The 144179-nt window shown below is 38.6% G+C and overlaps 3 protein-coding genes and 1 long non-coding RNA gene across 5 annotated transcripts in view; 1 reads left to right on the forward strand and 3 right to left on the reverse strand.

Annotated features, from left to right (window-relative positions):
* The window catches only part of slc17a6b (solute carrier family 17 member 6b), an 11983-nt gene extending 3500 nt beyond the window's left edge, over positions 1–8483 (reverse strand). The window contains exons 1-9 of the mRNA XM_042000589.1: positions 7741–8483; positions 6048–6303; positions 5016–5134; positions 3179–3293; positions 1925–2012; positions 1749–1835; positions 1189–1331; positions 837–986; positions 1–108 (exon numbers count right to left, since the gene is read on the reverse strand). The exon at positions 1–108 is cut by the window's left edge and continues 25 nt beyond it. Of these exons, the coding sequence (XP_041856523.1) occupies positions 1–108; positions 837–986; positions 1189–1331; positions 1749–1835; positions 1925–2012; positions 3179–3293; positions 5016–5134; positions 6048–6303; positions 7741–7814 (1140 nt within the window). The 5' untranslated portion in view covers positions 7815–8483. The remainder of the gene's footprint in view (positions 109–836; positions 987–1188; positions 1332–1748; positions 1836–1924; positions 2013–3178; positions 3294–5015; positions 5135–6047; positions 6304–7740) is intronic.
* A 2082-nt stretch (positions 8484–10565) lies between these two features.
* LOC121649483 (anoctamin-5-like) lies at positions 10566–36556 on the reverse strand. 2 transcript variants are annotated; one of them, XM_042000386.1, is made up of 21 exons: positions 36171–36556; positions 31786–31830; positions 23444–23505; positions 21714–21818; positions 20710–20778; positions 20235–20519; positions 19936–20055; positions 19470–19585; positions 19224–19358; positions 18454–18559; positions 17471–17531; positions 16939–17090; positions 16771–16845; positions 16465–16690; positions 16185–16363; positions 15628–15725; positions 14874–15004; positions 14543–14748; positions 14152–14330; positions 12771–12876; positions 10566–12665 (listed from the first exon to the last, which is right to left on the reverse strand). In XM_042000386.1, the coding sequence occupies exons 1-21, from the start codon at positions 36244–36246 to the stop codon at positions 12441–12443; spliced, it is 2757 nt and encodes a 918-aa protein (XP_041856320.1). In that variant the 5' UTR covers positions 36247–36556; the 3' UTR covers positions 10566–12440. The 2 variants fall into 2 exon arrangements, with proteins under 2 accessions (XP_041856320.1, XP_041856401.1); XM_042000467.1 differs by lacking the exon at positions 31786–31830 and having other exon boundaries at positions 36171–36555.
* A 3885-nt stretch (positions 36557–40441) lies between these two features.
* igdcc3 (immunoglobulin superfamily, DCC subclass, member 3) lies at positions 40442–120541 on the forward strand. The gene is made up of 14 exons (XM_041994432.1): positions 40442–40792; positions 46032–46337; positions 75703–75847; positions 75930–76060; positions 76919–77056; positions 79533–79691; positions 86099–86264; positions 94415–94662; positions 96703–96867; positions 97197–97385; positions 111187–111291; positions 111412–111547; positions 111678–111888; positions 114333–120541. Exons 1-14 carry the CDS (start codon positions 40738–40740, stop codon positions 114456–114458), a joined length of 2280 nt encoding a protein of 759 aa, XP_041850366.1. The 5' UTR covers positions 40442–40737; the 3' UTR covers positions 114459–120541.
* LOC121645757 lies at positions 110566–111504 on the reverse strand. Its single transcript, XR_006011504.1, has 3 exons — positions 111371–111504; positions 111177–111278; positions 110566–111044 (listed from the first exon to the last, which is right to left on the reverse strand). It is a non-coding gene; the product is annotated as an uncharacterized LOC121645757 (long non-coding RNA).
* Positions 120542–144179: the final 23638 nt, after the last annotated feature.

Here is a 144179-nt window from a genome sequence, read left to right on the forward strand (position 1 = left end):
AGTGGTGGTTGAAAGGATGTTCTTGCTACGCAGGTGGTCGGCCAGCTGGCCACCAATGGGCACAATGATGGTCATCACCAAGTGTGGGAGGGCAGACAGTATGCCAACCTGCAACCGCAAATATAAAATCAGCCAAATGGAAAGCCATTCAAAACATTGGTTATGCCTTTCAAAGGAAGTCAAAGACTAAATCACTTTTTAAATGCAGTTTGTTTTATCAGTTTCTTTCATTTGTAACTTTCTGACTATCAGCTTCTTAGTGGCCAACATGAACACAAACTAATCTGTCAAATTCAGAGCAGTTTAGGAGAAACCTGCTCTTCTGTTTTTCTCTTACATGCTTTAAATGGGAAAAAGCTGATGTTGCAAATTTCATTCTCTCACTCCTGAACCTCCAACATAACAGACTAATATATCTCTGTAACTTGCTCTATAAGAGCAATTAAATTTATGTTTGACATTCTGAAATGTCAGATTAACCTTTATTAGACTGTCCAGCTGATGGATTTGCATCTTTAAAATCTTTAAATTGTGTAGGTTGTGAGAATATCTCATGAGTGCTATTTTTGTTCGTATGTGAGAATTGTTCAGGTAACTTTGTCCTTTACAAACATCCCTCAGAATTTGGACATTCATTGTGGTGCATTTATTCATGAAACACACATTACATATGACAGATGTTATAAAGTCATACTTATTTGTCAAAATAATCAAATAAAAGTATTAAGTGTTTTTTTAATTATTATTAAATGGTAATGCTTCTTTTGAATGTCATCATTTTCATCTATGGTTGCAGTGACTAGTCATTTGTTACCTGTCTTATGGTGCAAGCTCACCTTGCTTATCTCAAAGCCAAACACTTCTTCAAAATATGCAGGCTGGCTGATCAGCAGCAGGTAAAATGTCCAGCTCCTGCAGAAGTTTGCCACAATGATTGCATAGACAGGCATAGAGGTGAAGAACTTCTTCCAGGGAGTCTTGAATTTCTGTAATAAATTATATTAAAAGATTTGCTCATATGCAGAAAAATAATGTGAATTTAAATTGCAATATTCTCTCTTGCTGGTGTAAAAGGCAAGGAGATGGCATTGCGTTGGTGATTGTAAAACTAGCTTCAAAACAAATGACTGGAAACAAATCACATCGGGTGGAACCATTTGTCTCATTATCAAGATGATGCCCTCTCACCTCTGAAGGACCCATCAGCTTGGCGCTTTCTCCAATGCTTTCCTCGATATAGCAGCGTTCCTCATCAGTGATGGACGGATGTTCAGCAGGGCTCTCATAAGACACAAGGATCCAGAACATATACCAGAAAATGCCAACACATCCTGCATATTACAGACAGAACACATTCAAAATCTTTAGTTAATCATAAAGAAATACTGCAGCAAATTTGACATCAAAAGTAAGAATGCAGAGAACATGTTAGCCAAAATGCCTGAGAGAACAAAACCCAGACTGGAAAGCTTACTGTACCCAGTCTAGTGGGAAAGATGGGGAGGGGGGATGGGGAGGGGGTATTTATTGACACACCAAAACAACGGGGAGGAAATCAATACACAGTCTGTCTGGATAAATCTAGTTGACTCTTGTTGGACTCTTTCACTTTCAAACTCATAAGCTTTAACCAAGTTTCTAAACACAAATACAGTATCTGTTTTTTATTTTATTTTATTTATTTATTTATTTGCTTGCATGACAATATACACATTCATGACCTCAAGGTTCTCATCGGTCAGGCTCACCATAGACATAGAACACTGAGGACCATCCTGAATACTGTACCAGGATCCCAGCCAGAGGCATTGCTATCACTGCACCAGCATAAGAGCCTGCCAGACATTAACATAAGATAGTGAACACAACATTTCGGTTATGGAGCCAGTTTGCAGATAGACAAATTTGACAAATAAGTATCTACCACAGAATGAGATGGTGGCCAGACGACTCCTCTCCAGTGGTGGAGCCCATTTACTCCAAATGCCATGGCAAGCTGGGTAGGTCACACCCTAAACACACCACACAGGAGCAGTCTATTCATCAAAAACAGTGAATTTCCTCTTTTTTTTTTACTTATAGTACATTCAGACCAACTGTTTGTTTTAGAAATACGTGCATTTAATCAGTGGCCTGTGCTTGATATTGAATATTGGCAATATTCTTGCATTAGTTTACAGTAAGTTTGTGCAGAATAAGCAGAACTGTGCAGTAAATAAGGCTTTCAACAACACTATTATGATTACTTCACCTTCCACCTCAATTCAATGGCATTTGAGTTTAGGATGCACTCAAAATCTATCTGGAATACTCTCTCCTGAATAGATCTGAACAAACATGTATCTGTAACAATGAATGACTAAAAACAATTTACATTTTCACCCCAGTAATTACCATTAACAAACTGAGGATCTGATGAGCTGTTCATGGAGCAAAGCAGGCATGGAGATATTAAATGTTCATCAGTCACTAATTTGAACAAACTGTGTTAATATAAGAATACAAATTGCATGTTTTTTTCTTGCAGCAGCAGAACAGTGCAATGCTGTTAGTTTTTAAGGGGTGAGATTTCCAAATGCAATGCATTTTTACAAAAAATATTTATATATACAAAACTACAGGCCACAGGCTAAAGAATATTTACACATGACACCCACCAACGATTAATCTTTAAATATATTTACGTTTACTGTCTGTCACTTATGTCATAGGGCTGCAGAATCAGCTTGTAGTATTATTCACAATAAACAAATTAACAGAATTCCACAAGCAGGGATATTTCTGTGTGTTGGGTTTCACTATGAAACCAGATGATGTGCATTACATCAGCATTTTGCATCTCATCCATTTGTACAGGCGCACTCCACTGTTGTGTAACCAGGAGACAAAGTGTGACAGAAAAAAATTTACTTGATTGTCCTACAAAAACAAATTGTGGAGGCCTGGATCAATACTGCTCATCTCACATTTCCCCTGGCTGTATGCACAGTCTGTGTATCAGTTATTCTTTTGTTTGGAGTTATTCCTCCATAAGCTGAAATGTATGTGACCTTTTTCTTACAATGATGGTGACAATCATTTCTCCTGATCTTTTTTTAAAATATTAAATCAATTGCAAACTTATTTTCAACCACAAATGAGATTTTTTTTTTTAAAACAGTGAAATGCCCATTCTTACCTCCACCAGTCCTTGTAATATCCTGACAAAAATCACACACCCATAGTGGACTCTAGCAGCTGAAGGAATGAACATGTTGAGAGTCGAGGTAAGGACAATGGCCGCTCCAAATACCCTGAAAATATAAAGGTGAGTTTGAAAAAATAGTTAATGCTTGAAATAATGCATTAAATTTGACTGTCTTTCTTTCTTTTTTAAATCAGTCTTTTGAGGGGTTGTATGGAGGGTTGTTTAAAAAAGTGTTTTAAAGCACTTTGCACAGAATTAAAATGAGAAAATGATCTAATCATTTAATTTATATGCCATTTTTAAATAGATTGAAATCTTCCACTTTAGGACTCCTTGGTTGATATTATTCCCACTGCCAAGAGCACATATGGCACAGTTGTGTGTCTGGTTATGATTGGCCCTGTAACACACGCGCTCTTTTGTCGTCATAGAAATAAATATTTCAAGCAGCAACGCCCTATTAACACCCTGGTACCATGTGTTGCTTAGCAACTGTTCTCACTTCTGTGCTGCTCCGAGATTTTTTTTTTTTTTTTTTTTTTTTTTTCATCATGGACGTAATGAAGTTTTAAAAATGACATTGACCGAAATAAAAAGCCAAATTCAATAATGATTTGGTGCAGCATTTCTGTATTGTAACACTCCTAACCGAACTTACTAATCAATGGAAACGAAAACTCCTGCAGCTAAATCTGTCAGTCCCTTGTTTAAAATTAGGCGATAGCACATCACATTCACAGCTAAAGCTATCAGTTTGTAGAGGAAGCTGCAGAAACTGAAGGATGCAACACATTTTTAATTAGTAATAAGAAAAAAAGATGCCTCTTCACATACTCATCTTGATATCTTTGCAAGTGAGCCAAGGCCATAAACACCAAGCTGTTTCTCATTTCTGGCACGTTCTCCCGCCCCTCTCATCTGCACGTGGGGGGCGAGCCCTAATCCGGTGGAGACTACTGTTGGGCACGAGACCAAATGATTCGATTACACCCTCGTGTCAATCAACAGGATGAGGCATAGGCATATTGGCTGGAGGAAAATATCATTAAGGCGAGATAAAGGCCTACAATAAAATTGGGGTAAAGCAGGTATAAATTTTTGTTCTGTGAGAGCTGTTTCTTTCTTTTCTTTCTTTTTTTCATGTATAATTTCCTTTTTTATTTTGTTAGCTTAACGATCATTGTCAAATTTATGGTAGATTATTCAATGTTTAGGCCTCTGAGGTTGCACTGTAAGCGGATTTGTTTTTCTTTAAACATATAGGAAATAGCCAGCTAGGAACCATATATCAAAATTCAAGCCCTAAAATGTGCACCGTCATATAAATATCACTGTTTAGCGCGTGTAGACTTTAACGTAAAGACTGGCACAATGGCAGCGCTCACGAGAATTAAAGCCTTTGGCGACCAGATCGGGTCTGGCGTCTATGCCCTGAGAGAGCGACAGATTAAACCCAGTTTCCCCCAGGGAGCTCATTAACAGGTGGCAGAAAGCCCTGACACTGGGAGCGTCAGGCCTGCCAGCCCTTTCCTTCACTGTTGTGTGCTGCTTTATGCACTGATTCTCTGTTCATAGATGAGAGCTGCTCATTCATTTCATATTTCAGTTTGGTCCCACTTTGTCTTTTTTTTTTTTTTTTTTTTTTTTTGTCGCAGTTCAATTGGATTTCATTCCATTTTAAACAAATTTTAAAATAAAATTTGCAATGAGGAAAAGATGAAGGGAGGGGCACGCCAACTGGAATCTCCTCCTTTGTTAACGATAATAAGAATATTAATGATTTATCTGCCAAGTGAATATTTGGTAAGTGACTGAGAGTGCTGCCTACCTATTTGCAGCCAGTCTTGAGGAAATGTATCCTCCGGGGATTTGCGTCACGATGTAGCCCCAGAAAAAAGATCCATGGATCATTCCCACTGTCTCTGGATCCCAGTTGAACTTGGCTTTCTGGTGGATAATATGGAAAATGAAAGCAGGGAGGGGGTGCGTGTAAATGCGATGGTTCAGAATTTCCATTTTTTTTTTTTTTTTTTTTTTTTTCTTGTATCACCACCATAAATTTATTCCTCAGTTTTGGGATTCCGCTGGAAGAGGTGGGGTTGTTTATTAAAAGCTTGGAACAGTTTATTTCCATTACTGTGCATTGATCTGATCTTCCAAATCTTTAAAAATCACAATAAAATTATTTGCATATCTAAATGGCTGAAGGAAAGGAAAATACGTAGTTGATTTTGCGGAAGTTGTCCACAGTGCAAAAATAAATAAGACTCCCTTCATTTCACATTTCAGTTTTGTCTCACTTCGTCCTTCTCTTTTTTTTGTGTGTGTGGTGCATGTAACATCCTCCGTGAGCATCGTTGCAATAAGTCCGCAGTTTACACGTATTCAGTTTTTTTTTGCAGGAAATGTCTCCTTGGCAATAACATGTAGTACCAAGAGTTATGCATATATAACTTTAAACCAAGTCTTCAAAATTCACCCACGTGCTTGTGTATCAAAATGATAATAATTGTAATAATAAACGAATAATAAATAGATTTAGGCCTTTTTAAAAAGCTATTGCTTGCAATGGCCTAAAAAGCAAGGGGGTTTTGTCCATTTTTAAAGCAGCTTGTTCCTATCCTTTTTAGGCACATATTCAAACCTTAATGATTCCATTTTAATCGTTTTAGATAGGTTAATTTTGCAGCAACTGTCCTTAGTGTGGTGAAAAATAATAGTTTTTTCATTTAACTTGCTAAAATAGGAATCTTGTGGCGGCAAGTACAGGGTATGCATTTTCTAAAAGAGAGAGAGAGAGAGAGAGAGAAAAAAAAACTAAAAGTAAATGTGCGTCAATATGCGTCTGCCATTGCCACACCTCTTTAATGATGATCTTGCCATTTTGGTGGATGGTGCTGTTGTTGACCATGCCCACTATGGCCACGCCCAAGTTACATCGGATGCCGAAGGAGATGCAGAAGCCCAAACCGCTCATGATGGCGATAATGTAGCGGCGAGGCAAGCCGAAGCAGTTGCAATCACACAGCGGGGGTTTCTTCTCCGCGGCCTCCCGAGGCCTCCCATCCTCCGTCAGCTCGATCACCTCCCCGGTTTTCTGCCTCCTCTCTATCACCCTACAACAGTCAGGTGAGGGAGACTCTGTCTAATGTGTTCCCTCCAAAATGAACATAATATAAGATGATGATGTGGAGAAAAAAACGATGCAATCTTCCCTAATAGAAATATTCCCAAAGAAATGTTTATGAGTTCCTTTCAATACTACAATTTCATTACAGGTTTAAACACGCTGGAGCCTCGTTGGACCATCATAGCCTGGCCATGAATGCCCCACGCAGTTCTTCACCATTATCAAATAACTGTGCAAGGCCTTTGGAGCGCCAGTATTTTGCGAGGAATAATATTTTTCTCAGTTTTTTAAAGAAGTCTCAGATATTTAAGGATCCAGTCAAATGGCTGACAAAAAAAGCAACGAATAAAAACCAAATATAATAAGAGGACAGAAAAGCTGAAGTTCGCGTGGAAAAGCTGAAAACAAACCAACATATCCTTCACTGTACCGCATTGCAGCAGCCCGCTCACTTTCACGCTCATTAGCATTCAGGGACACAGCAGCAGCTCCACACGCAGACACCCGTCTGTGGGCTTTCCTCAAACCCTCTTTTTTTTCCTTCCAGGAAAATGACGTTTTTTCGAATGACAATGAACACAGTTCCTCCAAATTACAGATGTAAAATGATTAAAAAGCACAAATCTGATTTATTTAAGAACAATTCCAAATAAAACATCCAGGTAAAAAAAAGGCATAAAGGTATTAAAAAACAATATTATTGTAAGCTTATATGACCTTCAGTGGAAAAACGTCCTAAATGAAAATACAGCTACATTGTCTGATTGTCTAAAAAACATCTGATTTATATTTGCAGTTTCTGAGGAATCATGTGCAATATATTTCATCCAAATTAATATTTGAGACATAGATCGTGAATCCACAAGAGAGTAGGTCTGTTCCAAAATTTAAACTCTGTAAAAAATCATTTATTCACTTGCATACAAAGAAATGAATCTCTTCACTGAAGAACATCCATGGTAATTATGTTCGTCGAAATGACCAAAGATGTGTTTTAAACTTGACACGGATCTCAGGCTGTATGTCAGTCATTGTGTACGCCACGAGCGTCAGACATGATACCAAAAGCTGTACAAATTGTGAACTAGGGGGGAGCGGCGGTCGCGCGTGGCCTGCACTCTTGTGAAACTCGTCTGCCAATAACGTTCATGTATAGGCCCCCTGCATTAGGATCCTGTGGCATCCAAACCCCTGCAAACACAACACTCGCGCGCACACACTCTTACACGCATGCACATTTTCATTGCATAATATCATTCTCACTTCTAGAGGCGTGACTAGAGATCCCTTTATTAAATTTAGGTGGCTCGTGGGTCTACACCATTGTCTTGTTTAAAAAGAAAAACATCAAAATTAATAAATTTTAGCTGAGGTAACACACGAATCTTAAATAATAAATTAAAGTAAATAAAAACGTCCTCACCTGTACATATGACCCAGGGTCTTCCCCGCAAATTCCTTGACCCCTGCCGAGGCTTTGGTCTTCATGGACTCCATATCCAGATTTTTTTTTTGTATTGGCTTGCTTTATGAAAATTATTCTACTGCCTCAGCATCATGTTACAGCTCAGGATGGTCAAGCAGCGAGTACGACTAAAGCAACAAACGAAGTTACAGTAAATCTGAGCCCAGAGGGGCGACGAATCGACAGACGATCCTAAATTTTAGCGCCAAAATGGAAAACACCGTTAAGGCTAAAACACCTCACAAAGAAAATAAATCAAAGGAGTTGTGCGCTTTCATCCACCTCCGGCTAATCTCCTGCCTGGCGTACAGTAGCCGCGCTAAGTGCCATCACGACAAAAACGACTGAAATTGAGAGCCAGCGTCGTAGAGCAATCTGAATTTGCAGCAAAATAAATAAAAGAGGACAAAGGAGTTAATGCATTGGGAAAAAATAAATAATTAAATCAAATAAAATGGCAAAGACCAGGAAGCAAAAGAGCGTGTTTGGAGTAGCTTCAATAAATCAAAGAGGGAGTGAGGCTGTATCGTGTCTCTTGTGGTGAGCGCAGGTTCATCTGACGTCGTGTTCAGCACCGAGGTCAGCGACAGCAGCTCCGCGTCCAACATCTGGCCAGCTGTTCAGCATAAATGAAGGCCAGAGTCAAAATACAACATGCGGGTTACATATATATGAGTCTTTTTCAATATGTAATTTCATAAAACAATGGGGGGGTGAAGGAGGAAATGTCGTATAAGTCGGTCGCTTTATCGCTCAGCATGAATCGTGTGAGGTTTAATGAAACCGTTTTTATTAGTTGTTTATTGCCTTTTAGATATCTAATTAAAGCAATCTTTCAGACAACAAGAGAGAGAAAAAAAAGAAAAGAACAACAAAACAAAACATGAAGGACAGTAACCTAGAATAAAAGCTGCAGCTCTCTCGGGGCGGTGCTATGGAAACCAAATGAACAGGAGTAGAACACCCCCACCCACCACCACCACCCATTCCATCCAACAAGCTTCTCCCCAACGCTGGAATTCATCAATAATTTAAGCATCTCAGCAATTCTCATCCCCCCGACGACCACTTCTTCCCTGAAGCATGAGGAAAATTTGGGAGCCATCATTATTGTTTCGATTTTCTAATTTTATATGGTTTCAAATACGTCATGTAGCCTAATAACTTTCAGACATGCTAATACACTGCACTTGTAACAATAATAGTACTACTACTTATAATAATAATAATAATAATAATAATAATAATAATAATAATTAATACTTTTTTAAGGCAGAATTCTTGTTGGAGACAAAGCCTTAAGGGGGAAAAGGACTTTGGCTTCTCTTGCCATTTGTGGGTATTGGACACCACCTGGTGGTTGTAAGTGAAATTCTTACACATTTGTTTTTGTACATTTTAATCATCTTTTGATTGATTGATTTGATTTTATAAATTACATCTTGAGCTTCAGCTCTTGCTGTAGAATGACATTCATCTTTATGTTTGAGCACAGCTGTGCAGAATGGTCCGTTTTTATAGGAAGCCTGATTTAGGGATAAAAGTTGCTCTGGTTGATTTAAAGTTTGGGTTGACACTTAACTGAAAGTTGGGATAGATGAAATTGTAAATGTTTAAAATGGCCATGTGCAGCCCAGTTAAAAAAATAAATAAATAAATCTTGAGATCTGATAATCCTACCTTGTGGTGCCTGTAAAAGTGGATAAAATCTCAGTTTCTGATATGTTTTTATTGACTTGTCCAGCTACGGTTGAGCCCTTTGTTATACAGCAACAGATAACCATTCTGTCACATTTACTCGATGTAAAAGCGGTCCATTTGAATATTGTCCGACACAGTGGAAACTACTAGTGCTTGACAGTGAGTGAGCATCATTAGTTCAAACTGTGCGTGCTAACTTTCACTCTTAACAACCAAACCAGTGAAGGGAACTTGAAAGCCGCAGATGACGTCTTTCTTAGAAAAATGTTTCAAAGAAAGGTCCTTTTATGTAAGACCCTTTTTGTAGGTCTAGATTTAATTAAATATTGAACTAATTATTACAACCACAGTGATCATTTAATGAAAAAAAAAGCTCAGAAAAACTTGTAAAACAAACAGTCAATGATTTTTACATTTTTTATCCACAGCTTTTTACTTTGGGTGATGCTGCTGTAGGACTTTTATCACTGCTACACAAACACATAAACTTCAATAATAAAAAGAAAAATGTGTTTTTAGCCAGAGCTTCTTCATCAGTATTAACTGTTTAATTTCAGTCATCACATCTGGCGGTTTTATGACAAATTTCAATCACCGTGGAGTTCAGGAGTCAGAGAACACACAAACCCGCTTATTATAAAATCATGCATGTTGTCATTCCTGCGCCTCCTCCACCATTGCGCTCATCTTCACCCGTCTACTGATCACAGGTTCTGACTACAATACCCATGCTTCATCTGCCTCTGCCATCTTGGATGCCACCTGTGATCAATCATCATCATCAGTCTCATGAACAACACCGTCCACATTGCTACTTGCACCATCTTATTCTCATGTTCCCGTTCTCATTCCACTGATCTTACTGGATTAAAACTCCTCAAACTTCTGCCTGCGTTTGTGTCTGCCACTAAACCGGCCTAATATTACTTGTATTCACTCTGAAATATTATACTTTTTTTGAAAACTTCAATAAACAAATTGTTAAAAAATAATAATAATAATAAAAGCCTACAGATTTGGGCAACTGAAAGCCAATCAACACAAAACACACAAACCCAAAACCAAAAATGAAACACAAACAATAGTTTCTTCTCTGTTTATTGTGAATCTTATACGTTTTCAGTTTAGTTACAGCGAGTTTTGAATGTAACAAAACATGAACAATTCATGCACAAAACACCTGCAGGTGCATTGCAAATGACAAACAGCAGCAACAAATAATATGAAACAGGTTTTCATTTTAGATAATAAATTTGCCTTTACAAAAACATACAAAAACAAGTAAACACAGATGTTTAAGGCATTTAGATTGTTGGAAAGTCATCATGCACCTTACAGGATTTAAGTGGCTGAACACGTCTAACGTGTGCAACAAGTGATGCTCAACAAACATTAGATGTTTCCTCCTGAGAAAGTTGGGTTTAGGTTTTGATTGCCATAGATATCCTGCTGATAACTTGAATAATGACTGAATTATTTACTCAGTAAAACATGTAGAGGTTTGAATGTATTAACAGAAGAGAATAAAAATGTACTATATCTTATGAGTAACCAACACACTTGTCCGCTGCTCAATGTGTAGAAGGTTTTCACTCTTTTAATCCCTTACCAAAGTATTTTTGTTACTGAAATGTAAATGAAAAGCTGTTTACTTACATTGCTTAAAGAGAATCTAACATAGCAATGGAGAATATAACATAAGAAATCACGTATTGCAAGTTAATTAGTAAGAAAGATCTTAAGAATGAGGATTATGGAGAAGCTTTAAACAGAAATGCTTCAGTATACAGAGCAAAGGAGGATCAAAAAAGGATTTGCTTTACAAAGTTAAAAATAATATTCTTTATATTTACAGCAACCCTTTGACATCAGCTTGATGATATGAATTACAATCTTTACACTGAATTGCTGCATGCTGCATGTATCCCAACAAAAGCTTAAGTTCTCCTTTCTGTTTATCTCTAAAGCAAAGGTTTCAGTAATTTTCTCTACAGGTTGGAGGGGGCAGTAATCTGAAAACAAAGACATGCCACACTGTGCACATAACAGAGCAAAACCAACACACGGTCAACCTAAACCCATCCACAAAAAGTGATTGCATAAAACACAAGATCTGCCAACATTTTCCTCATGTATTCTTCTGTTTTGGCAGTTTTATAATACGTTTATATAATAACATTTATAATTGTTTTATCATTGGTCCTGCAGCAGGTTGGCTGCACATGTGGAAGATGTTATGTGAGCCTGCAGCTGCCCAACACAGGCTGGAATGAACAGAGTAAGACCACACTGCTGATACTTACAGTTTCACTGCAGTGTGAAGGAGGTACTTTAGTTTTCAAATGCACAGTTTTTTTTAAAGGTTTGTACACTCAAATACCATAAGAAGACATAAAACCTTATAGCCCAGCTATAAAACAGATACATTGAGTATCGTTGAGCTAAAAATCTGAAAGCAAACATGTTTTCTACATTTGAAGTTAAATCAGGTGAATTTTCAATTCTATTTTCATAGCTGATATATCTTCAATAAATAGACCAGTCCTGTATTATGTATTCTTATTGTTTAAAACATGAACTTAGTTACAAAATAATCAACTCCTTGAAGGGTACTTAAGGACACATGACAACATTACAATGCAACTCTATCAGCACACTCAAAGGTTATCATTGTATGGGAGAAGAGTAGAAGCTGCAGCTGCAGTTTGCTTTCTACCCCAACATCTCTAAGCATTTCCATGTCAAAGATATCAAGAAAGCAAAATGTAGGTATTTAAGCTAAATGAAAAATTTATGCTGCATTTATTTATTTTTTTCTGACACCTCTATGTAGATAGATCCTAATATAGGAGAAGATCTTGGCAAGCAATAGCATCTGTTCAAATGAGAAGAAATAGTGTTTTATCTCTAAGCCAAAAGCCCTTACAATGTCCTCTGATGGCTTGGTTAGTGAGATGCTACAGGCACTCAGACAGCACTTCATACTTATCCGGTGTCACTGACACTTCTGACAGTGGCTCTGTGATGAAACTGGCACTCAGCTGGAGTTTGAGCTTCTCCACGTCGTAGTTATGCAGGTACTCTTGTATCAGGTAGCGCTCCCGTTTGATGCGGGCTTTTACATCTGTTGGTACATCTGGGATCATCCACGCCACGAAGAACTTCACCACAAAGACAACATGCTGCACAGGGAGAATGATCAAATGATGAAAAGATAAATGATTCCCACATTAATTATGACCATAAATTCTTTGAGTAAGAAGTGGGGAAAAGGCTGATTGTCTTACTTCCATGATGATGATGAAGGCCATTTTGGCTGCCAGGATGTGCCAGAACTGCATGGTGTGTGTGTATTCCCTCTGGTGACCGGGAGGGTAACGGTAGTCCCGGTATCTGCAAAACAACCAACAGTGACGTTTAATATTTGACTCAGACATGGACTGGCAGCCTGCTCAGGGATGGATGATTAATGACTAAACAAAATAGGTCACTGGTAATTTAACAAAATGTATTAATTCAAGCTCAAAGTGATACAGTCTGGATACTACAGCTGAAGTAACCCTCTCATCCTACTACACATGAAGAAAAGACCATTTTTTATTTTGCATGACTATAAAAGTGAGAGCTGAAAAACTGACTCACCACATATACCACAGAAAAATATGGTTGGTTATGCAAATGAGATGCAGATACTGGCTTTAACACTCATTCTAAAAACTGATTACAACTCACATCTCAATGAGAAATGTCATGCTGAACATTTTCTGTTACTGAACGATGTTAGTTGAACTACAGCTTTTCCATTGCATGCAAAGAATAGGTTTATTTAGAAAAAAAAAAAGAGCAGTGTACCTTGTCATATAATTTCACCTGATACAAATATGATAAAACAGCCTCTGGCCAACAGTGTAAAAAAGGATTTTATGAACTGTAATAACAAACTGTAGTGGTAGTAAATAAATATTACATATGTAATACATGCATACTTAAAAGTTCTCATGTTTGTCAAATATTTAGTTAATTTTTTTGCTTTCTTTGGTTTTCATGAACTCCTAAAGGAAAACCAAATGACCAAACATTTGTCTATGGGAGCATTTCATGGTGAACAGCTGCCTGCTACAGTTGGATTCAGCATGATTAAACCTCTGTGTCTGAATCACAGCTGTAATGTTGCAGATCACAAAACCAACAAGCCGAGAGATGTGACAACTTTCCACAAAGTCAGGCAGAAACAGAGTTTGATGATAGTTCTCTGCTGGATTTGTCATTATGAACAACTTTCTCCTCATTACACACCGGATCCAGTAAAATAGTGATGTTTTTATTTAGGAAAAATACTATATTAAAATATTACATAAGAATGCAGGAGGTGAAGCTCTCGTTTCATTACTTAGTTACAAATGACAGTTTAATATAAATGTAGTTGGATTCTTGACTAGAGTGCTTAACTTAACATAAGTCATTAAGAATTTCTTCTAGCATTTCCTTCCCATACATTTCCCAAGACAAAGGAAAACCATTTATCTGGCATTTTTTAATATTTTGACTCGAGCTATTTCCATTTAAACACCAGTTAATAGAAAAAATGGATTAGTTCTACTTTAAAGTTGCTAAAAGAATAAACAAGCTTGAGCTAAATGCACAAAAAGCCTCTTTAAGCTTTAATACCTGCAAGTGGTGGAGTTATCAGACCAGATGTCCTCTGGCATGTTTTCCTGAGGTATCTGTGAAATGTTGTATATTGACAGGCTGTTGTTCACATAACCCCTCATGCTGGTCTTATTACTGTAGGCATACAGATACACCATACGGGGGATCATGTCTGAAGTGAAGGCCATGATGAAAGCCTGGGAAAAACATAAACACAAGCAGTTATCAATACAATGTTTGACTGTCAAGTGCCAAAAGTAGTTGTTTTGGCACATAAGTTAGTCTGAATTTGAATTCCTACATGATTAATGTACAAGTCTGGATTCATCACACAGAAATGCATCACTTTTTACAATCATAGTCATTCAGTGGTTTAATTATTTTACATTTATAAACAAGAAATACTCACATTAGTAACAACAGATAAAATGGCCACTGCGTTGAGGATCTCCTGCCAGGCTCCAATGTTTCGGGCCTTGGATGCCACTGGTCGCCTGAACTGGGTGGTGAACTTCCAAGCATCCACTCTGATTTCAAGGATGTTATTGAACAGAGCCAAGAGAGGGGCCAATGGGAAGGAGGCCACAAACAGAGTGATGAAGCCAAACTGGATCACTGAGTTGACATAAACAGCATCCGGTCAGAGAAAGGGATTAAAAGAAAGGACAATAATTGAAACACAAGGAAGCTGAGGGTCATTAGATGATATTTCCTAATCAGGCTGAAGAGAAGTTTCTCACCCATCTCCAGGTATTCATAGAACAAGCCCAGCTGAGTGAAGTTCAGCAGAACGTTGTCCTGCTCCCAGCGGCTGTAATGGTTCTCAGGATTGTGCCGACCTCCTCTGCTACTCCACCAGTTACGTATCAACCTATCAAGAAGCACCACAACGACTAATTATATGCTGAACTGACAGTAATTATTCACTTACTGAACACTAATTGACTGGAAAAATAGGACTCATGAAGTTTAAAATCACAGCTAAGTCAGGAATAGCTACACAGCCCACAGTGCACACAAACCAAACCAGAATACAATCGTCCTTAAATTCTGACAGATGGACGTGAGCCAGAAGTTTGGCTTTGCAACTGCTGATTTCCAGAGTGACTAGGGTGAAAGAATGAGTATTTCTGAGGGGAGCACTGAGAAAGAGAACTGATATAGTTTCAGTCTGTAACTTTATTTCTTCACTGATGAAAACTAATACTGACTTCTGTGCATGCACCAAGCATGCAGGATTCTCAGAATATTATTATTTATCCATACTTTGAAGTGTATGACTTTCATCTCAACCTGCAAATCTTCCACATACTGATTATTGATAAGCAGTGACCTCGTAATTCTGTCAACTACCGTCATTTTTATTTCTTTATTTTGCTATTTTTTAATATAATAATTCAAATTAAGCGTCAAGATAAAAAAAAAATTAAAAAGTAAAAACTAGTGAATAAATGGATGTGAGGAATTATAAGGAGTTGAAATTCATGGACTCACGGCAGGAGAGCCTCCTGAATGTTCCCCCATAACTGCTTCCCAGCCATGACGATCACCAGCTGTGTGGTCAGCTCTATCAGACAGCCTCCAGGATCACACTAGGACAGGAAGACACTTAATTGTGTATGACACATTTCCCTTTAATGTAATCCCTGCATCGGATTTTACATCGGGTAAAAATTTATCAATTTTTGCTTTTTGTATGAGTTTTTGCAGTCAGATTTAGATGTTAGTCTGACACGGAGTGGAATGAAAATGCGAGTTGTGCCCACTCTCGTCCACACTGACTTCAACATCCTACATGAAAATTAACATGTGCACCCAGATGTTGTTTTCCTATCAATGCCGAGTGGAGCTGCAGCTGAAAAATACCCAAAAGTACTCCACATTTAACAGTAACTGTGGATATTTACTGGTTGCTTATTAAATGCTATAATACTGCAGTTAAAAGCCAAGAACCAGCAGGTTGTTTAACCAGTGTAAAAAGGGCTTTACTCAAATATTTCATTTTCAGATACGATATGAAAAAAACATAGATCAAATCATCTAAAACCCACCTCCTCATTTCTCAGTTTGCTCCATTTGCCAAACATGTATGAATATTCACCAGGATAACCCACAAATTTCCCTTTGAAGAAGGCCACATAGAAGCAGGAGGAGTAATAGTTGACAAACTGGAACATAAACATCTTCATCGTCAACCTGTTTTCGTACTCTAGGTGGGTTTTCGGGATTTCTGCCAGAGAGAAATGTTGCGGATTGCATCATGTTACAAATAACAGAAGAGTAGAAAAAAAGCAAAATCTTGTAATTTTGTGTTTGTTAAAATCCCTTTACCCATATCAGTGATCCAGATGGCCACCCTTTCATAGAAGAAGTTAAGGATCATGATGATGGCAAAGTTAATGCAGGAAGCAGTGACAGACGTTGCTAACTGCGGAGTAATGAATCTTCCCACCAGCTGGATCTTTCTCAATGGGTCTTTAATGATGCTTGCAAAGGCGGCATATACAGCCAACCTGTAAGCTATCACCCCAATAATACAGGCCACGATGAGAGAAATCTGTGGAGAGCACAAATGTCAGGTTATCGACAGGTTATGACTAAGCAAGTACATGCATACAAGACTGAGCTTTCTGTTACCCAGAATAAAACAGTGGCTGAAGAGAGGCAGAAGCGAGCACACTTGCTGGTGACAGGAAGATATGGCTCCATTTCCTGAAAGATTGATTTTTGAATCAATTACCATCTTGGTTTACAAAATACAGTGTTTATAGCAAAGTTCATGTTTAAACGCTGGCTGTAATGCACCTTTGTGATCTTGTTCAGTCTCCTGTTTGTGCATCTGATCTCAAACTCAGGGCGGATTTGAAGCTGTTGCTGCTCCTCCTCAAAGTCCACTAAATCCCACTCGTACTCCAGCCGAGCTTGTCGCCGCTTCCAGAACTCCAAAAACAGGGTTACTGTCAAACAGTCACAGACAAACATCACCAAAACAATAACGTTATTTTATAACGTGTGTCTATGCAGGTGTGTTTGCGTGGACTTCCATCTTCATGACCTGTTGCTTGTGTTGGGTTTCTGAAGAGTAACATGTTTCAGCTGAGCCAGGACTCCCTCTTAACCTAAAGTGTGTTGGCAATCTGTCCTACTGCTGGTGCATGACATCATAATTGTGTTGGCAAGTTTTTGGGGGGCTGGAGCAGTTTGGATGAAGGTGAATATTTAAGTGTGAAAAGGTTTCACTGTGAAAATCTGTCCCACAGGATGGGGTGATGGTGGGTTTAATGAATTTCCTATGAAAAAATGAAGCACAGAAAGAGCAGCACAGACTGACACTCACCCCAAATCCCCATAAATATGGCGAAGAATACTGTTCCCTCATTATCAAACAGATGGGATTGCTGGAAGAGAGAATATGGAAAATGTTAAGCTCCACAGAGAATCAGAGGAAGCGGCATGCTGGCTATAACCAGGGAGACATATCTGTTACTTAGCTCGATGCGATTTATCTATGTTTTATCATTAAATATTCATTAAATTATAAATAGTTTTTTGTTGTAAGATCTTTAATTTGACTTTGTTTGTAGACAATTAGATAATATAATGAAGATAATTGAAACTGTTTCCAAAAAAAATCTGATTTAAAATATGAATATAAACAGAATGCAATGATAAAAAAAAAAAAAAAAAAAAAAAAAAAAATAGAAATAGTCCAAAAATAACATTTCAGATACTGAAACTGAGAAATGCTGATGTTTTTTAGTGAACATTTTTATTACACCTTCCATCTTTACTACTGAGTTTAACCTAAATAATGGTACGAGTTCTACTATGTGTTTTCTTTGCTCTGTTTTTTTTTCCTGTTTTCAAATTATTACTGCCAACAATTTAAAATTTGCCTTTTTTCTTATATATTTCTCAGTTAAATTTACACTCAGATGCCACTTTATTAGGTCCACCATGCCGGTACAGGGTTGGAACCTGCTTTTGTCTTTAGAACTGACTTAATTCAACAAGGTGTTGGAAACCTTCTGGTCAATATTGAGATGACAGCATCTCACAGTTGCTGGAGATTTATTGGCAACATATCCATGAACTAAATCTCCTGTTCCACCACATCCCAAAGGTGCTCTATTGGACTGAGATTTGGTGACTGTGGAAACCATTGCATTGCATTCTGCTGTATGTCATTTCATGTAGGGTTTATAATGTTTTTGGAACCAAGGTTGGAACTGATGTTAATCCTACTTGTGCACTGCATGCATAACTCTTTTTGGACATTGGCTTCAAAAATGTGTTTTAACCATACAGTTAAATAGTTACCCATGATGAGAGGCATGTGGAGTTGAGTTTCCAGAAAGGGCACTTCTTATCACAAAGCGGACACATCACAATATTGCCCCCAATCTCAGCATCGCATATTTCTTTGCTAAAGAGAGGAACATAGCTTAATTTATTCAGTGTAGCCTTTTTATTCTGTATTAGCATTGGTGTTATGACACAGAAGTATGCTACCAAACTTGTGGCCACTGTTTAGTCACATTTCATGGTCCAGTATGACATTGAACCCATACATAATGGTTTATTGCACATAGAAACAATATATACAGGTTGGTTCACTGTGACATTAAACCCAATAAAAAACGGCATTGAGATGAAGCAGAACATCACTGTAAGCCAGGTCTTAACAACTAACAGTCATCCCTGCTGTGCCTGACTTCACCAGTGTGCCTGAATGGAAGCTTATAGGTTTATTTGCTACACCAGCTTTACTAATCCAGTTTAATAGAGCAGCTGAATCGTCCTCCCATCAGGAAGTTCTGGATGTTCGAATGTAACTAAAACTGTTGATGAGAGCTGATTTAGTTTTATTATCATTTCAAGTCTTCAACTGATGATCTGATGAAGTAAAGTTTACAAAAAGCTGTCTCTTTTATTTGAAAACAATGTATATACTGGGCCAAAATTGCACCCTGTAAAGTGACCAGTAAGTTTAAACAGCAGCTTCTGAACAATCTTCATGAAATCTGAAGTATAATCTTTAGGTGTTAAATAGTTCCATGTGCTCCAGGGTGATACCTGCTTATACTTACCTTGATATGTTGTCATCGTAACTAAGCACTCCATATGTGAAGCATATAAGGCCCATGATGGCTGCAAAGAACAGCATCTCTGTGTAGAAACCCAACCAGGCAAAGTAGATCCCAATCTTCTCCCCATAATACTTCCTGCAGCAACAAACAGATTTAATGAAATAACATCAGAATTGTCAGAAAAAAAAACAACAAAAAAACAAAAAACAAAACAGAGACAATTTCATTTAGATTTATTTTGTTTACCTGATGAGGTTCAGAGGCTGTTCTTTGTAGAAGCAGAGGAATCTGGCCCAGTGGTGGTACAGATTGTAGCGCTCGCTTTCACATTCAGCATTCCTCGCTCTTTTCCAGTATCGACACTGCAAGCAAAAGGCTCATTTTAATATGGGATGTGGTGCAAAAGGGCTTCCATTAACCACATTTTCTTCCATTTTCATATGTTATGATGGCAGCAAATATTTGTGCTTGTAAAAAGTTATCCAGTCTTTATTTAGTTGTGTTAAATACAAGTTAAATGGGGTATGTGGCCTAGAAAGCATTAGTTCTAAGTACTTAATATGAAATTAGGTTACTGAAACTTTTTTTTTTTTGCTTCAAATCATAAATTATGCAGAATGACTCCTAAACTGCAAGGAGATGCTGTTAAAAGTAGCAGCTGGACAGTGACAGAAGAAAAATGTGTGTGAGAATTAAGATGCTGTTTGCTTACATCATGGAGTGGAAAAGCTGCTGTGTAGGTCCCATTGCTGAGTAGTCGCTTGATTCCAGTCTTCTCTTTATCTTTCCGACCCTCGTTGTAGTATGGACAGCGAGCCAGGATATAAAAAACCTAACAGAGAGGAAGGGATTTACCACATGACTATTCATTCTCCAACACTGCAGAGGAAATCGTTAAACATATAAAACTCTATTTAAATTTTCTTGTCAGCTATGTTATTTTGTAGAAGCCTCCTCATTCATAAAAAGAATTAACAAGGCAGCAAAAGACTGTGTTTCTTAGATGCTTACAATTCTGTTTCTCGTGGATGGTGGGAAGAACGTATCCTTGTCATTGATAAGGAAGAAGTCAATCTTGGTCTTGTCGAAGTGGTAGGTGAAATAGTCAGGCTCAGGGTGCATGATGTGGTCCGGCAGGCGAAAAGGGGATGACAGCCACTCCAATGGGACATCCTGACCATAAGGGATATCACTTTCCTTGAAGGGAACTTTAATCTTTAAGATATCAGCATAGGCGGCCAGTACTTCCCATGGAGCGTGGATCTTTAAGAAGTAGGTCTTGAGGTCTTTAGAGTCCTGACAGAGCAATAATGGAAGAAAGAAAACTGTTCTGTAAAGATCTGTACTAAACTTTTTTTTAATATTTAATGGTAGTCTAAGTGTCAGACCCTGAGTCATCCCTTTAAGACATTTTGCTGCAGAATTTGATGTGTCTCAGCAAACTATCCACTAGATGGCGCAGCTACTCTGTGGTTAGATGACTTACAGCTTTATCTTCTGTTTCCAGCTCCAGACCTACTTTCTCAAGGTTGGCCTCAAACTCCCTCCTCCTTTCCTGTAGATAAACACACAGGCCACAAGCGTTGGTGCCACACAAACCCTCACAGTCAGATTGTGCTTTCTGCTTGATCCAGTCACATGAGAGAAACTGAACAAGCCTTGTGTCTGAAGGATTTTGCAGTTTGGAGAATCTGTTGGGTCACATCTTTACTGGAGTCTGGGAAATGGGTCAAACAGGGTCACCAGGTGAGTGAGAGAGAGGAAGGAAATTAAAACTTGCAGTACATTTAGGGAAGATTTGAAAGGAAGTTGTCCATTAATATCTGATCCAGCCAAACAAAACAAGGCTACACCCCACATTTGTATTATTTTTTTATGTCCATTTGTTTGAATTTGGCTATGAAGGAAGGGTTGGGACAAGCTGTAACCAAACATTTGCATATTTAGATTTTTACTGTTGACTTATCTTTAGGTGCTAATGCCTATATCTGGTTCTTCGTTCTCCTACATGGAGACTCACTGCCTGTATATTATATAAAGCATTACAGCTACAAACCATCATTTTGTCTGAGGGCCCAATTCTTTAGTTCCCTTTTAAAAAATACACAAGGACACAAAAAGTTGTTTGAGAAATTATCCACAGCTTTAAGCTAATCGTATGTGCCCACTGCCCAGAGTCTCATACTGATGCTGAATAATGACTAAACAATTGAAGGCCTTTTAATAATAATAATAATAATAATAATAATAATACGCCTGATGCACAGGGAGCAGTGGGGGGGGGTTAAGTCAAGAGGAAATTTATGTGATGATATTGTGACTTTATCCTACGAAACTTCCTTCCTTTAGTTTTCCATACATGACTAATAATCACATGATTTATAGCGTGTCATTAGAAGAATCTCACTTCCTCTTTGCAGTGCCAGCACCGAAGAATGCTGAGCAATTAAGAAAAAATAAGAATAAAAATGATAGTAGTCCGGTACTTACCTGTTTCCTTTCATCTTTATCATCTACATACGACAACACAAAGTCTATTCTGCGCACTCCATCCCTGAAGAACACCGTGTCTCTGTTTGGTTGCAGCTTTTCTGTCTGAACGAGAAGCAAATGACAGCTTTTTTACAAAGCATGAAGCAAAAACTTATATGCAACACTGAAAATTACTTCCATAATTTATGCAAAACACTGAGCAGAAGTATTCAGACTCAGACAGGAAGATTTGAAATTTCAGGTACAATATATAAAGGCTCTAAGATTATAAGAACTGTGCACCAATCAGTCATTTTATTACAGAGTACTGATACCAGAGATATTCATGTGACATCTACATTTGGATGGAACTAAAAAGCATTTCAAGAAAAATATTTGCATAAAGCTTTATATGGAAAACATGATGACTGCCTGAAAGCCACCTAAAACAGTAGAGTTTGTACTCTGCACAATAGCGGCCTGTCATTGCACAAAAATAGCTGATGGTGGAGGAGAAACTTGCTCGACAGCTGCTATTAAAAGACAGTAAAAACTCTGGACAGGTTGCCAGTCCAGTCCAATGTTGAGGGGGAAGAAGCCAAAGAACCCGTGCAAAGAGGAGGGTTGGGTATGTAAACACCACACAGAAAGGCTCCAGCCAAAGTTCAAACCAGGAACCTTCTTGATGTAAGGCAATGTTGCTAACCATAAATGTATTTTAATCATAGAAATGTAGTATAATTCCAAAGATGATTACCAAATAAAACTGTGAATTAAAAAATATATATATATATATTTTAATTCAGGGCTACTCAATTCAGTCCTATGAGGGCCACAATCCAGAAGGTTTTCTATGTACCCTGCAGCCCTCGTAGGACCACACTGAGTAGCCCTGGTTTAATTATTCATATGATTATTTATTCTTAATAGAATAATTATTCATACATAGTTCACCTTGAAAACACACAGCTTGACTTTCAGTTGAGACATGACATGATAGTAGCAGCTTTTTCCACGTTTCTAAGTGGTAATGGTTTCTAACATTATTTACAAGGTGCTTCAATGAAAGTATGTTTGCTTTGCTCTGCTTTTGAATGAACGTTTAACGATGGCTTAAAGCTCTACTTACGATCAGCAGTTTACTGAACACCACCCAGCTTGTTTATCACATCCTGACATTCACTAACAGACCCCGTTTTAGCCGCAGCGTTAACTCTCCTCTTGTTATAAATACATTTAAAATTCACACTGAAAAAATACTGGAATCAAAACGAAACTGAAACACAACAGAATCAGTGTTATTGATTAAGGCAGATCATCCACTCTGCTGGACAGACGCGTCTATCACTGGAAACCAAACAGACAGACAGCAGTTCATTTCTGTCTCACGCTTTAAGTAATGAGAGACGTTCTTTGAGGTCCAAAGTCGTGTGACTCAGCAATCAGAGCAGTGATTCAACAAAAGGTCAGTCTGTACAAACCACACAGACTTAGTTACACAAGCAGACAGTAAACACCTACTAACACAAGCTAAAAATGTGTAACAAAACTAATTACACAACAAAGAAACAAACACACATAGTCAAAAAAACACCCACAATAAGACTTATTTTGTTTGTATAAAACAAATGAAACATGTCATGTTAAAAACTGGCTAACTAGCCCATTTGCTGCTGCTTAATCTAATCCAACCTCTGTAAATGAAGTTTTCTTCCTTAGGATTAGGTTTGTGATATTTTATAACTTACTTCTGTATTTCCAGGCAGTGGACTGCTTTCAGAAACTGAACTGACGCCATTTCCGCTGCTTTCTGTAAAATATAAAAAACATAAAAGAACAAATCAGAAGCAGGTAAAACACAGTAAACAGACCTACAAAAAGCTAAAGGGTTGATTAAAGTTAATAAAGCTTCATTTAACTTGGGGCAGTGCAGTAATAAAGTCATGTCACAAATTCAGAATTTTGAAATCTTATTTTCTGTATCATCTTAGGGGATTTATGGTAATATCTTTCAACTTAAATTTAATCAGTAAATTGAAGTTTCTAATACTTCATTTAAACAGTTTCTTACTTGTATAGTTTTATTGTTATAACTATTACTTTATTTATATGTAGTATTATTTTAACTTAGCAATGATGCAAGATGCTCACTGATTAAGAAAGTATGCAGTATGCTATTTTGTGTGTTTTCATAATTAAAAAGGGCCCATACAACTGACCCATATTGCACCATTTATGGACCCCCTTCAGTAGGTCTTTAGGAAAAAGCTACGGTATGGTTAAGACGGTGCTACTGGCATCTAATGATGAAATCCCATTGACTGGCGGACAGAAAAACATCACGGTCCACGACAAAAGCGCGAAACAAACACAGCGTTGCCGTTGTGTTCATGGTTCAGTTAGATGTTGGAAAGATAAAAGGAAAAGGATGCCTGCAAACAACAGTAAGGTCTGGTTGTACAATGCGGCATGTATCGTTCGAACAAAGAGCCAAAAGCCAAGCAGAACACAAATGAGCTGCTGATTTGCCTCCATTGTTGTTTGTACTGTCACATTTGTTGTCACCGCACTAGTATGACGCTAAACTAGGCATTTGATCTAAACCCCACATGCCCAGTGGCGGTCCGACATGCAGTGGGAACGCTCAGCTGAATTGGCTGGACCATTCTAAAACTTCCAAACTGTACCGGTCCGAACCGAATCGCTCAGTGGAAACGGGGCTCAAGTGACCTGGTATCCTCTGCCCGTTATCATGTATATTTCTTGTCAATAAATAGCTCACACGTTTTCATCTAATTTTAGACTTGCCTGGTGTCAACAAATGGATGCCTTTTGCATGTCTTGTTGGTTCCTGCAGTGTTATCAGCTCAGATGTAAGCTGTCAGTGAGTAGCAGGACAATCAGCAGCAGAATAAATAGTCAAACCAAAACTAGGTGTGACAATGTCCTGTGTGTACTTTTACATTGATGTAAATTTTGTGCAGGAAACACTATTTTAAAAAGAAAGAATGCATTTTCAAACATCACTCATACTTTCCTGTTTACGTGTATCCCCACCCTATGAAGAGAAAACAATAGTGCCAAAAATAAAGTTGTAATGGAGTCTTCTCTACTCATGACAAAGCTAAGCTTAAGGGTAAGCTCCGTTTATTGTTTATGCAGTGTGTGCAGGATAACAGCAATGTTCAACCAACACCATTGTATCCCATTAAGAGTATTTGGCCAGCCAACAACTGCAGACATTACAGACAGCGTAAACGTATCTAAAGTCCAACAAAGATCCCTCAGTCATTTGGCAGCATCAGCAGATGCGTGCTTTTACCAAATTGGTAGGCACCGTGCTGAGAAAGAAAGGCTGCAGTGCACACACACATTTTATGCACACGGCATTCCAGCTGAGCCTCCCTATCCCTGCATGACAGACTCTGGCACAGGGAATTTGCTCATGTAGCACTGCTCTGCTGGCAGCCTGCGCCCCTATTATTCCTGAATGGTGGGAAAGCAGCTCTTCCTGTGGGAGAGGCAGCATGAAGACATTGGAGAGTGGGAGGAGCTGGAAGCTGGGGTCACTGTTGTACCAGAAGTCCGACTTCACTCCATGTGCAAAGAACACAAAGGGTCTTTAGCCTGCTGCAGCTTCGGTCCAGCCACACAGGCGGCTAACTCTCATTAGAAATGATCTTCTAAAAGGTAGCAATCTGAGCCAATAGGAGAGGAGCTGTGGCGTCTCCATGCACAAGTGTGAGCATTCTGTAGGCTAAAGACACACTAGAATAGAAATGGAAATATGCCGTATCAGTAGAGCACACGAATACCTGAACTATTCAGAAGCCAAATGACAGGGTGATTTTTCCATTAATCTCACAGGAAAAGTGGCTGACTGCAGCTCAGTTATTCTTTCTTCTTAGCAGTTTTTTCCTCTGTCCTTTTGAGTTTCATTTATTTGGTCTTATTCCAAATGCACACAGCCACATATCAGAGTCTGATCTGAGCAGAAGTAAAGGGCCAGAACAGAGCGACCAGAGAAAATCACATAATAGCTTTCCTTCTGTGGAACTCTGCAGCAACAGTTTAAAAGTAAAGCTTATAAACTCTATTTTCTAACCCACTTTCTACTTAACCAGCGTAATGACACCTCTGCTGCTCTGTAAATTAGAGTAGCTGATATATTCTACCGTGAGCATGCTTACTAGCAGAATGCAAAAAAAAGTAAAAAAATAACCTCATGTGGGTACTAAATCTGAGTGATGATTTTAATAAACACCAATATCATCCTTAAACTATGAGTAGCCTAACTGAGTGTTTTTTCATCTAATGTCTCACTGTGGGATACAGTGATGCTTTACAGTATCACTTATATACAAGTGAAAATTAACACCTGTGAATGTGATATGTTGCTGGTGTGTGTATATGAGAGTTAACTTTATGTGTATGTCCAAGTGATTGTAGTAGTATATGCATGATTTCAGATGTGTGTGTGAGTTTTAAAAAATGTATTTTGTCCAATATGGCTCCTCAAAGGTTTCACTTTGCATGCCTCCATGCCTGTTTGCCAGGACTGTAGTCCTTTTCAGTCCAGCCCAGACTGAGTCATCGAAAGAAATATTATGAAAGACAACATTTCTCAATCTGGATGATTTCCCACTGTTTAATGTGTGTCTGTCAAGAGGATGTGAAAGAATATGTGAACCATGTACCTACCACAAACACACACACACACAGAGACAGAGAGACAAACAACATATTATACATTTTTCAGTGCAAGAAATTATCATATTGCTTGTCATCTGTTTTACTCTTGAAAGATTAAGTTTCATGTGTTTGTGCAGAGCCAGCCCATGGCATATGTGTATGGCGTATGTGTTGTAATCCACAGGGGGTGCCACAAATGGGGATCCAAAAATAAATAAAATTAAACCAATGCTATTGCTACTAATATTTGGAAATATTACACAAACCCCCAGCAACATAACTTAATAACAACAGTCATTTTGGAGAGGCATTTTTTCTGGGTTCCTGGCTGCCTCACTGCTTTCTACCTGTTCACTGTGAGGGAGGGGCATGAGTCTGAATCGGACTGGACGTAGTCCCAGCATCTGGAGATTGATGGATAACCAGCGGGAAAAATGTCTAAAAGGGGAAAAATAGTCCTGTAGCATTGATATAATCAATAAATTGCTTGAGTCAAGTTCAGTTAATATTACTCTCACTTTCAATTCATCAAGGGTATTGGAGAATTTAACATTGGGCTTGTGAAGATGTTATTTAAACCTGTTGGCTCTAGGGCTGCAACGATTAGTCGACATTGTCGACAATAAAATTAGCTGACAGTGAATTTAGCCGTCGACTATTGTCAGCAAAAAAAAAACTACAGAGTGAGACATCTTCTTCTAATCCTATCTCTGCTAAGAGTTGCACACTGCATCTGTGCAAAGAGAGGAAAAAAATACAGAGTGAGACATCGTCTCCTTTTTTTTTTATCTCTGCTGAGAGTTGCACATGGGCAATAAAGTCCACCAGGGGAAAAATATGGTGGCGGACTAGGGAGCAAAACGGCGGTGGAGAACGTTAAAAGTCTGGGATAACTTCACGTTAAACTTGCAAAATAAATTAAATAGATGTGAGATTTGTAAAGCGGACCTTGTGATCCACGGAAGTACGTCTGCAATGCTCGAACATTTAAAGAGGAGGCACGTCGGACTTACTTAACAACCTCATGCAAGATTTCAAAGCTGAAAGTAAAATAAGGGCCTTTTATAATAATCATGAGATACATAAACCGATTGGTCGACTAGTCGTTTTAATAGTCGGTGACTAATTGACCATCAGAATAGTCATTAGTTGCAGCCCTAGTTGGCTCTGTTTTCCCTGCTGGTATGTCAGTTAAAATGTTTAGTTTTCCATCTCTTTTATAAGTAAGGGGTTTGCTGTCAGCCTTTGATTTGTTGTGTCACAATATATATGTTTAAACATTCAAATCTGTGTTAAAGCACAGTTTGAGTGAATTATAGTTAATCCCTCATACCGTAGCTTTCTCATATTATTCACACTAGAGACAGACAGACAGACAGACAGACAGATAGATTTTTTTTTCTCCCTCTCTATTAAAATATAGCATCCAGTAGTCACATACTACATCTCGTCTCTCTTCAGATAAACTTTAGAAATATCCCGTGCCGGCACTGCATTTGTGTAAGTGCGAGACACAGCGTATGAATCCAGGGTAACACTGCACACAAGCACAGTTTGGCATTGGTTGTATTTTAATATTTGTCTTTATCACACTTTAGTAGATAAAATATTAGCAGCATATAAATCATGACGCAGACTAAGGAAGCAGTCTTGTTTCCTGCATTTGTTTTTCAGACACACCTGTGTCCTGTTAGCCAATTACTCTGCACAGTGTTCCACACAATGTTGGCACAACAAAGTTAATCATCTCCTTCTGGGGCCTGCTCCAGAAAGCGGGTGATGTAGAAATTCTGAGTAAGTTAAATGTGGAGGGAAACTTTGTTGAGGGCTCAGTATAAAGTCATAATGTTTTAGCTGCTGTAAAGGAACAATTTTAGACTTTGTATTTGTAAAAAGAAAATGCTTAAGAAATTCAAGTTGGGTAGAAAAGACTGGTATCTGCAGATACTCATGGGAGTTCATGTTCTTGGATAAAACAGACCATGTAGTGTTGCGATAGCAGTTATAAATCCAAAAGGTGTCATCTAAGTGACAGCACTCACTGTCACTGAGTTGTCTTATGAAGTTCTGGTTTATGTTAGCACAATGAATCAAAGGGATTGTGTGGAGGATTAACTGTGTGTTTTTTCTTTCGCATGCTGAGTTAGACCAAAGCTATCAAGAATACAACACAATTCTTTGGTCTCTCTGTTCTCTGGGTTTTCAGCATGAATGTTGAAATCACCAACAATAACTACATAAAGTCAACACAGATTATTGACAGCAGTTCGGCAAAGTCATCAAAAAAGGTTGCACCGTACTTTGGTGGCCTGTATACAGTATCTCACAAAAGTGAGTACACCCCTCACATTTTAGCAAATATTTAGTTTTATCTTTTCATAGGACAACAATGAAGACATTACACTTTTATATAATGTACAGGAGTCAGTGCACAGCTTGTTCAACAGTGTAATTTTATTTTCCCCTCAAAACAACTCAGCACACAGCCATTCATGTATAAACCACTGGCAACAAAAATGAGTACACCCCAAGTGAAAATGTCCAAATTGGCCCCAATTAGACATTTTGAATCCCTGTTGTCATGTGACTCATTAGTGTTACACGGTCTCAGGTGTGAATGAGGAGCAGGTGTATTAAATTTGGTGTTAACGCTCTCAAACTCTCTCATACTGGACACTGGAGAGTCAACATGGCACCTCATGGCAAAGAACTCTCAGATGATCTGAAAAAAAGAATTGTTGCTCTTCATAAAGATGGCCTAGGCTACAAGAAGATTGCCAACATCCTTGAACTGAGCTGCAGCACGGTGGCCAAGACCATACAGCGGTTTAAAAGCAGAGGTTCCATTCAGAACAGGCCTCGTCACAGTCGCCCGAAGAAGTTGAGCACACGTGCTCAGCGTCACATCCAGAGATTATCTTTGGGAAATAGACGCATGAGTGCTGCCAGCATTGCTGCAGAGGTTGAAGAGGTCGGGGGTGTGCAAGTCAGTGCTCAGACCATACGCCGCACACTGCATCAAATTGGTCTGCATGGCTGTCGTCCCAGAAGGAAGCCTCTTCTAAAGATGGTGCACAAGAAAGCCCGCATACAATTTGCTAAAGACAACCAGAATAAGGACATGGATTACTGGAACCATGTCCTGTGGTCTGATGAGACCAAGATAAACTTATTTGGGTCGGATGGTGTCAAGCGTGTGTGGCGGCAACCAGGTGAGGAATACCAAGACAAGTGCGTCCTCGCTACAGTCAAGCATGGTGGTGGGAGTGTCATGGTCTGGGGCTGCATGAGTGCTGCCGGCACTGGGGAGTTACAGTTCATTGAGGGAAACATGAATGCCAAGATGTACTGTGACATATTAAAGCAGAGCATGATCCCATCCCTGAGGAAACTGGGCCGCAGGGCAGAATTCCAACATGACAACGACCCCAAACACACCTCCAAGATGACCACTGCCCTGCTAAAGAAGCTGAGGGTCAAGGTAATGGAGTGGCCAAGCATGTCTCCAGACCTTAACCCTATTGAGCATCTGTGGGGCTACCTCAAGCGGAAGGTGGAAGTGCGTAAGGTCTCTAACATCCACCAGCTCCGTGATGTTGTCATGGAGGAGTGGAAGAGGATTCCAGTGGCAACCTGTGAAGCTCTGGTGAACTCAATGCCCAACAGGATTAAGGCTGTGCTGAAAAATAATGGTGGACACACAAAATATTGACTGAATTTGGACATTTTCACTTGGGGTGTACTCATTTTTGTTGCCAGTGGTTTATACATGAATGGCTGTGTGCTGAGTTGTTTTGAGGGGAAAATAAAATTACACTGTTGAACAAGCTGTGCACTGACTCCTGTACATTATATAAAAGTGTAATGTCTTCATTGTTGTCCTATGAAAAGATAAAACTAAATATTTGCTAAAAATGTGAGGGGTGTACTCACTTTTGTGAGATACTGTATTTCAAGGAACAACACACGAGAGTGTTTAGTCGACGTTCCTGTTCTGCTTGATATTTTTGCTTTGGTCTTTTCACAACTACTCATCTACTCTGAATGCCTACTTGTCTGACCAAGCAAACGTCTGGTAATTGGTCTTTTATTCTTGTTTTTATGTACTTGTGTTTTTATGTACTATTTACATAAAAGCCTAAGACTCACTTTTCATGGTTGTGTATTTTGTGTTGTCTTTCTGTCTGTTTTTTGGTTTTAATGTGTTTTGTTTTATTTTTTGGCTTCTCCAACATTACTGCAAAACAAATCTACCTTTGGGTATCAATAAAGCGACCTTGGTCTTAAGCTTTGCTTTTTGTATTTTCACCTATTTATGTCATGTTTCTCATCCTTTCACTGTGCATTACATCAATAATTTAAATCACACACCAGTCTGATTTAAAAAAAAAAAACAGACATTTTGGTCCAAGTGATTTCTTCTGAATGTGTGTAATAAAAGTCATGTTTCTTTAAGTACTTTTTTTTTTTTACTCAGCCAAATAAAAGTTGTTTTTTTCTGATTACAAAATGCTTCAGGTATTAAGGTGCTTCATTTGAAAAATTATGCAAATATGCACGTCACTCTACTATAAAAAAAATTCAGTTTAAACCATAACACAAATTATTTATTTACAAATCTATATCAACTCAAGATAAAAATGGCTGAATTACATTGTCCTCTATGTAATGGCATGTGTGCATGCATCACTGCAGCACTACCACATCAGCAAGGTAGACCTTTTTCATTGCAGACATCACTTGAAATAGTTGCACAAGCACAGGTGTATTAATTAGGGTTGCATTCAATTTAGAGAAAGTTCTGCTTTTGTGGATGTTCTGCAGCAAACCAGCATGCACAGGTGCAGGAGTGAAATGTAGCCTTCGCCAATGCACCTGTACTTGGACTATATTTGTTTCAGGTCAAAGGGTATGGTTAAAGAGTCAAAAATGACCTCCAATTGCTTTTTCCTGAGATTGTTGGAGAATGTCATGAGGTTAGCAAAAGAGAAAGTAAAGGAAGCAGCAAAGTTCCTTTCCTTAGTACTTAGAGGATTCTAGTAGCTCTCATTATGGCTACCACGTAGACACTTCTGGGTTATTTCATACAGTTTAGAGCCTTCCCAAGCAAAACAAGACTATTTGACCAAACCTAAAATATCTGCTATGAAAAAGGACTATACATAAAACACAACACATTTACCTTCTATGAGCCAGACATATGAGCAGATGCAACTGGAAGCTGATATAGAGCAAGCAACATCTGGACATTTAGATATGATAAACAGACTAACATAAAAAAAACAACAGAGAAGAGACGAGATTGTCATGATATTGAGGATACGTGTGTGACAAATGAAACAGGATGACAAGTTATTGGACAGACAGGCATGATGTAAAGCCTTGGATCTGTCCGTACCTGAGTGCAGGTTTATCCTGAACGCAGTCAGCACAGCAGGACCGTCTTTAGGAACAAACATTGGTTAGGGGGTAGAATTAATCTACACATTAGATCTAAACATGCAAGATTATGTCGTACTAAAATACTGCTTACAGCAACATCCATCAAAAGTCTCACTTGTAGAACACAGTCCACTCAGCCAAACTATTATGTGGAGAATAAACTTATTAAAAGCTCAGCAGAGCATCAGATAGAGGCTTTCATGTGGTGCCGAGCACCTTTACAAGTACTTCTGGTAACCTCTAATGAAAGCGCTGTTTTGTGTTCATTTGATTCAGTATCAGCCAAATAGTTTTTACCATGACTCAAGCAGGTCGTGTGGGTGTCTGCTGTTCGAAAAAAGCATCAAAAACAGCTCTTGTGTTGCTCCCCCACGTGGCTGCCATACAGCTAGACTGCCCTGCTTCCTCCACTCAAACCAACACATCTATTTATTTATTTTTTTTACTTACTTTTCCAAGGGTTGTTTGACCTTTCACCTCATATTTGCAATGCAACCAAACACAAGCAGCAGGTTATGATAAGATAAACCTTTTTCTCAAGGGAAGCTAGAAAAACGTGTCACATAGTGCTTTACAACTTTGCTCTAGGGAGGCGTTTGATTACTGCCAGATGGCCGAGAAACAGAAGGCCCGGTTGAAAAGAATATAGACGTAAAGTGCAGTCTATGAAATATTAATGAGCTTGTACAGTTGGCAAATACTGATGGCAAACTTCTAAATAGTATCACACAAGTGAAAAGACTACATTAATAGGGTATTTAGGTAATTGCACCAAACTCTCCCATATGAAACGGTGAAACAGTGAAGCTGAATTTCCTATTGAAGAACTCATGATAGGACGTATGTCCTGATAGATTAAAAGGCAGGCTGTGCATCATGTTGCAGTGAAGCCACAACATCCTGAGCTTGAGCTTAGCTTCAAAACTTCTATGACACCCTCTATCTCTTACCCCACATTTCCTGCTAAGTTGGCTTACTATGCTCTCAGTGACAACCTGATAAACTACTCAAGTCAAATTTTGTTAAAACAGGGAAAAAACATGAGGCTTGAAGCCTTTTTTTTCTATAAAAATTACCCTAAAGTTATAAATTAACATACAATCAGTTACAGAAGGTTTGGTTCATGACTATAAATAAGTGCATTGATAAAGTAATAAAGTAACAAACATACAAAGTAAGCAGCACCATGTAAACACCAGGCTTCCAAGCTCACCAGGAAAACTAATTCCCTCTCTTATCATCCGGATATGTTGACTGCTAACGTGACTTCCAGAAAATCCCCGGCAAGTTTTAACAAATAAAAGAGGATGACAGAGTTAATATATTATCTTCATTAAATGTAACAAAACTGGCATCTAATAACATGCTGGTTTTTTTTTTTAAAAAAGTCTATTAAGAATGAAGAGTCTGGGGAAAAAAGTTTCCAAGAGATTTGGCTCAGTACAGCTCAGGACACAAATAACCTTCTTGCTCATGTGATCTGCAACATCAAGAATTTTAAATCATGCTAGGTTGTTTTGGGCTCATCTGATCAGACAATGTTTACAAAGCCAAAGTGTAGTTCCTGCAGGCTCAGGAACTCACATATATAATACAAACATATCGGTCAATTAGTGTTATTTTTCCCCCTTCATGTTTAATAGCAATGTACCTTAAGCAAATAGGTCAAGGCAGAGGGAAGCTGTCTGGCAGCTCTCCTCTAAGCCTAGACCAGAAAATACGTTTTAATCCAAAACATGAATTCTGAAACTTGTCCTTATACGCCTGGATGCTGCACTGTTTCTGTCTTATAGCTTGTTAAAGCTGGGCTGTTCTCTATTTCTTATGTAGTATCATGCCTCCATCAAATGGGTTAATGCAATTACAAAGACTGTTTCCATAGCAACTCTTTTGCTCTGCTTCACCTCTGACTAGAAGATGACTTCATCAGCTAGGCTACAGATAGTAGAGTGAGATCACCTTAAAAGGCCAAAAATCCTCGAAATAAGTATTTAGAACATGAAAAGGAAGACTCATTAGAGATTTATGTCCTGGCTGCATCTCATAAATGAAAGTAACCTAGCAACACACTATACTCCTGTAGAACACGTGAGGATGATTGTAAACAACAACCTACATTTGGGTATTCTGGGGGGATAAAAGAGAGAGACAACCACCTAATTATACAGAATGTCCAAGGTCACCTGGTGTTTACCTGCTAGTAGGAGGCTTGTCATGTCTACATGTAAGTCAGTGTTTGGGCAGCTGTGTACAACGTAATTCACTCCTAACACAGCCTGACCCTTTTCACGGTTGTTTTCTTTTTTACATGTTCCTGAAGGTCTGGCACGATAAGAGCCGGATGGATTAAAGCCTCTGCAGAGTGAGGATAGTCTATTACTTTGCAGCTCACCCAAGATAAAGAGAGAGACAGCTTTATTAGCAACATGCTAATTAACACAACAAAGAGCTTAGAATTTCACAAAGGAAAGGGTGGCTCAAGAGTTAATTATGGCCACGCATTAAAAGACACTGTGGTTCACCCTGAGTGCTGCAGAATACTTTTTTTTTTTCCAAAGTGACCTGTCATGTGTCCTACAAAGTAGACATACAATTCCACAGGTTTCAAGTGAAACTATTTTACATATATGGCAGTGTGGGCTTTCAATAGCATATCTGAGAGTAAAGGTTACAGTAGTACCACTGAGTGAGAAGTTATTTGCTATGACCTAAAGATTTTATTTTAAACTAATCATACTTATTTAAATATGTTACATTTTTGCATGATTGTTATATATTTGTTTTGTGTCTTAAAAAGGGAAAGAAATATTCAACTACAAACTCCCCTCTTGATGTTATAGCTGTTTTTCTTCTTATTTAATACTAAATTGAGATAAAAAATGTCCAGATGGTTAAATAGTTTTAGTGACAGCCATTAGGACCACTCAGATCTGGTAGCAGACACTGAATTCATCATACATCTGAACTATATTATAATACATAAGTTATTAATAAATTGCTAACATGAACATAAAATGCTACATCACAATTATGTTTATGGTGAATTATGTATTGGATCATTCTTTAGGACCACAGTTTATATATAGAAAAAAGTCATTCAGGACTAAATACAAACTTTAGTTTCTCCCTGTAGATTTATGACTTCTTGTCTGAGGTCAAAAAGATTTGATCCCATACACTTTCTACATCTTGGAGTGGGCTGGGTCATCATGTTCCTGCTGGAGTTCTCCTGATAATATGACAGTCACTTGACTTTTACAGACATTTGTGCTTCAGCTTATGTGCAGAGTATTTAAATGTTTACATCTGCACACTCCAGTACTGGGTTGAAACGCCAGTGAAAGGGTGGAAAGGGTGCACAGAAAGAACTGAAGATCTCGAGATAACTGATACTAGGATTTTTCAAACGAAGGCACCTGTGATCATCCTGTCGGCATGCATGAGTGCTGCTCTGTTTCTGTTTGACAGCTTTGTTGTCTCAGCATTCAACAATCCCAAAGTATTAATGTACTTCAATGGAAGACCATACAACTACATCAAACTTAACATCTAAAAGCTAATCTATGGCTATGAATTCTCCAGACGCTCGAGTGGATCCTCATTAGTCTTCTGCTTGAAACACCATACTGAAGTGAGCTTACTGTTTTGTGGAGTGATTGAAGCCTATCTCAGAAGCAATCCCATTAGACACATACTAGGTGCCAAGGGGAGGAAAACATGTATTTATTTATTCACATGCTTCGTCTATGATGTCTTCTTCCCGATTTAATAAAAACCTAAGACAGTCATTGGGTTGGGGGTCTTCACAGAATTAAGATCTGATAATGATAATGTTTGATAGCAGGACTTGAAATCAAACCTGATCAGACAATACCTTCTAGTGCGACCTCAGTGATATCACTGACCTGAATTTCCCCTCAAAGATGCTTTGACAGAGTTGCCTCATCACTTGCCATGAGATCACATGTTGTAACACTCTTGACTAACTAGACTGAAAAGAAGTGCCAGCAAACAAAATGATATGTAGGCCGACAGATGCAGAAATATCTAGATCGACTGTAAGAACATCAACGAATTTTAATCTTATCTTAACCTAACTGTGTTTCTTTCATTTTGATATGGGGATATATTCATCTAAGTAGCCTAATTTTTAATAGTATTACCGGCTTAGTGGGATGAGGATTACTACTTCAACATACAGCGTGCTACTTTACCAGAGCGGCTAACCCAAGCTGTGGAAATAAAACAGCCTCATTCAGAAATATTCCAGTTTTTCCTAAAACATTAACCCGTAACCCTAAAACGGACTAAAGGATGATGAGTGTATCTGTGTGTGGTTACCTGCAGACTGTGGCTCTGTGGTGCTCTGCAGCTCGATCAAAGTTTCTTCTTTTGCTTTTCCCGTTATTCGTCTCATATCGGCTAACGGTGTTATTAGAGGTTTCACTTTCTCAGAAAACAGGGAAAAGCAGAGAGGATGCCGCTGTAACCTGTCGTGTCTGTGGAGAACCCACCGCGCGAGCACCGGCTGATCACATCAGCGAGTTTGATTCGGACTGAAAGATGATATGTGGGTCATATTCTCATTATTACCGATTCTTTGTCAAACTGTACCCTGCTGGGCTCCAGGGCGAGATCCGAGGAGACTGGACACGCATAAAGGGGAGTGGCAACGCTTTTTTTCTCTCTCTCTTTTTACGTCGGCCAAACTGAGAATACGCGTGCGACTTGACAAAAGCGAAGAAAGAACATAAAATTCACAAAGGTTTCTGAGTCGCCATGTTTATTCAATACACATTTGTAGTGAGGAGGTGAGCCCACCTGAGTGATCCATGAACAACACAGAGGATCAAACAGATGAAGGCTTCACGCTTCAACACTAAGGCGCCACCTAGCGGCCATTTCAAACCTCTTACACGTGGCTCAACTGAACATGTCCTTTTGTATGTTAATGCGACAAGTCAATTCATTTATGATGTAAACATTAATTTTACTGATGGCTGAAAAATGACTAATTAATGCCAAAGCTATTAACCTTACACCGTGTAGTGAAAAATATCTAGCTAGGATTTTTTTTCTTTCCATTTTTTGTCTTTTTTCTAATCTAATATAATGTAAAACTACTTGGTGATATATCATATACCGTTAGAACGCTTGATTAGTCACCTGCAACAAGGTAGAACTTGTAAGGATCGTGTTTCTGTAGAATGTGTGTGTGTGTAACTCCATCTTCCAGGATGACAATGCTCTACCCCACAGGGATTATCATCACCAGAATTTGAGAGTAGAGTAAGTCAAGATTTCAACCCAAATGAACACTTGTGGGGTCAGCTTGGGCATGCCGTACATGTTAGAATGACTAACACAACCACCATGGTTGATTTTCATCAACTCTGGTTGAAGGTTGAAGAATGGGATGCCATCCCACTGCAAAATGTGACCAGAGTGGTGACCAGCATGAAGAGGAGGTGCCAAGCTGTAGTGGATGTTTAAAAATCTTCCACATATATATATATATATATATATATATATATATATATATATATATAGAGAGAGAGAGAGAGAGAGAGAGAGAGAGAGCTGCTGACAGTGAAAAATTATTAAGGTGTAAGAATGGCTTTTATGTGTTGTTTTTCTTTTACTTATTACTGTGGCAGTGCAATCATCCAATCCGCCATCAATGTCAAGATAATCTCAAAACAGTTAAAGGGGAGAAATAATCTAGCAAACACAGAAGTCCTTACTTTTTGTGTTATAATTACTATTCAGCATGACAAAAGCTGCAACAACAACAAAAACACTATAATATAACAGGACACGCTGAAGCAGACTATCTGTCAGATATAAACTTTTCCTCAAAATCACACATGAAAACAAATATAACTGTAAAAGTGTAACACAATGCTAAATAATCAGAAAAAATAACGATAATAATAATAAGTAATAGGGCAAAACTATTTTTAGAAAATGGAAGAGGTGTACATTGATGCTGTATGACTTAACGATTCACGTAAACCTTTTATAAACAGCGGCTTAAGGATAAATGATATGAAGAATTTGATATTTTTTGCCTTGTATAACTTCTTGTTGTTTCCCCAGATCAAACACAGTAGATAACGTGGGTAAAGTCTAAGCCAAAGCATGGATTTTCTGCTGGAACTGACTGTATTGGTAACCTACTAATTACATATTAACATGTTATACACAACACAATAAAATTTCATACATGATCCATTATGAGCATCAGCATAATCTCTCAGAGCAGCTTAGGGATCGCACATAACAACTCACAAACCACACTTTGCCAATTTCAGTGGGCTGGGTACAGGTTAATAGGCTGGGTGGCCCTGATGATTTTAAATGCCCCACTCAGCAGTTTAAACAAATTCCAGTGATGCCAATAATTGATGTAAACCATCTTATTAATGCTGGTGTTTTCAGTTGATACCAGAAATCTTTTTATGACTTAATGGAAAAAAGAAATCCCAAATTCCCTGAACAATAAGCAGGTAACAAAGACTGTTGCAAAAAGCATGTGAAATTCCCAAATTACCCTGTTTTCCCACTGTCAGTGGTGAAAGGAGCCTTGAAATTCTTAAGTAAAAATGCAAAGGCAGTCCTATAAAAAGGTAACGTTTAATCCTTAATTCAGACATATTCATAGTTATTGATGAACTGCAAATGTGAAATTATTCATTATGCAATAAATAATGGCATCTGCAAGTGGTATAGCCACCCCAAGGCATTACTGGTAAAACTAATTATCAGTGTGTAAGCAGCATTGTCTTGTACTCTTATCTTAATTACTTTTTACGGTTCCACTGAGCTTCCCCCAGTGGGTCACAAAATAAACCTTAATAGTTTAATTAGACAGGAGAGAAAGTAATAATACTAAATTTATATTAATCATCATAACTTTGCTCCACTTTATGTTTAATTAATGTAATTTCTATTAAAGACTGTACAAATCTATCTGCAGTTTCAATCTTTCACCTATATGACAAAACCATCCTGCAATGATACAAAGAGAAAAAGGGCTGTTTATTATTCAGCTTCATTATTGTATTTAGAGCAAATTATATTGATTATTTGATTTGTTGTTTAAAGGATATTTAAACAGCAATCATTTCTTACTTTCAGTATTGTTGATATTTTATAAGCGTTCACATCTGCACTCTTCAAAACACAACAAGAAAACCAACAACACGAGAAAAGTTTAGCAAAAGTTGAAGCTTATAAACAGGTTCTAGTTGGGTGTTTGCTCAGCTGTGGTTGTGAAGAGTTGCTGTCTGATTCTTTCTCTGCCTTGCTGTCATGTTTTTCAGTAATTTTGTAGTGTTCTTATTTATTGGTTTTATATATTGCCCAGAGTTGTCTTGTTTGTGCTCCTCAGATCTAGAAAACACTTACAATTCCAGCCTCTCATATGTGTTTCTCTCTCTCTCTCTCACTATATATATATATATATATATTGATTCTCTATTTATATTCATTCTCTGTACCACTTAGTCCATTACGGGTCGCAGGTAAGCTGGACCCTATCCCAGCATTTTTAGCAGTTGAGAGGCAGGGTTCACTCTGCACAGGTCACCAGTCCAATGCAGGGCCAACACAGATAGGGACAAACAACCATTCACACACTCACTCCTAGGGAGTGAAATATATATATATTAAGGAAATAAAATCTTTGACCTCACTGGTCAGATAAAACATCAGATCTGAAATTGTCATCCTGGTCTCTGGAAAATGGTATGGGAAATTATTTTCAGTATTTTCTGATATTTTATAGCTTAAAACGACTGTCTTAGTTAGATAAATGGTTAGATAGATAAATAATCTTGTCACAGAAAGGAAGACACATAATGGACATAAGCTCATAAAGTATGGGCTACTGTATTTTCTGCTTACAGGAACCTTCTAGTTTAGAGGAAATTTGCTAGTTTTGTCCACTAGGTGGCAGTCATGTACAACTAAACATCCTCTGCTTTGTTGCAACCGTGTGCCAAGGGCCCTCCTAGCTTATTTATCATTTCAGGTTCACATGTGCCGAACCATCAGCTTTAAATAAAACACACACCCCTTGACACAATTACACATTTTCTTTATCGTTTTTATGGCGCCAAACTTCAATGAAATTCCAGCAATAATGACATATTTATGTAGAAAATGCTTAATGGATATTCTTATTTTAAAATGTGAATTTATTTAGCTCTTGTTTTTCACGAGTATTTGCAACCACTGACAGAACAAAGATGTTTTTAAGAGAAAGAGCGCACTCTGCATTAAGGATCTGTGCATGTATCTGTACCACTGTTTAAAACATTAGCAGCTCTATTACATCATAGTTGTGATCGTTGATGTCACTTATTTATTTATTTCTGGCCGTGTCCAGGTGCCATTATTTGCACTGTGCTGTAAATACCAGCTTGTAGAAGTAACCCGGTGGGGCCACAGCAGTGGCTGTTCGACTGAGATGCAGAGCTCAGGCTGTTTTTGCAGGTTTCTCATGCGTTGAGAGCGAAACAGTCAGCAGTCGGCTCTTTTGTTCCAAGTGCAGATTCTGTGTGCGCGCGCGCCTGTGTGTGTGCCAGATAGAAAGAGAGAAAGAAACGCGCGCGCACACACAATCTCTTACACACAGTCTGAACAGAGGCAGTCTTTAGGATACAGCAGAGTGCGTGAGGAGGATAGAGAGACCGGGATGCTGACATACTCCTGATAGATGGTTAAAATGGCGAGAGCTGGTTCGACCCCAAGGAGCCACTAAACTGTAGCATTGTAGGTCGGAATATGTCGTAGCAGAACCTGGATAATTGTAATCCCCACCTTTTTTTTTCTAAAGAAAAAGAGCGCTGTTTGTACCCACCACGTTGTTCTCTGCGAGTGTTGGAATATTTTCTCTGTTTAAATGGCATCCACAAGGATGGGGATTCTTTTGGGAATTCTCCTAAATGCTTTAATCGGTAAGTGGCACCTTATTACCAGGGTAGAGAATAACGGGGCAGGATGTGATAGCGTTACAGGGGGACAGACGCTGTCAGCTCACTGCTCTCCGGAGCGTATGGTTCATGCTGCAAGCTGCAATAAGCAGTGTAACCCTGAACTTGGCCCCTCTCCGGTGTGCGTTTGTATTTGGGCTGCAAATACCAGTGTTGGAGCTGTGTACAATGCGGGGCTCTTAGGGTAGGATACCTGCAGCTATATGCTATACTAATTGTTGGTTTGCATTTTTGTTTTTTAATGCATTCTGCAGAACTTGAAATGTCACAGCCACTTCTCATGCACACGTACAATAAGTTCAAATCTAGATCAGTCCTTTGATGTCCAGGTAGCATTATAATAGATGGTAGCCACGTGTAATGTATGCTGTTTTTTGTTCTTTTTACATTTGTTTTGGTTTTAATCCAAACTGGTAAATGTGTTTCTGTCTTAGTTGTGATTCGAGAAAGTCATGCTTTTCTAAGAGCATCTATTTTTGTACAATATAGAAAATCCAATGGGAGCCAAATTTTCTACTTTAAAACTTGAAATTTGTCCTTTACTTTTATGAGTGGAGTTTAATTTCATATCAGTGGACTTCAAAAGTAGATAGATTTATTGACTGGTCAGTCATTAGAGCATACCACCCTGTGGCTGAGTGGAATGACAGTGGTTATTGCTCTAAGAATAGATTAAAAGACTGTGGTTATTGCCTGCTGGGGAGAATATTTGTACAGATTAAATGTCAAGGCTGTCTCTCTCCTCCTTTTCAAATTTTCTCCTGCATCCCTTTGTTTGCGATGACAGTCACTTTCTCTCTCGATGTGGGGCCCCCTTAATTCAAAGGCTGGAGAGAGTATTGAGTATTTGCAAAGCATACCACACAGGGACCCACAAAGGCCCCGCTGGAATCATAGAGGCTTGTGGTTCATAACATGTTTCGCTCAGAGGACTGGGAACAAAAACGTCAGAAACACACACTTGGCTCTGTGATGGATGCAGTTCCAATCTACCCATCGCATTGAAGAGATGAAGCTCTTTCAAGTGCTTGTCTGCCTCCGAGAGTAGATTAGGTTCAGATAAAGGCACTTTTTAATGGCATTTTAAGCAGTGATGACTAAAAGTGGTTAAAAGAGAGTGGAAAGATAACTATCTACATTAGATCTTTTAGGGACTAAAAAAACAGTTCAAACCAAAATGTAAAAGGTTTTAATGACAGGACTGTTTGAGATTTCACTACAGCAACAACACATCACCAGTACTGTACAGCTACTCTGTCCCACAACAGTGAAAACAAGAAGTAAACACCAACATGAAAACACTGCTGAGGACTCTCACTTTACTTCCTTCCAGTTAGGTTCCTGCCTGCGTATCTGCATACTCCTTTATTTTAATCTAAAGTACATATAGAGTATCAGTATAAAAATAAGGCTGTTATTGTGAAGGAAGAGTGTGCTGTACAAATGAGTGAGAACAAAATAACTACAACAGCTGCCCTACTTCCTCTTCAACTCATGGACTGTTGTTTCTCAGCATCTTTGTGTTGCATTACAAGACTGTTATTGTTATCACTGCCATTTTCAGCTTGATCATAGAAGACAATAGAAGCGAAATGCATACAGTTGTTTGCTCTTTAATGAGCATGAGATGCAAGAAAACAAGAGTATTGACTAATAATTTATCAAAGAGTAGCCTATAGAAGGGAATGTATGCATCAATACAGCACACTAAGTTCTCCCTGTGGAAAGTTTTTCTCTGTGGTAGAGAATAAATGTTGCTTTTTAGCCAGATATTATTGACTTTGTATAAAAGAAGTTTTATTCTGTGACTGCTAATTTCTATTAGCTTGTTTAAACTGAAGGTTTTCTGTTGTTTGATTCATGCACTTAATGTATAGGAGGACTTTTCCAATGCAGTCTGGAAATACCTTTAAAGAAATACTGATAAAAAAAAAATCTGTTTCTATTCAATACACCTATAACAACACTTATATGAAACGTCGTGTACAGGCATTCTTGAATTTGAATGTAGGTGCTGCTTTAGCTTCTCACCTACAGGCAGGTGCAAATAAAAATAAAAGGCTAAATCTACTTTTTAACATATTATCTCTATTATCAAGTTGAACCAGCCAGAGCTGCAGCATAGAGAGAAAAGTTTAAAAAGGCAACTAAACAATGAATTAGGCTTTTAAGATGATGCTTGGTGTAATTCAGGGTCATTGTGTGATATGATGCAAAGCAGTTGTGTCAGTATCCTATAATATCCTCACCCTGCAGCCTCAAAGGAGCCTGTGGAGCATCCTAGGCTCTGACAGTGGTGCTCATGCCTGCTAACCACATCTATCAGTAGCTGGTGTGTCATCCTCACTTTACTGTTGCAGCTGTAAACCTTTGTGCCAGCGCTCCACACTTATTTGTCATTGTGAGTTGCACCCTTGTCTCTAGCTTTACCCTGGTTTCCCTACATTTTAGTATCATTTAGTAACATTAGGACGTGTCATTGTGTGTTTGTGTACTTATCTCATTGTGAAAATCCACACCTATATAGGTTCATGTGTGTGACCATGTGTTGCTGACATGATCCCTTGCCACTGTTTTCTACACCTGTGCTCCAGAGCTCTGTCTACACAGTCCTGGATCAACATTCACAGATGACCGTGACCTTTTTTATTGTCTTCCTATTTCCTGTGTCTCATTGGATCAGTCTTATAATTAGCTGTTGTGTTTGAAATGATTTTCTCTGACATTTCTCACACTGTTGTTTGTGACCTTCTACCCACCCAGAGCTCAGAATTGCATTAACTGGTCACTCAGGCAACATGCTTTATTCATCAGGAATCAGGAACCCAACATCACATTTTCTCAAGCTAATGGAAGAAACTGATTACTTGAGCACAAAATCATTAAAGTTGTTTAATCCACTTCCAATCAATGACATCCTAACACATAAAACACTGAGCTGTCATTATCCTGTTTGCTGCAAAGTGTGATAACTTTGACTAATGTCATTTGTCAGCTTTGAAAGCCTCTAAACTACTGCAGCCTACACAAATGAAGATTGAGCATATAGCTTACCATGTTTAAAATATTCATTTTTCTCAAAGAACATTTTACCCTGATTATGATTCTCTTTGAGAATTATCCATCCTCTGATCAAAAAATGATCTGACCGACTGCATGTGGGGCTTCTGTTTGTTATCTGCTGGCTGCTCTGTGTGAAAATCTGATCTTCTATTGAATGAAAGGAGATTAAGTTCTGTGTCCCGCATAATTTTGAAAAGCAGGAACTCAGGCCAAAGGATCACCGTCGGCCAGCTAAGGGTTAAATATTTCTCCAACACCACCCCCTTGTTTTTCAGAAGTGGTAGCACTGATGTGTCTCTGGTCTCATGGCCATTTTACTTGCCGTGCTCTCTGAGGGGAAAAGGAGAGGTAAAGGATACAGGAGTGAAGAAAAGGAGAAATAGGAAAAGTGTGTCAGTGAAAACCTTGGCTGCTCCTAAAGGGAACTATTTCTCTCCTGGAATTTGTGGGATGAAGCCAGAGGTCCTCTCTTTTGACCCTTGTGCTTTGCTCCCTTCTGCTGCCCTCCCTTAGTCCGTCCCACCAGATTCCAGGGCCTGAGGCACAGACTGGTAGTGCTTAGTCCATCAGCAGCTGAAACATGATACCAAGAGACCTCACTGAGCTCCTCTTTTATATAACCCAGCCAGGTCAGGCTGTTTACATCCTCTATTTATTGTTCTCCCACTCCCCCTTTTTAGCCTCAGAAACCACAAATATCTGAAAATCAGATCTCACATCATTATAGACTGGAAGCATCCCCACAAATAAACGTAGCCAACTGGGAGCTTTTAGTGGTAGCAACATTTGGTGTTGAGGGGTAGAAAAAGGAAAAGTAAAACACATTGATCCGGATTTTGTTCTTGCAGGTTGCAGCCACTGGTTGCAGTCTAAACATGGAGCTTGCTACAGGAAAAGAGAACATATGTTCTAGATGCATGCAGTCTAAAAACCATCAATTCCCTTGTGGCTGTAGCCTGGAGGTACCTTGGTGAAGGTTTTTTATTCATGAGGTACAAGGCCTGGTGAGCACCTATCAGGATATAAAGAGCAGTTTTTTTGTTTGTTTGATGGTTGATTCGAAAATAATAATCCTTCCATAATACATAGGACCCTAAAGTGTCTGAATCACAGATGAAAATAAATGAGTTGACACAACTTCAGTAAATTGGCAGGAAAAATAAAGATAAATGATGAAGATTAATATTTTAGGAGCAAAATAGGATAAAAAGCATTTATCAGTCTGGCTGTCTGCTCACCCCTTTAGAGCATCGGAACAAAAGCCTGGACCAAAGGTCTATTTAATTTTCTTTTTTTTGTAGTGTTCCTGATTTTAGAGTTGATTTTAATATTTTAAGTTATCATTAAAGAATGCATTTGTTTTGCACATATCTTTAATCAACCCTCCAAAGACCCAGTCTCTAAAAGTTAAACTAAAGGTGACTGGATAATGTATATCATTTACTAGGGCTCCAAAACACTGCTGTTTTTCTGCCGAAATGTACTGCAATCAGCTGTGTATGCAAGAAACACTCTGAGTAGAATTAAAGACATTATAGCAACAACAAGGAAACATTTGGATGAAATGTACATGATAGATGATTGTCTTTTTATCATTTGTTTTCTAAAAGAAATACATTTCGTGAGACGTTCCAGGAGAGATGGGAAACCCATAATATAAAATGTATATGCAATTAGAGATTTTTTTGAACATTTACAAAGTTGTTCAGCGTCTCTGCCACTGAAGACAGATGGCAGGCAAGGCCAAAGAGAGGCAGCTCTCAGTTTGGGTACAAAATGTTTAAACCATCTCTGCTTTGATAAAAGCTCATATAATGATAATGATTTCATGTTCTTTTTGTTTTGTGAATTTGACTTTTACTGCTATTTAGATTATATTTCTACTACTACTACTACTTCTGCCACTTTTCTAATTGTTTTTTGTCGATCTTTGTTGATTTTCTTGTGTTTGAAAGGTAACTGAAGACTCACTGTGTAGTAAATCATTTTCTACCTAACTCTTTTCTCCAGTACAGTTTGATAATGACAGCTGATCAAAACCTTGTTTAAATATAGAGCTTTGTTTAACCATTGCTAACAGAGAGGCTATTCATGTTCAGCTAGAGGGCTAACATCTGTGACCGTGTGTGTCTCTGTTCAGGTGTGATGTGTGAAGCAGAGCTCTCTTTCACATTGGAGCCCAGTGACGTCATTGCTGTACAGGAACAGCCACTCATGCTCCACTGCCAGGTGGATGGCATCCCACCAATCACCACACAGTGGAGGCATAATGGTGTGCTCTTAACTCAGGACCAGCATCACACCACCTTCATCAACGGTTCACTCCTGATCGCTTACTTCCAGAAGACCAAGTCTGATGGTTCATCCGACGAAGGCGACTATGAATGCATGGTCCAGAATTCTTTTGGGCGGGTAGTGAGTCGCAAAGCCCGCATTCAGGCTGCCAGTAAGTTTCTATCTTGATCTTTTATGTGTTTTTGAAGACTTTCTAGGTCTGTGCAATATATTGAATTTTGATTTTGACTCCAATTGAGCATAAAAACAATTCTATTGACAAAAATACAATAAATTTTCCAAAAATTCTTGCACTGTTACGCTCTGCTATTTAGTCACATTTTCTAAATGACACACACATTTATCTTACTTCCAGAAGTGAATCCGGGCAAAACCGGAAGTTGACCCTTTGCCAATGCTGCACACACTGTTGCCAACTTAGCGACTTTGTAGCTACAGTTTATTTGGCAAGTACTGAGACCCCTCTTGCAACTCTTTTTCATAAAAAAGACTAGTGACAACTATAGCAGCTTGTTTGGATGTTATTGTATCCTTCCTACTCTTATCAATGAGCAGCAGTGCTGCCATAAGACTTAAACATGTTTGCGCTGATCCACTTCCCTAACACTGCTGCACCTTTTAAGCGCTGTCTGGTCATTGATCATTATTTTTGCATCCCAACTTTTTAACCTTATATCATCTTGTCTCAAAATACCAGAATTACAGTTCATGTGCATCTGATTGTGTACTCACAATCAGACCCAAACAGCCACTTACTTAAGTTTAATTAAGTTGTCATCTGTTACGTCCACAAATTTGAACATTGTAATTAAAAAATCCTCATAAGTAATCTCATTTTTGTCCAATCCCAGTCGACAGAGCACTGCTGTGCATTTAAATGCACTTAATACATTTCTGACTGTGTAGTCATTTGAATATTTTGATGCAATTCTTTGAGCTCAATGAACTTTCTGATGCTTGTCTCCAGCACTACTCAGAAATCTAAGCCTTTGAATGTAGCATTAACAAGCGCTCATGCTGAGAGTCTCCCAGTTGCTTTGTAAAAGTGCAGTAAGCTGGAGGCAACTTAGCAACCCACTCACTGGTAGCAGCATCAAGATGCATTTTCTCAAGCTTGACTACCAGATCCTTTATTAGAAGAAATTCTAGCTTACCATTAAGTTCCCAGAATTGTTGCTATGGTTCATCTTTACCACATTTCTATCCCATCACAGTAAGACAATCTGACGCTCCGTCCTCCTCGCTCATCTTTTGTCTCACGGCATGCATTTCTAGTCTTGCTTGAAATGAAAAGCATCAGGGATGTGCACTCCCCCAGAGGCTTTAGTGATAGTGTTCTGTTCCACACTGTGCCGAGTTAAAACTATATTCTGTAAGACAAAGATGGACAAAGGCTCACAGAAGCCTGTTGATTCCTGGGCTATGTGTAGACAGGATACTGCTGTGCTGTTGTGGCCAATACAGCTTTTCAACTCAGTGGGGTACGGAGGTTAGCATGGACGTCTCTCTGACCAAAGGGAAAAGTCACTTCAGCTCAGCAGCTGGCCCTGTCAAGCACACGCAACCTTTCAAGGCCTTCCTAAAGAGTCTTTCTTTTCAAAGGTTAGCTTGAATCTTCCTTTGTTACACGCTTTTTTTTCAACACCGCATCAGGGAAGTCAGCTGTATCGTGCCCCTAGTCCTTAATTTTGCTATTAATTTGATATATATAAGATTATATATAAGTTATAAGAAAGTCTGGAAAATGAAAATCTATACATTTAGCAACAGAAGTGCCATCACCTGAGTATGTTGCAGAGAAAACAACACAATAATTCTAATTATATATGTATATAATTTTTGGCCACATTTTCTGGTATCACTCTAGATAGATAGATATTGCCCTTCACTTTGAAATATGTGATGAAAATGTACGCATCAGAAAGCCTGTTAAATGCCGCACACAGTAACCAGTGCATTTAAGTGTTACTGCAGTCTTGGTTTAAAGTAAGAAAGATATTCATTCTGTAAGGACATAGTTTCAGTGAGAATAGTGCTGATATTAAAGTGTTGAAAACACTGAATAGCGGCCGACAAGTGCAGACTTTCTGATGCTGTCATTCAGTGTGACACCAACATGCTCAGTCAAGGATTAAGTTTCCTCTCAGTGGTTGTGGATTTCATGGTGTTTTAGATTTAATGTCAAATCATGCCACGCAATTTATACTTTAAGCTTTCTGTTCTTTGTCTCACTGAAAAATTCATTAAATAAGTACAGATTTAATTATTGAACTTGCAGTTCACCTGGTTGCTCAAGTTCAGTTCCATTCATTGGTTGAATTCTACTTTTATAGCTGTTTCTTTCTCCATCAGAGCATTTCAAGCTTTTCACTTCAACTCGTATTGATTAGGATCACTAGAGGATTACTCTAGATCACATTCTGACCCCTGACCTTTGACTTTTGGCTGTGTTGAATAGGTTATTGACAATGCATAGAATGAGCAACGGCTGTCTTATAAAGATACACCCTGCAAGAGTCCAGATTTGAAGATGTAATTGAAAATGATCTTCCATAATTTAAATAGAAATCATTAGCTATAAATTATTGTGTGCAATATTTTGCCATACACCAGTGCTGTATGTACTTGATAGCGTTTTTTTTTTTGTTTTTTTTTGTTTTGATTTTAAATATCTGAGTGTTTATCTCAGTTATTTTAGAGGTGATGCTTTACAAGCTCTTTTAGTTGTTGAACATGACTTTGTAGTCTCACTAAATTCTCACTAAAACCACAGTTTTAAGCAAATGTAACAGCTTCATTTCTGATTATCTGGATTGAAAAGTTTTTAATAGATGATTCTTTGCTTTGTAAATTCAGTAATATATCATCATTCATCAGCATCCATTTTCTGGCAGTCCTTAGTTTTAGACTTGTGGAGGGGCCCTTTCAGTCCACAAGTGTTACCCTGTTGATAATCATTCATTTTGTTGGGCTGTTAAGATTTAGGTTCATATAAACTGTTATGTGAGTTTTTATCTTGGAAATGAACTGTAACTGGGTTTGAATGACTGTTGGCTTGGACATAAATTATTAAGGATAAAGCTTGTTTGTTTCTTTAATTAAAAGACAAAGACCAAGATAAGTAAATGCCCTCCCTATAAATACCTTTGACATGTGTTTGTTTTTTCCTCCTCCAAGTGTTTGTTAATGTTGTTGTGCTCATTGTGTTTTTTGGGATCATTTGCTGTGGTATAGTCCCTCTTACAACAGCGCTCTGACTTGTACCACTGTGATGCAATGGGTGGTGTGATTACTGAAGCCTCTTTATAGCCCTCCCAATGGATAAAGCCTCCATCTTACCCTTCACACTACCACCCTCCATAAATTTTACTTTTTATTTGCTTGACAACCATTTGTGTGAGCTCGCTGTCGGGGGCTGGTGTTGGACGGACTCCCCGCTGCCCCTCTAAATCGGCGGTCGGTCTTGGAAACACTTTTTTTTTCCTCCCAAATGTTATCTCTTTGATGGTCAGTTTCTCTCTCTGTACATCTCCCCTTTCCACACTTTCTCTAGGACCTCCTCATTAGCTTAGGTTCAGGAAGCTTTTCATCATTTGGATGAATGACAAGCCTGGTACAGTGGACCCAACCAGGGCCCCTCCCCCACAGCACAGCCGTGTCACCAGGCAACACACCACAAAGCCCCCTTGTTACAAAATAGCTTTTAGGATCAATTGAAATGAATTGCTTTTGTCCGTTTGTGAGAAATTAATTAGAAGGAGTTGAAGCTTTGTCATGAAATATTTTTTCACGTGTTTCATTCAGACCGCAGCTGACCTCATGGACCATTTTAAGAGACTGACAAAAGGCAAATGTCTCCAAATGTGAAAGTGAATGTATAGACAGCAAAACAGCAAAAATGTGTTATAATTCTGCTGCACATCTTAGATTTTTTTATTGCTTCCTTCATAATATCATCTTTTTTTTTTAAAGAAAGAAAACCTTGTTTTTTTTGTTATGGTGGGCCTCTGAGTAACACTTTAATTAAAAAGGAAAACCCAGGGGGCTGGCAAGGTTGCAAAATGTAAAAAAAATGGTGTTTGCCTCTCGTTTGTGTGAACTGAATCTGCAAGGATATAAAAAAGTAAGGTAAAAAAAAGTGTGATGTCATGCCTGATGTGACTTTTAAAAGCTTTGTGGATGGCTTGACACGAGCAGCTACTCAGTCTCAGACAGCAGTTAGTACCAGTGATTTATGTGGAGCTTATGTTAGTTTACATGAAAGTGCTTGTTTGCGATGTGCGCCTGTGTTTAGATGGCGGCTCTCCATCACACTTCGACCCTCCTGTCCCCTCCCCTTTCATGGCCTCCTGCCTGGGTGAACGCTGAAGCTCCATCCCTGCATCTCCTTGTAGATTTCTTTGTCTGCCAGCCAAACCCCACCCTCGAACTGCACCCCCCTCCCTCCTCTGCTGCCCTCTCTCCTCTCTGCTTGCATGTCATGAAGCAAATCATCTCCCTTGTCATATTGGTTAACCAAATATTATTTTGACATTTAAACATGAATGCTATTTACTTTTCAAATCATTCTCTCACTGTGGTGATTCTGTTGTATTATGACTAGATTAATGATGTTTTTTGAGGAGGAGTCATATTGTTTTGCCATTTTACACCACAAAATCACACCTGTAATGTTTCTCTTGTTTACATTGTTACTCTCATTGTTATTCATGTTTTGAAAACATCACAGAGAATTAGTGCATGGCTTATGAGTGCCCTCTTCCTTCTGTTAGGCAGGTATGTGGGCTGATGTTAACCCAGAGTGCTCCCTCCTGCTGTGTGGTCAGCGCCCCTCCATCTGTCTGCCAGTGTGTCAGAAGAATTGAGAAAAAAAAGCTTTTTCTCTTTTTTTTTCTCCCCCCTCGTACCATTGAGGTGGGCTGAAGCAATGAGAGCTCTGACCTCTGCTGTGTAATTACATCTGAAACCGGTTATTACTGTACACCTCCAGACAAAACTCTCAGATCTCATTACCTGATTGTGCATGCCACGTTTGAGTTGAAAAGACTTTGGAGTTGTTTTTCAGAGTTAGTTCAAAGTGGGTCAGTTTCCAATCAAAGAAAAATGTTTGACAATATTATTGTCTCAGTTTTTTTCACTGCCTGTAGAAATGATCTTTGTCTTCTAGAGTTCTTACTGGGAAGTGGAATAAACGGCTACAATGAAAACCCATTATAACAGTTTCAGACATTTTCATTGACAAATGTTTAAAATTTTCCAAGTCTCATGTGCAGAAGGAGCACAGTAGATCTCTGCTTTAGTTAAAGATGACACTACGCTGACCTTGAAGCTGTGCAAAATCACAGAGGGATGCTACACTTCTGTCTGAATGTCTTATTTAGCTGGGAAATGGGATGCGATTTAAAACAGAGCTTCAGAGAGATTTTCAAGCTAATAATCTTTTTAGTCACTTCATTTTGCTAATTGCTAATCAAATATTAATTATGTTTTGGAAGTGTAGTGATAATGCTACATAGTGGGAACAAAAAGGGCATCCACCTTAACTAGTTTTGCATTAATTGCGTTACTTGTGTTTCCTATTTAATGAGCAGCAAATGCAACTAAATGAACAGCAAATTGGTTGCTTGGGTGCTTAAATTTTAAGCCTTTCTGTAAGACACAGATGTGCAAGACACATATGTGCAAGTGCCCTAACCATCCTGTGTTACCAGCTTCTTAGTGTGAGGATTGATCTACTTTGCAGGGCAGAGCAGTCACCCTTAAACTCTAAAAATATCTGTCTGTGTAAGAAACATCACCTGGAAAAGAAGCTCCTTTTGGGAGGAAGAAAAACTGATAAGCTATAGAATAGCTGGGTGATAAATTTATTTAACTTTTAAAACAAGCATTAATCTGTTTCCTCCAGGCACACGTTAGTATTGACGTTATTTTCATCCTGTCACTTTGTTGCACTATTTAATGACAAAGTAGGTCACGTCATAATTATGTTTGTTTAGCACCTTCAAAAGCAGCACGATAGCCCACATGTATATGTATGCTATATATACTAAATGCACACATTCATAAACTTTGACCTTGCTCTCCAAACATTTTAGCAGCTGCTCGCCACAGCTGTGTACACTTCAGCCATTCATCCCTATTATACACATTGAGCTAATCTCTTTTAATTCATTTATCATGCAAATCAGTGTTAACTTCTTGAATGGACAGGAATCATATAAGAAATTGAACGTCTTGCAGAAACAGCCTTTTACTCATTGGAGTATGATGCTGCTTTGTCATACAAGTCATTATACTGAAACTGAGCGGACTGTTGATGAAACAAAGATCAGCCTAGGTCATAGTCGACATTCAGGTTCAGTGTTGGGTTTGCACTTTTTTTTGTTTGTGTCACTAATTCTGGGTGCATGTCTGACTCTGTGTCAGTCTCTAGACCACCCTAGCTATCCTCAAACAAACAAATGAATAGGGGGCCTAAAATTCCTTCTGCCTACTTTTAAGGCTCATGGGAGGAATTCCTGTGTAATAGAGGTGAAAGGTGAAAGAAGAGAGAGAGAGCAGAGTCCAGGCCAAAGGTTGGATGTGGCAGACTGGAGTCCGAATGTGGTATTTTGCTTCATTCCGTTATTAAGTGTGTATTCTGAGGTTTTGAAGAATAATATCACTTTATTTTAGGTTTAAGTTAAGGTTAGGCAACAGACAATCAATATTATCAATGCATTGTTTTAAAGATGGAGACGCAAGTATCTCTGAGTTTATTTTGGGTGTGTGTTGGTGTTCCTATGTTTCCAGGTTTGACTATGGGCTTGGCAAGCTCTTGCTTTTGCCCCGTCGCTGCGCTTCACTACCCTTAACAGAGGCTTTATGGCCATATTGTGCAGTTAAAATTCTTTACAGGGTCTGCACCATCCACCAATAAAAGCACCAAAAGTCCCTCATCCTGTCCTCTCCTTGGCTCAAATTTTGTTCTGCGTGTGTGAAAACATGGGATAGGGACAATGAGGTGAAGTCAGTGGATGATGATATTATAGCTTCCTCAGTTTTTCACACAGTCAGAGACAGGGCCCCTGAAAACCAGTTTTCCACTTTGTTTAAGCAGGGATCAGGAAATCTTTCTGCCAATAAGAAGAAGAGGCTGAGACAAAGACCAGTCAGTCAGTCCGCCACCTCTCCCTCTCTAGCCTGCATGACTGTGTCTTTGTGTGTTTTGGGGTACCTCTCGGCACGAAGGAGCACCTATTGTTAAATGCAGGGTGGTGGAGTGGCTGGGAACGGGCAGGGGCTGTGGAGATGTTCAGCCTCTGGTGGCTCTGTTTTGTGGCAGTGGCGTGAGCGTTTGTTGTCCTGGCTGACTCAGTTAGCTGGTGCTGAGGCCCCTTTTGTCACTGCTGACTCTGGGTGGGTGTGTTTCCCCTTACAACCCCCTCCCAGCTTCTTTCTTCTCCCCCCTGTTGCAGCACTGACTTAGAAATAGAGGGGTCAAAGGTCGCAAGGGGCTGGACTACTGGGCGGGTGAGGTGTTGGGGGGGGGGGGGGGTCTATCTGGGAAACTATGACCTTTTTGTGTGCACTAGTGCAGAGTACCCCTCCCTTTTTTTATTCTCCTCCCATTATGTTTCCCCTCCTCCAATGCTGCACCTCCTGCTCATTCCCCAGTGGGGACCCATCCCCCTGTCTGATGGCCCCGGGGCAGTGGCAGTGACCTTGGCTTTGGCAGGGACATGAAGTGGCCCAAACCTGCCTCTGCATCACAGCTCCAACCCTGCCCTTTAACAAACAAGCAACGCAGCATCCTGGAAGAACAAGAGCAACATAAGCACATTCTCACTCTAAAAGGACATGTATTTGCTTCTGTCATGCGTTTTCTGTTTTCCCTTAATAGTTAAACTCAGTATCCTTCCTTAGTGCAGCGTTTAATTTCAGTTTAATATCTCATGTAGAAAATGTGTTACAAGTTTTTTTCTTTGTTTTCTCAGAATCTGACAGGTTATCTCTTGCATTAAAACAATTATTTGACCCACGTGATGAAGATTGTTGAGTGCACACACAATTTTTGAAGCCCTGACCTTATAGTGAAGTTGCCAACTTAATATCTGTGACATTTTTTATTTTTTAAAAATTTTAAGGTTTTATAAAAAATTAGCTGCTTTAAGTTGTTCATTTTTCTCTGTTATGGATGTAATTTGGGTTTGAATTATTGCCTTCCACATGTGTGCATATATTGTCACTGTCTTTGTAGTCTCATTGTGAAATAAGGGATTGCTTTACTAACATGAACTCATTGAGATCTACAGTCTTTACTCTTTTTTCTTCTTAGTTGTCACAGGACCCCTGAAGTGTTTGGGGTCAAAAACCTGTCAGACTTCACTGTGTATGGAGTTAGCCACCAGGGATGAAGTGAATTCCACAGGAACCAATTAGAAGAGGTTACTGCCGCATGGCACAGGATGAAAGATTTCTGGGATGGCCAATTTCCTCCTGACAACCTGTTTGTGGCATAATTTTGCAAGCATGGATTCCTTTTGGGAATCTGATGACTGAAAAAATAAGTAGATCATGGGGCATATATTTGACTTTTTTAAAAAAAATTCTAATATTTCAGAATCAGGCAAGAACAGGTATGTTTTTACTTCTTTGGAAAAATGACAAAAATGCCCCACTTTCCCAAGTAACCAAGAGTAGAGGAGGTCAGTTTAGATTTTCTCGGTTTTGACAGGACTTATCCAAATTTATCAAAATATTTTAAGATAGTAGACCACAACAAAATAATAAACATAAATATTTGATGAGGAGGAAACACGAAAACATATAAAGGAGTTAGTGAGTGAAATATCAGGAGCATGTGTCTGGGATCTCAAGTGATCTTTCAGCCCAACTGGCTCTGGAGGCTGGACCTTGAACGATGGAAGAACATTCCGTTTTGTTGCTGTGCCATGACCTCCTCACCCCAACATCTTTGTTTCCAGGGCAGCATTCGGCAGGAAGAGGGATGCAAAGCATCAGAGGACTTGCTTAGCTCTAAGAAGCACGTCTCTGCTGTTAGAACATGCCGGAAAACTGGTCCCCAGACCCCAGGCTCGTAATTCATTTCTGTAACATGTGCATTACCAAAGCTTAAGATCACATAAATGCACTGAAATGGGCATGTGCTCAGTCTCGTGGTCAGTGACTGTACATACAAAATGGTGACCTGCTGCTAGTATGAAACAACAGTGTGCACGCCATCAACACTTGGACACTTTACTGGCACGATTATTTCTCTGTGAAAGCATCGTTAAAACGTTCAAATTAATTCCATCCATGAGCGACTTAGAATCCATTTGGAGATGCTTCAAATAGCCCTTTTTCAGTCTGTGTTTCAAGATGAGACGTTTGTTTTACAATCACATACAGGAAATTTGTAATATCTGTCCAGCAGTAGTCTTTAATCAATTTTATGAATGGATCTCTCTTTTTTTTTCTTAAGAGAAGTTGTTTCATGCCATGTGTTAGTAAGTTGTAATGCAGACCATTTCATTGCTTCAGCGTGAAAAGATGAAACATGATGCTTGTAGCGTAATAGCCCTCTCCATTTTCCAGTATGGGCATTATTTGTGAGTGGGAAGACAGCTTTAGAGGGTTAGCCGGCTGATGGCGGTTTGGACGAGCCGGTGATATGTGCTTATGTCTGACAGCTTATGGGAGTGCCCCTCCCTTCCACTGCAAGGAACAGATGAGACGAGCATGACGGGAAGAGAGTTGCTGCCACAGATTACTTATGTATTTGTCTGTGAACATTATTTCTTTACACCCCATTTAATTCCTATAATAGCAAAGCACCGAAACACAGATGTGCAAGTGAAGCCCTGATCAGGTGTTTTGTAATATATCACAATATTTTGTGTTGAGGATTTAATTCTAGTGGGTAGAAAATGAAGCGGTTACATATAATCCATGGATCTGTGTTAGGTATAATCACCTGAAAATAATACTAGTAGTGAGACTCATGCTTTGAACCGCTAAGTATTAGTAATTTAGTTATTACTTAGCTTTTCATATTTAAAATTTCGGGCCTTTTTTTTTTGCCTTCATAGATATTTTCCTTCAGACTATTGAGTGAAAATATCCAAAATACACATTTTGCTGTTTACAGGATTTTGTGCATTGATCCTTTATGTAAATCAGGGCATTTTAATGTAACAATAGTTTTCAAATAAATGCACAAAAGTACAGAATAATATACAAATAGTGATCTTAATGATGGTAATAAACTCATTTAATTGAATTTCAGAAAAATAAATTTCCCTATCAACTGTCCACCTACATACAAAACACTCTCCAGTGTTATCTCTGGACTTATATGTCAATCAGAGCCTGATTTATTTAACAGTTTATTCCATTTTTTAAATCCTCATGGACTCATGGAGTTCTAAAAAACAAAAAAAAACAAAAACAAAAACAAACAAAATGAAACAATAAATATTGCTTCACTTGGAAATGTGTTCAAATCACTGCTAATGATGGATAATGTTGAATTAGCATATTAAACATAACATTTTAGAAAATCGTGAAAAAAAATCATTACCTAAAATTCTTTTCTTAATTATTAGATTAAAATGGTACCATATTTATCTTAACTGACAACCTGGACTGATTGACAGGGACTAAACCGAGAGTGAAGAATAACAATAAAGACAAAGATTAATTCTACTGTTCACAGACATGAGGTTTGGGTGTTTTCTTTACAGACACAGAAAAAAACACCTTTCAAATAATCCAAATCCAGAGCTGCTCTTTGTTCACTGAGACTCTGAATATGGTATTTCACTATCTGATGGAACAAATACACAAGTGAATATAATACCTGCACAGTCTTTGTTTGCACATGTTATAGGTAGCAGCAAAGACAAAGGGCTTTCATTTCTCACCAACTGTCTTGTAACACTGAGTGATAATGACAGGGCCTGCACTTGCCTTTACTCTCTCATGTGCTGTGGTTATTTTTTCACATGATTTTGTGTTAGCATTACTCTGTGTAGTGGGCGTGGCTGTGGAGTCATACATGTGTGTACAAAAGGAGATGGAGGGGGTTACTGATGGCATATTACCATGAATTTATCAGGATTAGCCAGTTTGGAGGCGAGTTGGGGGCTGGGCTTTTCGAGTTAGCAAAGGGGCAGCAATATTCCTGGTGACTGGTCTCAGCTGGCGGCCTCAATGGAGGAAGGAAGGGAGGGAGGGTTAAAGTGACAGAATAAAGAAAGGAATAAGTGGCAGAATGTGAATTTCTAGCTGTCTTAATAAGACAATGTGAGAGTAACAATATCCTTACGTCACATTACGAGCTGATGGCAATTTTCTATGCATTAATAGCTGCTGCTGTCATGGTTATGTTAAACCCCCAATGCTTGTAAATAGCTGATAAATGATTGTGTACCTATCTAACTATGCCTATGTGTATCTATCTATCTATCTATCTATCTATCTATCTATCTATCTATCTATCTATCTATCTATCTATCTATCTATCTATCTATCTGTCTATCTGTCTATCTGTCTGTCTGTCTGTCTGTCTGTCTGTCTGTCTGTCTGTTCATCTGTCCTATCTAGCTAGTTATCTCCCTGGTTAAAGTTATGTAATAGGTCTCAGTTGTCAGTGCACATTTTTCTCTCTTCATATGTGCATAAATGTGTTTACAAGTTTATAAATGCTTGCATTTGTTTGGCAGAAGCATCTTCCACCTGTCATGTCCACAACTGATGCTGCAGCATCTCTTCTCCCAGTAATTGAGCTCATATGTACAGAATACAGAGCGTCTGAACTTTTCCACTTACTGTCTTTTTATCCTCTATTTTGCCCAGATTAAGCTGACAACCCAACCCTGCCCTCTACAAGAAGCCTGCGGTTCACCAGATCTAACCTGCAGAATTTCTCTCATTCCTTCCTCATCAGTCCATTCGCAATACCTTCAACATAATCACTTGTTCGCTCTTTTTTGTGTTGTATCCACGCCCCCAACCACCACCACCAACACATCTCTGTTTGCCACACACATGATGGCACTGTGTTGCCCGGCATTGTGATTAATGGCCGCAGTTCAGCCTGAAAAATTCCCCTGAGTGGGTGCCAGTTGGCTTACGCAGAGAAGAAACTCATTACTGCTGTCAGTTGAGCTGACGGAGCGGAGACGGGTGAGAGCAATTGTGTGTGTGTGTGTGTGTGGTTGCGTGTACAAGTGAGAGACAGAAAGAAAGAGACTAATTTCTGTGCATGTCAGTAAGTGCATGCATGTGTGTTCACCCTTTCTATACATAAGCTATCAAGCGTGAATAAGTGTGTCCACAAGTTTTTAAGCAGGCTGTAAAGTGTGTATGTGTCACAGGGCTGGTATCCAAGTAACATTGGTAATTTCTCAGAAATGAATGAGCCCCCTCTCTGTCAGCAGCCTGCATGCACAAATATTCAGCGTAAGGTCTTTAATGGATAACCTCTACACAGCATGCTACTTTATCTCCACAGTCAATTTCCTTTTCCACATAATATTTAGAGCATTGGGTTCATGGTACTGTTTCTACACAACCTCATCCGGGGGCGATACTGGCTTGTATTGCACCCTGGGTGAATGCCCTCCATGTGTACAAGTTTTTCATTCATCTTAGGAATCAAAACATCATCACTGTCAACAAACTGTCGAGACGTTGTCACATTAATTAATATACCTGAATGTGCAGAATTATGTTTTTTTTTTCTTACTATTTGATATAACTTATAAAACTAGCATACAAATGTGACTCAACAGGTAAATAATCAAGATTTTATGAGTGAAAAACAGTTGATTAGGAAGCGGTTTGTGGTATAATTAACTGTAATTACTTTACACTTTGTGCTCATGCGCCCATAGGAAAAACCTTCTCTGACCTCAGCTTCCATTCACAGTTGACCTTCTTCATTCATTTACTCACTCTACCTGCGGCAGCTTGCATACAGCACATGGGTGGATTATCTATTCATTCTATGTTTGTATACATTTTTATCATAAAATAGTAGGCAGGTTTTAATTCTAAAAAGAGTGACAATGTTTTTTTTTTATATTGTGGCAGAAAGAAAGAAATGAATATCACAAAAATGACAAGAAAGTCATCAAAAAACCCATCTGCATGAAACACATTTACACAACATGGATAAGCAATGGCGTGTCATCTACTGAGAGATAGTGACCTACATTTTCTGACACCACAAACTGTGAGGACATACATACATTATATGAAATTTTGTTTTTTTTGCTGCACAGTTTGAAGACCCTCCACTGAGAGAAATATCAAATTATTCTGTTCCTTTTTTGTTCTTTCTACATTAGAGTTTGATAAGGGCTTGGCACCATGAACCAAATTTCATATATCGATATTTTTTACCTAAATCACGATACACGATTTATAACTTGATATAGTTTTTTTTTTTTTTTTGTCAAGTAACAACAGAAGCAGTTCTAATTTACAACCTTGAGAGCTAAATACCCTTTTATTAAGGATCAGCAGCACATGTGCATTAAAACAGTTGACTGCTGTATGGTAAATTAAATGTTCATACAACAAAACGAATGAAAGCCTTTTCAATGCCCTTAACAAAAATACAGTTGTGCAAAATGCAAAAAGAAAACATACTTTTAACTCAAAACAAGCTATCTCGATATAAATAATATTCCCTCATTCTATATCGAGTGTGAAAAAGTCTCAATATATTTGAAAATCTTGATATATCGCTCAGCCTAATTTGGATTAATACTCAATGATTTGAAGAACGCTAACGTAACAGTTATATCTATACGTATAGTGAGTGTATGCCAACAAAGGAAAAAATTTTCAAATGATGACTGTTCACTGACAGTAATGAAGTTCAATCCTAATGTTATCATGTTTGTTGGTAACACCAAATTTTGAGAGAACCGTAATTTCAGTTTTCTGTTTGTCCTGTACATGCAGCAGAATTGACAATACAATTGACCATGACTTGGACTTTGACTAACTCAGGGACTATGGTAAATTAAGTTAAGCGTGAGCCTCATGTTTTACAGCAGTATAGTTAGCTTAGTCCAAAATTAAATGAAATACATGCTTGATATGTTTAATATTGTTAAACAAACTGTATCTGAGCATTTTGGAAAAACTTTATGATCAAGTAGGGGCGGATTGGGACAAAAAGTCAATAAAAAAATTAATTGTGAATATCAATCGTGCAACTTCTTAAAACCAAAAACATGCAGTCAGCAAGAACCAGTGAGAATAGACACATTAAATACTAATGAAAGTGTCATTTGTTAATGAAACAAATGTCTATACTCCATCAAAGTGATGAATATTAGAGCAGCATTCATCCTACTTTGTGTTTGGGGAGAAAGAAAACTGAAAGTACAGACATGAAAAATTAATGAATCAGGACGGCTATGGATAAAATGTAAATTAACCTATTTTAAAAGTGTTTTGTTTCTGTATATTGTCCATAAACACCTACACAGAATCTGCCTCTAACACATTTTGACCTAAAAGTATCCAACTATCCTCCCAAAACAATAACAAACAGGCTAATAAAGAAAATCAGAACTCTGCTGACTCACTGTTTATGTTGATGAGTGATGGTTAAAAAAATCAAGTTCTCACTTTCAATAAGATGATTTAGTTCAGGAAGACATAAAAGAACCAAATTTTATATTTGTTTAACCAGTAAACACAGCCAGCTAACCAGTGTACACAACTGGTTAACCAGCTGTTCTACTGGAAACACTGGCGCCATCAACTAAAGTCATAGATATAAGAGACAAACTAACATTGTAATAAATCAGCAGTGTCACTGATGCATTATCATCACTTTATCATAACTTTGTAAACAGCTATAACTGGCCCATATGGATCAGACTTAATGGGTTTTATGGGTCTCTACTCAGAACAGAACATCTGATGTGAAAGCAGTGCAGTTTACCACAGCTTCCACCATCATCATCATCAATATCCACAGCAGCTGATGAAGGTCTTGCTGTGCCAAACACGTCAATAATCTTTGAACTTTTGGCAACGTCTTATTTCTTTCATTTTTGTAATCGTACAGTTTCTCTGTGCCTCCTCTAATTTCTCTCCTTGGTTCTGTCAGGTAGCTGTATCCACCAGCAAAGAGCCAAAAAAAGCTCAAGTATCTGACTGGTTCAGCCTGGAGTCAGTAAGAAAAGAACCAGTGGGGCCGAAGGTTAACATGTTTCACTGGCTGGTGGTCAGAAAAGAAAGTTCTGTTCTATTTGGATGAAATTTGGATACTGCAAATCTCCCTTTGATAAATGTCACACTAACAATCTCATACACTGTTTCAGTGTGCCAAATATCATGTTGGTATGCGGTTTAGGATGTAGCCACCATTGCATTTTATTAAGCATGTGTTTATCTCCCCCCTTTTCATTACTTTGCAGAATTTGACTGCCTGAAAAAAATGCTGGATAAAGTATGTCACAAAAACATTTGAACATTTTGTTTAGTTTAACTCTGTAAAACCTAAAGGCCGTTTTGAGACCTTGCCTGAAATGTCTGTACTTAAACCTTTTTAATTTAGTTCTGCTTCAGTTAATCAGAATTGCAGAGATAATGTTCACATGTTGTGCTATGATTTTAAGATTTAGTTACAGCTGCATCAACCTAAAAAGGTATTCATATTTATCTTATTATTTTTTTTTTTTATCATTTTTTACTTACTAGTCACTCACATACTCCTTATTAGAAATAACTCCCCTTATTATCACTTCAAAAGTTTTCAAATACATCTTGCGGTTGCAGGGATACTCATTTCATTACAAGTATGCAATGTTCAAGACCTAAAGACACAAAGGGCTCAAAGGTTTCTAACCTTGAGGATGAAACAAGCATCATCAAGGAAAAATCTGAAAAGGCACCGGTTCATATATAGACCTTATTTTGAACCTTTGGCTATTTTTTGTCTGTTAGATTCACGAACAGCTCCACAGCTGGAAGGCCAAGTTGAACAACCTCGGGCTCTATGGGTAAGAGTCACATGGGAGAATTTTGAAAAAAAGCAAATGTGCTCATTCTGAACACCAGACAAGAAAAAATTATGTATGACAAATCAAAATAGTGGATTAGAGATTAAATAGCATCTTGATAATAACGAGCCAGTGAAACTGATGTGGAGCACATTAAGGCTCAGTACAGGTGGCTTCAGGTACGAAGAGGGTAACCACATTTAATCCAGCTTTAAACTCCATAACAATAATTTTCTCCAAAATATTCCAATAATTCCTTGTGATAATCAGACATAATGACCATATTTTATTATTTATTAAAGCTCTTTTAAGTTTATTAAGATTTTATGTAATCTAAATTTTACAAGGAAGATTTAGCTTTATTATAATTAAGAATGTCATGTTGGGAAATCAGTGCATGAAAACTCAACACAAAGTGTACAAAAAGTAAAAAAAAGTTGTCTGTGTTTACAGCCATTTTTGGATGGGCCTATGGGCCACCCTGAAAATGCAGATTTATGATAGACAGCCCGAGATTTAGGATTCTCACATGTCAGCCAGGTGATGGATTTGTTTATGCCAGTTTTGGACAGGATTGCATTCTTGGAAGCTGTGAAGTGAGGATTTGTAAACCAGCATGGACAGTGTGACAGATAAATGCACAGTGGGAACCACACCTCTGAGGCCCAGTGGAACTCCTTCTTATAAGAGCTTCTGTTGTGCGTCTGTTGGGCGGAGTGATGAAGGCGTGAGATTTACACAGCCGTTTTAGTCATTTGGGGGAAGCCCAGTTTTCAGGGTGCTGTGAGATGCAGTGGAGCGCATGGGCCTGTCCCGCCCTGCGTCTTTCAGATTTCCCGTGGGAGAGCCAGATGTGGGGTCATCCATCTACCCTGGGATCAGGCCAACCCCCCTCAAAGTCACTGTCATATGGAGAGTTAACGCAGCATGCTACACTCTCACAATCCAAACACACACACACACACACACACCCATGCACACATCAAGGTATATTAATTTCACTAGGCTCATCCTCTCTCCACGAGCGACGTGTAATTGAAAAAAAAACAGCTGAAAGAAAAGGCTTCTCAGGAGAGATTCATCATGGCCTTCTCAGAGTCGCCTCCCAGCCCAACAGTTGTCCTCTAATGAGGGGGAAATAATGAGAGTTAGTGAGAGGAGAATTGTGATGCCAAATGTCCATCCAGGTTGTTATTCAGTGCCACTTCTGTCTGTGGGCCTCACTCATTTCTGGCATCACAAAGGAAGGGGTGTCGACCATCCAAAGAAGAATTTGATTGCATTTCCATTTGAATATAAATGTTATTTAACCTAAACGTTTTAAAATATCGTAAACTCCTCAACACATACAAATGACAAGACAAGACAGGGATTAAGTACTGTGGGACTTCAATTTTGTGCAGTGGTCATACAGTGAATTGGCTAAATGAATGACAGCACATAATTCATGTGGATATGAGCTCTTGCTGGATGATAGAAGAGACATCTCATCTGAATTCTAAAGTAGGGAGTTGCATGCAGAAGTATTGGTGATATTAATTAGAAATGTGGCCTGTGGGCAAATGGAGAATTGTCATTGAGAATACATCTTCCCAGCAACAATCAGGGGCGAAAAAAGAGAGCATGCATTTTGTTAAGGTACATTATTCTCATCAATAAGTGCTTTGAAAATGATTGTTTAGAAAGGGGGAAAAAATAAAAAATAAAAAATTTCAGAACTGAGAAAAATTACACTTTGCCATCCCCTGTATTGTTCAGTATAAGCTTGAGTGCATGTGTTAGGTAAGTGTGCGAATTTATTTCTCCAGTGCTGAGGAATTAAATCACTCTTAACACCAACTTACTGCTCCCAGAAATGCTCAGGAGAAAAGAATTTCATTAACTTAAAAGATTTACTCTCACCTGTCAGGAATGTTAAAGAAAATAGGGAAGACATCAGCAGCCTTTTGAGAGCCCAAATCTTGACACACTTAAGGTGAGGATATGCTCTCCAGGCTTTTCATTTTCAACTTTTTTTTTTTTTCTGCCAAAAAATGTACAAATATTGTACAAGTTCTTTGCAAATTCTAAACTCAGGGATGTCGACAGTATGCTTAATAAAAGATAAAAGATAAAAGTTAAGAATGCCATTTTGGATGTGGTAAGAAACACTGGTTTTCTTTAATGTGCTAAAATTCTTTAGAGCTAAGACAAGACACTTGGTAGGGAAAAAAATAAGATAATCTTGCATGTGTCTTTATTAATGCATCCTTTACAAAGCACATCTGCCCGATTCCAGCCTTGCTGAGGCACCCCATGATCATCACTAATCCTTCATATTTAACAGTTTGTGTGGGACACTGTGGGTTGTAGGCCTTTCTGGTTCCATGTCTAACCATATGATGACTAGGTGTTGTGCAAAGCTGAAAATGACTTAGTAACTGCATCATCTGACAAAATCACTATTCAGGTAACTTAAACATCTGTGCAGGGAATTCCACTAAGTGTTCATTGATCTCCCATATAGAAAGTTAGAATGGAAAAATGTCTTGAATAACTTTTCATACAATTTGCAGGACTACAGCATCAAGCATGCTGCAATGAATAGCTCATTTATCCTCCATGCATGTAGACAAGGATGGTGGTTTAGTTAGGCTAGCTTGAACTTCAAACTGTAGCTTGATTCAGTAGTTCATGCACCTGTAAATCAGTTCTGGTGATATCCTGCAGTGATTTTTACTATCTGCCATGTTTAAAATTACACATAAAGTTCATCAGTGTGTTACAAAGCTTTTGGCAAAGTATCAGGATGTGACAGATTGAAAGTGAGTTCAGTTTTTGTTCAGAAAGGTTGAGACTATATGAACTTAACTCATGGTGTTCAGAATTGTAAAATACCATCATCGGGGCCTCCATAAGAAAATGTTCTGGCTGAGGTTAGTGGAAACTGGACTTCATCCCTCTGGGGCTATCCCACATTCAGTGTCCTTAATCAGATGATAGTTTGGCAGCGGGTTGAACTGAAGAGGGGGCCAAGTAGAGAGGAGACTGAATTCTTTCAGTTAGAGTATTTGAGGGTCCATTAATGAGAAAGAATGCTCATTCATTGAGATGTCCTCAAATCTTCTTTATCTCTTTAAAAAAATGATCACAAACCATCTAAAGGTGCAACATACCACATATAGTGTAATGATAAAATAAACAATAGATCCTGGAGGTTTTCTTTTCATGACACCTGTGTGGCTTGAAAATATTTACAAAACCCAGCTTTTTAACTTGTAATAAGATAACATAAATTTAATCATGTCTGCATTATTTTTGAGGGGCTGCTACCCAGTGAACATAATGTCATCAGATTCCTACTTGGATCCATCTCTTAGAGCTGCAAAAAAATCAAGATGAGCAAATGACAAGTCTTTAAAACAGTATTCCACAAACAAGTTGGTTATGCCACAGTAGCTGCATTTTTTTAACCACAAAGCCTAGAAAAACTACACAATATCTCTATTTAGCTGTGATGTAAAAAGCAAAGTGCTCCTTCACCCTGTAGCCTGGTGACATTATTACTGTGCATGAGCAGTTGCTCAGCCTGTATTGGCAGGCAGAAGTCATCCTGGCAGTTATGACACAGTCAAGTCATGGCAAAAATAAAAACTAAAGCAACATAAGCACTCACAAAGAAAAGACACAATGGTCAGTTTTGTGTTAACTTTTAAGATGATCAGTGAAGCTTACACTGAACTGTGTGAATACATATTTCACACAGCATGAACCCATGAGACAGTAGATTATACTGACGCTGAACATGTGAGCATATAATAGGCATGGGCCCATGCAACTGCATGTTAAAGAGAGTGACAGCTGCACTCTAAAGTAAACAAGATTATGGGATAGGCATTGTGGGAAACACACTATCTTTGGAAAGCAGAGACGATTTATTGTATGAGCTCACTGAAGCCGCCTCTCTGACCGTAATGAGGGAGAATTTGAAGTTGTTGGGTTTACTGCCGAGTTCGGCCTTAAAAGATACAAAGGGCTCACTTTTTTGTTGTCGCGTGTCAAATCTTGTCATGATTGCTTGCTAGTCTACAAATATCTAATTTCTCGCTAAACACTTAAAGAAACAGCATCAACACTGACGGCAACAAGGAGAAATATTTGCAGTTCATTTCAAACTCATTTTAGTTTTCATTATACCGGTTGTCTTTTTTTTTTTTTTTTAACCCTCCTTAATCTGTTAAACCCCACCCCATCCCTCCCTCCCCCCTTTACACTCTCTTTTCTCTAGTGCATGTCTCTAATCTTAGCAAGCCGTGACTGGGAATCATTTGAATAATCCCTTAATTTTCAGCATCTGTTGAGCTTTAATGGCTCTCTCTTTAATTAGGGTCTGCATGCTGAAGTGAGTGGAGGAGGCTAAGTGTGGAGATTTGGGGCTACTATGTACGGTGGGAGTGCAGGGGGTGGGGATGCTGCAGTGGTACAGGAGTGAGGGCTGTGGTGGGGATGCAGGCAGAGTGCAGGGCAGCAGAAGAGGCCCTGGCTTTGTCTCTGAGGTTAATAGAGGGGGGGAAATTGTGGGAAAAAAAAACTAACTAGTCAGTAAGAAATGCACCTTCTCCATCTTACTGTCTTTTTGTATTGTGTCAATATATTTGCTTTCCTCAGTATCTTACAAATAGATAATGGTGCACAAGCACTATGTGTTTACACGGGATAATTACACAGTTTAAGTGTTTGTTCAGCATTTGGCAACCAGCGTAGTAATGTTTATAACAGTAATGAAGAACATTCGGAAACCCTATGATTTCTTAAGGCATCAAGGAATTTACAATCATAATATTATCTACTCTTGTAATAATAAGTAATGTTGACTGTCAAAACAAAAACATAAAAATACAAAATTTATTGTCATTTGCAATTGTTTTGCGTCAATTGCTTGCTGTGTCATGGGTTGGTTTTAAACAATTATTTTTACCAGTACTAAGAGTATTGAAGGCAACTAAAGGCAGGCTAGGGTGGCTCAGCTTCCTTCAGTGCACTTTTGCTCACCAGTGTTTGTGATTGTACAAAGACGGTCTGGCATAAAATGGATAAGAAACACCAACTGTGTGCAAAAGGAAAGCTTTGTACCATTTAGTTAGTTTATATATATATTCAATGCATCAACTAGAAAATAAAGTTTTCAGGTAGTACCATAGTACCATCAACCAGTAAAGTGTTCAGCCTGCATGTTATAAGATGCGGTGCAGAAGAAGCTTCCAGTAAGACTTCAGGTTTAATACAAAACTTGATTCAGTGGACATTTACTGGAGAATAAATTTTCAATACGTCATTTTGTTAACATATTTGTAGCATCACATTTCCAGCAATCACAAATAATCACATTTTTCTGCAGATATAAATAAATATGAGTAAAGTCTGAATATTTTACTTTTATTATACTGATTTTTGTTTTTTTGTTTTGTTTTTTTTTGGACTTTCAGTGTCTTGGGGTTAGTTAAGGGAAACATGAAGTTGCTCATTATATAAACATAGCAGGTCTTTATAATAAAAAATGTGATCTGAGTAGAGCTCCAGTAGAGCCCTGTGTCTAGCAATGCCCCTGTAATGAACCATAGTTTAGTAAACTATCCATGAAAAATGAGGTTGATAACTGTAATTGACAGAATGGGCAGTGTGTAAGACATTTAACTGATCTATGTCCTCTGATACGCCATTTGTGGAGAAAAAAAAAAGAAAAGCATCTTTTCTTAATGTTTGATTGCATTGTGATACAATAACTCATGCTGTTAGAGGCTCTTCAGCATCATTTGTTTACATTTTGAACACTGTCCTGCTACAGGTTATTGGTATGGCCTAAGAAATGATCAAGGGAAGATGGTTGAAAGATCCATTACTTTGTTTTAGAATAAAATATTACACAACTACTTCATGGATTAAAATGAAATCCAGTTACTTTGGTTTTCCCTTGACATTTTCCCTATCATAAAGCAATAAAAAGCATAAAAAAGGCAAAGCTGCACTGCCAGAAACAATCATAAGATTCTCCTTATAAATCTTATTACAAGTGTACTGGCTAGGGTGCCTTTCACATAAGAATCAGTTGGTTTGGTTCCTGGGCGTCATGTACATCTGAACATCTGCCACTTGGGCTAACATGGCAGATGTTCTGGTAAATTGATGCTTTTGCTCACATGAGCTCTGACACAGGAAGGTGTCATGGTGACAAAGCATTAAAGGAGGGGAATCAGTGTGTGTCACTGGAAGACAGCCCACAAATGTGTAGCTCATCTTCTCGCTGGTGATAAGCATCACACACCACAAACCAGCAGAATGATAACAGCAGTGCCAAACCCAAATGCAGGGGTTGGGGAAAATAGTGGGGGGGTGATGGTGGTGGTGGGGGCTCTTTGGGCCAGGGAGTCAATAAAATATCACATGTGCATTAAAATGACATCTTGAGGGTCCTAGCACATGGGCCTGCTATTTCAGAGATGTCTATTTAAAGGTTGTTGAATCTTCTATCCACACTGGAATTGCACTGTAGACCATCTCTTTTATTTATGGGCCTCATCTCAATTTTACTGGTTTAAGTGGGGGTGGGGTGGGTGCAGCCCTCGTCACTGATGCTTGAACAACACGTGCTTAATGATGTCACAGGCTTGAGAGGACTCGCGGGAGTGGGGTGATGGGTGCGATGAAGAGCTGCGCAAATGTACGCTGCAGGGTTGGTGGTAGCTGGAAGCAAAGGAAAGAAAGGGCAATGGCATTATAATGTAAGAGCTCACAGGGGCTTTACACCACAGCTGTAGGTTTGAATGGTGGCGTCTCTCTATAAGCATCATTAGCTCTGTCATATCAATGAATCTTCCCCACCACAAGGAAGAAAAACATCAACAAGTCTGTAAAAATGATGAAAATATATAACCTGATGACTATTTGCTCAAAACATTGTCACAAAAAATACACAGGTTAGGCTTTTAATCGCTGTTAATTATTGTAGTTTGTGTGTGTGTGTGTGTGTGTGTGTGTGTTTGTGTGTGTGTGTGTGTGTGTGTGTGTGTGTGTTTAAGTCTGAGAGCAAAAGACATGGGTCATTACTTTGGGCCATTAAGCAAAAAAAGCAATTCACAGCGGGGTAATTGAAATAATCACCATTTAATTTACATTTGCTCATTATAGAGATGTGAGCTCCTCATATTGGAATAAATCTCTAAATCCACCCATTTTGAGTTCTGTTGAACACGACCTTTAATAAAGAATTGAAGGATTCGCAAATTCATCAATACTGATTGTCCCTTTAGCTTGTCACAGGCCTGTAAATTCAATAACCAGTAATTACATATATGAACTTGCATTTATATTTCAGCCTATGAGTGTCTTTGTGAGGTTCAGTGATAAGAAGGTGGAATTTAAAGCTTTCAGACTGATTTTCATGCTTCTTTCTGTCTGATTCTGACTCCTTTGGGAGGTACTTGATGGTTTATTGTGAAACACAGCGGGACAGTGCCTCTCACTGATCTGATTTACAGCGATGCTACTTGTTGAAATCACCATGCTTCACATTTCCTGTCTGCGACCCTCCCTCATATTATTCCCTCAATCATTCTTCTTTTGTCGTTGTCACCAAGAAACTGTCTAACATGTGTTGAAGGAGCGATCTCCTCCCCATGCACTTGTGTATGGAATTCTTTTTATTATGCAGCCCATCTATTCTCTTCCCTATTGCAGCAATTAGACCTGCTTCATTTAAACCAGCGGCATCATGCTGGTAGTGGACAGTCTTTGGTCATGTGTGAGTGTCTGTCAACATTCAGCAGAGCAAGAGTGGAAAACAATGGCTGAACAGGTCTGCTGGGGCCGGGTGTTGGGATAAGAGAGACAGAGAGCGCCTCATTGCCTCTTGGTTGTCTGTCTTTTAGGGCATGGTGGGGAAGAATCGATACGCCTGGGTGTTTTTGTTGAAGCAGCTCTTTGCATGTGTTTAGATGCATGTGCTGTGGCTGACCGAAGCCATGTTAGCTTGACTCTGCAACCTTCAACAATAAAAGGACATAAACGCAACCCAGAGTAAGAAAGGCTGTTTTCCTTTACAGCTTGTTCAGACAGTAAACAAGTCTTGTCTCCTGTGTGCATTTATCTGTGTATGTTGCCCTATTGTGACAATTGTGTCTGATTTTGAAAGGGGTTTGCCAGAGGTGTGGCCCTCCTAAAGAAGCCATGTTTTATGCATGAGGGCCAAGGGTGAAGGCCGTTTGGAGTTTTGTCTTTGGACACACACAACAGCCAGATCAGCAGACACCATGACTACTTGGCATAGAAACACAAGACAGATTTTTTAGACACCAGTCTTCTTTTGTTCTGCAGTATTCATGTGCCCCAATGTTCCTACAAGGACAGTACTGTATATACAGTGGGTGTGTGAGCATGCACACGCTTCAGTTTTTAGACTATACTCCAAAACAGTACACTTGCTAGATCTTACCTATTTGTTTTCTACATATCATGGTCTGAAGGATGTCAGACCATTCTTCGTCAGCACCTTTAAGGCTTTAATTCAGTGCACAGACACAGTGTTACAGCAAGCCAAACAGAAACTATACCTGATTGTCTCTGTCTCTTCCTTGAAAAATACCCATTTGAAATTTGTATCATAAATTCTGACAAGTTTGCAATGACTTCCAAGTTTTGCAGTTGTAGTTCACTTCAAGTAAAAGAAAGAAAAGTGTTGAATGTGTTCAATAGGTGATAAAATATTAATGATGCTCTCCGTCTTCTGTGCTTCATGGTTAAGTTAGTCTCAAACATTTTTGTTGGTAGATTTTTATGAGTTGGAGTATTGTAGTGTTATTGCCCTTGAGATAGACAGTCTGAAGTGCCTCAGTAAAATGTACAGCTTATAAAGAGGGACTTTAGGGAAGCAAAATGAAAATAAATATGGGACAGGGAAATTTGTGAGGGGGAACTTTGTCTGATCTTATCATGAGATGTGGCTCTGCTTGTCATGTTCTGTGGGTTTTGATTTATAGTTTTGTAGTCCTGTTATGTTTAGTTCTAGTGTCCTGTTTTATTATGCAGGTTCATTTCCCCTGTGTATAGTATCACCTGTATTAGCTCACCTGGTTTGATTTTCTCATTCAGTCCACCTGTTCCTCATTGGTCCCTCAGTGTATTTATACTCCTTGGTTTTCAGTTTCCTTTGTCAGATTACCAGTCTTGTTTCCCCATCGTGTTTCTATAGTGGTCTTTCATGGTAATGTCTGTCCTGTCCTGTAGTTGTAATACAATGATTTTTTTTTTGTTTTTGTTCTTATCATAGATGTTTTAGCATGCTTGTACCTCGTAGTGCATATGTACTTTCCCTCATCTGAAACAACCCTTGGATACTTTGTGGTACTTTTTGATAAATTTGATAAATAGTACATGAATTGTATTATTTTGAATTTGACTAGTTTTTTGAATTTGAATGCTTTCAGATTGACAGAGTTGGTTTGTTGGCTGTCTGTACAGAGTATTGCATACAATTCTTGTTGCTCTTTTGCTGCATAATGTATATTAGTTCTGTATTTGTTTTGTATACTTTTATATTTTGTTTTTATGTCTTGTATGTGCTCCCCCAATCTTTCAATAAGTCAGGTATGTGAGTATGAAAGAACAGTACAAAGTATGTAATGAAGCTGAATTGATGTGATAATATTGCGATTTATTCGGTTATCGAAATATTCTCCTCATTACAAAATAAGTTTTTGTCGTCTGCAAAAAATATGGGTTTTATGTTTTACATGATTAATTTAAATTATTTAAATACAAAATAAACAGAAGAGGGACCAGCACTGACCCCTGAGGTAACCTTCTGTATTTCAGACTTCTTGTAGTGTACATTCTGGCCTGTAAATAACTACTAATCCAGTTCTGCGCTCTCCCTCTAATTCCATATTTTTGTAATTTCTTTAGTAATAATTTATGGTCTATTGCATTTTTTTTCTATAGCTGAACTAATCTTCTTTGTACTCTACAAGTGGATGTGTAGTTGTCCTGTTGGTTCTATGTTATGTTTGGTGATAAGAATTCTCCAATCTAGCGAGGAATATGTTTTCTAGTATTTTCTACAGTTGTGGTTGCAATGAAATGGGCCTATAATTTGAGAATACCTATTTGGCACCTGTTTTGGGTGGGTATAGATTTCATTTTCTGGGGAAATTCACCTGTTACCAGGGACTGATTACAGATGTGTGTGAAAGATTTGCCAATGTATTCAATAATATCTTTGACCAAGGACATATTAAATCCATCACAGACAATGGATTTGTTTTACTTTTAAGTTTCTTGACAGTGTCAATAATCTCCTTTAAAAACTTTATTCCTGCATTCTGTCTGCCTCCTGCCTCTGAGTCCTGCATTTGGGTCCACTTTCTCACCTCTTCAAACTGTGACACTGCTTCTCAGAAACATCATGAGCTCAGAATACTGAAGAAGAATGATGGGGTCTTAGTTTAAAAAAGTAGAACAGGAAGCAAAGCTTTTAGCATTCAGACTTCTTACCTGTGGAACAATCTGCTAGTTCAAGAAGCAGATTGGCATGAAAGGTTTCATGTTTTATAAGATTTTAGATTATAGATCATAGCCTTTACTATTCTGCTATAGGTCTAATCTGCTGAGGGACCTTCTACTGAGCACCCTCTTTCTTTCTGTTCTGCTCTGTGCATTTGCACCATGTGCACACCTCCGTTACAGTTTTCTGAGTGCTCTTTCCTCTTCTGCCTTGCCGCCTCTCCTTAAGTAAGCTAATAAATGAATAAATAAATATTTTTACAACAAAAAAACACAGATCTAGACACTAGCTTATGAATACATTACTAAATAATATCTTGCTTCCTTTGCATATTAGCATGATTGAAAGCTGAATTTGGATGCACAACAGCTGCTAACAAAGAATCAGCAGCGAGTATTGCAGTAATCTCTCTCTCTCTCTCTCTCTCTCTCTATATATATATATATATATATATATATTCCTGACAGTGTCAATAATATCAGAATATGGAGTGATAAAATCCAACTTAAAGTGGATGGTTCTGACAAGCACAAACTGTTTAAAAAGTGGACACCTGCTCATTCCAGATTGGTTTATTGATTATTGTTCTTAAGCTTTGGTTTGACTGTTTTTTTTTTTTTTTTCTTCCTTTTTTTTTTTTTTTTTGAGTAAGTGATGATAAAAGGGCCTAATGGATGATGGTCTTTGGTTTTTGGCTTGTTTCTTTTCTTCTTGGACTTTTTGTTTGTAGGTTTTCTCTTTCCGATGTTCTGTGTGTTATTTACTTCCTGTTTTATTTGTACCTCTGGTCAGTTTTACGTCATGCAGTTTTCATTCCTACAGCTTTCCTCCACAGTTCATCTAGTTCTCTGCCAGGTTATTTCCTCTCTTGCAGTTTATTTTTTTGTTGTTCTATTTTTATAGTGTTAAATTAACAGAAATCAACAGAAACATTACTTACCCAACATGGCATGTCTGTGTGCAAAAGCATACCTATTATTTGGAACACTAGATAAACATTAGAGGATGTTGTACTACTAAATGACACACACACAAAAAAAAAAAAAAATTGAATAAGGACACTGACTTTTGTACAGGTAGATTGTTTTTACAACCAGATGAGTTGGCTATTGTATATCATTGGAAAGGCCGCAACTTAAAGGCATTTCTTTTGCTTTTCTTTTAAAACCTACAGAACATGATTAAAATGCAATGCTAGGATTTGCAAACTAAAATGGGTCAATAAGTATTTCCAAAAGTCTGCATTTTGGGAATCCTAAAGTAATGTTATAAACAGTAAACTTAGCAACTTGGATGAATATAAAAATGTAACCTTATTGAAAATGCCCTTAGGTTTTGTTATCTTCTATTTTTCCAGTGTTTACTTTTTCTGTCTCCACTCAACCCTGACCCCAACCGATCAAAGTAGACAGCCACCCACCCAGAGTCTGGTTCTTCCAGAGTTTCCTTCCTGTTTAAAGGAAGTTTTCCTCCTCACTGTTGCCAAGCATCGAAAAAGGGGAATTGTTGGTTTCTGGCTATAATATTGTAAGGTCCCGACCCTGCTATGTAAAGTACCCAGAGATGACTTATCTTATAATTTGCTGGTGTATAAATAAAATTGAATTGAATTAATTTTCATTAGAGCTCCATCCATCCATCCAAAGATCTAAGGTCAAGTCGTGTTGGAGAATGCCAGTCCTCTCATTAAGCTCTGAAATATAATAATCAGCGTGTTAGACTTCACTGCAGGGCTGCAGCCTAAGTGCTGCCACTCTATGTGAAGTATGTGTCTCACTCTGCCTCTTTTATCTCCTACTGTCTGTCAACTTCATGCTTAATGTTTACATTAACAAAAAATACTTTTTAAACCACACTGTATTTTTTCGTGCAGCATAAAGCTAATGCGATAACACATCAGTGCAAAAGAGTCAAAACATAAAGTCAACAGTCATGCAAAATGCAAAATAGAGACAATAGGTTGGTTACATTGAGAGTCATGTTAATGGATTAACTAAAATTGTAGTTCAGCATGTCTCAGGCTTAGATAAACATTCCAACAAGTATTGCTTACTGCTTTAATTTTTTTAAACTAATGAATTAATACAGACTTCATGTTGGAGTAACAGGTTGTGAAATTAGAGGCTTGGACCCTTTTGTTATACTGCAGTAACAGTGTTCAGATAAGGCTTTCTTTAATTATGGCTGACATTTAAAAGAGGGCCCTCCTGTTAAAGAAAGTGGGAGAACTGAGGAAGAAGAGGGCCTCTCTCTAATTGAGTTTCCTGCTGGCTCCAGGTCTGATTGCGCCTTTGTTCTCCAGGAAGGAGATATGTGGAGTGCAACTGAATGAGGCTCTCTGTAGCGACATTGATACAGATTTAGTTATATGGCAAATGTGTATGTGTATGTGTATCTGTGCTGCCTTTTGGTATATTAGTATGCGATCTAAAAAAAAAAAAACCTGACCTACATACTAAATATGGCAGAAAATCCATATGTCTGCCACAGTGCTTTATGTAGAAAATACCATCTGTAGCTAATGCCTGTGGTGAATATAAAACTGTTGTTTTTCTATTTTGTTTGTTTGTCAGAGGCTTGTTTTAATAAAAAAAAACAACAAATATTTAGTGTCTTTAATGCTCACAATATGTGATGTTCAGGGGTTCTTTTTTTCTCAGAAAGACAAAGGTTTAAACAATTTTGTTAAAGGTATTCATGAAAATTAGTTTATTAGGAGCACTGCAGTAATTCAACTTACAGAGAACTTGCCGTCGTTCTAGTGTGGATTAAAACTGTCTCAGGAGCTTCTGTCTCGTAATGGCAGCCCCAGACTGACTGTAATATTGAGATTACGACTGTGATGGGGACCATACTACATGTTTCAGGACTCGGTTCTTTCCTATAAGCAACCAGGCTTCTTGACTTTTTTTGTTTGTTTGTTTTTAAGTCTATGGTCTGATGTTCCACTCTCCTTCCCTGTACAGCCATGGCAGACTTCCACGTCCAACCAGAGTCAGTACATGTTGAAGAATCTGGCGTGGCAAGATTCCAGTGTCAGATCCATGGTCTGCCAGAGCCAGTCATCAGCTGGGAAAAAGACAGCCGTCCGGTGGACACTAAGGACAAGAGGTTAGTCTACAGCTTGGCCTGATACCATGTTTGAAGGGAGCATCTTTTTTAAGTGTCTCTTTTTCTTTTTTCTCTTGTATAGGTACACTCTTTTGCCAACAGGTGTTCTGCAGATCACAGGAGTGCATGAGGAAGATGGTGGAAAGTTCTGCTGTGTGGCCCATAACAGTGCAGGAGTGAAACACAGTACTGAAGCACTCCTTACTGTTTCAGGTGATTTGTCTTTGATGGATTTCACATCCACATAGAACAGTCTTATTATTGTTGGTGTGAAGGCAAGCAAGCAATTTTTTTATGTAATTTTATGAACTTCTTTGTTCTATTAGGGATTCTTTTTTTCTTTTATTTTTTAACTCAGTAATCCCTTCTGACTAGGGAGTTGTATAGTAGACATTTTTACTATAATAAAAGCAAATAAAACAATATAGTTCGTCTTTCAAAGCATAGTAAGTGTCACACAACTTAATGCACCATTTAAATACCAGTGTGCATAGTTTGGATGTTATGAGACATTTGTGCTATAATTGTTTGCACTGTGACATTTGTCATGTGAAATTCAACACATACTTTTTGTCGTATGCCTGTAGTTTAAAGTAAAAATATACAGTTAATACTGATATAATAAGTGATGGCAATTTTGAATTTAAAATATATATTACAAATAAAAAGTTTACAAAAGAACATTACTAAATTTTAAACAGATTTCATTTCCTTTTGAGGCAATACATTGTAGTGTATATTTGCTTAGTCAATGACCCTTTATTATACAAAGATTTTAAGATTCATACAAAATCTTAATTTACAGTCTGACAGCACAACAAGCTGGCAAGTTTACAATATAGTCCACTATATAGTAAGTAGTGTAAGTAGTGATTGATTTTAGACATAGCAACTATACTCCTCTTTATTTTTATCAACCCTGAATATTCTCAAGACTTCCTTAAGCTATTGTCCCTTCATCTGATCTTAGAGATACAGAAAAGGACTACTGATATCTAGACAAACCCAATTAAGGATGCTATCCCTCGTGGTCATTCCCACCTGAAATACCCCTCTTCCTTTCTCTTGCAGGTTCTCAGTCATCTGTTTACAAAGAGCCTGTAATCCTGGTTGGCCCAGAAAACCTGACCCTCACTGTTCACCAGACTGCCATATTGGAGTGTGTTGCTACGGGATACCCTCGGCCCATTGTGTCTTGGAGCAGACTAGGTGAGAAGCATTCCTAATCAGAGGAAAGAAAGGTCCCAGAAGCTCATGTACAGTACACTCTGTGTGTGTTTAAGAACTTATGTGCCATTGTGGCAAAGTACAATCAGTGAGAATTTCTGCTTTTGAAATCTGAGGGCCGTGTCCTCGTGTTTGTGCGTTTCTCATAACACAGGCTTGATCTTTTTTACACTGTGTAATGCAACATGTATACAATGAATAGATTTCATAGAGTAAACCTCTTGTATATACATGAGTCAGTGGGATTCAACATTAAGCCTGAGGGCTAAACATTATGCTCGACTTTGCTCTGATGAATGCATGCTTCATCTCCTCATGAAGTTTAACGTTTTTCGAAGCACTGGAGAGCCTCCTAGTAATTGCCACGAGGTACTGAGACAGATAAAATTAGTTTCTCCTCCCTCCATGGGCATTTTTTCTTAACTATCACTCCAAGTCTGTCATGAACAATTTTTCAATCTACTATCAGTTTTCTTTACCTATATCACCCAGTCTGATTTAATGTTCCAAATGTAAATTGCTGCCCCTCCCAAGCAGTCAGGCATAATCAGATTGAGGGTATTGCCTTACACAACACTGCCAGAATGAAATGCTAACACGATGGGATTTGTATGTATTAGATTACGGCAGGGAGGCTGGGATAAGCTGCATAATGAATCTGATAGTTTCACATCAGTCACTCTTTAATGCCAGAGTTCGTTTGTTGCTATTCACTGAACAGAACCAAAGCCTGCTAGCTTGTGCTCTTTCTTTTCTGACACTAAATTAATTAGTGGCTGGCAGAGAGAAACTGATGGAAGGGGGTGGGGGGTTTAGAAGGAAACAAAAGAATATGCATGGTGTTAAAAATAAGAAGAAAAGTGCTTCTGTTAAGAAAAAGGCCCAATGTATACTTACCTCTCAATCCTATTTGTTTATATTTAAAGAACTGCCACTAAAGCAAATCACAGGAACGTTGAGATGATGTACTTGATCTTAACTGCATGTTATGATTGATTACACACATTGTCTCTGAAATGCATTGCCACAAAACTGTATATTGTCTAAATGAAGCAACATTTTTCACAAGAACTGTGGGGTTCATGTCACCTTTGTGATTGTCAGTAAAAATTTAAACAAAATTTTTTTTCATATTATTTTTAAGTTAATAGTTAATTTGAAACACTTTTTACCTTTGCATTGATTTAATAATTCAGTTGCAAAGACCATTCAAGACATGTTAGTAAGAGGATAGCTTAGTGGTTAAATACAAATTGTTGTTTATAATCTACTAAATAGTTTACTGCTATATCAGGAATGCATCTAAAAATCACTTCCAAACACATCTATACAGTCCATCTGAAAATTAACTCATGTCCAATAAAAACAAAAATCCCGAAAAGGGGAAAAAAAAGCATAAAAAACTTGTTTTACATTAATCCACTTTATGTCATTTCGATTTGAACTTGCTTCTGATTAAATCACATGAGGCTTATATGTTGCTGACCATATGTTTCTCTCCGACTGGTGATCCTGCCTCTGCATGAGTCCAACGCGGTTCCCATCTCCCTGCCTCCCCGCCTAGCCTTTTAACACATCAAATTCGGACCATACAGGTTTCCAGGCTGCAGGTGGAAATCATAGATGTGATTAGAATGCCCCCTTGGCCCCACAGCTAATATCAGAGGCAGATTGGAGTCATTGTTAGGTTTGACACAACAGATAGGCCAGACAGGAAAGTGTGAGCTTATCATGTAATTACAGCCAGAGTAGAGATCAGATAGCTATGGGCTGTGTACATAGAAAGAAGATTAGAAGTTGTAGTTAAGAGTTTCTGGTCCCAGAGTGGCAGTTAAAATATCTTAAATCTTAAGAACCAAGTGTTTTTTTAAAGAAAATCTATCGCTAAAGCATTTCTGGTCAAGTCTTATGTGAACATTCCCTAAATTGATGTATAAAAAGCACAGTTTGTTTATTAAACCAATATTTCTAATTATGAATTATACCTGTTGGCATTTCAGTAACATGAATGAAAATCTCCCAATCAACTAATGAAAAAGAAAATGGAGCATGCAGTCCTCTATAACAGCAAACACAAACTCAGTGACCTTCCTGTTTGTGTCTGTTACATTGGCAGCTTTATCCCATTACAATTCTGTGCATCATGCACATTGAAAGCCACATCCTTGAGGGAAAGAAATTGCACTGCTTTTGTCAGCTATTGGCTGTAAACTTGTATCATATTTAGTCTTTCTTGCTTTCTTGCTTGTGATTTAAACCCACTCTAACCTTCTCTGTAACCCCTCCTCTATCCACACACCCACACACACACACACACACACACACACACACACACACACACCTGTTAATCCCAAATGTGAATATATGCCACACATAAGCATACCCGTTCCTTTTTTCACTGCCCTATATAAATTCTTTCCCATCCCTGTCAAATGTTCTTTTCTCTCTTTCTGATTAGACGGTCGGCCCATTGGAGTGGAGGGAATTCAGGTACTTGGCACAGGGAACTTGATGATCTCAGATGTTGGTGTGCAGCACTCAGGGGTATATGTGTGTGCTGCTAACAAACCAGGGACTCGTGTCCGAAGGACAGCTCAAGGACGTCTGGTAGTCCAAGGTGAGTTCTGGATATAAGGAATGTACCTTTTTTTTCCTGTTTAGTCTTTGAAAAATGTGGCATAGGGACCATAAAAAAGAGCCCGCTTTGGTAAGCTGATAAGATAAAGCTTAACAGTCCGTGGGTGGAGCGAACAGGCAGCATTACCGCAACATTAAGAGAGACATTTCTGCTATAAGCTGAAGCAGTGTCTCTGTCATGATAAGCAACAGCTTTGCCCCTTTGCATGTGCCACAAGTATTGTTATCCAATGGAAAAACAAAGTACCTCATTCTTTTTTAGATAAATTTTCTATCTGACTGGTACACCTAAAATCTGATTGTTTCTGGCACACTATGAGCAGCTGTGTTTGGATACATGCCTGCTTGTTGTTTTAGCTGTAAAATTCACTCCTATAGCAGACTTCAATTCAGAAACACTGCAGCAGCAGAAGACAGAGCAGACACAGGGTAGGAAAATCAATTGTAGTTATAGTACAAATCCTTAATAATGGTGCTCAGGCAGAGCAGAAAACATATATTACCACATTAATTTATAAGCATTGCCCCTCAAGGCATTAACGTTGGCTAACAACAACCTTAGAACCAATTGATTCTGCAGCATGACATGAAGAACTAGTCACTTCTCTAAGTCTGCTGTAAAACCGTTTGTGGTCACTAAAATGCTCCTAAGAGTGAGGCGGTTTTTACCAATATTGGCTTTTTCACAGAGGCAAGATACTGTGCACAGTTTATTACATTTATGGAATCATGTGTGATTACATCTTTTATGGCAAACACATTTTTTGTGATTGCAAGGGCACAGATTTTTCCTTTGCAGGCACTGAGCAGTGTCCACAGGGAGACTTGTTGATTAGAGATGGGACTCGGGAAAAGTCAGACGAAGGTCTTGAGACCAGGTTGGCATGAACTGCATGCTGTAATCATGGACATGGATGTAGGCATGCATGGATTGATATAAATCAAAAACAAGAGAATGTGCATTTCTGGAGCTGTATTTATTAATATTCATGGTGCTAAGAGCAGTGTTGGGCAAGTTCATTTTCTACATGAACATGAAAGTTCAGTTCACACATTTTAAAATGAACTAGTTCAGTTCATAGTTCATAATTCAAATTTTTGAACTAAGTTCACAGTTTAAAAAATAAACTAGTTCATTTTTACCAATATGTTGCTGTGAGCTATTACCCTCAGAATACTGGCATTTTCCTATTGTTGCCACCCATTCAGTCCATGCTCGTAGCCAGCTGCAGCTTTCACTCCTACAGTATAAAAACATGAGGAAAAAAAAATGCTTGAATTGTCTTTTTTTAATGAGGAATTATTAAACTATCTGAGGTAGGAAACAGACTGAGCTAGGAAATAAATGATGAACCTCAAAGTGCAATATTTAAAGTGGAAAAACATGTAAACTTTATTTATCTTTTCATTAAGTCACTTTCAATTTTTTGTGATGTGTTTTTTTTTCTGACTTTGTCCAAAGAAAAGTTTTAGAACTTGGGTCATAAAAGTGCAATATTCAGCCCAAATAAATAAGTAAAAACAAAACCAAACAAAACAAAACAAAACAAAAAATTACATGAAAGACCAGATGTCTTACATTTGTCAAGTTTATGAAAGCGGGGCTTCATCTTTCCTCAAAGGCTGCAGGTCTCCGACAATATACTGCAAAAGGTTTTCCAGCTGTGGTTAGAGATGAAGACAACGGCGCTGCTGCTACAGTACACCGTTATTTAGTTCTGGCTGGTAGAGGATCTGCTTTAGCACGCAGTTGCCAAGTCTTTAAATTGTTTTTAGTGACACTTAGTCCACATACCGTTGAAGGTTAGACGGGTGTTTTATTTCAATCTTCCGTTTCAGGTTTGCTGTTGTTGATGTCTGAAGTTGTTTCTTTTTAACACACAGCAGGCCAAAGTTTACAGGAAAAGGCCAAATTTCTCCCTCCTGGATCATCACTGACCTTTTCAAAAAATAATTTTAAGTGATAATACGAAGATGTTGTAGTGATCATTGATTGATTTTTAATCATCTATGATTAAAAATGGATAAATGGCATTGTGCACCTTGGCAGATGTTTTGTATGAAGCAGTGTCAGAGTTACATATCTAGATCTGCTAACAAAGGATATCAATTGTGTAATTTTCTACAACGTACCATGACTCAAGCATGTACAGGCTGCAAACAAAGTAGAGATTTTTTCCCCTATAAAATGTTTTAAAATGTGTACAGACACTACAGGGCTAGGTTTCAACTAATAACTATGTACTTTTAACTTCTATCCTTAATCATTCACAAGTTAGAGCAAAGTAGAAAAGTCAGGAATTGCATGTACAGAGGAAGAAAAGTGAGAAGACCATGGAAAACTCAGTCCCTCAAACTAGCCATGTCTCACTCGAATGTGTACAGATTAACACCTTCTGCCATTACCTTACTTCTCCTTCTAAGGCATTTATGACCAAGTTGACAGTTTTGAGATTTGAAAGCATCATAATTTTTTACTTACACTGTAAACTGTAACTTTTTGTGTTTTGGACCATGTTTCAGTTTCATGATCATGAGATCAGGTTGGTTAAAAACATCAGTGTAACATAGTGCAAGTATCAAGCTCATAGTTGTACTCTTTGCTTGTAAAATGTATTAATATTAATAGACTGATATGTTCTGGTGGACAACCCTGACAATCGCTAGCTGGATAAGACATCAACATACTATACATGTATATAATCAATAGCTTTTGTGGAAGGGTAATTATAGGGAAGAGAATACTGTAACAATTTCTCTGATTTACAAATATTTAGTGGCAGTTGATGCCTTTGTTGAAGAGGTCAATTTCCCGATATATGTGATATCCCGGATATCGACCTCATATTGTACATATTATATTATACGTATGATACACATTATGTAGGCTAACTAACTCTAAATAATAATGTAATCTAAATATTTATATTTAAATAATTAGAGCCTATCTTTATTTTGATGTTAAGGTCGTCTACTGTTGTTACATTTTTTCTGCTTTATCTATTTTTTGTTCTTTTTATCCTCTCTGTTTTTATTCTTTATGATATGGTATTGTAAGGTATGGTATGGACAGTTTTTTTTTTTTTTTTTTTTGCATTTTTTACAGTGACAGACATTATTTATTCAGCTGCTACCCCACATGAAGGTCAATTTTATATAATTTTAGACACTCTACAGAAGAAAACTGCTTTGGAAAACAGTTCAGATATGTACTATATGCTTTTAATAACTTTGGCTAAATATTTCATACAGAAATATAGGATATTTCACTACTGGAGCATTTGAAGCTCCCCTTATTGTTCTATTCTATGATATATTGTCTTGTCCCTTCTTTAGAGTATTGTAAGCGTTACCTTGAAACTGTTTGACAGTAGCTTGGAAAGATGGATGGGTTTGTCCAAAAGGATGAGGCCAGGTGTGGGTCGCCTCGTGCATTAATTGTCACCAAGCAGGAAACAGCCTGCATCTGCCTAGCTCACATATTGATCAAATAGACCACACTTTGGTTGAGCCCATAGTGCTATTGATCCTAATCAATATTTCATTTCATCAGCCTGTCAACTTCAAGACAACCCTTACCCTAGCAGGGACAAAGACAGAACGCCATGGATGTTAATTATTTGCCAGTGTCTTTGGTTTTTGTTATTGATTTGTGGAAACAAAGGTGTACCGTTAACTCCAGATAAATATGTGTCTTAGGTTTGTATTAGTATGATAAAATGATGTTTTACTGCGTGTCCTTGAGGAATTGGTCCATTAGTTTTTGGAAATAAGCCACTTGACACCTCTGTGAATACGAGAGAGTTTCAATTGATCAACCAGTCCAGCCGTCACAAACCTCAGCTCTAGAATAATGTAGACAAGAGCACTTACAATATCCACACTTATCAACAAATAGACTTCTACAAAAATAAGCGAGGTTCATTTTCTAGTCTTTTGGGGAATAAAAGAATAACCAAAAACTAAAGATTGAAGGAGGAGTCAAACTGTAAGAGACAAAAGGGAAATGCAAGAAAAAGATAGATGACTGGTGCTGATGGTCAGACCCACAACCTTACAGGTGCAAATCAATATTACCCTGAGCTCCCTCTCATCTCCTCGTGTCAGCCTAAAATAAAACAGGAAAAAGAAGACAAAACAGCTAGAGAGGAAGAAATGGACAAGGAGGCTTGGAAAGAGGGAGATAAATAAAAGAACCATCTCATGCTGTCAGCTTTTTCCTTTATTGAAGTGCCTAAGGGCCCCTCTGCTTTTGAGATTGAGGAATGAAAATGAGTCCAACAACCATTCATGTATTAGGGTGGGAACAAGAAGAACAACAGGAGGAAAAACAAACTTGAATTAACCTTGACACAGAGCAAGATATCAGAAAAACTGGTGTTTTTGTTCTTAATAATGGGTGTTTTGTTGATCAGTCAAGATAATAAATTATTTCTGTGTAGCCAGTTCCTGGTGCAAATGCGTATAGTAAACAGAGTTGCATCAAACCAAGAAGGTTCCTGGTTCAGATCTCAGTTGATGGATTGCATGTTTACCCCATGCATGCAAGCATTATCTCTGGGTATTTCAACTGCCTCCTGCAGTCTGAAAACATGCATGTTAAGCAGTGATTTAAAACTGAATTGGAATTAGCATGTATAGGAAAATGAATGGATTCTCTCCCTCCTTACAGAAAACACAGACATTATAGTTTATTTTCAGACAAAAACCATTCACTTCTGCTAAATTCTTTTTTTTTTTAATATTACTGCTCATGCCTGTAAGATTTAAGTGGGCAGTAAGAATGAACTGAGTGTCAAACTTTAATGCAGCAAAGTCAAATAGAAATGTATAAATGAGCCACCTTGGATAAAGAAAGTAGACAATAGTGAGATATATGAATAAAACCTGTATTCATCGGTTAAAAAAACAGCAGATTTAGTGCTGTAGTGATTAGTTTTACTGATAACTAAACTCAATGTATAAACATTTATAAAAGGCTTTGATAATGGATAAACCACTAAGTTTTAAGTTAGTGGTTTTATTTGATTAAAAAAAAAACTAACTTTAAACTATTATAACTAACACTGAAAAACTATAAGACCTATAAACAACTGGGAGAAAATGGTTTAAAATGGTAATATATTATATGTTCAACTTATTTCCTAAAAATATTTAATTTAATTTAGTTATTAGTGGAGGAAAATTACTGTATATTTTTAACATATTAACAGTGAAAATAGTCTGCAAAAAATTGTTAAGGTTAAAAAGTTGAACTGTTTAGTGAAAGTTTGACAAAAACTAAAAAAACAAACCAAAAAATGTAAAGAAATAAAAAAAATAAATAAATAAAATAAAATTGTTTGCCAATAGCTTGGATTAGCAGCTGAAACTATCATCAAAAAGAAGGGACAGTAACACGGTTTGTTTCGGGAATGGATCTAAAGCTGGAATTAGTCACTAAGCATAATTATTTCCTGTCAAATGGAGCTGAAACAGATGAATTATTGAAATAATCAGCTAACAGCTATAAAGTGTTAAAACTAACCAGTCTAAGGCTATTAGGTTAAATATTCAAGAAGGACTAAACATTGTCTTCACCTGGACATGTCCTCTTTTTAAGAGCTTAAAAACTGACTGAACAGAAAGACAAATGGTTAAAATTCATCCTATCCATCACAGTGGAAGTGGACTAAATGCCAGAGTATTTCTTTTCACACATACAACCCTACACTATATTAAATATTCAGGGTTTTTTTTTTTTATTATTACTATGTTTTTCAATCAAAGTACTCTGGTGATTCATGGACATGTAATTATCACACTTTTGGACTTCATTTGTGCATATATAATTCAGGCTGTCTTGTAACTGATATGATTACTGCTGGGATAATAATGAATGCAGAAAAGATGCTACAAAGGCAAATGCACCAACCAAGGACCTAAACTCTAGCAGATGTAAATTTAATTATATGAATAATTGACCAAAGATAGAAGCTTGTTTCATTGAATAACAGCTGACTTTGAAAGAAAACTGCAGGTTTTTATGTGCAGTTTTAAAACACATTAGATAGAAGAAACTGTTGCTGAGCAGAGCTTGTTTTTTCCTGCTTTCCTCTTTCTTTCTTACCTCTTTCACTCTCTTTTTATTTACCTGTCTGTGCATTGATCTTGTTTCTCTCATAATTACGTAATTGACTCTGGCCTGAATTATAGATTTACTCCAGTATTTACAACTTACACCTATCCCCTAGGCTCTCATGTTTTTTCTCCCTCATTCTCACTTTTGCTATTTTTACTTTGACATGTCATGATCATGCTAACCATCTTAGCCCCCCAATCCAGCTTTGTGTTTGTCTGATGGAGTGAAGTCCCCTAATCGGATTCTCTGTTTCCGTTCACGTTCAGCTCCAGCAGAGTTTGTTCAGCCTCCGCAGTCCATAGCCCGACCAGTCGGCACCACCGCCATCTTCACTTGCCAAGCACGGGGTGAGCCTGAGCCACAGCTCACCTGGCTAAAGAATGGACAGGTTCTGGAGCCCGGAGGACACGTCAAGCTCAGGAATAACAACAGGTACGCACTGATGCACTGTTAAAACAAAGTGTGCATGCACCACATGTCAGAAGTAGCAGGAATTGATTAAACTAGTATTATTTGCATGCTGACTATAAAATCTATAGTCAGCATCTATACATTATACACTTTACACTATATCTTTACATTTCAAACACATTTAGGGAGGCCTCCTGGTGGCATGGGGCTCCAAGTGGCCATTTAGTTCTCTTAAACATTGGGCCAGCTCTGTCAGACACTGTTAAAAGGAAAGGAGAGGAAGACTGTGAAATTTTGGGCCACACTGGAAGATTTTTCCAATTTGTTTTGTTATTTCTTGTAATGTTGCCAAGTAAGCAAAGTTCTGCATCAAAGGAAAAAGTAACACCAGTGATCTTGGCTAAGGTGTTAAAGACGCCATACCAGAAGACCTTATGAAACTCAGTACCGCAGCAATGGTGCAGGTTTAGGTTTATGTCAATTCTGTGGACTGAAATGTAGTCCACAGAAAAATTATCAGCACATTACAAACCGTTAAAAATGAGCCAGCTTTCAGCTGCAAACAGAATAACACTCAGCAGGACTTATCTAATAGAGGTAATATGGGGGTCAGTATAAATCAGTACTGTCTTAATCTTATCTTTGCAATGATTAATTGCTCTTGGATGTTCTCTGTCATGACAGAACCAGCTCTGTTTGATATGTTCTCAACACCACACTGTTACTTTAGTAAATGTTTTAGTTTCGTCTAATACTTTTTGTAATAATACTGAAATATTTTAGAGATGATGTAAATAACTCTTAAATATTGAATAATTGTAAATCCGGCTGATGTAATTTCATAGCTATTTGTCTTTTTTTCTGCTGTTTTTTTTTTCTGCAAATGGTTTTAGAGTATAACATGTGGATGAACATAAGTTTACAGCCTTGTGCTAATCCTTCCGGGTGTTGATTATAAAATGCACTACTCCATGTGTAAAATGGGTTTCTGAGTAAATTCTGTCATGGGTAACTGCACATGCAAAGTTCAATTTTCCAAGTTGACCCTGGCCTCCAGTCATATTATTCATAAAAAAATAAATATGAAGTGAATGTATCAAACCAAATATGCAGCAAAAAAATAAAATCAATATTAACACTCCACTGCAGTTAGTGAAAGGAGCAGACACATCCATTGCTCACATTTACTTCTCCACTCCCACTCGCCTCTACCAGTCTGCATTAGCCAGACAAATGGAATGAGGAGATAGCAAAGAACGAATGGAGGGAATAGAGAAATAAATAAAAAGCAAGACTAAGATGTGCAACAAAAAAACGGTACAAATGAATGAGTGTTCATTAGAGAAATTATAAGTCTGTTGGAAGGATAAAGGAGGAGAGAAACAGAAAGATAGACTGGGTATTTGGAGCATTACAGCATTTCTGCTTGCCACAATTACATATGACCTGCTATAATATGAATGCATCACAAACTTTGCTCTGTGATTGGTTATGGAGACAGACCTCAGCATGAGATCTACCATTAGCTAATGAGCTCATAAACTCAGCTGGTTGACCAGGAAATGCAATCAGCCTTTTAGAGAATAGAGCAGCTTGAAGTGCCTAATAAGAATGTGCATGGTATAGCTGAACTCTTCAGTGGGTAGAAGGAGTATATTACAATGTCATTCAAAATCACAGTCTGGTGTAAGATTATAGACATGAATGTGTTAATAGTCCTGTTCAGTTAATCCATTTTGTACAACAAAATGTTTACATTTAAAGAATATAGACAGAATTTTTGCAGATATGCTCTGAAAGAAACATAAATAGGACAAGTTAAATAAATGCACCCAGTCATTTCAGTTTAATGAAAATCAATAAATACTTATTTGCAAAGGTAGTCGGGTCAGTTTGGACTTTTTGCTTTGAGTGTCACAATTGTTGAACATGAATTGGGTTGACTGATTAAATAATTTATTTGCACATTTCTTTTCAGTGCAGCTGTGAGATAAAATGCCACCTTATGGGCAGCAGTAATGTTTTCCACATGTAACATCAGCCTAGATCATGAGGATCAACAGGACCAGTATACGTGTTCTGCTTTAAGTGTAATATTTCCTATATATTTGCAAGATGATTGGTAAAGGTCTGGGGAAATGTAGGATGTAATGTTTGTAAAATAAATTTTGCACCTACAAAACCACAATTATCCTAACATCTTATATGTTTTTTTTCTTTTATTTTTTTTCCTGGAAATTTTATGAAAACTCAAAAAAATGGCTTGATCTGCAAACTGGAGCCAAAACTAATTTTGCATCCAATAAAACACTTTCTCTGATTTTATATCACACTCATAACCGAAAGAAAATATTTCTTCAGAATTGATGCAGAATTGTCTCCAGGGCCTCCTCAGGCCTTTACAGTTATGTTATGTTATGTTATGTTTTTACTTGCCTGCACATAGCAATAATAACATTTAGTTGCTGATTTGTTTAATGCAAACACTTAGGAAGTTAATTGATTCTATTAATAAATGACAAGTTCTGGCAGAAATGCATTTTAAAACAAATTTCTGTTCCTACTGTTGTGAACGTCCTGAAAGGACAGAAAATTGTATTAAATCAAGCACAGTTTACCTCCAGCCTCAAATCAAAACAAAAGTAATGAAATGCTAATAAATGCGACGGCTCCGGGCAGCACAATTATCCCGTTCTTTGTGTATATGCAAATAAACATATATGTGTTCATTGTCTGCCTGATAGGGGAGGCTTGGATATACAGTACAATGTACCTAGCAGAGAAATTTTAATTAATGCGTATGGTTGGTATGATTATGCTTTTGTGTAAAGATACAGACATGGAAAGGTTTTGCCCCTCAGCCATCTCTCATGATGCTGACCTTCAAGAGCAAATCGGACGGAGGAAGGAAAGGGGAATCGATTGCACATTCCATTCACACACACGTACGCACACACATTAATCAAAAAGCAAGTGAGCCCGTATGTGCACAAATAGCCCCATGGTGCATGCCATCATTCATTTTGCACACATGCATAATCAAATATAAAAATTCACAAGCGTGTTGCCCTTTACTCCTCATTCACATGCATACTTCAACCACCAAACATATAGAGAGGACAAAGCTATGCGAAACACTAAAAGATGCGGGGATGTCGGAGAAGAGCTGATTGTCTTCTTCTGTAAACGCGTGAGTGCCTTATGTGCCACATCTCGAAAGAGCTTGATGCACACACCTACATGCACTTCCAGAGACAAGCACACCCACGCTGCATTGTAAGCCCTCTCATTATCGGCCCTTGCTTACCAGGGTCTGGGGAAACATGCTGTTTGAAGTCTCTGTAAGTGCTGCTGCTTAAATATGTATATAAGGGCTAGCTTTATTCTTAAGTGTCTAAAGCAGGCATGTATGATCATCCAACATACAACAGACTGTGACCGCACATCAGAAAGTCTTAACAATCATGAGGTTGAAAGCCAGCCTGTATTGTTTTTAAAGTGGTAGTGTAGCTGATGATGGCAAAAGATCTAAGAAAATAATCCAGTTGTGCATGTGAGCGTCATGGTGTGTTCTATAATTAATGGCCAATGTCTGAGGGACCAGGCTACTGTGCAAACCTGGGAATTTGTAGAACAATTGCTCTTTTTTTTTCTCCCTACTGTCTTGTACCAAGAACCTGCCTATCTTGTTTGCGGCCCCTCTCTGTGCCCCATGCATCCCATCCTGCCTCTATTACAGAAGCTGGGGCCTGGGCATTGGCCTTGAACCCTGACCTGCCTGTAATCAGTCATATCCCTGGGCCCTTCCCTCTTCTCAGGCCACAGACAGCTCATTGCTCCCCTCCCCAACCCACCCTCCCATTCCCCACCTCTTCCTCCTGTTCTCTCTTTGTCCCTATATTTTTCTCCCTTTCACTCTCACTGAATCCAGAATGGCCCTGCTGGCTATTGGTGGGGTACTGCTCCGAAACAACAGAGTAAACATAGCCATAGCAGCTGAACAACAGACCCAAACCCCCCCTTTGCCAGCCATTCTCCTGGCCCAAAGCTTTATCCGTCAATCTGTGAAATGACCTCGAACTGATGAGTAAATGATGGTGTCAACCTGTCAGGACAAGACAGCTTGGTTTAGGAGTTTAAGACAAGCAGACACACCAAATTCTGGCGTTGCACCTCCCATATCTTTTCTTCTGTCACTCAGACATTCTTTACACACATCCATGGTCTCATGTTTTTTGTCACATGTGGTGTACACATCCATGGTCTACTGCTACATATTAATGCAGCTTATTAGACCTATTCTAAAACTATATAACTAAACATCCTTTGAAAAAAAAAGAAAGATTAATAAAGTGACTCCTAGCAGAACCTAGCAGAAAAGTTTTTATTATTATTATTATTATTTTATTTTTTTACATCAAAATAAACCAGAATTACATGACAGTCCAAAGGACTTTCTTGGATAAATATGTTTTGTAGCTCTCAAAATTTGGTCTTTACACTTGATTTAGACCCAGAATGAATTATTCTCTACACTGTGTCCTTCAGGTCTTAATTACAATCATCATGTTCATCTGCAGCAACAAAGAGAGAGACAGTACATTATCTTCAGATACTGCACTTTCATTTGTACATGTAGATGTAGAGATTATTATTTTCAATGTAAATACCAGAAAGTAATTTAAAAAACTTTCAACACAGAAAGCAAATATGAATTTGAACTCAAGCTCTGTTATAAAAGTTCATCTTTTTAAAAAATACACTCCTAAAATGATTTAATGTCTCCTGCTCTCCTGCGTTTCGATATGAAAAACTACCAGAGTGTTTATCCCCCAGGTTGTGAGAGAAGCTTTGATAGCACTTGTGGAATTTCATGAGCTACACATCAGCAGGATCAGTCTAAATGCATGTGACATGTTTGTGTGTGTGCCCATGCGCGTGTATCTGAATGCACTCTCATTCTTTTGAACATTACTGTACCTTCTCAAACAAGCAAATTGTTGTGAAATTTCCCTGCCGTCCCTTCACACACTCTGGGGGCCCACCCAGCCCCCCCGGTGGCACTGGGCAGTGCTTCCTGTAGTGCCCCTTTCCTGTGTCTGTGGCGTCTGGTCAGGCTGCTTACAAACACTCCATCCATCGCTGATATGAAAGGCTGTCAGAAATGTGGCGGCTGAGTGGCGAGCAGAGGGCTGGTGACTGCAACCACCTCGCAGGTCAAAGGTGAAATTGGTTCAGAGAAGGTGAAATACAGTGGGGCCTCTTTGACCTGATAACTATCCAGATTGAATCCACCAGGCAGACCACAGATAATAAGGAGTCTTCCACCTTGCAGCCTATTCTGACTCAGATTAGAGATGTATATAACTGTATCCTGGCACATCAATTTTTGCAAAGGAAATAGAATGATTCAATTTTCTATCCTACCTGCTGACCCAGAAGAAGACCTTCCTGTCTACACAAATCCATCCTTACAAACCATACTGAGACCTGTATCAGGTCAGTACTGTTAAGTCCTAAGATGCCACTTTCCTCATGCACAATTTTCCAGGTCCAAGTGGTGTCCAGTATAACCTCTGCACAGGCTGCCAGGCTGTTATTTTAATAAAGTGCTTGCTCTTTTTCAATGGATCATGACAGTATGCTAATAAATTTGGATTTAACAGACTGAAGATGAGTTCTGTCCGTGAAAGTGATAATAGGTTAGGAACATAACGTGTGAGATGTTGGGTGTGGAAATCACCCTTCCTACTGAGTCTTGAAGCACACCATTAGACCCATAAGCCAGTTTCTTATTTGAAAAAAAAAAAAAAAATTCTCATCTCTTAAAATGCTGCGATCAAGCAGTCTTGACATCTTCTTGAATTTTTCTAAGCCATATCTCAGTCCTTTTTATGTCCCAAAGGTATTGTCAGTTGTCCCCAGTGTACATTATGTAATAAAAACACCAAAATGGCCTTAGCATGAAGGTACTTCATCTCCAAGTATGTTACATGTTTTATTTTTTTCTTTTGCCTTAGGACAAGCCAAATTTGTGCATTGCTGTATTAAACACCTACTCAACATCTACAGAGGCTACAAGGCATACACACACACATACACGCACACATACATATACGATGCTACCTTAAATTTCTTTTAAAAAGGAGACTGGCCAGGTGGGAGGAAAACCAAAGAAGCAGAGATAGAAAGGTGTCAACAAAGCCAAGTGTGGCAGGGGGGCGATAGGAAGCAGTGTGTGCACCCATAGGTATGAGTTTATATGTGTGCATGGACAGATGAAAGGTTTTACTGATGCAGGCAAATTACATTTTTGAAACCCTGAAATAGATTTATTGACTCCCGGGGGAGTTCCAGCGGGAGATGAATCTGTTTGAACGTATGTGCTGCGCATGAGTGAGGATCTTCTATATGTTCTGCCGCTGTCTGCGTTAGAATGTGTGCCACAAATCTCTTTCCTCTCACACAGTGGAGCACAACGCCTTGTGTGCTCGACATACATAATGTCACGATTATCTTTTGTTCTCTATTCTGGCCTTTTCTGAGGTATGAAGCAAACACATTAAGTGCATTTTTTTGGAACGCAGATACCTTACCACTGGAGACTTACTTTTAGTTCAAACATTCTCAATATCTGAAGTGCTGTTGCCACATGTTACTTTGCATTTAACTCTGTAGTTAAATTTTATGCTAATCTTGCAAAAGGCAGTATACTGTGATGAATGGGGTTATTCTCAGTTTAAGGTATTTAAAACAATACCTTGTGTATATATTTGTTCAAAAGATACATATTGAATCATTTTTTTATAAATATGGTAAAAGACAGCCAAGCTCACACTAGCACACACTGTACTGTTAGAAGAACACCTAAATTTCCTTTGTTAGACTAGCTAAAACACACTTTTGGTAGTGAGCCTTCTTACAGGTATATATTTTGTCATGTGTCATGTCTTGAACTGGCCCAGGTTGCTAAAATTACACCAATTTAAATGTTAACAGAAATGAACATATGGCCAGTGTCAGAATAATACACCATTAAAAACTCATCTCCTCTGTCATACACAAGCATCTTCACTTCACTCGTTAAAACAATGCTTTGTTTTGTTTTTTTGTAATATGACACTTTTGTGCTGGGCTACACATGGTGCATTGGACATTTCCAATTTTTGACTGAAAAAAAATTACGCAAATTAGGTCTACATTTTCTACCTGGTATATAAAACATAAAGTAATTGTACAGCATTGTTAGTCACTTCTTTCTATGACTTAGAATGAATAATGAGTTAAGTAAACGATATAACAGCTGATGAGATGTTTTATTAATCACATGATGGAAAGCAAAAGAGTTTCATCCTCCCATTTAGGAAGTACTGTGAATGAACATGTTTGAAGTTGAAGTGGAGATGAAGATGAGAATGTTGGATTTTATATATATATATATATATATATATATATATATATATATATATATATATATATACTGAGTGTTACGTAGAAATTCATTTCAGACACACAAATATGACCTCACAAACAGAAAAACTTCTTTTTTATTTAAATTGTATGTCCACTTAAATGCCATTTATACCAAAATACATTTATAACACACTACAATAACAAAGCTGCTTTTCTTTTTTCTCCAAAATTGGCCACCATATTCTCCTGAGCATGACCTATTTGACATAAACTGCCACATCTCTTGAACACAAGCACACCAGCTGAATGATTCCACAAGGTTAGATGACATTTCTGCCAGCCGTGGCAGTACATCAACATGATGGATTTAAATGGTTCACACCTCAGTGGTTTTGATTTTGACTCACTCGAAAATTTGTACACATGTTACCAATGCGATTTATATTACCTTCAAAAATCATCATTACTATCAGCAAACAGGTGCAATTTTTGATGCATTTACTTACATACTTGTTCTGTTTTTGTGGTACCTTGGTGCATTGGTGATGCATTGTTGTAAATGTTTTGTAGTGATTTCCTGAAACAATTCTTACAAGTCAAGTTTCACCTGCTTATGCACAATGTGCAGGTATATTGTTAGTAGTAACACATGTGGTTGAGGTGCAATATTAATGTAGCGTTGTGACGCGATACATTTTTAAACTTCTAAAATTAAACTCCAGTTCTTGTTTATTTCCCTATTTTCTTACTTTTCACAGCACTCTGACGATATATGGCATCAGTCAGGAAGATGAGGCTATCTACCAGTGCATTGCTGAAAACAGCGCCGGCTCCACACAGGCCAGTGCCCGGCTCACTGTGCTCTGGGCTGATGGCCTACCTGGTATGCCCACCGATGTGCAGGCCGAAGCCCTCTCACCCACCACCATACAAGTGTCCTGGAGGGAGCCCAGTCAGAACACTCAGGACATCATTGGTTATGTGCTTCACATCCGCAAGACTTCAGGTGGGGCTGAACTGATGATCCATTTAGTGATCTACAATAGATTACCTGAGAATAATTTACACTATATCATATTAGACTAGTGTGATAAAAATTCCACTTACATTGTCAACAAGGGTCTTGTTTCACAAAAGCAATTTTCCCCCATAGTCCAGTATCTGGACAAGATGCATTTCTCGATGCAAAGTCCTGCATGTGCGCTCCTTAAACCTCTTATTTTAATGTAATGTGGGATAAACACTGCGGTTTAAAAGTCTTAATTTGCATGTCTTGAATCATGAGATTAGAAATGCAGAGCAGTTTGTGTTTTACTCACTTCTTGCATATGTCTGTTACTTTAACAATTGAAAAGTTTGTTAAAATGTCACCATACTGTGACTTAAGCAGATCTGAAACTTGATAATAAATCTAAAATTGTATTGGCCATGTTTATGTGAAAGTTTTAATTAGCCTTTAATTCAGAATAAAAGTTAAATCCGGACAAAAAAAAAATCCAAAACGCCCATTCCAAATTAAACTTTAATTAAAATGAAAGAGTAGTTGGCTGGTTTATTATGATTTTAAAACTGAATTGAATAATCCCTTGATTCTGTTTACGTTCATTACGCTTTAAAGTAATTCCGGTCGTTCTGCGCATGCTTGTTCCTTTGTCCTGTAGCGATGACAGCATGGTAATCTAGTGTTGAGCTGCTGCTTCAAAACTCTAATCAAAATCGGAGCAAAGATGGTTTTTATTATGAAGTTTTTCACGTAGACAAAACGAAAAGAAGCAGTAACTGGAGTTTGTTTACTTCCAGTAGACGTAAATACGTCACGTCCGCCCCCTGTCTGACAAGGACCCTTCCCAGCCCTCAGATCTCAATTGGACTTGAATAAAGGCAATTCAACTGTTTTGTATGTAAACCTCAGTTTGGAATTACTATTTCCATGTAAACATGAAGGAGAAAACTTTAATTCTGAATTATTTCATTCTGAATAAATAATTCCAAATAAAAAAAAAAACACAATGTAACCATGGCCATTGTTCATTTTTGTGAATACAGTTAAAGATTTTGCAGAAACTTGTAGATTCACTACTTAAATCCAGATGGTTGCCCACAATTGGCTGCATGTGGTGAAGTCTATGTGTTTATTTGCATATATAGTGGGGGAGTGAGATCTGATTACAGTTGGTGACTGGAGGCGTGTGTGGACATGCATTTTAATGCAAGATGTAAACTGAAACACTTTAAGCTGTTCACTTATCACACCACACAAGATACATGTCAGCACCAGGTATGAACAGGGCCTGTATTCACTGATTACTGTAAAAGTCCCAGCTTTCCATTTTAGACATGCATAAATGTAATAAGTATCGAAATTAAGATTATATATATTTATATATATATATATATATATATATATATATATATATATATATATATATATATATATATGTATATATATATATAGATAGATAGATATAGAGGTATATATTTCTTGCCATGTGTTACATTGTCTCATATGTGTAAACTACTAGTATGATGCTTATTTATGCATATACAGTGAGTTTGAGCCAGCTGATGTCCTCCTCAGTGCTGTACTGGGATGGATAATTAAGGGCCTAGGGGGGGCAACCAGTAGAACCTGCTGTAATTACCTCAAGATGGCATTGTCCAATGGATTGAGGGCTGGAGATAGATAGCCGTTATGGCTGGGTGTCTCTAAATTAAAAGTAATAAAAGGCTTTAACACATCATGTGTAACTCCCAGTTTACCCCTTCTGTCTCCTCCTTCCACCCCTCCATTTTACCCCAACATTGTTATTAAGGCTCCCAGGGCCAAACTATATTAGCTATTAACTAACCAGTGAAATGGATAATAACCACAGATAATGACAAAAACAGATTGTATTTGTTTACCTCTTCTCATATGAGTTTCCATCATTTTAATGTCTGCCCCTACTCTCATCCATCATTTCTTGCCTTATTTTTGTCCTTCCTGTCTCCATCCCTGACTCATCAAACCTTGCCACTTTTTCTTTCTACATCATTCCTCCTTCAGATCCAGTGGAGATGGAGTACGAGGAGGCCGTCAGTAAGGTGACACTGCAGCAAGTCATTCGCGATCTGGAGCCCTCCACAAGTTACATCTTCTATGTCAAAGCCTATACATCCCACGGAGCCAGCAAGGCATCAGAGAGCGTCACCGAGAGCACTCATGGAGAGGGTGAGCTGGGACACACAGTCACAGACAAAGCTTATCTTTGAACCAAAATAAACATTTATTGCTTGGAGTTAAAGCACAGAATTAGACCAGTTACCCTGGTATTACTGCTTTAATACTTTAATACATTTAACTTGTTTTATTATCTTATTTGATCAGATCGCGTTTATTTTTAGTGTCTGTCTTGTTAACCTCAATTAAGCCTAAGTTTGAAGCTAATTACAAAGATTATGAAATAAAGAATATATACGTAGATCCAAACATACAAAATATTTAGGTGTTGCTGCCATTACGTTTTATTAATTTGATTGACATTTTGTATTTTGTTGCAGTGCCAGCTCCTCCTTCCCTCTTCACAAAAGTGTTGAACAGTAGCGTTGTTCAAGTGATGTGGGAGTCTTCCTCCAAAATGGGTCAACAACAAGGCTTCAGACTATATTACAGAAGAGCACATGCACCACTTTTTACTGGTCCCATCACTTTCCCTCGCAATGCCACCCAATACAACATCACTCAACTGGGTAAGACATGTAGATGCATAGTAATGTAACTATGTCTGTCACGTTTTAATAAATCTTGGGTCTATCAGAGCTTTGGTGATAATATTCTGTGACTACCGGAAGCTTTTTTTTTTTTTTTTTTAGTATGCATATTGGAAGTAAGTTACTTATTGGTAAGTGAGGTGGTGGCAGGTAAGTGACGCTAATGCTGTAGGTGACGTAGTTCCGGGGGAGACGGCAGATTCAAACTAGGCGCGCCCAAACATTTCTACTTTCATTCGATTGTATTTTGTGCCAACTTAATCAAAATATTCTTTAAAGTAGGACTATAGTGTCTTTAACACTAGAAGTCCCAGAGAGGGGTCAATTGACCTTTCTACCTTTACAACCCAGAGATGGGTCGATTGACCAGTAGGATTTTAGCTAAAATCCTGTCTTAAGCTGCGAACAGCTTCTTTTGTTTGTAGACGAGTCAATTACTGGCACACCCCAGGAGGGCGCATACTTAGGGGAGACACTGTAGACTCTTGAAACTGGACTGTCAACTTTTGCCCAAAGCTTGGCTTGAGACACTGCTTGGTCCCCTGAGTATGAGATTGGAGTAGACCTCAAACAGATTCAGAAAGGTTTTCCTGCATTCTAGTATATTTCAAATAATTAAAAATATATTTGATATGATATATGATATATACCTCCTCGACACATTTGTGTGCTTTTAGAAGAAAAAAAAAAAAGATAATCATTGTGGGCCTTCAATAAAAAAGCAAACAATTTAGAATGATATGACAAAATGATGAATTCATATTTTTTTAAAAAATCACTTTAAAAGGTCCAGCTCTCCTCTTTTCATACAAATGAAAAAATACAAATTTTTCAGAATTTTTTACCAATTTTTCAAACTTTCTAACCCAATGTTCATGTACCTTATGTCCAAAAAGCCCAAGCAATGAACAATTTTGAATATTTAAAATGAACATTTTTTGATTGTGGTGGTACAGGCAGGGTCTGTGAGTAAAATGTCCAGAAGCATTAGTGTCTAAGTCAAGAGGGCATAAATGTCAACATGACAAAGATATAAAAGAACAACTGTGAATTTTTTCCAATGCTTTTTATTTTTGTCATAAAAAAAACAACAAAACAGTTAAAATAATGCAAGTAATGAAACAATTTCACAAATATTTACACAAGGCTACAGTGGCATGCCCTTGTGTGAATGGCTTTTCTGCTCTTTCAGCAGTCCGTCTGTGCTAAGTCCAAACATGCTTGGCACTTCCATGGTATCTCCATCCTGCATTTGCCACATGTGTATTTGTAGCAGTCAACACATCTTACAGTTGCGCAATTGTTCTTGCATCGATGGTTGACCTGACATTTTGCCCTTTTCCCAGGGCTAGGTGTGGGAGGTTGCTGCTGAAGCAGTTGCTCCTTATGTGCCTTCTTCTGACTCACATGAGAGTTGGCCAACTCTTTCGCGAGCTCAACCAGGAAGTCCACTCTTCTCTCCTGCACTCCGGTGCATTCCTTATGAAGAACATGAGCGTTCCGTGCCGCCATGTCGATCATGTTGTAGAACACGGCGACTGGCCATCTCCGTGTTCCTGCACGCACGCTGTACTCCCGCACCATCTGGTCCATCACATCCACACCACACTTTGTGGTGTTGTATTGTGTGACAGTGTTTGGCTTCCTTTTGGTGGTATTCTCAGTCTCAACCACATTGTGCATGCTGCTGAGAAGATAGACAGTCTTTTTCCGTTTCGGCGCATATACTGTGAGTGTTGCACCAGTGGTGGAAAACACTCGAGTGGTGAATTTAGTGTGGTCCTTCAGTCTAGTTGACTGAGGAATTTCCCGGCGAATCTTGTTGACTGTGCCAAGGATGGTGGTTTTCCGGCTAAGCAGTCGTTGCGCAAGGGACAGCGATGTAAAAAAATTGTCTGTTGTTACAGTTCTGCCCTTATCCATGAACGGCTCCATCAGCCTCATCACTACACTCTCAGAGAGTCTCTCTCCACTGGGACGACTGGGGTCCTTGCCAAGATATGGCAGGATATTGCAAATGTACTTTGATTTCAAGTCACAAGCCAGCCAAAACTTAATGCCAAATTTGTCCGGTTTTGTTGCAATGTACTGCAGAAAACTGCAGCGAGTCTTTGTCGGGAAAAGCTGTTCATCAATAGTGATGTGTCGACCAGGGTTATAAGATCTGATGCAGTTATTGACAAAAGATTCCCACAGATTAGAAATTGCAGCAAACTTATTTGTCTCCACTCGCTCACTGCGTGTGAACATGTTATCAAAGCGTAGGTGTTGCATGATGTTTTGGAAGCGCTTTCGGGCCATAGTAGCAATGATTCGTGGGTTTCCCAGCTCTGCTGACCAATTGTCACGTAGTGATGGAACTTTCTTCACCCCCCGCAAGATAATAATTGCAATAAATGCCATTAGTTCTGGGAGGTTCATGAACCAATCTGCCTGCTCCTTTTGCCGTGCATGCTGAATGGTCCATTCTTGAATGCTACGAAGCATTTCAAGTGTTATAAAACAGAAGAAGCTTTGAAGACGAGTCCGGATACTTCTTCTGGCCTTAGCAGTTGGCTCTCCATCTGTGCCGTATGGTTCTATTGGGGTGAAATTGAGACATGTCCCCAGCTGTTCTTCATGCCACACTGTGCCATCTTTAGCCATCTCTGTCCTCTCACTTCCCAACCGAGCCCTCTTTTCTGGCAGTGGAGCAGTCTCATCATCTGCAAGGTAAACAATTTCACAATTTCAGAGGACGAAAATAGGATGTTTTGGAAATAAGATTAAAAAAATCCTTTATTTGTACCAAAATGGAGAAATTCCAGTGTTGCAACTCACAGTACAGGACAAAGCAGAAAGAAAGAAATTTGTCATACCAAAAAGTTCAATAATAGTTTCAAATCTTACCTGAAGACTGCTCAGAGTCAGAGTCCGAATCCAGCTGAATTTGTATCTCTTCTCCATCTGAGTCACAAGGGTTTGTATCGCTGAGGATCAGGTCCAATGCCTGCTGAGTTGTAAGCCGCCTCTGCATTTTGCTTCCTTCTATTTGTTCGAGGTGAAGCTAGCTACTATTTATCCCCCTCAGCCCACCATCCCCCACTGCCACAGAATTTACCAGACGTTTCAAGGTAACAAGGAGGGGCTGGATGCAATGGGTGCATTCCTCAGGTAATGGCTGCATTTACAAATGAAGAGATGCTAATTTTTGCCAGCAGAGTCGTCAGTTTGGACTAAAGGTCTTTCGACCCTTCTCTGGGACTTTAGGGAGACATCAAAATTCCTGGGACTTCTAGTGTTAAAAGGTACACTCTGGAGCACAGCGGGGAGGATTTGGCCAGCCTGACAGATTTTATAGATCGTTGTTACGACAGAATCGTCATGGGGAAACCAAACAACACGTCAGGCACGGCGCCAGGATTTTTTTTCTCCTGGTGCTAATGAGGGACTTGACCAATACGTGGGGGTGCTAAGAAAATAACAGATTTCCATGACTTAGGTAACTTTATACATAGGTTATCGATTTTTTCAATAAAAGTGGCTAAGATACACAGCAATTTAACTGAATTAGCCAAAGAACATTCAGCAAAATAACCAGGCCTACAACGAGCCACAAAGCAACGGCAAAAAGGTTTTCACGTGGAAAGGTGCAAGATTCAGCACCAGACAGCGACCATGTGATAAACAAGCAACACATACAGAATGCAACAAACGCATTTATTCTACATGCATAATTAATGAAATCAACTATGCATTGCTTTTATTGCCTCGGATCACAACATAACTTAAGAAATTAAACTGATTGCGAGATAAATTTAACATACTACACAGTGCAGGCGCAACGAGAAGTGCAAACAATTTGTATCTAATGATTCGGACCACAACATGGTAAAAAATGGAGATAATAATACCAAAGCCACAGCGAGAAGTGCAACACTCCGTACCTGTTAATTAGGCACACACGAAGAAGAGCGTAAAATGAACTGGCTCATCACAGTATGGATGATTATAGAACAATACTGCAAACAAAAATACATGCCACGTTCTGCGCATTCGTTACAATGTAACAATGTCACGTCATCACATCAAATCTGTCACAATCAGTCTATGATCGCAACGTCAGGAAAAAAACTCACCAGAGTTGTTTTACAGGAGGACGATGCGTCTATTGTTATGGTTAAGTGCAAACGAGTCTATAATCTTCTGGACATCAAGGGCCTTGGTTCATAATTATATTTTTTATAATCTAATTTCTTGGGGGGGCTTAATGGGGCTACACAGATTTATCACGGGGCTGTAGCACCCCCTAGCCCCGGTGTGGCGCCGTGGATGCAACACGTCAACCCCCTCCACCGCATCTAAGTCCAAGAGACAGCGAAATGAGGATTCACCTGGAGCTATTTCACCAACGGGGAACGACTCAACAGATGTTCTGATCTCCATAGATAAGAAACTCAGTAGTTTTGATGCGCGTTTGAGTCTGGTAGAAATTCTCCACAAGGAGTTCCAGGCGCTACGTGAATCATTAGAATTCAGCCAGAAGCAGGTGGAAAGTCTGGCTGCAGAAAATGCCGGTCTCAGAGAGACGGTAAAATCCCTCACCGAGGGCTTGACCCGTCTCTCAGATGAAAATAAGAAGATTAAGGAAACGGTGATCGATCTGCAGGCGCGGAGCATGAGAGAGAACCTGGTGTTTGCAGGGATTCCAGAGCAGACGGAGGAGGACCCCGAGACCACGGTGAAAAACTTCATCAAAACCCACCTGAAGCTCCCGGAGGAAACGGTGAAAAACATCTCCTTTCACAGAGTCCATCGGCTCGGCGGGAGGAAACCCGGGTCCAGCAGACCAAGACCCATAGTAGCGAAGTTCGTCAGCTTCAAACAGAAGGAGCAGGTGAAGAACCAGGGCCGCGAACTGAAGGGGACCAACTTCGGAGTAAACGACCAATATCCGAGAGAGATTCTGGACCGACGGAGAATCCTGTTTCCCATCAGAAGGAAATCTATGGCTAATGGCGCTCGCGCTGTCATCGCGGTGGATAAACTGTTTATTAATGGACAACTGTACCGCGACCCGGACATCACTCCGTGGCTCTTCTGATCCCAGGTGCTGTAAGTCAATCTCTCCAAATGATCACTCTTAACTCGCCATTATAGATCACTGACAGTAGAACACACTGCTCGTCTCACCACAGCCTCTACACCTAGATCGATGTATTTTTTTCTGTTTCACCACTCTTCTCACTTTTCACTTTTCACTATCTTTCTATTTCACGTCTTCACTGTTAATTGTAATCCAGCTCGTAATATCAGCAGCGCACGCAACACCGTCAGGACGCACAGCCGCACCATACATGATACATATAAACACTCGCGTTTTATGTATGAGAGAACACGCATTAAGGTAGACTACATATACGGACATTTAACATACGGACAAACGCGCGCAATCAGGCTGCATGCAAACATGCGCGAACACGCAAGAGGGGCGCACAAAGACACACGCGTCAGTAACACGCATAAAGCATTAAACCGTTCACAATAACCATGTTAAAAATCGTCTGTTGGAATGTACATGGACCCGGTTCCAGGGAGAAGAGGTTGAAGATCTTTAATAAATTACAGGAGCTGCAGGCTGACATTGTCTTACTACAAGAGACTCATTTAACAAACTCAACCATAGATCTTCTTAAAACAGCTCAGTTTCCTCATGTTTACTCAGCCTGTTATAATTCTAGGCAGAGAGGAGTAGCTACTCTTATTAATAAGAGACTAAATTTTGACATAGATAGCACAGTAGTGGATCCGGAAGGCAGATTTCTGATAACTTTATTATCTATTTGTAATATCAAATTATGTATTACCAATGTGTACGGCCCCAATGCAGATGATCCCTCCTTTTTCCACTCCCTGTTTGCTACACTCCAGAATTATTCAGATAACAGAATAGTGCTAGCTGGTGATTTTAATGTAGTCTTGACTGAACAAGATCGCTGCAGCACATCAGGTAGTCATCGAGTCTGGCAGTCGTCAGAAACTATCAAACAGTACATGAAGGATTTTGGTCTTTGCGATGCTTGGCGCTCTCACCATCCTAAACTAAGAGAATACACCTTCTTCTCTTCAGTTCACCACTCCTTCTCTAGACTAGATTATATTTTAAATAGTAATTCACTAATGGGCGACATTTCAGAGACTCAGATACATCCAATCAGCATCAGCGATCACGCACCAGTTTCATTCAGTCTGAGAATCAAAAATAATAAACCGATTGGTAAAAGCTGGAGATTTAACACCTCTTTATTGAAAGATCCTGAGTTTATTGATTATTTTAAAAAAAAATGGTCAATTTATATAGAAAAAAATGACATGCCTGAAACTTCAGCGTGTCTCCTTTGGGAAGCAGGAAAAGCAGTAATGCGAGGGAAAATAATTTCCTTCTCCTCACATAAGAAGAAGAAGGAAACAGCAAGAGTTTTAGAATTAGAACTCAGGATTAAATCATTGGAGGAGGCTTACCGCATTTCCCCCGAAGAGCACACAATGAATAATATAAGGAAAACTAAATTGCAGCTTAAAGAAATTATAGATAAAAAAACACAGTTTTTAGTGCAAAGACTTCGCTTGGAGAACTTTGAACATAGTAACAAATCTGGAAAGTTTTTAGCAAATCAACTAAAAACAAACAAGGAGAAAACAACAATCTCCTCTGTTAAAGATCAAGACGGAAACATCAGCCATGACCCAGACAAGATAAATGACACGTTTAGAAGCTTCTATAAAACATTATATGAATCACAGATTAATCCAACAGATGAACATATTGAACAATTTTTAAACAACATTAATCTACCAAAACTAAAAAATGAAAATAAAATAACTTTAGATGCACCTATTACTGTAGATGAACTCCACGAAGCTCTCCAACATATGCCCAACAATAAAGCCCCGGGTCCAGATGGTTACTCAGCAGAATTTTACAAGGAATTCTGGACAACGTTAGCTCCTACATTTTATAATATGTTGTTAGAAATACAGGAAAAACAAAAAACACCGCAAAATATGAACTTAGCTAATATAACACTATTGCTAAAACCAGGCAAAGACCCCACACTTCCATCCAGTTACCGTCCCATATCTTTAATAAATGTAGACCTGAAAATAATTAGTAAAGCTCTTGCCAGAAGGATAGAAAAAATAACCCCTCTTATAATACATCCGGACCAGACAGGTTTTATAAAAGGTCGACATTCATCTACTAACACGCGTAGACTAATTAACCTCATAGATTACTCTACTTTACATAATCTAGAATCCACAATCATTTCTCTAGATGCAGAAAAAGCCTTCGACAGGGTAAACTGGAAGTTTCTATTTGCAACACTAGACAAATTTGGGTTTGGACCTGCTTTCATAGAGTGGATTAAAATATTATATAATAACCCAAATGCATGTGTGAAAACCAACGATCAAACTTCTCCAAGCTTTCGCTTACAGAGAGGCACCAGACAGGGCTGCCCACTCTCCCCCTCACTTTTTGCCATTTTCATAGAGCCGTTAGCAGCTGCTATTAGACAAAATATAGAAATTAAAGGAATCCAGGGCAAAAACATAGAACATAAAATAAGTCTTTATGCAGATGATATATTACTTTTCCTTCAGAACTCACAAACATCACTCTCTGAGACAATCACAGTTATTAATAAGTTCTCATCAATATCTGATTATTCTATTAACTGGTCTAAGACTACAGCCATGTCCATCAACTGTGACCTACAAAACATCCCTAATATCAAAATACAGACAGGAAACATTAGATATTTAGGTATAAATATTTCCCCCAGATTATCAGATTTAACAAAATTAAACTATGTTCAGCTACTAAAAAACAATAGAAGATGATCTCTTACGGTGGAGGCGCTTACCCATCTCACTAATGGGGAGAGTTGCCACCATTAAGATGATGATTCTACCTAAAGTTAATTATTTATTTTCAATGATACCCACTAAACCCTCCACCAGTTGGTTTAAATCTCTGGACTCTTTCATATCCAAGTTTTTTTGGAAAAACAAGCCGTCACGTATCAGTCTTAAAACCTTACAGCAGACTAAAGATAGAGGAGGACTGGATCTACCAAACTTTAATCACTACTTTATAGCTAACAGGCTGCAGTACATCTCAATGTGGCTCAAACCCAGTTATCTGGATGAGCCGTGGCTAGATGTGGAGCAGGCTTTGTGTGAGGACTTAGTCATCTCTGACCTGCCGTTCATCAGCTCAACCATTAAACCATATAAGTGCTTTAAAAGCCTTAACATCCGTTTTTCCTTAATGGCTTGGTGGGAATTCTGTAAGATAACCAGATCTTCCCTCTTTCCATGTAGACTTACACCCATCTGGAACAACCCTGACATCCTGCAGAACAAAAAGATGATAAACTTCACTCAATGGAAGACTAAAGGAATACAACAGTTAGGACAGATAATAGAAAATGGAAACTTTGTATCTTTCAACACAATTGTCTCACAGTATGGAATCAACAGCAATAAATTCTTAGAGTACCACCAACTAAAATCAATTATATGTAAGAAGTATACCCCTGTACAGTTAGACTTGCAGCTTCCTGTCAGAATAGCAGAATTCTTGAATCTTAATACTCCAAAATTATTATCAAAAATATATAGATTACTTGCAAAGCTAGAAGACAGGATATCTCTCCCAACTTCAAAATGGGAAGATGATTTATCTAATAACTTTGATCAGAAAAGATGGTCACAAATATGTTTAAACACGTTTAAAATGACTCAGAATTCAAATATACAACTAATACAATTCAAAATTCTCCATAGAACTCATTATACAGGACACAGGATGTTCAGGATGGGCCTTTCACCATCAGATATCTGCCCACACTGCTCTGAGAACACTTCTGATAGCTACATCCATGCGCTGTGGTCCTGCACACCTGTCCAAAGGTTCTGGATTAAGGTGTGTGAAGATCTCTCAAAATGGTTTAAAACCAGTTTTTCTGCAAACCCCACACTTTGCCTACTGGGCGACCTGGGTGACACTAACATAGGAATACACTCCATAAACTTGGTCCTCGCAGTCTTATGCATCGCAAAGAAAACTATCCTTGTGAACTGGAAAGATAAGAATAATTTGTCTATCCAGCAGTTTAGAAATCTCCTGTTAGATCACATCAGCATTGAGACAATGTCTGCCTCCTCCAGGAACCAATCAGATGACTTTCATTCCCTCTGGTCCCCTGTGACTGGCTACATCACCTAATGTAGGTGGAGGATTGCGGCTTCGCTGGGATGGGGGTGGATATGGGTGGGGGGTCCCTGGTGGCTTCGGGTCTCCGGTTGTCTCCTGGGTGGGGATCTCGGCTGCTCCGCTGCTGGGTCGGCTGGGGGTTCCGGTCTGGGCGGGCGGCATTGGGTGGGCCCCGGGGTGGGACTGCCTCGTGGCGGTGGGGGGTGGCTGCCGGGGTGCCTGGGTCGGTGTCCGTCGGCCCCTGGCCGGGTGGCCGGTCGGGCCCGGGGTGGGCCGGGTGGGGGCCCCGGGCTCTGGGGTGTCGGGTCTCCCCCCTCTCCTGGGGGTGGGGGGTCTGCCGCTGCTGGGGGGGGCTGGGCCCGTCCGGATGTGCCGTGCCGGGGGTTGGTCCGTGCCCTGGTGCTTGGTCGCAGCCCCGGAACCTGGGTGGGGGTGTGTTTGTATTTAGGTGGGTGTGTGTGTGTGTGTGTGTCTGTAGGTATGCGGGTGTGTGGGTGGGTGTAGAGGGATGTGTGTGCTGTATGTGTGTGTGGGTGTGTATGAAGGTCTAGGTGTGTGCGTGTGTGTGTGAGTGGTGTGCGGGTGTGTGTGTGGAGGTCTATGTGGGATGTGTGTGTGGGTGTGTGTGAAGGTGTGTATATATGAGTGTGTGCACGTGGAGGTCGAGGTGTGTGTGGAGGAGTGAAGGAGTGGGTGGAGGCGTGAGTATGTATGGAGGTGCTTGTGTGTATATGCAGGTATGTATGTGAGTGCGTGTGTAGTGGTGTATGTGTATGGAGGGGTATGAGAGTGTGTGTGTATGTGGGCACCGGTGTGTGTGTTCATAGGTATGTGCGTGAAGTGTGTGTGTGGAGGTATGTGCACGTATTGAGGTGTTGGTGTATAGAGGTGTGTGAGAGGGTGTGTGAGTGGCTGGGGTAAAAAAAAAAAAAAAAAAAAAGTGTGTGCGTTTGCAGGGGGTTAGGACGTGTCCTCTGGGGGGCGCCCTGGCCGGGTGTTGGGGGCGTGGGCCTGGGGTTCCCTTCCTTTGCCTCGCCCCCCTCCCACTCAGAAAGAGGAAAGTGGCCCCTTGGGCTGGTGGCTGGCCCCTGGGGGGGTTCGTGTCGTGCCTGGGTTGGGGTGCCTGCTCCGGGCCTGTGACGCCCTTCGGGGCCGGCGGGGGACGGGGGCGCCCTAAGCCACTGGCGGGTCGTCTTCCAGGGGGGAGGCTTACTCCCCTCTGGACCTACATCTCCTGACCCCTCCCCTCCCCCACTCTTCACTACATACACAGGTAGGGCTGTGGGAGGTGTGCTTGTTGCGCTGGGCGGGGCAGGGGGGTCATCATAGTGGCCCTGTTGCTTCGCCGAGCGGCAGCATGCCTCCCAGCTTTTAATTCCACTTAGTCACTGAGCACAAATAACATTTGCAACATACAAACACGTTTTGGGGGGTGGAACATGCGAGGTCAGGTGGGTGGGACTGCTCAGGTGGCCCCACCCCCTCCTCAATGCAGTTACTGCCCCCCAATTTTAACCCTCTTTTTTTAATTGCAAACAGCACATAATATATTCCATCACTAGTGGGGGAGGGAGGGGGGATGGGGTCTTCAAGCGCCCCTGTCTCCATGGATGGCCCGGGGGCGGGGCGGGCCGGGTGGCCTGTCGCGTTGGCCCGGGGCGTAGGCGGGCTGTCCCGGGGGGTTTTGGCTGCTGGCCCTGGGGGGAAGGTGCTGTTTTGGGGGTGGGGGGCGGGGGCGGGGTGGGGGGTTAGGGGCCTGGCTCGTGTCTCCTCGCCTCCTGGCTGGGGCTGTCCCCCCGTGGCGTGGGGTGGCGGGAGGATGGTGGTGGGGGGATGGTGTTTGTGTGTGTGTGTGTTGGGGGGGGGGTGGTGTGTGGGTGGGAGAGTGGTGTGGGTGTGGGGGGATGGGTGGTGGAGGGATGGTGTGTGGGAGGGTGGGGTGTGTGGAGGTGGATGCGTGGTGTGTGGGAGGGGGGGTGGTGTGGGTGTGGGAGGATGAATGGTGGAGGGATGATGTATGTGTGGGAGGATGGGGTATGTGTGGGAGAATGTATGGTGCAGGGATGGGGGAGTGTGTGGGAGGATGGATGGTGGAAGGATGGTGTGTGTGCGGGAGGATGGATGGTGTATGGGAGGGAGGATGGTGTGTGTGTGGGGGAGTGGTGTATGTTTGGGAGAGTGGGTGATGGAGGGGTGGTGTGTGTGTGTGGGAGGATGGGGTACGTGAAGGTGGATGTTTGGTGTAGGAGAATGATGTATGTGTGGGAGGATGGGTAGTGGAAGGAAGGTGTGTGTGTGTGTGTGTATGGGAGGTGTGAAGGTGGATGAATGGTGTGTGAGAGGGAGGATGGTGTATGTGTGGGAGGATGAGTGGTGGAGGGATGATGTGTGTGTGGGAGGATGGGATAGGTGTGGGAGAGTGTATGGTGGAAGGATGGTGAGTGTGTGGGAGGAAGGATGGTGTGTGTGTGGAAGGATGGATGGTGGAAGGATGGTGTGTGTGTGTGGGAGGACAGAGTATGTGAGGGTTGAATGGTGTATGCGTGGGAGGATAAATGGAGGAGTGGAAGGAGAGTGTGTGTGTTTGTGTGTGTGTGTGTTGGTCTGGGGGGGGGCAGGACTGGTTCTCGGGGTGTGAGGCTGGGCGCTGGGGTGTGGGGCTGGCCTCTGGTGGTGGCCGTCTGGGCGGGCCGGGTCCCCCCGGGTGGCGTGCTGGCCCTCGGCCTGTGGGGGGGGGGGTGTCCCTGCGCTCCTGGGCCCGGGCCCTCTGCCCCGTCTGTCCCGGGCGGCCGGTGCCCGGGGGGGTCGGGGACTGCTGGCCTCGGCCCGCCGGGGCCGGTGCCCTGGGTCCGCGGGGCGGCTCCTGCTGGGGTCTCCTGCTGCTGCCTTCCTGGGCGGGCAAGTGGTCGTCTCTGTGGACCGGTCGGGATCTGTTGCCTGCGGGGGGGCTGGTGGCTTGGGTCTCGGGACCGCTGGCCTGACTCTGGCCTCTGTTCAAGTGAGGTGGCATCTGCATGATCACTCTGCATGGTCACCCCTTCCTGAACGTCTCCACACAGTCTTTGCGTCGCCGTGTGGCCGAGTTCTCCAACACATCCACACAGGTTTCTCTGCGCGTGTTCTTGAATACAGCAGTTTCACTTATATCTATTATCATATTTTGTTTCTTTTTTTAATTATTTCTGTTCTTATTATTATTATTATTACTCTTACTCTTATTATTATTATTGTTACTATTATCAACTAGTTGTGTAATGACCTACTGGCTAGGATGATCGTAGCTATATATGTTGTAAGTAGTATGGATTACATGGTCTTCTGTATGATGTTTCAAGTCCCCACACGCACTCCCCACACCCTTTCTGTCCCTCTCTCTCCCCTCCCTCTTCTCTCTACTTTCTTTTCTCTCTCTCTCTCTCTGTCCCCTCCGGTCGAGTCCAGCATTAAGAGTCTGATTTAATAAAGTTTTTCATCAAGAGGGACTTTATACATGTAGTATAAATCCCTGCTTGATAGAGTAAAATTGCCCAGCACCAGACAGCAGCCAGACAATCATTCTGTTTGCAACGATGCTGGACAAGACAGGTTAAAAAAAAAAAAAAAAAAAAAAAAAAAAAAAAAAAAAAAAAGTATGCATATTGGAAAAGACTTTCAACTTGTCCAAATATATAAAACATTTGCCAGTTTTTCTGTCCTTCCTGTTGCCATCACCATCTTACAATTTACAGCTTAAGTGCTAAACTCGTCGTGTATTTGTGAAGTCTGGTGTGTGACTAAAGATTTTCCAGGCTGTTAACTGTATCCAGATGTTTGTCTTTTTAACAAGTTCCAACTTTCCCAATTTTTGCAGCAGAGTAATGCTTTATTTGATGTACCTGTGAAGTAGGAAGACAGGACTTAAAATCAAGTCATTTTTTACCTTAAACAAACATAACTGAAGCAAACATAAAAAACAAACACACTTTTGTTCACTGTGTAAGCTGCCCTTTTGGGAAACTTTACCAAGCTACAGACAAGGAAATCTAATTTTCGTTCATTTGTTCACTTAGCAATTAAATGCAACTTTGTCTGAGGAGATGACATACGAGGCTGCAGTCTGCCAACAAACAAAGCAGCAGAGGAAACAAACTGTAAAACAATCTGTGAGCTAGCACCAATTTTTCCTATAGTGCTTGGTAAATGTCCTGATTTGGACATCTGTCATCATGGCAACAATGCTTTGACACCTTGGGTCAGTTATGTATCAAAGCAAATGTGTTTTTGTCATGAGACCTCCATGACTCTGTAATAACAAAGAATCAGCTATTAAAAAGATTTGAAGACTTATCAATAAAGGTTTAATTTTCAGCTCAGAAAAGATATCCTCTTCCGAATAACTGCAAAAAAGTACAACATTAATAGGTGACTTTAAAGTTAACAGCAGTAACAAATATGTGCCACTGAGAATTGGCTTAGGCTGAAATCTCTCTCAGAGCTTTTAATAAAGTGTCTTTGCTTTCTGTTTTTACCTCTGTCCAGATTCTTCGCTGGTCTATGAGATAAAGGTTCTTGCATACAACCAACATGGGGACGGGAATGCCACCTTGAGATTTGTTTCACTTCGAGAGGCCCTGGAGAAATCAGGTGATTTACCCCAATGCGTTTTGTTAAGCTTCCATTATGTAATCTTCTCAATTAATCATTCCATTCAGTTTATACATACCTCCCTGACCAACAACTGCAATGTGTGCTTTGTTTCTTCAGTGCTGGATGGCCCATGTGACTGTGTGAAAGATGAACAGAGCAGAACATCCACTACAGGCATTATAATCGGTACCCACATTGGAGTGACTTGCATTGTCTTCTGTGTGCTCTTCCTCATCTTCAGCTACCGCGGCAGGTCAGAACGAAGATCCTCACCAATAAATAAAATGGAAGCAACTTGCCAGTAATTGTTAATGTCTGAGTTAATGCTTGTTGTATATACAGCAGACAAGTGTTTTATGTGTGTGTGTTTGTGTAATCCCCAGGCTAATGATGTGTAAGACAGTTCAGGCCACCCCCCAGGCAGGGCACAGCGCAGTGTTGGAATCCTCTTCCTCGTCTCAGGGGGCCTCTGGGCTCAACGGGGCTGCCAGGAGAGAGATAGAGGTCAATGGCAGTGCCGCAGGGAAGAAAGTGGTCGACAGCAACGAGCTTGAGAGACTTTTCACTCAACCTAACACACAAGATACAAGCATGGTGAGTGCTGATAGTGAGAGTTCTGGTACATTCAGTTGTTTTTATACAAACAACATACGTAAAGGTATATTTATTGAACTGTGTTTAGATGGTTTCATTATGGGTATATTCACACTGGCACTGTTTGGTCCACTCAAGCAGACCCTGGTCCGCCTCCATGGAAAGTCTGGTCCGTTAGTAGCAGTGTGAACTTGCATTCAGACTCTGGTGCAAAACAAAAAATCAAACTCTGGTCCGGTGGAGAACTGGGGGTCTCGGTCTGCTTGCAAGTGAACTCTGGTCGGGTGGGCTGACAGTGAGAAAGCAAATGGTCCATCCACCGGACAAAGAGAGGAAGATCTGCTGATACTGGACAGATTGTGGTGAAAACCCTATTTACGTTTGAACACCAAAGTAAAAACAGAAGCCCCAAGGCTGAATAAATTTAATGTTGCTCCATTGATTACTTGTGATAAACAACCCTTTCTCAGCCCTGGCCAATCAATGAGCCAAATTTTCTTTTTATTTCTTGTGGTTAGCAGTTGTTTCAAGGAACACCTACAGCTAGCTATAAGCTGCAGTAAATGTGTGATATGGTCAAGGTAGTTTGGGCTGATTGAGTGAAGTGCAATGTGAAAGCAAAGCAAACCAAATGAAGGAGCAAAAATTTCCTGCCCAATCAATTTGAGTTTCTCAGACTATTCTGGTGTAATTGTCCCTAAGTTTTACCAAGTGAAAGTGCACATAAACCATAGGAATCCTGCATAATGACATCAGCAACCAGGAACTAAACAGAGTTCACGAGGAGAAACTTTATCCTAAAAATGGCCCTGGAAGGGAGGCAGAGATAGCAGCTGTAACCCAAAGTTAAATCAGGGTCATTTAGCCTGGTTTGGCCAGCATCTGTAATTTACTTTCAAGCTAAATGTTCCTCATACATTTTTGATCCGGTCAAGTATTACCAGCTTTTTATTGATGCATTTCTAACTCAGTCATTTCAGGTTTAATATCCACAGTACTTTAAGAAATCTCCTTAACTGAAGTTGTACCACAGGAATTGTTGTTACCTTTTGTAGAAACAACATTAAACCAGGGATAAGCAGCTCCGGACCCATGGGCCATTGTCCTGCAGGTTTCACATCTTTCCCTGCAGCAACACACCTGACTCAATTTAATGCATCATTAAAAGAGTTGTGCAGAACTTGGCAGTGAGCTGTTGGAGATACATATTATTTGAATCAGATGTGTACCAGCAGGGAAACATCTAAAAACTGGCCCAAGAGGTCCGGAGTTCCTGAGCCCTGATTTAGACTAAAAGAATTATGTGGCTGCAATCCGCTGTGAAGACAGTGACCACTATGATGTGCAGCAAAGAAAGCTCAGAGAAACAATGGAAACTGGAGCAAAAACACATTAATGCTTGATTGTTTCGCAGTTATGCTTAAGACACAAATAAAATTTCCACAGCAATTTGTGGCATAACTGGATTTTAAAGGGATAAAACCGAATTACACGTCTTTGTTTAACTGCCTGTAGGCTGCTCTGATCAGTGGTGCTTTGCTGTTACAGACAACACAGGCAGCAGCAATTGTGATAATGTAGAAATAATTAAAAAAACAAAACAAAACAAACAAAAAAAACATTAATCTCCAATCTCCAAAAACCTCCTTTGTTTAATGCATAATATAATCATGGTAATAATGGAGAGGTACCCTGTATTTGTAAAATGGCAGCCTATTCAGTAGGGCAGGGGTCCTCAATCCTGGTCCTCGAGGGCCAGTGCCTTGCAGGTTTTAGAGGTTTTAGAAGTTTCCTTAAGGGACACACTTCAGTGGATTTAATTTGCCTAATTTCCCCCAAATCTACCTCAGTATAGAGGCAAAAGACACAGGATTGAATAATCTTTTAGCTCTTTGAGAAAAGGCATAGGCCATTTAGGTTTTTGGGTAGTCTTGATCAAAATGCCTCTTTTGACTTGTTGTGAGCATTGTCATTTCGAGAGACCATTACCAAAAGTACCAAAGTTCTTTTTTTGAATTTATTCTACTTTTTATTGCAAGTTAATAGCTAATGTATTCTAATTAATATACATAAAACTGTTTTCTTATTTTGTTAACAGAATAAAATGTTTTGCATTCCTGTAAAATACAGCCATGAAAGTTTTAAAAGCATATTAAGATCAAAATGAAGGTGATTTACAAAAATCCAGAGGATCTAGCCTATTATTACAGAAAAAAGGAAACACTGAAGTAAGGTTAGATGTTTTTTATTTGTAATGTGCCTGTATTAAAATAAATAATAAAACATTTGTAAAAAAAAAAAAAAAAAAAAAGAAATAAGACATCAGGTCACATCCCCTCTTCTGCTAACTGTGTGTGTACAGTTTTTAAAGGCCAAACTGTCCAGTGGTTTAGACATAAAGGTTCAAAATCTGTTTGGTAACTACTGTTTGCATGTGTTTGCAGTCCGATTCCTACATGCTGAATGACACGCAGCTATCCACGATACCGCTAGACGAGTTTGCAGTGGAAAGGGAGACACAGTTCCAGCAACATCCTGCAGCAGGACCGGCTCAGCAGGACCAAGGCTAATCATGTATGAAGGCCCATTTACGTGACGCTTTCTGGTGTCCATTTAGACTTTTCTCTCACTCAGGTTGACTAGTGTTTCTTTTCAAAGTAGTTTTTCTTTTGTGCAAATATTTTTTTTTAAGTTTTTTATTGGTAAGTTAAGAGGTTCTGGAGGATCTAGGACTGTATGTTGGCGTGTTTTTGGCAGGGAAGGTTTCTAGATGTCAGACCACTTTAAAAGTTTTTGGTCTTTTGTTAATTTTCTGGTGTTTGGCAGCACAGAGAATAGAGACCCCAGAATGTCCTTGTTATACAATGACTTTATTTTTAAGTTTATAAATTTAAATATATATATATATGAATATATAAATACACACATATCTTTATCATCTTTATGTCAAAGTGGTTATAAGTTATTGTTATGTCTCTACTTTTCTGTGGACGTCAAAGAATCCTGCTGCCTGCTCTCACTCACCAATGATTCCACCTTCTTACTCACAGAAGACCTCAGCCTTCTTCCAGGGATCCAATATATTCTATCTCAGGACTTTGTTTCGAAATCAACATTTTTTTATGAGTTCTCGGCCTTCATACAGGTACTAGACTTGGCTGTGTGAATGATTCAACAAAAACCTACCTCAGCCGGAATGAATGTGTCTCGGGAAGCTGTTAGGGACTTGGTCTTCCCCTGTGTTCACAATTACTTCATATACAGAGAAACTGTTCCGTTGGAAAACTACAAGAACAGGTGTCGCTCTACCTCAGATGTCAAGAACCGTGTCTCCTCTCCTGCTTTTCGGCGTCAAACGGAAAAATGAGTATCCAACATGAAGCACTTCCAAATGCTGAAATGTAATGTTCTACCTCAAGATAACAATGTTGATGTTGTCGCTGTTGTTGTTGTTGTTGTCTGTTTATTGCATAATGAAAACCCTTCTTTTCCCCATTTATGAAGTCTTGGCTTCCCGCTGTTGTTGAATATATGATGTTTGTAGAGTTTCAGTACCTCATGCAAGCTGACAGACTAATAACATGATTTACGGTGCGTTTCAAGTACATATGAGTTATGATGTAAACTTTCTTCCTAGATGATATTTTGTTTAAAAGATACAGATACGCTGCATTGCTAATCATAACTGTGGGATTCCTACAGTGAATGAGATGTGATATTTATTGCTTAACTGAACCGGAAACACTAGACTATACAACTTCTGTACAGTTGGTGCATTGATTCAAGTCTGTGTGTATTTGTGTTTTTATGGATTTAATTAATGTTATCATTCATTTATGATGTATGTTTAGGAAAAATATCAGTGCCCCAAATTATTGTTTTACTATGTTTTGGTATGATCTGGTTTTCAAAATCTGACAAGGTTAAACTCTCCGCCCTAGTCAGTCAATCCACCTTTTCCCAAAGTTTTGATAAATAAAAGGAGGCCTATGGAGGCAACACACCTCCATATTTCTGTTTGACATAACCAAATTGCAATTAATTCATAAATAGTTGGTCTAATGTTTCCACAAATGTTATATCTGATCTCCTCAATGACACCACAAGATTTATATTTTTGGTAAATCTGGTAATATTTCTTCCAATGAGGCCTCCTGGAAAGGCTTGCCTCACACTTTGTAAACCTCTGATATAAAGAAATAATTTGACATTTGGGATGTTTTGGCTTCTTTTTAAGCACTGAGATGAGAAGATCAATATTTCATTTGCATCTGTTTTTTTTTTTTTTTCTTTTGTGTGTGTGTTTTTTACCATTAATTTCTATAAGTTGGGGATGATCAGCTCAGTTTGGTAAACCTGTTTTGAAATCACCAAAGTGTATTTAAACCGAGATCAAACAAGCAAGACATGAACTGGTTAACTTTCATCTCCAGCTGGCATTTTAATGATTTTTATTTGTTGTGCTAACTGCAGACAGTTGGTTGAGCTTTGTAAAAAGACGGGAATGAGGAGAGGAGGTAATGGTAACAAAATCCATCTACTAACACCTCTGAAGCACACTAATCAATACATCTTATTTAATCTGTAGAAAAACTGATACATTAAACCAACTCTTTGAGACAGATGTTACAAACAGATATGGGTGGTATTGATCCTCTCATCTGGCTCCAAACCAGAAAGGATTTTTAAATTTTTATTTTTTTGCCAAAATACTCAACAACACAGTGATAAGAGCGGTATGAATCCTAAAGAAAGAAAGCAAATAAGCCACTCCCCCCCAAAAGTTAAATTATTACTTTATTTAATGAAACTGACCACAGTGTATCTCTAACCCTCATCTGAATGTGTTGCTGCAGTATTTCTTTTCTTTTCCCATCACATTACCTGCTTCCACTTTAAATCAAGCAGTAGCCTTTTACACATCTGGTGCTCAGTAGAAATGTTGATCTTAGTTATTTACTGTAACTCTTCCCAAAACCACAGTGGCTATTTATCTTTCTCCCTCCTGTTAACACTGACTTGCTAAAATGCTTCAGAAACATAGAGCTTATAACCCATTTGAAACTGGCAACCACAGAGAGGTGACTGAGGGAGATAGTTGTTGGGTGGCTGAACAATCACAGGGTCTTCTCTGCAGCTCCCTGCGGTGCATAGTCACTATAGAGAAATTTCCTTGATGCATTATGGTTACCTACCTCAACCCTGTTTTTGGCCTTTCTCTCAGGTCTTGAAGGAAACTACAGAGTACAAATGATGAAGCAGAAGAAAACACATCATACTATATTTTATGAATACGTAGATATTGTAAGACTAAACCACAACAATAGAGGAAGGACTTTTCAGGACCTTAGGTCGTGCACTATTTAAATAGATCGCTGGTTGTGAATGTTGGGTTTTTTATCACAAGCTTTTAACTTTATTTTCTATGAATGGCATTTTACATATGTCAAGAAAACAAACAAAAAAAGTGGTGGACTAATACAGCTCTGACAAAATTAAACACTACTGGTTTATTGATTTTCCTTTCTTGCTGAAGCTGAATTATTACCTTATCTGTACATGCTGAGGTTTTTTAAGCCAACCATAATCTTTAATATTTCACATTTGTAGTGTTGAATCAAAAAATGATTCCTAGCAAACCTCAGATAGATCTGTTTAATCTGTTTACCGCACCAGCTGGTAGTAAAGATAATAACTGCTGCCTAGTTTACTAACATGTTACGCTGTCTGCAGAGGGTCATATTTGCAAGATGTTTTGGCTGCAGTTGAGTTGTTTGTTTTAAGAAAGTAGATAGCTGGAGAATCATGTTCTACATGAGAGCTGTGCATGTCAGCACAGCAGATAATCAGTAGTGTTTTTAATGTTATGCAAACAGGCATCACTGCATTGTGCACACAGTTTCCAACTTAGTGATCACCAGATTATTTATAGTATTATATCTTTATATCAGTTTATCTGTTTATGCTTATTTCTTTTCCGATTTTCTTCTTGCATCTGTTTCTTGCATATAAACGTACCTGTTGGTGTTAATATTTTGAAAGTGTTGGAAGGCAAAAAGAAGAAAAAAAAAAAGGTATATTGTCCAAACAGCTGAACAAATCCACCTGATTTAAGCATCTCCTCTGTGTATATTTATAAACCGCCAATGTGATATTTACCCTCCAGAAATGCTGCAGCCTTGGTTTTTTTTTTTTTTTTTTTTTTTTTTTTTTGCCTCTGTCAGGAATAATTTAACTAGGCATACGAGTGGTGTTTTCTTCCGTACTGAGTTCCTCTGTCTCTCATTGTAATTTAAGGTTAATCTCCTGCTGCAGGAAATTGCTCACCCTTGTAGATGTGACAGGTCTGCGTGCCAAACTATTTAACTTGATCCACTGTGAATGTGGTGCAGTGATGATCGTGTTTATGTGATTAGACTTTGCTAGGTCAGGTTGTCATTTTGCTGTAGAATATTGAAACTTGTGTGATTTAATGGGGTGCTCAAAGCTGTCATCTATGACTGGTGCTGTAACTCCATCAGCACAGGTGTTCATACGATTCCTTTGCTGACACAGCGAGTGGAAAGGGGGCCTTTGTCTCACGTTTTACAGTCTTGGGAAGTGCTCTATCATCAAACGTCAGTTAGCCAGCCTCCTTTGCTCCTTTTCTGAGAATCCCAATCTTTAGTCAAAGATTGAATGCTCAGGGACTAATATTTTTATTATTTATATTTCAATATAACTAGCCTTCTTGATTTTCCTGCTTAAATTGTGCTTTGTGATCAGGTCAGGTAGATTTACAATAAGGGGGCGACCGTCTCTGTTGGTCATGTAAGTAAATACCAGAAGTGTTGGAAAGATAATGAATACCTAACTGTGCCATTTGTTCCTTGTTTAGCAAGTCTGCTGTAAAATATAGTATGTCATAGTAGACACTTAATCTGCTTCCTTGTGTTTCCAAGAGGAGAAATATTACAGTTGCTACTGAGAAAGAATGATTAATTAGATTTTTTAAGCTTCTAAATTACATGAATATGTTTAGTTCTTTATATTATGGAATATGAAACTAAATAATCAATAGTTTGGACTTAGAATCAGGCAAAAGAAGCAGGTCAACGAAGTTTGAGTAAGCTTTAGAGAGTTGTGATTTTTGACTGTTTTATGACATTTCATAGATCTTTGTGCAACTGACTGAGAAAAATGACATGAATATTTGCTATCTGCTGCTGTAAATTCGTCCTCAGGTTCTCATAAAGTAGGCAGGATATATGCAGGGTTTGTTTCACATTATATATGCAGCCAATATGACTCTAACTCTCATTACTCATATGCCTGTGCAGTTCTCTTTTTTCATATGCATTAATTAAACACAGGTAAACAGATGAAGTCAGAGGGAAAGATCAGGTCAGCGAGGCTGACATTGTAAAGCTTTGTGACGTCTTATATGGAGGGAGTAACTCAGTGACAAGAAGTTTAGGTTAATTTGTAGAAATTTAGTCATTTCTACAATGCAGTCAGTCCTTTCTTGAAATATTCTTAATCAAACTATCGCCAAATGATGATCCTGATATGATTGTGAACTGCTTACGATTCCACTGAATTCATCTCTCTGGTGTTCTGCCCTGAGACCCCAGTGACTGTACATGTCAAATAATGCTGAGTTTCAAGATTTTCTAAGTAACTTATTGTCAAATGGTGATTTATGTAAATGTACTTTATTGTTCAACATCAGTATTATATTTTACATACTTCTTCCAGGAAGGTGGATTGAATCCAGTGTATTTAAAGTTAGTAGGCAGAGAAAAATCTACAGTAGATCTGCATGAAAAAAAAGACAAAAAACAAAAATCTGATGTGTTATCTTAGCTCAATTGAAAAGTGTTAGTTACTCCTTATTGGACTTGTGATGGTAACACTGTGATATTCAGCCAAATTATGGCAAAATAATGTTGTGATCTCAGTATGGTACTATTGATGGTCCTGTCTCACATTGTCAGTCTGTTCGATGGTGTGTATTGATGAAAAGAGGTTTAGTGACCTTCTTCTGTTGACAAAGTCCGTCTTGCCCTCACTGGCGCCTGATGATCACCTCATCCTCATCCTGTTCCCACCTGGCATGCTGTTCAACATGAGTGACTCGCAGTGAGGGCCTGTCAGTCCTGTTACCATTCAACGTTAACACATTGTCTTCATTTTACTTCACAATCCATCTGATATTGAGGAGAATGTCTGTTCTTCACTGATGTTGTCAACAACTCTTGGAGCTTTTGGATAGAAGCTTCTTTGCTGGTATAATCAAACACCATGACTGGTCTTGAATTTTAGCCACAAATAGCTTATTGATAAAAACCATTATTGCTTAGGTCTGACTGGATTGTAAATTGTTAATGTGCATATTAGAGAGCAGCTTCAATCACACTGCTCTGAAGGGACATTGAGAATTAAAATTCCCTTACTGGGAAGATTATGTCAATATATTGTCAAGATATCACAATAAGTAGGCGTAAGAATATTTGACCTGTTCTTGCCCAGAACTGCAGCAAGATTTTAACTCATATACATAAAATCGAAGAACTTGTGGGGTTAGATTTAATCGTTAAAGCAGCAAACTGAACTTCAGCGTCATTTATTACAGGATTTAAACTTCTCACACTTTGTCATTGCCTCAAGTCGTGAAAAGTGATTAGAACAAAACTCCATACAACAGTGAAGTTTATTTTTTATTACTAAGTTTGAGGCCTACTAAGTTTTAATTACATAGTTTATTTTAAAAGATTGACAAGGAAATATCAGAATCCTATTTATGAAGTGCTTTTAAAAACTATTTTGATCTGATAGATTTAATCAGCTTGGAACATAAACAAGCATTATTAGATTTGGATGGATCAGGTGGGTGTATTTAATCTTTTATCCACACTGATAAATCAACAATAAATGATTTAAATACATTACAGGAACTAGCAGTAGCGGCTCTTTTAGTGAATGCATCAGTGTGTTCAGGTTATTCTTGCTTTAACTTTTACTGGTACTATTGAAATGAATAAAAACTTTCATTTCATCTATGCAGTTTTCATTTTAAGGTGCTGCAGGGTTCAAACATGGTGCCAACCTGACAGAAAAACATGTGATCTGCATCCCCAATTGAGTGAACCTGTGTCTAACTGATTAACTGTTTTGAAAAGCATAAAGGGAGCACAAATCTTAAGATTTAGCTCATTATCATGCATAATCACATTTGTCTGTCAGTCTTCTGCCTGTCTGTCTTGTTATATGTCTGTCTGCTGAGGTCACTGCCGATATCTGCTTTTCTCCTGCAGTTTAATTCAGGTCAATACAAGATGTTTGAATAAGTGTTCTCAGAGCATTGTCAGGGATCACTACTGTATGTCTCCACAAAGTTTTGTTTTTTTTAAACTCTCTCTAGACCAGGGTGTCACATTTATTAATTATAAATCTTTATACATATCCACATATACTGTATGTACTGTATGTGTGTATGTATATGTGTAAAAAATAGACCATTTTTAGTGGTTTGTATTGTTTTAGGGTTCATTGTGCAACACTGATTGAAGAAAGAAAAAAAAAACAATAACAGTGATAATAAAGTAGCTCTAGTAATAACAAAACCTGAGTCGGCCTTTGTTTTTTTCTGTGTGCATCTATGTGTTTGTGTTTGGTGGAAGGTAGCGTAATCTACAGCACAGACATGCTTGCTTGCTTTCTGCAGTCCACAGAGATGGAGCAGATCAATGTGAGGCAGGCTTCTACTCTCTCTCTCCTCACTTTACCTTCCTGTTCTCCTGTTTGCCACATTAACTCATGGCCCTCCTGGCCAGACAAAGAATATTGAGCACAAGGCCCAGAGCTGCTGGTCGATGAAGCTAGGTGCCGGACCTCTAATCACGGTAAATCCCAATGCATGAGTGCACTTTGAGACAAAGGCAGAGTCCAATATGAATCAACTCCCTCTTTATCTGTCTCTCCTGGGCAATGACAAAAGAAAGATTCCAGTTTTGTTCTGTTTTTTTGTTTGTTTGTTTTTGTTTTTGCTTCCTTTGACCTGCATTCCTGTTAGCTGTGGATATTTTACTCATAAATGCTGAAACATTTCTGCAAAAGAGTACAGTGGGGCGCAGTAAAATAGAACAGACACCTATAACATTACCTCAGCATATAATATACCAAAGTTATCAAAGTCAAAGTTACATTATCTCACAATTTCAGTATTTTGAATATTTTGTATCATCTAATTTTGAGATTTGAAAAATTGATTAATTTATCATTCAAGTTATGCACAAAAATTTGGACTTTTTGTGTTTACAGTTGAGTAGTTTTCTTGTGCAGGAGACTCTTCTCCAACACCTGAGGTTGGCTCACTGTCAGTGCACCTTTAGTTTTACCTCCTACTTAGGTTGGTTACATAATCAGACCATTATGTAAACCATTATATAAGTGCCTGTTGACAATCTGTTTGACCATCTGAGTGCTTTTTTGAACATCCACCCATATTCAGAGAATCATTTGTGAGAAATAGAGCTTGTGGCGAAAGGTCAGAAATTCAAGTATGTTTCTCTTGACTTAAACCAGCTTTATTTATAAAGCCCAGTGTCACAAATCACACTTAAAGGGCTTACTATCTGTCTAGAATACACTTTATATCCTTGCTCACTACATTCAGATGATGAAAAACTCTGCCCTCTCTAGAAAAATAAATTGTCTAGAAAGAAAATGAAAAAAAACCTTAGAAAGAGTTACACTGAGAAACCTCCATCATCCTCTAACTTTAATCTTGTAAGATTTTCCCGTTTCTCTTCAGCTGCTGTTTGTGTGAATGTGTAAATATATATGAGTTAATATGTCTTTGTGTGGGTGGGAGAGAGGGGTTGTTCAGATCACAACAGGATCTTACGACTTTATTTAAATATGGAGTGTAGACCCCCCTACCACCATCTATCTATAACATGGTCACACACACCCAGACACACAACAGTCCAGTCTGGCCATGCAAAGCTGTGAAACTTTATCCCGGCTGGACCACCTCAACTGGGCCCCAGTTTCCCCTGACCTTACAGCCTTTAAAGCTAACTGAGAGAGGGGACCCCAGTTTCCCAGAGAGAGTCCATAGGAGGATGAAGGGGGAGTGTGTGTGTGTGTGGTGGTGGTGGTGGCTGGGGGGGCAGCTGTCTTCTAGCTCCTCACACCGCTCCCTTTTAGCGGCTCAAAGGGAGCAGTTGATGGAGAGGGAGGCCAGAGGTCACACCAGCCACAACCAGTCACACCCGCCTACCTCTGATGTCCCCAGATATTTTTCCCCCAACTACTCCCTCTTCTTTTTTTACTGTTTCCAGATTTTCCAGCCGTAACACACTTCCCAGGTGACATCCCTCCACTCACGTCGCAAATAATCAGAACCATCTTGTCAGCTCCTGTTTCGTTTTAAAATACCATCTCCATGTGTGTGTGTGTGTGTGTGTGTGTGTGTGTGTGCGTGTGCGTGTGTGCATGCGTTGGAGTGGATTAAAGTGATTATGTACAAGGCCACATAAATATACATTTTAGAATTATATTTAAGCTGCACAGTAACTCAAAATAATTGTTTTTTTAACACAAAATTATGGGCATTTCATTTTTTTTATATATTTTATTCAGTAAAAAACAAAAAACAAAAAAAAAAACAGAAAAAGACAAGAGAAGACAATGTACCAGAACAAAAAGGGAGTCATGTAGCACTGGAAAGGTGTTTGACAGTGACTGTTGAGTGCGTGTTCCAGTGTGTGTATCTACCAGTGCTGTCCACAATAACAATATTAGTTATTACATATTGATATAAATTTTTATTATTATTATTATTGTTGTTGTTGTTGTTATCATTATTATTATAACAACAATGACTGTTGATGACACTAATAATGACTATATTAACAATAATGAGTCTTTACACTATGTGTATATCATCTATCATCATCTATCATAGTGTTTGTCGTGACACAAATCTCCATATAGATCTACATTGCCACCCAAACTGGGTGTATTAGAGCCAACCCTGATGTCTATAATAATAACATTGTTAGTGGCAAACTATAATATTTATTGATTATGATTATTAGATGATTATTAGTCATAATGGTGGTAATAGTTTAACTCGTTATATATACAGTATATGCAAAAAGGCACACATTCATATTTCAATTATTCTACTGCTAATAGATACCACCATCCCCTTCTCCTCATTTTGTTTTTATCTTTTGCCTTCTTCCCTTCCTCTAAATAAATCTATCTATCTATCTATCTATCTATCTATCTATCTATCTATCTATCTATCTATCTATCTATCTATCTATCTATCTATCTATCTATCTATCTATCTATCTATCTATCTATCTATCTATCTATCTATCTATCTATCTATTATAAAAATTAATGGCCATAACAAGAGATGAAAGAGGTAGAAAAAGGAAGAGAAAAATAAATAACAATAAAAATACACACACATATGTCTGCATATATATACACACACATAAATATATGGATTTTAAGTGTATCAAATCCATTTTAAACCTTTCATGAACTGTAATAAAATTAAAACGATTATTTGAGGAAAACTGGCTGGCCTTCATTATGATGAACAAAACTGTCCATATGACAGGAAGAAAATCTTCTGTGTTGAATAAAAACATGAATAAACACTTTAATAAAAGGTACATTGTAAATAATTTCATTTTTTAAATTATGTAAAAGTTGTGTCTCGTATCAATTAAATGAGAGAATCTGATAAGATCAGGTGTCTTTTGTGACGAATGTGTTCAAACATGCAAGAATGTAGGAAACAAGCAGCCCTGAGTTATTGCACAATCCAAACCCTAACTGGTCCATGGCATTTTCAGCATGAAGTTCGTAGTTCTGAGATTGTTATTTTCATTGTAAAGATCTTGAAAATGCAACATGCAAGTAATACCTGAGGAGACAAATACCACTTAAAAATGAATGTCCAGTTGTAATGCTTATTCCAGTTGAATCAGACTATAATATCATCTACCAATAATAGCATGCTAACCAGCTAACAACAATATAATTTCTCATAATACCACTCCTTACTTTCATTGTTCATGGTGATATAAAATTTAGTATTTCTCTAGTTTTATATGAGAATAACTGGTAAAATCCTTATCCTTTTACAACATGTGATTCTACACTCAAATTATTCTCTAAATGAAAGCAATAAATTAAACCATACATGTTCCAATGTCTAAAAGTCTTGACAAACAACCATTAGAGAGCTGGATAAATAACTTCCTGACACAGTAGGGTTTGGTGTTAGTGAAACACGTCCTACACAGTTCACATGCAATCCACTCCCCCAGTCACTGACATTAGGTGACACAGTGGCCTGATGGACTACGCTGCTGCAGCAGGTGAACCTCATCCAGCAGACCATGAAGCAGGTTGGTAGATGAATGATTATGACACATATAATGTTATCCACTATGATGCAATGTTTTTAGTCATGCTTCTTTTTTTTTATTAAAATTACAGCCCCTTGAACACAGATTACAACACTGCCTCCACAAGTCATCAACATTAGGATGCAGAATACTGGGTCACTGGCCCCTGCACCAACTGGGGACCATACAGCCCATCTAAGAGGTTATCTTGCTGGTCCAGGTGTTTGAAAGTGTTAGAGTCCGGCTAAAACTGGATTTATACTCACGCAGCATCTGCGCAAGGCTGGTTACAGCGTCAACGCTGCAGGCTTCACACAGAGGCTTGACGAGCACCTCTTCCAGACCTGACGTGCACCCATGCTTGCAGCGCGTTAATGTGGAAGTACTCCCTGATGATTGGTCAGTTTGTGATTACGTGTTGCCAGATTTCTGGAGCTTCTCTCTGAATTCATGTGGTAACTGTGGAAGAGAAACTACAACACCACACTGTAACTACACTCAAGTGCAAGAGCACATTTCACCACCATCAGCCACGCCGGCCCTACCGTACAAGGACACTGCACAAGAATAAGTCCAGCTTAAGAAACAAAGAGTCCTGGGCAAGATCTGAACTGAAATAACAGATCAACCTCTGAAGAACTGTTTTCCACATTTTTTTTAACCAAGTTGTACTTTTCAAGTAAGAATAGGCATTTACTATGTAGAATAGCTCACTAACAATTAAAAAGGTGACAAAATATAATATATTTCTTTATGATTAAACAGAAGGGCACATCTCAAAGCATCAGCCTTGCCAGTTTCAGTGATGGGTCTTCCATTATTCTTAGAGCTGCTTTTAAATTATTTTATTTATTTGTTTATTTTTATTATTCTTTGTTCTTTGTGCTCCATAGTGTGTTGAAGAGTCCTTGAACAAGAAAAGTGTGAATAAAAGGTATTGTTAAGTTTTTTTTAACGGAATCATTTGTATAATGCAGTCCATATTTCACAGTATGTTTTGTATGGAAAATATGCAAATAAACTGCCTGCTGTATAATACACCGAGGCTGTGATTGTGTTCTTGTGGGTACGCTTCTGCGAAGGCCAGTATGGGCTGAAAACAACAATATCACTGCCACTTCTCTCTTTCCTGTGCTCTTGCCTGTGGCTCTGGTTTAAGATGGAGTGTCTTGTGGTAGAGGGAGACTGATGGAGAAAGTAAGCGTTAACATGCTGAGGCCACAGGAGACGTGGCAGAGCAAGCATTAATGGAGTGACTGTTTCTGAGAAAGGAGAGCTGATGTGATTACAATGTGTGCCGAGGGAATCGTTGCTGCTGCAGATGACCATGCAGGCAGTAATGCTGACCTTATAATACTTTTATACGTCTTTGAGAGATAAATCCAGTTGCCTTTTCTTTTGGCAATAAGTTTAGGGTTCAGATGCAGAGATTGGTAGTCATCATCTGTGAGACGTTTCTCTTCATTTATCATTCAAACACACCCACACACATACATGCAGTTAGATTGACTACTCACCGCTTAACATGTACAATGTACCCAAGCGCCCTGAAGAAAGAAAAAGGGGGGTTGAGGGTAGAGTGTGGGGGAGGTGGAATGTCAGAGTTATTGCCTCCACTGTGTGCACACTGATGTGTAGAGCAGGACAAAGAAAGGATGGGACAAAGGGAACAAGGATGGAGGTGTGAGGAGGCTCTAAAGAAGAAGAGGAAAGAATCCTGAAGGTGGAAATTTATTGTATTAGGTGTGAAGATTTAAAAAGAGAAAAAGAAGATAGTACTATTTTTTTAAGTCTTTTTTAATCACAAAAAATGAATTATGCAGGTTTGAAAGAACATGTTTAGTCCTGCTGAGGTTCAATGATTTTCACTGCCATCATCTTTAAAAGGATATTTTGGTTCTTTAGAGGATAAATAACACAAATCAGTATTTTACCTGCAGCCTGTATTACCTATTTTTTTTCTCCATGGATGTATGCATATATATGTTGGTCCAGTTTTAAAGATAGATTGTTCTGTGTATGTGTGTAGTGCTTACACTAAGCTTCAGTGTAATTTGGGTGAATTGGTGTAGAGAAAGGGAAGTATAGGGGATGGTGAGACAGAGGTTTCACTAACTATAACACTGATTTATGGTCACCACTGAACACAGTTCCTTGTTCCCACCATTGTCTTGTCATACATTTACTCACTCTTACTCATTTTCACTCTTCTTTGATGTTCATTCCTTTTCTCCTCTTCTATGTTTTATCTGGCTCCCTCTTGCCCAGACTTGGTCTTTCCCTCTTCATTACCACAGGTTCACCTTTATCTCTAATCCATCCCCAGGAGCACACCCATTCAAGGATTGGGATCTATTTACAGGGCTTTGTTTCATCACTTATATACAGAATGTAACCTTGACAAAATGTTGCCTCACAGTAAATTAAATGGAAACAAACAAAAGTAAGATAGATTTCATTGTTTCTTTTATTGAGTCAAACATTTTGCATATTGATTTTTTATGTTCTGTCAAGGTCATCTTACTGTTTCATTGTACTGAACATAGTACAATGAGATATAGTACAGTTCTTGGAGACGGAGTGAAACAGCAATTGAAATACTACAGTTCTTATCCATCTATGTGGGAAATATGGAGAATATGGAGACCTCACCTTTGCCCACATCACCCTGTATGTCTTCCTCCCTCTTTCCAAAAAAGCCATATGGATGCACAGTATGTTGTATTAATTAGACCCCAGGGTGTGGCTACACATCAGGGACAGAAATTACTCTGGCAGTTGCTATGCTGGGAACAGAAATCTACCTCCAGCATAAACTGGAAGGATGGAGATATGGATGTATTTTAGCTGGTACTAGTGATAGTGTAATTGAGGTGTATGTTTTTGAAGAGCCCCAAATCCAGCCTCAAGAATGAGCAGTAGCTGGCAGGGTTTTTAGAATGAAAGTCTATTATCTCATTAACATTGGATAAATATTAATATAAGGAACATTATCAATATGTTTTGGAAAAACATGAGACAAACCAGATAATAATCTGGTTTAATCAAACAACTCAATTTAAAGACTTATGTTGTTGCCAACGCTCAACAAATTAAATACTTTAATTGGAAAAATTGAAAGTTTTATGGAAGGAATAAAGTCATTTTTACATGGTTATGCATTTTTTAGGGGTCTGAAGTCACTATAAACTTAAGTCTAAAATAAAAAATAAATTTTAAAAGACAAATAACATGGGCACCCCAGATCACAGTGTTGTGCAAGGTCAAGCTTCTCATGAACTAGTTGAAAGTTTAGTTCTTTTAGTTTAAAATGAATGGTTCACGTTTATAGTTCACCATTTCAGCTTTGTACTACGTCACAGTTCAGTTAATTTCTGTTGTTTTAACCCTCTAAGCGCCAAAGTCACAAAACTACAACACACACAAGGAACTTGTCTCCAGAATGTAGTTTAAACCTGTTACCACTTTCCACTGCTAGATGGTAAACATGTGAATAGCCCATCAACAATCAGCTGCAGTGATAAATGGAGGCATGTAGAAGCAAGATGCAACAAGTTGAGCCAGATTGCCCTATGGATAGATTTGAGTATAAAAAGAACATTGATGGAACATCAAATAAATAAAAAGTGATCTGCACAAGCTGCAAGAAGGAGTTTCACTTTCATAGAAGCAGTTCAAGACCATCAGAGCCAGTGTTCACTACAAGAGAGAGGGGGAAGAACAAGTTATGGTGGGCCGCATCTCAGGTAGAGGTTAATAATGACAGATACCAACAAGTCCAAGTGCTCAGGAGCATCTTTTAGAAAGTTTAGAAAAGAGGGGGAAGAAAAGAGGTTCCAGTGTAGAGTTATGTGGTTTTATCTGACTTGAGAAATGCTGTTTAACTTTGAATCTGTACCGGCCAGAGGCTAACTAAGCTGGAATAGAGCAGAGTTTCTCCACAATGATGTTGTAGAGCATGCAAACTCACAGCCATGGGACGATATTTTCTGGACCCCATACTTGACATCAAAGCTTAGTGTTAGTTCTTAAATGCACCTTTGTTACCATGTCATTACTTTGGAGTGTTTTTACCAATCAAACGTAGCTTTGGAGTCACATGACCACTGCACACAATCCATAGATGCATAGCAGCACAAAGATACTCTTCATAGTAGACAGGTAGTGAAACACAAGAAAGCTATCAGAGGCAGCTGACTGTGATACTAAAACGAAGGATGAACCTCTGGCTAAAGTGTTGAAGCATGTTTTAAAGATAAAGTAGTTTTTGGTAAATTCTGTTTATTAATGTAACAAGACACCTACAAAACTAAAATGAGTTTTCTGTTGAAATACACACACACACAGACACACACACACACACACACACACACACACACACACACACACACACACACACATATATATATGTGTGTGTGTGTGTGTTTGTTTTGTTATTATAGCTATATTTATAATCATTGGTTAATTCTTAGCATTGGTTAATTTAGCATTTTTAGCCATGTATTAAGAGCCATTTTGGAAAGTCCAGAGAGCCACTTTCAGTTCTGAACATTGCAGACCCCTGATTTGGTGTTTGTAAACCAAAATTTACTGCATTTTCATCATATAGCGGTATATAAAGTTGTACTCTGCAGATTATATAAGCTTTCTTGTGTGTTGAAAAGGTGAACTTTTATGGAATAAATACAATGGGGATTGTCAGACATTTGTGGGTGTGGGTGTGTGTGTGTGTGTTTTATTTATGGCCCAGCCGATATGGATTTTTTGAGCCCAATACTGATTCCGATATTTGGCAGAAAAAACATTCTGATTACCGATTAATTGCCCAATTTTATATATATATATATATATATATATATATATATATATATATATATATATATATATATATATATATATATATAATGAATAAATTAACTTCATTTTTGGTTCATTAATGCTTACACCAACACAAATATGAATTACAGGCAGAACATTTTACTGTTTCATGATATTTTGTTCTTATGTGTTTAGCTTTACAACAGAAGAATTTCCAAAAACATGCAACGAAGCATTAAATAACTGGGAAATTAAAATATATAACCTTAAAAAAGGTCAATCTATAAATGAATTGTATAAATGAATGATGAATTAATTAAATATATCTTTCTGATTATGCCCTATATAACTAACATGAGTGAAGTTGGCAAAACATTATTTTTGCAGCCTTCTGATGCGCTTTAATGTTAAATTACATGTTCTTTACTCCAATATTTTCTTTGCAATAAAATATATCATGGTATATCATATATGAACTAAAATTAAAAAACAGATGTGCTTTTCTCAAATTTAAAAAAAGATGTCATCTTTGATAGAGTTGTATTTTATATATAATGGTCACAAATGGTCTGGCGCTAATTGTAACACATAGTGAGTCGCTGTTACAGACTGTGTCACGTTGGTATTTTCTGCCAAAGTAAAACTAAGGGAGATATGACATCATGACGGTGGCTGAAGACTGACTGTAATAATGTCATGTTTTCGGTGCTGCAATGAATAAACCTCCTCCCCTCTGCATTCACATCACTCCTCTGCAGTTACTGGCTACGTAGCTAATGCTATGCATGGATTAGGATAACAACAGCGATTTTATTACTAACAGACGGGGAGCACCTTAAGCTAATTTAGCACAACTTTAGCTATGCAGCTTAAATAAAAAGCTGACCGACACAGGAAATGTGTCACTCGTCATTACACATGGTAAACAGAGTTAAACTTAAACTGGAGACATGCTGAGTCATTAATTTCACAACATTATTCTAAACTTACCTGTCGGCAAACTCCACTCAGCCCACTGCTTTAATGTAACCTGGCTGTAGCTAGCTACCCCTGTTGAAAAGACAGGGGGATGACTGTGGATTGAATGGGTGTCAGAGCTCCATCTAGTGGACTAATGCCGCAAGGACATCATTCTGCTTGACTACGACACTTATCAGCTTTTACTGTTTTATGAGAAAGTAAGAATAAATCAGCGTATAATCAGCAAAACAACGGCCGATATTTGCCATTTTAAAAAGATCTAATATCAGCCACTTTAATCAGCCTGCCAATTAATCAATCGGGCCCTAGTTTTGTTGTTTGACATATATGAAGAAAAATGGCAAAAGAAATGTGTTCATCTCTCATCTCCTTCTTTAAACAACCAAGAATTAAAAGCTCTTAACTGCACATCCATAAAGATACTATGTAAATGTACACATCAAAGTATGCACATGTAGGAAGGAAGGATGGAAGAACGGAAGGAGGAAACAAAGAAAGAGAATATAGGTACTGGCTTAGCTGGTCCTGTACACAGAAACTGACCTTGATCCTTGTTTGTGTTGACCCTTTGTGTTTACCTGAACTCTTAAGTGTTTTGAATCCCAGAGTCTCACAAGTGACTCCCACTGAGAAAACACCAGACCTGGGTGGGCATCATGGCCTTTGGCTTGGCTGGTGATGTGGGCCATTTTAACAAAGACAGCCAATTGATGGAAAAGAGGGTCTCCATAGGAAGTTTCTGGGGTGGCAGGAGGGTGGGGGATTTGAGGAGTTGAGGGGAAAAAAGAAACAACGGGTCCACATTTACTCAGCTGCCCCCTAACTGACATAAAAGGAAATTGTTGTTAGTTGGAATGGTGGAGATGGGTCGGTTGTATGATTATTTTCATTTTATTTTGAGAGACAGAGCTAAAGAGTGGTTCAAAGCCTATGTGTTGTAGGAATGTTTCCCTGTGTCCTTAAAGACCCCAAAACTGGAAAATACACAACTTTTTATTCACAGTTCCCAGTGTATCAGTATTGTTTTTTCAGGAGATAGGTACCAGATAGGTAGCATGAAGTATATAGTTTTGTTTTGACCATTTTTGTTGAAAATTGCATTTTGCATTTACAGTATAGAAAATGAATGAATAAAGTTATTGTTTAGGAAATCCTATATTAATCTTATTCAGCTATATACTCCGGCAGGTTGTGCATTAAAGTTTTGCACTTTTTAAACACCACATTTTTTTACAGGCAAAGATCTTAAGATTATGGAAGCCATCAACAGTCTTGCTCGCATTTTTTCTTAACAGTTTTCTCATGATAACAGGAAATTTTTTCTCATTATTTTGGGAAATCAATGTTTGTTTTCTTGAGATAATGGATTATTCAAATGCAGGGTCACAAGGGGGTTGGAGCTGTTCCAAGTCTATCACAGAACCAACACAGAAAGACAAACATTCAATCAGACTCGCACTCACTCCTAGTGAGAATTCAGAGACTCAAATCAGCCTAACATGCATGTTTTTGGCAGTGACATGTAATGAGGTTCATGGTTGGTGATGCACTGACTCCTTTGGAGTCAGATTTACAATTGTAAGAATTCAGTAACTATTCAATTGGCAGCATATTGACCACTGGAAATGTTTAATATCTCATCAGTATTCCTCTCTCTTTCACACACCAACACAAACACACACACACACACACACAGGAACATATTTGGCCTAGAAATAACTTTTATAGCAGCAAGATACAATGAATTTGCTCCCTTCATGTGTTCTGAACAATTCATACTTACTGTGAACAAATTAAAGTCTAGCCATGTAAATACAATTAAATTTTAACCCTCAGATAAATTCATTCAATTTTAACATAGTTTCTTAATCAAGAGGATAACAATAAAAAGTGGAATTATTCACTAAAGGTCAAATTTTTGTTTTTAAATATTCATTTTTTATATTTATTTATTTTTAGTCTCATTTATTTATTTATTTTGAATCAATTTGTAATCTTACCTTTTTTTGTATATGAAGTCCATGGGCCTATCCTGCTCCACTAAAAGATCTCTCTGCAAGATAATGGCCAAAGACGAAAGTCTTTTTTGTTCTGTCATACTCCACCTGTAGGTTTATTTTCAATCTTTTTATTTTAGTTTAGATAATCCTCCATCTGGGGAGTAAAGCAGAGTATAAAATAAACAACCCCCTGCACCACATGACCTGCTGACTTCAGCTAACACTTTAGCATGGTAGCAACAAGCACCCGCCAGCTCACGTGCACCCCCTCAAGGTGCAGCAAAGTTTTGTCTGCCTCACTTCATTACTTTTCTACGCAGTTTATTGTCCGATCAGCGAGAATAATCATGTCACATACTTACATTAAAGTCATTACACAGACTGTAGAAAGTCATGGTGTATAATAAATCTTTCTGTAAACTTTAGTTTTTGGTAACTTGCTAAGAAACAGAAACGGGCACGCACCATACAAGACAGTGTGTATGGGAAGGCACATTCAAAGGTAAGATTTGGCTCACCGCTGCCTTATCTCGGATTTCTGCCCTTTATTTGATCAGGAACTGCACAAATTCAGTGATTTTACTTAAGATAATGTTAAAAAATTATTGGAGTCATACAAAAATACATTTGTAACACAGATCAGTGGAAAAATATTATAATTATATTTTGTTTTTGTTTTTTTAAGTTTGCTTGACAGGTGAGGCTCTGCCTCCCCTGACTGCACGTCACTGGTTTTTGGACTGTAGGAGAAAGCTGGTAAATAACCCATGAATACACGGGGTTAACATGCAATCTACAAACAGGTTTCACAACTATTTGCTGCTAAGAACTATATATTTTAAAAAATTAATAAATTAAGTACATTGATAAATTATATTGGCTTTTATTGAGGGGGTTTTTGGTCTACTGGGAGCAGCGCTTGTTTCCAGTCTAACTACTGGAGGAATTGGAGCTGCAGTGGCATTCTTTCACACTTTGGATACAGCAGTCCATAGCTGATGAAGCTCTGCGGGGCTGTCAGTGTTTAGTGGAGGTATAGGGAGGGGGGCTGTCCTTCAACATGCTTCCATTTTTTCTTCTAACCCACAACCTCAACTGGTGGGTCTGAAGGGGCATCCCAGTACAGAGTTATTCTATACTGGAATCAAGCCAGCAATGGATGCAAGCTGACGTCAGCTCAAGGAAAATTCATCTCTGATCCATGCATCGAATTTAACTTCTATCAAGTCTGCCAAAGGCTGAAATTGTGAATTGTCTGATTATTAAGTTTAACCAATCACTCAATCACAGAATACACATATACACCATGACTGTAGCCCCTCCCCAGCTGTCACAGGGTCATTTTTGATCAATGAAACCAGGTGTAACACACTTACCTCACAGCCCACCTTAATTATCTTATTATCTCAAGAAAATAAAACTTTGTTTTCTTGAGATAATGACATAATTTATCTCGGTGTCTTGAGATAATGATTTAAAAAATAATAATAGCAGCATGGCTGCCATCAGCTTCCAAATAACAGATACATTTACATTTTGATGACTTTATTTTATTATTTTGATTCTTGTGAACTGCAGCAGTCACTGCACTTGCATGCACAGTTTAACTGAGCTACATTCAGAGTTCAACTTAACTATTTAGTTGGACTACCATCCTTATCCCATGTGTACATGCAAGGGGGATTGCATAATAACAATCAAGTATGTCTGACATGACATTCAAGACATTCTGTAGCTTTTAACTTTGTATGAGCTCTGTACATATAATTATGCTGAATTCATTGCACGTATTGTTACTTAAATGATGATTTTTTCAGATGATCTATTTATAAAGTCAAGATTTTATGAAACCAGGTGTTAGTCTGGCAATGTTTTACAAGACCTCAAGCAGACTCAGTCTGAAAGAAGTGCTTTTCAGTCACAGTTTTTGTCCCATTTAGTTGTCTGACAAATGTAACGAAACATGTGTGAATAATCAGCTTTTCTGGGAAGTCAAGTGCATGAATACATACTAATGCTTTCTTATTTTTTGAAAACAATGCAAAAATTATGGAATTATGTAGTTTGTGGGACAGGTGTTGTTAAGCATTCGCAGGAATTATTTGACCTCCAACGCCATTATCTGGGCGTTAGTTCAATTTTGAGAGTTTGGTCAGATCACCACAATAACATTTTTTTCTAGTGTCTGACTAAAAGCTTTTGTCTAAATAGTGGTGATACCTTAATTTAATCAAAAGGGCTCATACCCATGCGGACATGGACATAAGACCTCTTGATGAGCCCGGTGCTGCTTAGCACTGACACGTTTGCACTAGAGTTGGTTGTAGGTTGCATGGTGGGGTCTGGTAAACTGGGCTTTTTTCATTACATCCTGTGGATTCTCAGTGTGACAGGAATAAGGGGAGTTTGGAGGCCATGTAAATGCCTTTGACTCTTTATTGTGTGTCCTCAAGCCATTCCTGAGCAGTTTTGTGCAGTGCAGCAGCGTTCATTGTCCTTCCACATTTTATGACATTCCTCCAGGAAATCAAGCTGTTGTTGCCATGGAGGGCTGTACTCAGTCTTTAACAATGTTAAGGTGGGTAATACGTGTCTAAGTAACATCACACACACAAATTCCAAGACTCATGTCTTTCAAGCAGACCATTGTAACAAGATGATCAGTGCAACTCACCTTACCTGTCAGTGTTTTAAAGAACTAAAGGTCAAAGATCCACTTACTGCCTTTTGTTTAGGACCATGACATCTGTAAATAAATTCTGAAAGTGTTTTGCTCTTTCCAATTGCTACTGGGTTTTTTTCCCCATTTTTTCACCTGACCAAAATATGTTTGAGAGTCAAATTTATGTTATTTGTCACCCCATGTGCTTAAAAGTGAGATAATTTTAGTTTTGACTTTCCGGGCGTTACATGGTCAGGCCCACCAGTATGTTTCCGACTTGATGTGTCCCTACTCCTCAGAGGACACCTTTTGGTCTTCAGGCCAGAGCCTCCTGAAGGTCCCAAAGACCAATTTTAAAACCTGGGGAGACCTGGCATTTCAGGCTGTAGGCCCCATGCTCTGGAATGACTTGTGGACCTCTGTGTGGTCGACTCTGTGGACTCTTGTAAAAAGCAGTTGAAGACTATTTTATTCAGGAAAGCTTTTCATTGATGGTTGTTATTTGTTTTATGCTATTACTGTATTGTTTATTGCATCCATTTTATGTACAGCCCTTTGTGATTTTTATCTGTGAAAAGCACTTAATATATAAACTTTTACTTCATACTTTAATTTATAATATAACTTTAAATCAAGAGCCTGTTTAGAATTCTCTTTTCTTTTTGCATCATATATTTATAGGCTAAATATACTATATGTTGGCTACCACACAGTTGCTAGTAGTAGACACATCCAAAAAGGTCTGTTGTTGTTGTCCTGCTGTTGTCTAAGGCTTGATATGTGGTTAATTAGTCTCTCAAATATTCCTCTTCTCACAAACACGTGTTGTCCCTATTATCCTGACAAAACTGTCCTCCATTATTTACCTGGTCCCCTTTTCTTCTCAGAAGTCCCACATGAATTAATTTCCACTATCTCATCTGCCTGACCCAATCCTGTGAAACAATGCTTAGAAAGGCAGCATAGAGATTCTTTATCCTACACACAAACAAATTTATATGTATGGAATTTGTTAGACTACAGTCAAAAGTTTAAGCAAGTAGGTTAGAGGAAGTTGGGAAACCAGCTGACAATTTCCATCACCAACTTCAAGTTTCCTGTCAGGGGTATTTGATTAACATCTGCTAGTGATGCAACACAGCGTTATATTTGGACTCCTAATAGCCCCTAATAACTCCTGTTTAAATCCTCTTTGCCATCATTCAAACCAGCTGAATCAGTAAGCAAACAGGGATATTTTATGTGTACAGTGCCTTCGACTAAAGCTTTAGGACAATATCAGGCTGCTGAGCTTGTTTCATTGACAAAAGAAACCTATAAACATGAGGACTGGCCCGAGGGTCCACTTTAATCCTGTGGTACACTTAGATTGGATCATGTGGAATGATTGCTCTCGTGTTGCATCATCACCTGCAGGATGAAGGATAGTCACCCTAATGGATGTACCAACCACTGTACTGAAACACAAGGTCCATTTCCAAGCTTCATGTGATCAAGACTCAGGTTAATGTGGAGAGATGAGTGGGAGGATGATCCCAGGTGGAGGTCACCCTGACTTTCGGTTTGTGTAATCAAATAAGAGGGCCTGTTTGGAGGCAAGGTGAAGGTCAGGGTGGATGCTGTTGCTGCTACACCAACCCCCTATCCACCAACACTAAGCTCTTCTGATCCATGCCCTTCTTTACCATTGACAGCTCACTCAATAACTATTACTCTCAACTAGACATGAAGTGGGTGGACCCTGCTGGACCACTAATCACACAATCAATAGGTGACCATAAAATAGCGGTGAGCTCAGCAAAGGGATATTTTTGTATAAAGAGTAGAACGGTAACTGAATCATGGTAATAATTATATTAAAAGGGCTGTGTGAGGGTACAACAGTAACACACATTGTTATTCTAGATTCAGATGTGCCTCATTATCATTTTTTATTCTAAACTGATCAAGTTTTACATGAAGATTTTTGTCTGGTGACCATTTTTCTGGTTCCATCTTATAGAGTCATTGCACCTGACTGGTCTTTGTCCTGTTATTGTAGCCATTTAAAGAGACTGGCCTCTTCTTTGTTGTCTCAGCCTACGGGCACAATGCTATTGCTCTGAATGCTTGGTAATGTATGGATGACGAAACACACACACACACACACACACACACACACACACACACACACACACACACACACACACACACACACACACACACACACAATATAGGAACAGCAAAATCCTCTTAATGCACAAGCAAGAGAAGCATTGCCACCTGATGGTCAGAAGAAGTCACGGCATGTCTTGGATATCCCAGTTTTAATGTCATTGTGAACTTTTAAAACATGACAATGCAAACTGCATAAAAAAAATCAGAGTTTATTGTCACAGTTCAGATAATAAGTATGATAAAAATAAAATAAACTAGTTTACTTAATGTAAACTATTTATGACACTTTTCTCAAGAGGAAATTGGGTCCACATGCTCTTTAATGTAAACAAAAGATCCCAAATCCTAACAAACTTACTGTACAAGTGTGATGATGTTTGTGCCAGGTAGATTACAGATCTCTAAAAGTAAAAAGATTAGCCATTATTGTGCAAAAGATTTTAGATCTTATGAGGGATGTTCATAATTTTCAAGTAAAAAAGAAAATAAAATAGCAGCATACAGTGGACATTTTATTCAAAAGATTGAACTTGACAGTACAATAAAAACAGCTAAATAACATACAATGATTTCTATGATGGTTTTAATGCTGCGCTTCTGTGACTTTTTTTTTGTTGTTGTTGTTTTGTTTCCTTTCTTTTTGATTTAAGTTTTTCTTACAAACGTGATCTGGAGCTGTTTCAAAACATAAAACATGACTTAGACACCGCATTTGGGTAGGTGACCACATTTGATCTTGCTTTCTGTATCTTATGTTAACAGCAACAGAATATCTGCAGTTACAGGATCACAAACAGTATAAATGATAACAGTAAAATATAGCGTATGGATAAATTCCCCTCTCTGCAGTGACAGTGTTTGTGCGTGTATCCATTTCTATTTCCATTTAATTACCATTAGCTTTTTTTTTTATTATTATTTATTTTTGTAAGGCCAAAACAATGTAAACCAGAAATAGTTTCTTTTGTTTTTCATCTTATTAAGCTGATAAAATAAGCATTCAATCCATAGAGCTACTTATCTTGGATTGTCATGGACCATTCATTTGGAGTTGTTTGGTCAACAAGTGAATAAAAAACAGGATATTTTCCCTTCTAGCTTTGTGTATTTATATGTTGTTTTAGTTTTTAATTTGTTTTCATTGTTTTAATTGGCTTATTCTATTGTTTTATTTTTATTGCTCTACTATCATGCACTTAATTTTATTTTAGTAATATGTAAAGCACTTTGGGCAGCATGATCTGTTGGAAATGTGCTATTTAAATACACTTGACTTATCACCAACTGTAGAGGAAAAAAGCTGATAAAGAGTCTTTAAAAAAACATTTAAATTCTGTTTCAAAAGTTTTTTTTTTATTACAAGTTGTACTTTGTAACATGATTGTAAGAAAAACACTGCATCATGTTTGATGTATGTTGCCTGTTGTTAATTAAACCATCTGAATTCTAAAATTTGATGCCACATTATAATAATATTGTGAGATAATCATCCTAAATTTCATTAAATATTGGCAGAATATTGTCCCAAAATGTTTTCACACAACATCTTGGAATCTCCTTAGAGAGATTATGGAACCGCCGTTTTGGAACCATGAAAAAAGACTATGACTCATCTCTCCATTGCCTGCTGTAAACCCTTCTTCACTTTGTCATCAGTGCTGAACAGCTACTGCATAATAGCTTTTTGTAGTAGGTTTTTATTTATAGCAGATTGTTTCCTCTAAAACCAGCCAAACAATGACAAAATTCTAAAGCTTGAATGTTTTCATTTTTATTTATTTATTTTTTTCCATTAGATTTGAATGTTTGGTTTTGTGGCATGCAGTGAAATAATCTTTCTAAAAAGTCATGATCCATTGGGTGGGATGTGTTTGTTCACATCACGTGTACTTAAGTGTATGTGAGTGTATTTGTGTGCACGTACTGAACCCCAGAGGAAGGTAGCATCCAGGTTGTGGGGGTAGTGATTGACTGTCTTGCTGAGTATTGCTGACTAGGGTGCAGTTTCTTAACTATGTCAATACAAACAGACCTGAATCTCACTGACTAGATAGACGGTACACACACTTACTCACATACACACAGAAACCAATTGCAACAGCCATAAACCCTCAGAAGGCAGTCCTCAACCAGAGCTGCATTTTACTCTGAACAGTGAACCAAGTAGCAATAATGCTGTCAGAGAGACCTACACTTTCTCTTCGCAGGGCATGTGTCTTTGTCACAACATTTAATACCCCTTCCAGCTTCCTCTTCTGCTTGTTTTTTGAGGCTTTTCACTGGGGCTTTGAGGGGATCAGTTTGGACGCATATGTCCAGAAGCTCCTGCAGCCAATCAATATCTGGGAATTTGTCAACACTCCCCTGAGTAGCTCCCCAGCAGCCCCCTGCCCCCATTCTGCATCCACTGACTTAATCCCTCTACCTGTAACCTGTAGATGCTTCTTCGCAGCTACAACAAAAATCAACTGTTATTGATTTTTTTAAATGTGGTTTGGTTGCCACATTGTTTGGTTTGTCACAATACCAGCGTCTCTGCTTGGCTGCCAAAAATCTCAGCATCACAAAAGGAAAGAGTTACAGCTGAACGTTAACAAAGAAATCCTGAAAGCATAAAAAAATATCTTAATCAAAAGATGCAAAAAAATGTTTTACTTGGTCAATGACTTAATTGAGAGGGATGATCTAATATTGCAGTTTTTCTCCGTTGGTTTGGCTCAGTTCTTAAAACAGAAATAAAATTCTCAAAATAACATGGACAAATCTCAAAACAACAACAGAATGGTATTTCTCATTGATTTCATCAAATTGCAAATGTCTTAGTACATGTCTCCAGTGTCTCAGTGCATCTTTGCAAATGTTTATTTACAAGTAGCCTACAGTTAGCACAATGAGCCCACATTTAGCCCATTTTCCAAATAAATAGATCTGGCTGATCTAAACTGATTAGTTCTCTGCTTAATGGTTGTTCTCTCCAAAACATGTCAGCATGATTTCATTGTGTAAGTCATCATACGCACAATAGTCTGTTCAACTGTCAAAAGTAGTCATGCATGCGAGGACATCACAGGGGATCAGTGTAAGGGATGGTTGAGACATTCACGCCGTTTCATCCCTCGCTGCTTCACAAGGGACGATATCCACTGCGATGTAGACAAAAATTTATGGCCAAACAGAGAACAGTGCATGGATGACCAGGAGGATGAGGATGGTGGCCAGGAGAGGAAGGGTGATGACAGCGACCAGTGAAAGGGAAACTTTATTTACAGCACTGTAGGCTAGATATGATTTTTCTTTTTTTGTTGGTGTATATATTTCGTACATTTACATAATACTGTATACATTTTCTTTTTATGTACTCTAATGTATGGAAGTTACTTTATGTGTGTGAATGCAAATGAGCCAAAGCAATTGTGAAGGATCGTTGCAATTATGATGATACTGACTCTTTATATGGGAAAGGAATCTAGTTTTGAAGCATGTGTGAACAGTTTTGGTAGAGATACAAGCTTTTTGCTAGTGAGCTGTAATGCTGCGCAGAACTGTAAGACTGTTTGGCCAAATGATTTTATAGTTTTAAGAATGTCATTTCTGTTTCAAGAAATGAGCCAAACCAACAGAGAAAAACTGTAAATGTGTCTGAGTACATATCACCTGGACTTGCAGTTAACCAGTGTTTTCAGTCAGTGGGATGTCAGGCAGGTGTAATCAGCTGATCTGTTCTATTTAACATAGAGGAATGTATCTATACATAGGGAGACCAGGCTACAAGGATACCACTTTTATCTTTCAAAGTCTCTATGTTTTAAACAATAAAACCTAAAAAAAAAAGCAACATCCTGATTCAAGAGTAGTATCCTCTCTATGAAGCATGGTGGTGGTAGTGTTATGGTTTGACATTTTCTTCTGGCATCTTGGCCTGAATGACTCCTTTTATTGAAATAATGAAATCTGAATAATTCAGTTAGAATAAATATCGAAACATCTGCCTTTGATCTGAGAGTCAACAAAAAGCGGTTTATGTAGCGAATTCTAAGTCAAAACAGAAATACTGTAGAAAGACTTGAAACAAGCAGTTTGTGTGAAGAAACCCTCCCAACATCCCAGAGTTGAAATTACTTTGTATGAAGGTAATGGCCTGATTCACAGTCATCAGCTGCTGTTGTATCTTTGTCTTAGCTGCACTTATCTGTGTCTTCTCAACCTAATCCACCAAGGTTGATGATCATCCTCCAGGAATTTGGCCTTTCTGAAACTTTATTTCCATTGAAACTTGGTGTTTTTATTCTTCCCATTGTCACCAACTACTTTTTCAAATGGAATTACTGGCTCTCTCTGTTGATATTACAGGTAATGTCAGACTGCAGTCTTCTTATTAATGTAATTTCTTGGTCAAAACTAATTTTTCTAATTATTATCTAATATCTAGTTGAACAGACTATTGTGCATATGATGACTTACACAATGAAATTGTCATTCCTTTAATACTTTAAACTGGAATTTCTACTTGATTGAACTTAAGCCCTTTGGGTTTAAACATCTGTCCTCAAATCAATAGTTTTGCAGGAAACATAATTAACATGTTTAGTTATTTGTTGATAAGTGTAACAATTTTTGCTGCACTTCTTGCTTTTGAGAATTAGTAACTATAATATATAAATATAAAGTGAAATATGCAGATATATACAGACACACACACACACACACACAAATGACTAGAACAATCATAATCATAAATATAGAAAATTTGGTGTATTATGTCAAAAGCCCCCAATAAAGGAAAAATCATCTATGTTTATAATATTTCATTTCAATTTTATAATATTTTATTTATACTATTTCATTTCACACTGAATTTTAATGCTGAGTGTTAAAGAAGTATTACAATGATTTAAAATTCTTGCAGGAATAATAAAAGTTTTAGTGTCACAGTAACAAGAAACTTTCTTTACATGTACATATGGACAACAGACTAGACTGTAAATGAAACACAAAGGTCATCTACAAGAAAGAACCAAACAGACTCTACTTCTTAAGGAAGCTAAGATGTCTGCACCAACATGTTGCATGTCCTTCTATAGGTCTGTTGTGGAAAGTGCAGTCAGCCTTACAGCCATCTGTTGGGCCAGTAGCATCAGAATCAGGGATTGCAAGAGACTGAACAAACTGATCAAAAAGGCTGGTTCTGTGTTGGGAATAACTCTGAAGCTGATTGTTCACAAATGAGTGCTGCACAAGCTGCTGGAGACAATGGATGAGTCTTTGCATCCTCCACACAACACAGAGAAGAAACAACAGAGTGTGTTCAGTGTGAGGCTTCCAGAACAAAAAATTATCATAATCTTCGTCTTCTAACTGATTGTTATAGTTTTCAATTAAAACAGAAATTACTACAACATTGCAATTTTACTCTGCGATTATTAAAGTATTTTTCATTTTGTTGTATTTAAATTCATTTCGTTCATATTCCCCTCCCCTCTCTGTGTTTCTGCTTTCTCAGTTACTCTGTTGGCACTGAAAAAGTCAGCTGACATATAAAAACATTTACACACAGATATAAATATAAGCATAATACACATGTATTGTATGTGCCTGGTAGGAAAGGGTGACTGGTACATTTTTTTAAAAAAAGGAAAAAAAAAGTAAATTTCCCTAATAAGCAAGTGAATATGATGAGTTATGCAAGAAAAAGCAATTGCCCCTCCCCTCACATCAGTTACACTCATATTGAAGGTCCTCCACCTTTATTCAATTATCGTAACTATCTCCTTAAATTTACATACTGTACACAGACAGAGAGAGCAATCTTGAATAATTCATTATGCATCACACTGGCAGCACTGTTCATATGGAGATGGGAAGGAAGGAAATAGGAATTCAAGGCTGGCCGATTCTACTTGTTAATTCTCAGCAGGCATAATTTCAGACGCTTCCACAGTGGAGAACAAAGAGCAGCAGGTCATGCATCTACAGTTAAATGCCTGAAAAAATATATTTTTCATCAAAAAATGCTGAACATTTTATTAAAAATGTCCACAAAAAACATGATAGCAAACAGCACTATGGTGTAGTGTAGTATTATTATTTTGCAGTCACTGTCATATATGAGAGAAGATTAATTTATCTCAGGGACTGTATTTCTGTTCCCTCACTTCTCAAGCTCCTTCATTCACTTTGATCTCAACATCTCACTGTTTGTTCTCTTTTATTTAGCTGCTTCTTGCTTCACTACATTTTGCTATCAAATGCAAT

Source organism: Melanotaenia boesemani, chromosome 1 (genome assembly GCF_017639745.1).
Source record: "Melanotaenia boesemani isolate fMelBoe1 chromosome 1, fMelBoe1.pri, whole genome shotgun sequence".
Classification (NCBI taxonomy): Eukaryota; Metazoa; Chordata; class Actinopteri; order Atheriniformes; family Melanotaeniidae; genus Melanotaenia; species Melanotaenia boesemani.

Coding starts and splice junctions, on each gene's coding strand:
- igdcc3 (XM_041994432.1), top strand. CDS start 40,738: ATGGCATCCACAAGGATGGGGATTCTTTTGGGAATTCTCCTAAATGCT. Junction 40,793..46,031: donor TCTCCTAAATGCTTTAATCG/GTAAGTGGCACC, acceptor GTCTCTGTTCAG/GTGTGATGTGTGAAGCAGAG. Junction 86,265..94,414: donor AAGCTCAGGAATAACAACAG/GTACGCACTGAT, acceptor TACTTTTCACAG/CACTCTGACGATATATGGCA.
- LOC121649483 (XM_042000386.1), bottom strand. CDS start 36,246: ATGAGACGAATAACGGGAAAAGCAAAAGAAGAAACTTTGATCGAGCTG. Junction 18,560..19,223: donor TACGATGACAACATATCAAG/GTAAGTATAAGC, acceptor TCCTCTCTTTAG/CAAAGAAATATGCGATGCTG. Junction 15,005..15,627: donor ATTCAGGAGGCTCTCCTGCC/GTGAGTCCATGA, acceptor GCTTCTTGATAG/GTTGATACGTAACTGGTGGA.